This window comes from Eleutherodactylus coqui, chromosome 1 (genome assembly GCF_035609145.1).
Source record: "Eleutherodactylus coqui strain aEleCoq1 chromosome 1, aEleCoq1.hap1, whole genome shotgun sequence".
NCBI lineage: Eukaryota > Metazoa > Chordata > Amphibia > Anura > Eleutherodactylidae > Eleutherodactylus > Eleutherodactylus coqui.
Window position 1 is genome coordinate 165,824,547 of NC_089837.1, and position 144,179 is coordinate 165,968,725.

At 43.1% G+C, this 144,179-nt stretch overlaps 1 protein-coding gene across 2 annotated transcripts; it reads right to left on the minus strand.

Annotated features, from left to right (window-relative positions):
- Positions 1-16,696: 16,696 nt before the first annotated feature.
- On the minus strand, positions 16,697-65,703 carry EPHB3 (EPH receptor B3). 2 transcript variants are annotated; one of them, XM_066603505.1, is made up of 16 exons: positions 65,391-65,703; positions 33,461-33,525; positions 32,416-33,088; positions 32,122-32,277; positions 30,408-30,737; positions 30,109-30,233; positions 29,605-29,767; positions 28,619-28,724; positions 27,929-27,981; positions 24,513-24,635; positions 24,075-24,322; positions 20,850-21,065; positions 19,667-19,816; positions 19,391-19,584; positions 18,402-18,557; positions 16,697-17,859 (listed from the first exon to the last, which is right to left on the minus strand). In XM_066603505.1, the coding sequence occupies exons 1-16, from the start codon at positions 65,443-65,445 to the stop codon at positions 17,751-17,753; spliced, it is 2,922 nt and encodes a 973-aa protein (XP_066459602.1). In that variant the 5' UTR covers positions 65,446-65,703; the 3' UTR covers positions 16,697-17,750. The 2 variants fall into 2 exon arrangements, with proteins under 2 accessions (XP_066459602.1, XP_066459594.1); XM_066603497.1 differs by having other exon boundaries at positions 27,929-27,984.
- Between the last annotated feature and the right edge of the window lie 78,476 nt (positions 65,704-144,179).

Below are 144,179 nucleotides of genomic sequence, written 5' to 3' on the forward strand. Positions count from 1 at the left end.
TATTTATGCATGCACACACATACCGTCAAAAGTAAAAAATAAAAATCTTCGGCGTTGTATTCTTTAGTATAAAACACTTATGACTTAGGCTGGCTCCACACGGGCGAGAAAATTGTGCGGTTGCCGCCTGCTGCAATAATCAGTAAAAAAGCAGAATATGAAACCAAATGCTTTACAATGGTTTCATTCCCATCTGCGATGTTTTCTCTGATGCGATGTTGAGGGGGATAAAAAATCGTGTCATGCTCTATCTTTCTGCGATGTGCTATTTTTTATCTCCTATGTATTCCTATGGAGGCTTCTTTTTATCGCATCACTACAGACGCACGATGCAATGCTATTTTAACCTTACAAAGTTCCATTGGCAAAAAATTGCGCGAATGTGTCATGGGACTTTATTGCGGGCGGCAGCGATGCAATATTTCCCAAAAAAACCCATAGCTGGCGCTCACAAATGACAATGAATAAAGATGCGATTTTGCTGCAAAATCGCGATCGCCTGTGTGGAGCCAGCCTTAAGTCAATACGTTCTACAATTAAAGCCAGGCTCACACGTCCGTAATTAGCTGAACAAGAGCACGCAGCAAGTATGTAATGACATGCCGCCAATCCCCATGCAGTATCTTGGTGTGTAAAGATAGAACATGTTGCAAATTTTTTTTTTGTGCGTCTATATTGTGCAGCTCGTGTGAGCACCAAAATCGGAGAGCGTATGGGAGATTGGTACTGCGTATTACATGCAGAAAAGCTGCGCGCGTAATAAGCAGTGACTATACGCTTATGTAAGACAGCGCTAACAGGAATCAATAGGCGCTTGTTACACTGTATTCAGCATCATGCCATCAGATGAGGCTAGAGAGCACAAGTTCAGCACTTTGCTTCACAGAGAATGAAAAGTTAAAATAACATCTCAGTTAATTATTGTAGAAGCAGAAATGACTGCAAATGCCAATTCCCTCCCAGAAGAACACTGAGGTGTGAATAGAGTCTTGTTCTAAGTCCTCCAGTGAGCAGGAATCATGTGGGAAACTACTGATAAATATGTCTTATTCTGATTAACTAGGTAAACCTACGTGTTTACATTAGCAGGCTGCTGCATCTGCACACTTCCCTTTGGCATACACTGGCTTGCCAGCTTAATACTAACTAGAAGAGCTGTGCAAGAAGTAAATTATTCCCATTAGTGTGAATAAGTTAAACTTTAATAAAATGAGACAACAAGGGGATTCTCAGTCTCCCTGAATGAGTGCTACTCTAAAATCAGGATAAGCAGGAGTTCTGAATCAGAACAGATAAAAATGCTAGTATAATACACACTTCATAAATTAAAAAGAAGCAAGCACCTAGGAGTTGTCATTTTGCTGCAAAACTTGGCATAGTTAGATCCCTAAACGTAGTTCCACCCTTGGCCTATAAAACGGCTCTCAGAGGCTACGTGTGTGTAGCGGTCCTCTTTATCTGCTTATGTAGATCTTGTTGACCACTAGACATCTCTAGGATGCAATCAAAGAGATTGCACCAAGTTAACAGAGTTTGAGAGCAGGGGGCATTATTGGAACGCGAGAAGCTGGATGTCATATTGAAGAACTGCCCACCACCTGGGTCGTTCTAACCAGATTGGTATGCGGTGTTGGGACCAGTGGATGTGTGAGGGCATGCATACAAGGCGACCATGCTCAGGATGCCCTCGAAAGACCACCAGATAATCCAACAAGGACCAGCAGCTCTAACTGCTTCATTGTCTCCTATCCATAGACACGTGGCAGAGTTACAGGTCACTGTCAGTTGGAACCATTTCCAGGCGCTTGGCTGAAGGACATTTACTCTCACAGCACCCATTATGCGTGCTGTCTTTCATACTCATCGTTGCCTCAGTTTGCAGTGGTATCATGTACGGCGAAACTGAACTTCTACGGAGAGGAACCTCCTTGTCTTCATCAAGACCTAGGTGTGAGCGCAAAATGCAAGGGTGTCACAAGAATGCCTCCACAACATTGCCACACTTCCATGGCCTGCCCAATCGCTAGCTTTATCGCCCATAGAACATGTATGGGACCATCTGAGATGCCAATCTCAACAACCTATAAGTTTGCACAATCTAGAGCAGTGTTTCCCAAACTCCAGTCCTTATGGACCCCCACAGGTCATGTTATCAGGATATCCTATAGGAAGAACACCTGTGGCAATGTCTGAGGCACTGCCAATAATTACATCACCTGTGCAACACTGAGAAAGTCCAAAAAACATGACCTGTGGGGAAGGATGGGGGGGGGGGGGGGGGGGTCTATGAGGACGGGAGTTTGGGAAACACTGATCTAGAGGCTCAGTTACAGCAGATGTGGACCAATATGCTGCAAGATACCATATGGAGACAGTGTTTCTCAACTCCAGTCCTCAGGAAGCCCCAACAGGCCATGTTTTCAGGATATCCAATATAAGAACAGCTGTTGCAATGTCTGGGGCCCCGGCGATAATTACATCACCTGTGCAATAATGAGGAAATCCTGAAAACATGACCTGTTGGGGTCCCTGAGGACTGGAGTTGAGAAACACTAGTCTAAGTCTCTACATTCTGATCTGACTGGTCAGCACTGGTTAATCAAAGCAGGTGTAGTGTCTTAGATTAATGATGCATACTAATACACAATGTGCATCAGCTAGTGAGAGAAGATTGGATCATTGTTCGGCCAGGCCCGGAAGGTCGCTTTAAAGGGGTTATCCAACCTTTTAAAATTGATGAACTATCCATAATTAGACTTTGTTACTTGGCTTTTTCAAAGAACCACAGCACTCTGGAAAGGTTCAGTCACAAAATACCGTTAAAATGCTGGGCAGCTGAGCAGAAACTGAACAGACCGCATTATAGTCAATGGAGTCCATTCAGCGCTGTTCGGTTCCGGCACAAGACAGAGCTATTCAGCCAGAGGATTCCCCCCTTTCCTGTTCCCTGAACGGAGCAAGAAACTGGAACACCCAATGCAGATGTGAAACCACCCCGAGTCATCCAAAAGGCTGGATAACCCCTTTAAATGTAACATCGCTAAATTAGGTTACATGCATACATTTATTGTAAAACCGCACTTGGAAAATGTAACGATAATGTCTACGATAATCCAAATGCAATCTCTAGAACATATAGATAGAATGAACCCCATGTACCCAATTTTAATTTTAATCACACATATTATAATAAAGGTGGCTGGCCCTTGTTAGAGCAAGTGTGACATTGTTGGAGATAACAGGGCAGGTTCTCATACTAGATTGGAACTGCATTTCATCCTATTAAATTCTGCATCGATGATCCATAACTTCCCTTTACCACGCTCCTCTGCATCTCCGCTCTTACACAGCTGATACAGCAGCTGTTCCTGAATCTGTGCTGTAAGCCCTCAACTGTTTGCATTTAAAAGGAAAAAAAAGGCAGACAGTGAGGGGAATTGTCCTCAGTAGCCACCACATTTGCTAAAACTGCTAATTAAAGCAATGAATTAGTGACAGATTAACCCCACAGATCCAGCTTTTGTTGCTTTTCTTCTTATCTAATCCTAGTTAGTTTAGGAATATCACATGATCTACGGGCTTACTATAACAGGAACCAAGCAGCCCTGTGAGACATTCCATACATGAGTACCCCCCAAGTATGCGCATAACAGGATATCCACACCCCAAAGCGCCTGTCAAAAACACCCATAAAAAGTAAAATAGTTTCCACTGGAAAAAACACAGATCATAGCTGCCAGAGCACACTGAAAACTAATCTGAGAGTGGAGATAGCAGTAAAAGGTGCCACAGGTTTAGAAGCAGAACAACCTGTAGACAGCTATACCTTCCATCTCTTATATGCAATGCGCTCCCATTCCAAATATGTAGCCTATAATTAAACCTTTTTGCATTTACACTTACAAAAAATGCTTAGTCCTCGTATACGTATTTAGGGATATAATGTTAGTCCTGTATCACTTTGTCTCTATTGAATAACCTTTCTGTCTCCATCTCAATAAATGTACCGCGGTGGTGGTCACCCGCTTGTCAAAGGAGATGCAGAGCAACTGCAGTAGCACTATTTTACTCACCACTTGTAAAACATCTCTTCTGACAGAGAAGACGCTGCAGCTTCAGAAGCAGCCGCTCACCACCAGGTATCCTTCCACATACCCCATGGAGCGGAGACAAGCAAAACTGAGCATGCAATGCCATCTCTGACACATTTACTGAGGTGGACACAGAAAGGCGGTTCAATAGAAAACAGAAGGTGGCGCGGTTCTAACATTCCTGGAATATCTAAAGGGTAAAAGAATTTTTTAGGAGTATAGATACAAAAAAAAAAAAAAAAAAAGTTTATAAATCTGGGCAGAATTTAACAATATTTTTTATGGGACAACCCCTCCAAAGTGCCTGAACGCCCCCAATTTTGGCAGGAACGGCCAATTGGACATAGTGTGTGTGTGAAATTGTCTTGACTTTCCTTGGATGACAGATGTTGCAGGAAAGAAGGATTGGACAGGTTTTTATCAACATGCCCAATGTTCTCAAGGAAAATAAGCAGTAGCTACAGTTGTCTGGCAGAAGCTTTCCCCCCCATTCCCGCCATTGAAAACACAATCACGCTCAGCTAAGCATGCACAAGTATGTGCAAATGAGAGTAATAGCTGGTGGCTGAACAAGTGTTTGACGATAGCTGTCAAAAAGATATATGGCCACCTTTACTTGACGTAGCCAAAACCATTGTAACTACAGGCGATGCTGCTCAGCTGAACATATTAATACAAACTTAGTTTTTGTCAACTATACTTGTAACAAGATTAGATGTAGATCTATTGGGCTTGAACACAATCTTTACCAATTAGGTTTCAATTTTTTGACACTTTTCTAGTATTTGCTATATTTAATGTTATTAGATGCTCCATAACTTTATATTGAGGCTTTAATTGGTTAAGTTTATTAGATTTATAATGGCTTATCTATTTCCTCTTATGTACTTGCACAAAAACTGCATAGAAAGTTGGAGTCCCAGCTGGAAACTAGTCTCTACAATACATATGCAAGTTCAGCAGTGCCAGGTGGCAGGGAACACAATTCAGGTCACTCTTTTCAGTAGGTTCTGTCTTTTTCATCTAATGAATAGATAATTAGGAGTGGGGAATTTGAATTTTCTTATTCAGTCCGGAGTTATGAAGAAAAAAAAACAAAAAACAAATTACACACTGTTTCCACATAAAGGTTGGGGACTTGTGCAACAACCTCTCATCAAAAAGAATTGGCACAGAAAGGACAACAGGAGCTTTCAATGAATTAGCCCACTGTACACAGTCCTTACACTAAAAATCCAACCAGGAAATATAGGTGCACACAACTGTGCAATCTCTTTATACATTGCTTTGGTAACAGATCACCATCTTTGCTGGTCTCTAACCAATATATTTCTGTCTTGCTTGCTGCCAAATGCAGTGTGCATATGACCTTTACATTATACTGCAAATAGTAAACTTGTGTCACACAAAGCAGTGACAAAAGTAGCCAAATTATGGCAAGTGTTTCATATGACTCTGAAAATTCACATAAAAGCTTTGAATGGGCAAATATATTTGGTACTGTTGTATCTTGATGGGTGTAGTCAAGTGTTACGCTGCTTGACAGCCAGGTGACGCCCCCCGTGTCCGATTGGCCGCAAAGCTCCTGATTGCCTGCGTGCTGCAAGGTCCTAGGAGTGTGGAAGTGGAGGGTTAGGGTTAGTTTAACAGTTAGGTGTACATTATTAGCTGTAAATACTTCCATGTGTTAGCCAGCCAGCATTAACATGGTAGTATTTACAGCTAATAATGTACGCCTAACTGTTAAACTACCCCTAACCCTCCATATCAGCACTCCTTCCACGCTCCTAGGAACTTAGGCGCCCATGTCTGAACCCCCTCCCCACAGCCGCCACTAGGACCTTGCTACCCACGTGAACTGCCGATGCCGACCCAGGAGCCAACACACCGCTGCTAGGACCTTGCCACCTGTGTGAGCTACTTTCCCCTGCAGTGTGAACCCCCACCGGCGCTGCCGATGCCGATTCGGGTGCCCACATGCCGCTGCGTTACTGACGACGGCGACAGCCAGGGCCGGGAGCCCGGATGTCCAAGCGGACACCACGCCCGAGAGGAGAGAGGAGGAGCCGACGACAAGGGGTACTCACCGCAGCCGGCGGACACTATTCTCAGCAGCTCAGCACAAAACACAACGGCGGAGAGGTGAGTGCAGCCAATCAGGTACTGGGGGGGGGTCACCTGGCTGTCAAGCAGCTTAACACTTGGCTACACCCACCACTTCCAGTGGCGTCAAGATACAACAGTACAAATATATTTTGCTAATCCTGATCTGGTTGTTTCACCAGGTATACAAACAAATATTTTAGAAATCTTTTAGCAAACACAGTTATCAATTTTGCTCAAATTGAATGTTTTTACAGTCTTCCAAAAATTCTGCTTGTATTTTATACCATAATCCTTGACATTATATACAAGTTAATACCACGTGGAGAAAAGCTAGGCATACACGCAAGAACTCCCAGCTGATGCATTTTCAAGTATGAGGGGACTGGTGCTGCAGATTTTCAACCTTGTTAAACGTGACAGCAGCCATGCGTTATGTAAAATAATAAAAGCAGGGCCTGTTTTGAACCAATTTCTGCCTCGGATATCTAAAAAGAGTGTCCAAAACCATCAGGGAAATTCCTACTCAAAAGATCACCTAATTATGATTCAGCTGTCAAAACCCCTCCTCTGCTCTATTTGGGGAAAACTGTGGCATGCCATGCATTTCATCTGCAAGTGTGGGAATGTATTACATGGGCCCTCCATTCAAATGGGCAACTATGCCATACAAGGTTACATAGAGCTCTCACGTGCACGAAATGTGGTTTCCAGCTCTTTGCCACTTTAACTATTAGGGATTCCGAGTGGCACTCCCCATCACCCCCAGATGCCCTAATCAGGATAACATGGGCGTATGCATACAACGCTGCGAGTCTCCTGAGAGTTATCAAAGACCATGTATGGGCTGCGATTGGCCACTGCGCATGATGGAAATGATGCAATCACGGACATGTGCAGTGTGATTTATTTTAATTTTTAATTTCCCGCTTTGTTCAGAGCAGAGATGTATATTGTAACACTGCCCAAACACAATGCATGCATATGGACAGCATTGCATATGCAGTTCATACAAGGCCTGTATATGATATGCTGAGAAATAAAGCATGCTATAATCTATTTCTCCTGCGTATCGAAGCGCAGTGCTCATACGCAGGTGTGAATGGAAGCATGAAAGACCATTGACTTCATTGCCTCCATTCACCGCATGTTACGCATGGGAAATACATGGTGACAATATGCCTGTGTGAATGAGCCCTAATGGAAAGGAATTGTTAGGGTTATACAACCACTAACCTAAAAAGAGTGATCAACTACAAATATCTATAGTCTAAAAGTATCACTCATTTCCCTCACAGCCAATTCAAACTATTGGCAAAAAGTGTAAGCATCGATGACATTGCAAATTAAGAATTACTTCATCCAGAGACTGGAAGGTCTTAATTAAGTCAACAGAATACTGTCATAATGTAATGGTGCCAGAATGAATTGTTCTACTGATTCTATAGAATTTAGACATGTATAATACAGTCTTGTCTACAGTAGGCAGAACCAGGTAAACCTATGGAAACACATTACAAGTGAAGATAGATTTTTGATGGAGTTTCCTGAAACATTAAATTAGGAAAAAGGTGTTCTACATCGCAGAGCATTATAAATGTCCCAAATATAAGAAAACAGGTGTCCTGCGGGGCTTAAGTCATGCAAGCTGTCCTTCCTTCACGCAATACTGGAATCTGCCATAACAGCTTTTTTGGAGAAATATATCAAAGAACAGGAATCAAGAGGTACTTTAGAAAGAGGATTTGACTCAGTGATTCCATGTGACTAGAGTTTGAAAAGAAAAGACACCAGGACACTGATTAGAGTGTCAACTAAATCCCGATGTCAGCTCCCCACAAGCTTAGTAAACCATGTGCCCCAAACAACAAAAGATTCTCAGTAAGACAGGAACATTATGCCCAAAATGTGTATACACTCCAATGAGCAGCTTTGTAAAACTAACAAAAATTATTTTCATGGCTTAGAGGGCCATATTTACAGCTCATGCTGACATCAGCAATAAGCCCGAATACCCCCTATAAAAGGCCCATTTACACTTGCCAATTATGGTCATGATTCGCTTGTTTCTGAGTAATAACAATTGTAATTGGCGAGTGTTAACCCTTTGCTATCCAGTGTCTGACCTCATCGGATATTCAGATTTCCCATAGCTGCGATATCAGGCGAGGGGGCGACACGTTTTTAACACTATGCAGGACAGCGTGCCGATGTTGGAGGCTGTTCTGCATAGGTATGTTACAGTATACAGGACAGCTCTCCGATGTCAAAGGTTGCATATGTGAGCGCTGTCCTGCATACTGTAACATTCCTATGCAGAACAGCCTCTGACATTGGAGAGCTGTCTTGCATAGTGTTAGATATGTGTTATACACATTGTATGCAGTTACAGGATGCCACTGTATTACAGAGCTAGATAGGATAATCATTGAAAAAAGTAGAAATGAATAGTCTCATTAAATAAATGCATATTATATCAATATACATATTTATAGGATTACAGCTGATCTTCCCGATGTGAAACACTCATAAGTGAGGTTTCATTTTTAAAAAATTACTAAAAAAAAATCATGAGGGGTCATTTTTATGGGTTTCTGTTGAGTAATTCCAAGCAATTCACAATGTGCTTTCCCACCCAAAATAAATAAGTGGGGAATGTGCGGGTGGCAGAGAAATTGGATTAGAAAGGGTTAAAGGAAAATATCGACAATAAAAGGTAATTATTGTGATGCCTTAACCCTTTCCAATCCACAATCTGACGTCTGAAGACATTATGATTTAAAGTTGTACAGCTTCGATGTTGGAAGACATCTATCGGCGTTCTCTTACTGTATATTGCCAGCCGCTCTGCTATTGGAGCCTATACAACGTGTCTCCTCATGCAGTACTAGCTTTAGCCAGCAGATAGAGTCGTTGTATAAATCGCAGAAAAAGAGTAAGCCCCCTAGGAAAAACAGGATACAAATTGGATTGGAAAGGGTTAAAAGGCTGATAAATGTAAATACTGCTCAATAGCATTTACAACAAGGGATTGCTACGTAGCATGCAGCCAGGCCCTGGGGTGCAGTGCTGTGGACTGTGCTGCCCTCAGAGTTATGTGTTCTATTGGAAAATATGGGTCACATTATACTGCACTGGAATAAGTTTCTCCATGACATGACTGACCACCATAGCACACAAAAAAGACACATACTCCAGGAATACAAAAAATACTAGCATGGAGTAAGTGAACATTGCCACCATGGTTAAGAGGTTATTCGAAAAAGGGGAAATACCAGATCTAGTCTGGTCCAGTGGTGCTGGTACCTTAACTTTCAGCATGGATCATGTAGTACAGAGCTCCCTCCACCTTCCCTGTGTTGACAGTCATTGCAGGGGAGGGGGGGGGGGGGGTTAGTTGTTCGGCTCATTTTAATAACTAAGCCAGTCCCCTTCTGTCTTTGCACTGGCCATAACAGAACAATTACATCCAGTTACTCATACGTGACAGGTTTACTAATTGGAGTTACTCTTTCCCTTCTGTTTGGCGCACACCGCCATCATGACACCTCATGCAGCCATATCTGGCCTCTGGAGAATCTGCAGCACATATTTTTTTTTTTTTTTTTTTTAGGGGGGGGGTGTCACACTTTCCCAGCATAACCACACCTGCGTCCCCTCTATCTTCCTAATACTGCTGGGTTGATGACAGAATAAGTGACCAAGCAAGAATCCTGCCCAAATATATCTACATAAACGTAGGAACAGCCAATGGGTTAGGATAACCATGAAGTTGCTTGTCTTCATATACATTGGGTTATCATCCCTGGAATAAAAGCAGCTACAGAGCCGGAAGAAAGTCCATAATACTATGGGGACGCATGAGCTAAATGGTAGTTAACCAAGAATTAATGTAAATAGATACTAGATTGGATATCAAAGCCAAACGTAGGCGTAAACCTGTAACTGTTGCATATACAAAAACCATAAATGCCCAGGAAAGTGATCAAAGTACTGATAAATTGATACTAAATCAGGAGAGTAGAAGTATAAAAGGTGATTCTGCACTTTAAAGAATAATCAATATTAAGAAACCTTAGAAAAAATATCCTTAAAATCCCAACGAGGGCTATATGTATAATTGAACATGTAAGAAGTTAAAGTCAATCTCTGTAAGACAGCAGCTAGCATAAAGTGCTGCAACAAACATTTGGGGAGGAATAACTCAAGAAGACCACATTACCTTATTTAAAAAAAATTCCTAAAGCAGATTGTCGCAGTTGCCCCGTTACTTTTGAGGATGCAGAGGGTATAGCAAAGCATGTTGGGAGAGGGGCGAGAGATTGACACTTCATATTAACTATGACACTCAGCTCTGAATTTAGTTAAATAATGTGAATGTGGTCTGCAGACTCATTCTTCCACAAATGTGCCAATTGCAGCGTTGATTGCTGGTTGCCTATATTCCCACTGCTGTCTTGCAGAGTGTGAACTACTCACATGTTCAATTATACACAGAATCAATGCAGAGTTTTTTTCAGGCTTCTTATTATGGAAATTAAAAACATTATGCTTAATGGGTACATTCATATTTCTGACAGATTTTTTGATTCAAAGAATGGTCCAAAAATCGGACAGATAGCACCCATTCATATATTTGAACGGTGTATGCACATGGGCTTTTCTTTTTTACTTGAATAGAAAGTGGTTTAGTGTTTTTCTTTAAACTTGAATCGCAGCAGGTCCCGTTCTCATACGAAAAAAAAAAAAAGCGCATGTACACACGTGGGGTCCCGTACATCAGACAGCAAATGGACGGGATGTGCATGTAGCCTTAAAGAAGTTTTCCAGGCAGCGCTTGCTGCTGCTCCGATCTGTGTGGTGGCCGGGCTCATAAAAGCAGGAGCAGCTCTCATTGAAATCAATGGGAGCAATTAGGAGCATGGGCTACTAAATAGGGGTCAGAGCAGTGGCTTCTACTCCAACCCTGCTACATCCCAGCACTGACAGCGGGCCCTGCCTGGAAAACCCCTTTAAAATGCCGCATTTCTTGTCTAAGTGCAATAGGTCAGAAAATAATGAACACATTTTGACCTACCACCTACTGGGGGTTTAGGTTTGTATCCGTTTGGACAGTTTTAGCAGCGTTATATCAAAGAGCACATGGGTAGTATCTTGCAGCAGATTCTAAACCATACTGACCAAAAAGGGGGACACCCCTGACGCGTTCCGATTCCTGCTACCAACACACTGGATTGTGTGCAAGACGCGTGGGTCATGCATGCACACCTAACTAGAGTTGCCCATTTTTAAGGGGTCCATGTATACAAACGAATACACTGGGAGAGGACATTTTGAGATACACCTAGAGTGACCTGCTCTGCTGCCTGTGACACCTGACTTTTGTCCTCACTTCACTTTGCTCTATACACCCTTCCCCCTGCTGGAAAATGGGTGTGGTGTTGTAAAATAGTGGAATTTGCTTTACCCCTTTACTAGCAGCTGGTGCCGCTTCCTCGGCCCTGTGGCTTGGAGAGAGAGCATATTTCTTATATAAAATTACAGGGGTTGTGTAGGATTAGAAAAACATGGCTGCATTTTCAGAAAACATCACCACATCTGTGCACAGGTTGCATATGGCATTGCAGCTCAACCCTATTTACTTCTATCTAGCTGTGCTATGCCAGGCAGAACCTATGGCTAGAGATGTGGTTATTCCTCAAAAAAAAAAAAAAGACAACGTTTTTTCAAACCTGTAAAATTACTTAAAAGGGGTTTTCCGTAAACTGGGCAAAATTTTGCCTCAACGTTTCCACTTCCATCTCAATAGTCAATCTGAACTCTAGTATCTTTTTTTTGCCGACCTGCACCACTGCTGCTCTCCAGCCACCTTCAGATTTCCACATTATTAAAATGGCCACCAGGGAGTGCAAAAACTACATCTCCCACAATGCCCCATTGTCAGCTACTGATGAGTGCACATTCAAAACTGTACTAACTTGTCATTACAGAATGTGAAGGCACTGAGCATGCCTGACCAGTAAAAAAGCTAAGCATACAGGTCGTAATCATTGGATGCCTATGGACCCTTCACAGTTTAGACATAATTTAAAAGGACTACTTTTTATTGAATAACTTTTATTAAAAAACATAAAACAAAAAACAGGGCACTACAGATAACCCTCTAGGATGTCAATATGTTGACCTTAATCAAGAGGAAAACGACTGTAGCCACTCGCTTACTTTTTCGTACCCTTCTAGTGTCTAAAAAGGGGCCATGTATTTCTACGATAGTGCGGTAGCTGTCGTTACTTCATAAGACTCGGATTGTGGTGAGAGCAAATTTATTTCTAGTTGCGCATTTCTTCCCAGATTTTTATTCCTATGATAAAGGTTTGATCAAGACTTAAATTAAGTACAGGTATCACAACAGATAGTCTTGTATCTTTTCCAGTATCAGAGGATGGAAGGTTTGCGGATACCGGGGTTGTATGTCTTTGAACTTGATAACAGGCATATGGCTATTGTTTAAGATGGAGATCAAGTTCATAAAGGCCCCTCACCTATCCTTATCGTTACACATGTGACATTATAATCTCCAGTTTTTATATTTTTCGTGTTTATTTGAATCTCATTAAATCTCGACGCGTTTCGCCGCTTATTTTAGCGGGTCATCAGGAGATTTTCTTTAATGTAGATTATTGTGGCTCTGGTTTCGTTCAGATGCCTATTCCAGAGTTTAATTAGCTCTATTTAGAGAGAATAATGATAGCTCTTTCAGAGATAGTGTGCAGTGCAAATAGTACTTTCTAGATATAGGAGTTTATGAGTTCATATAAGGGAATACCTATAATATAGAGGTGGTCTCTATATAATTATGATCAGTATGAGATCCTATCTCTTTTTCAAAAGGAGCAGTTTTGTGATGATCACTTTGGTGCTCTAGATAATATAGATCTCATACAGTCAGGTCTGCATAATTATAGGAGGACAGCCTTAAATATAGACAGTCAGTCCAGATAATGCAAAACTCTATTATCGTGATTAGTATGAGATCTATCTTTTTTACTTGAGAGCAATATTGTGGTGGTCAATCAGCTGCTCTATATAGTATAGATCTCATACAGTCAGGTCTGCATAATTAGCGGAGGGCAGCCTTAGATGTAGGCTATCACTCTATATAATGCAGAACTGAGATCTATGTATTTTATTTTATTTTTTATAGAGAAAGCAGCCTGCGGTGAGCAGGCAGCGTCTCTACAAAGTATAGATCTCAGTATTTTAGGCAATCTGCAGTCAGCCGCAACCATAAAGAATATAGGTGGGGGGTATTGGATAAAGATTTTCCCCAAATATGGTTCAAGCAGCCTGACTTTTCTAACTTCTTTTGGTAGCACTGCCTATTGCTGATAGAGATGTTTCTAGTCTATGATAAGAGCGGTAGCGCCTCTGACCTGGATGGTAGGTCAGAGGCGCTACCGTTCTTATCATAGACTAGAAACATCATAGACTAGATTGCCTAAAATACTGAGATCTATACTTTGTAGAGACGCTGCCTGCTCACCGCAGGCTGCTTTCTCTATAAAAAATAAAATAAAATACATAGATCTCAGTTCTGCATTATATAGAGTGATAGCCTACATCTAAGGCTGCCCTCCGCTAATTATGCAGACCTGACTGTATGAGATCTATACTATATAGAGCAGCTGATTGACCACCACAATATTGCTCTCAAGTAAAAAAGATAGATCTCATACTAATCACGATAATAGAGTTTTGCATTATCTGGACTGACTGTCTATATTTAAGGCTGTCCTCCTATAATTATGCAGACCTGACTGTATGAGATCTATATTATCTAGAGCAGCAAAGTGATCATCACAAAACTGCTCCTTTTGAAAAAGAGATAGGATCTCATACTGATCATAATTATATAGAGACCACCTCTATATTATAGGTGTTCCCTTATATGAACTCATAAACTCTATATCTAGAAAGTACTATTTGCACTGCACACTATCTCTGAAAGAGCTATCATTATTCTCTCTAAATAGAGCTAATTAAACTCTGGAATAGGCATCTGAACGAAACCAGAGCTACAATAATCTACATTAAAGAAAATCTCCTGATGACCCGCTAAAATAAGCGGCGAAACGCGTCGAGATTTAAAGAGATTCAAATAAACACGAAAAATATAAAAACTGGAGATTATAATGTCACATGTGTAACGATAAGGATAGGTGAGGGGCCTTTATAAACTTGATCTCCATCTGAAACAATAGCCATATGCCTGTTATCAAGTTCAAAGACATACACCCCCGGTATCCGCAAGCCTTCCATCCTCTGATACTGGAAAAGATACAAGACTATCTGTTGTGATACCTGTACTTAATTTAAGTCTTGATCAAACCTTTATCATAGGAATAAAAATCTGGGAAGAAATGCGCAATTAGAAATAAATTTGCTCTCACCACAATCCGAGTCTTATGAAGTAACGACAGCTACCGCACTATCGTAGAAATACATGGCCCCTTTTTAGACACTAGAAGGGTACGAAAAAGTAAGCGAGTGGCTACAGTCGTTTTCCTCTTGATTAAGGTCAACATATTGACATCCTAGAGGGTTATCTGTAGTGCCCTGTTTTATGTTTTATGTTTTTTAATAAAAGTTATTCAATAAAAAGAAGTCATTTTAAATTATGTCTAAACTGTGAAGGGCTTAAATTTGAGAAGTTAGACTTTTTTTCTGCCTCTGTGAGTACACTTGGATGCCTATGGAGAACTAAGTGGGGAGGAGACCACAAGTAGAGGAATATCTCTGCAGCTTCGTAAAACAGGGTATATTGTATTGCAAAATCGCCTGTTACTGTATCACCTTATGAAGCATATAATTCTCACTTAGACTCACTAGAATACTCTAAGTTTCAAGACATGAGGAAAAAAACTGCAGAAGGTCACAAGTACCTCTGGTATATATATAGTTAATTTTCCATACGTCTCAAATATGTGCAGCCGTTAATGAATTCTAAGCTTTGGAAGTACGAGAGCGCACTCACTGGGTTTTCAAATCAAGTAGAACATAGACATATTTTACTTAGGAAATAAATGTGAGACTACAGTCAGTGAAAACGTAAGCGATGGCCGGGGAGGGAGCGGCTGCATACCAGAAATGAAATTTTTCCCAGATCTTGTGCAGACTCTACCACTCTGTTTATCGTCCCACTTGCCTATCCTCCCATTTAACATCATAAGATTTTTGGCCAGTCTCCCAGCTTTAGTCCTGCAGTCACTAGACGACAGCTTTACCTTTTTGGCTGTGGAACCCAAGAAACATTCACCTTTTCTAGGCAAAAGATGTCAACCGTACAAATCTCAAACCTTCTCCTGACAAGCATAATTGAACGGAACAGCGTATTTAAAAGGGATGCATGTTTCCAGTGTGCAAAATCCCAAATCCACTTGTCATATTCATTGACTTTCATCCAGATTTAAATGAATGTACTGTATGCATTAAATTCAACCTATTTTGACCTCACACAGTGAACAGTGAAATCTGTCAGAGCCGTTGAAGGCTTCTAGTTATAAGTAGAACGTGATAGCAGAGAACGTGTCTACGTTACAAAGCACCTGTCCTGGACACTATGAAGGGAGACATTTTCAGAGCAAATACAATATTCATGACAACACAGCCTATCAATTTACTTGGAATCGTTGTCTTAAGAATATTAGTTCTGAAGTGTTTCAATGATGTCACCCTTTCCAAGTAATCAGATAGGTTGTAGTTATATTAAAGTTGGCTCAGTACGGGAAAGAAAATGCTTGCCCCCTTTACACAGGTGATGGATGCTTATTACATCAAGTTCAACATAAGGGTGAATTTACACAGCAGAGTTGTTGCAAATGTTTCTGAGACGGTCCTGTTAAGCTGAAGGATCTTAGGAGAAATCCATTTGCTTGCTGGAGAAAGAACGTCAATGTGAGTTCAAGGAGGACAAAAACTTCCCATGGAGGATACATTATTACAACACCTACATTGCAACTGGATTTTTATTACTTGTGCCGATACACTTACATATCTTCATCCCTGATCCAATTTCTACTGCAGAATTAGGCAGACACGATTAAACTTTACATTGGAGCCACAATGTTCCACTTCTCTTAAAAATGTACTTTTAAAACCCATTTTTGGAGGGGAAGCAGTTAAGCAACTCAAAAGATTGATACAGAGAATCTTAGTCAAAAGTGGAGATGTCAAAGTGCATATGTTCTCAAATCTCCGTGATAAAACGACATGGGCACAGGGATCCTCGAGGATGGAGCAATGCTTTAAGAACCTTTGTTCGACTATTCCTTTGGCAAAAAATGAGTAAGGTTCAAGAGAACATGCGTTCTAAACCATTTACTTGATGTTGGAACAAGGCGATATGGAGTCAAAAATACTTGCCATAGAAAACCATTTTCTACTAATGCCTCTCAAGACAACCGTAACCCATTTCTTACAGAGGGGAACAGAAACACACGGTGTATTTTTCTTAAATAATTTAATTGAAAAAAGTATTTCTTAAAAAAATTATAAAATGTAAAGTTATGATGACATTTTCCATTCTGAACACATCCCCATATCATTGAAAATGAGAGTATACTCACAAAATAAAGAGCATAATATGGTTGCAGGAAAAAAAAAGGGCAGAAACAAAGAAAGAATACCCAAAGTTAAAGAACAGCAAGCAGTAGCCGAAAAATAATGGGAAAAACGGAGGGAGATGGGGAGGCATGGGGGTGTGAAGGCAATGGGAAATGCCAAAGAAAGGAGGAGAGGTGTGTTAATTGGCAGGATAACAAGGTATAAAATGGAAGTGAGTGAGCTGTACGGTACTACTTCCTCTACGAGGCACAGGAAGGCGTTCCTTTACAGACAAAATGCTACCAGGGAGCGTATCATGTCAATTAACAAAACAGATTAATAACTGATTGGCCAATATATCCATCATCACAGGAACCTACACAGAAAGGTCGTCTCCGTACAACCTCACTTCTGTAGATGTGCACAAGCATTGTATACTTCTTCATGCAGGCATAAAACTAAAGAGTGGGAGACTTGGGGATTATCTGTCATAGATACATACAGAATAAAACAAATAGCTAGCTCTGCAACCCTGCACCTTTATTATAGTCCAAGAGGTTTTGATGCAAGTGGAAGACACTAAAATATATTGCCTTTCTTGTACTCTCGGATGCCCCTCTACTTACCCTTAAGACTGCTCACAATCATACATATACCATGTACTACATCTTCTATTCATATTCAGGCTTCACATTCATAAGGCATCACTCACACACATTTATCCATGTTGTAACTACAACACCATCTATTCAGCATACAGCAGCAGATCACAATGAAGTGTAAATAATCTGTAAGAGGGATGAGAGTTCTTTTGTGCAAAAAGAAAATGTGACTCCACTCAAAACCCCGCCACTATCCATGATCTCTCTTGTGCACCCTTGAGCTCCCGTAGAGCCCTATCAAGTCCATATAATTTCTTCAATATGAAGAGCTGTGTCTCCTGGTGTAGTCGTGTCACACCTGGACGGGAAGAGTTTGGCTCATCTGCAGCCTCATGTCTTGGACACTATTTAGAAGCTTCTTTTGATGACCAGCTAGCGTCACCCCGATACGGAGCAAATCCCTAAAAAGAATAAAGAAAATAGGGATATTAAGAGAATTGCACAAACCACCGGTCACAGAACATTTTCTGAGCTCAAACTCATTAACCAGGTTTTGTTAGATTGGAAACAAATTGACTAAACGGGAGGAAATGACAAAAAAAATGTGCCCGTTAAGCCCCCTGGCCGTCTTAAAATTTTACGCAGAGGTGCTGTGCCATTAAAAGGCGCATGGCCGTGTGCGCCAGTACGCCGTCATGCACAGTACAATTTTGCCGCCATATGCAGTAGCACGCAGGGTCACGGCTGGCTCCACAGCTGTAAAAACGCTGCAGGACCCCCGTAGCGGTTTACGCTTACAGCCGTGAGAGCCCAGCCTATCCCACATAACTGCAGTAGTCAATCACTGTTCTTGTGCACTACATGCCAGCATAACCACTGAGGCTAGCAATTGGCGAGTAGTGCTTATTTTATTACTTTTACAACATTTCTTCCCTTTAGCCTTTTTTTTTTCCGATCTTGAGAGAACTTTTTAACTTCATTCCTAAAATCCCCGGCTACTTACTCAGCTGTCATCTGAGCCACCAAATGGAAAGAGGTAAATCCAGCACTCATAAAGTTCTCCTGATACTGGCCCATCTTGATTGCTTCCAACCAATCACCCACGGTTGGAAAAGTTGTATAATCTGGGACTGTACGATCTAGAAGTTGTTGGGATACACTAATATAAAAAGAATGAGGTAAGAATAGATGACTAAAGAAAAGACATCATATAGAGTAAAGGTAAGACTCCATTCTTATGCGTATAGGCAAAAACAAGGGTTAAAAGTGTAACTGTGCTTTAAAAAAAAAAAAAATAAATTAAAAAAAATGAAATACCGTATATTCCAGCGTATAATACGGACCCCCGCCAACTGTCGCCTTATTGAATGGCTGTGATTGGCTGACGCCGCGTGAGTTAGCCAATCACAGCATTAGCTTTCTGGAGGCGGTGATTTCAAGCCCCGCATCCAAAAAGCAATGCTCTGTTCGGGACTAGGAGGGAGTGACAGCCTGCTGCAGCGCTGCAGAACTCCGGGGGGGGGGGGTGAGTACTGCTTTTTTTTGTATACCCGGCGTATAAGACTACCCCCGACTGCAGAGCAGATTTTTCGGGGTTAAAAGGTAGTTCTATACGCCGGAATATACGGTATTTAGACATGTCATAAGTTTTGATCACTGGGGTCTAGGTGCAGAGACCTCTTCGCTGATTGCTAGTAGAGCAAAGCAGCTGAAGCACTCGTTCGAGCGCTGTCTGAAGAGGAGCTCAAGTCAAAGTCTATGGGCCAGTTTTTAGTCAAGTGAGCAGTGACAGCTATTGGGCGAGCACTTCACTTCCTTTTTTTCTAATAATCGTGGGGTTCTCAGCACCTGGACCCCAATAATCAAAACTTTAAGCTATGCCCCTATTTAACGTCAACTTTTATTCTTTTTTTTTTTTTCTTTTTTAAAGTCAGTTACACTTTAAATAAAAATGTGAACAAAACCAAAGAACTTAATACTGCACATACTAACCCTGCTTGTGCTGGGCTGGTCACTTTCAGACTGGCTGCATTGCGTATTAACTTGTCCAAAGAACTGACTATCTGTGAAAACTTGGGCCTCAAATTGCGATCGCGGAGCCAACAGTCAAGCATGAGCTGATGTAGAGCAGACGGACAATCCATTGGAGGTGGGAGACGATAATCCTGCTCCACAGCATTTATCACCTACATGAAGGGAATGTACCTGTTAGCTCACCAATAAACCCGACTCTTAAAAAGGTTTCTTACACTTCTCCATTGTACATACATCTTGATTTGACATGTCCCAGTAGGGCCGCTCGCCATATGACATCACTTCCCACATGACGATACCATAACTCCAAACATCACTTGCAGATGTGAACTTTCGATAAGAGATGGCTTCTGGAGCAGTCCACCTAATAGGTATTTTTCCTCCCTAAGTTAGTAAAACAAAACTAGTTATACCATTCGCACATACATTGATCACTAGCAACAAACACAAAAATAAAATCAATATATCACTTTCTATATGAAGCTAGCTGCAATTCTATGGTCACTATTAACCTAGATTTCCAATGCAATGCTTTCTGTGCACCAAAAACAAGTGGAGCTTGTGAGGTTTATGCGATCGCGTATCTGTCTTTTTAAAGTGTCACGACCAGGACCCACACAAATTTAAAAGAGGGATCGTCCAGGACCATAGAGAGAAGAGAGTCCGCAGCGGAAACAGCAATACAGTTGACATGTTGCGGATTTGAATTCAGCGCCGCATGTCAGTTTCCGAGCGGCTTGTCTGCAGCAGGTCGTCGGCAATGTGTGAACTACATTTTTGCAAATCTCATCCACTTTGCTGCTTAGTCTCAAGTTTAAAAATGCCGGCAGAGTTTCCGTGCGGAAAGTCTGCATGGCAATTTCGCCCTGTGTGAAACGAGCTTAAAGGCTCATTTACACGCTAAGACAATCTTTGAAACCATTGAAAGATTGACAGCTCTAGCGATCGTTTTGCATAAACTGCTAATGGACTTCATTTGCATATGAATGAGCCTCCAGCAGCTGTTTGCAAATCCCAGCACATGGTCTGGACTTTGCGCTCAGCTGCCGCGGGCTGTCAGCTGAATATAATTTAATCAGCTGCTACCATGGCGAACACAGCGAGCGTTCACAGCTATCTCTCTCCGGCTGAACAATGGATTTTATGCTCACCTTAAAATCATCGAAAGATGGAAACGTTTGCACAACAATTATAGCTCAAGAGACACTGTTTGAATGAATTTTGAGCGATAATCGTTGCGTGTAAATGGGGCTTTAGAGGGGATTACCAAAAACAGAAGAAACAAAAAAACCACACAAAAAAAGCCTCAAGATCTGCCACTGGTATCACAAAGGAACATAACCTAGTGTCCCAGGACAGATGATCAATTGAGAAGGTCATCAATATCAAAAGCATTTAATGGTTTTAAACCACTTACCAAAGAGCTGGTGTAAGTCGGGTCAGATCGACTGTTCTCTAGGAATCTTGACAAACCAAAGTCGGAGACTTTACAGACCAGATTGCTGTTCACCAAGATGTTACGAGCCGCAAGATCACGATGAACATAGTTCATTTCCGACAAATACTTCATGCCTGATGCAATACCACGTAATATCCCTACTAGCTGGATAACAGTGAATTGTCCATCGTTCATCTGATGAGAGTTCAAAAGAAAAAAAAAAGAAAAAAATTACTACACACACCCAACTTCAAAGTACTCCCCAAAACAAATCAGCCCGAATGGCATGCTGATACTGTTCACAAATACAACTATTCATAAACTTATCAGCATAAAAGATAAAGTTGTGAATGAGAGGGAGGATTTTTTTTCCCGGTAAAGAACAATAGTTTCCATTCAGGTACATGGGAAATAAAAGCAAGCATCTAATGAGGACTTGCCACCACTTAGAGCAACCTGCATTTACGGTCCTTTTACATGGGACGATATCAAGCGCTTAAGTGCCCGACAATGGTCCCAACAATTATCACTCCTGTTTTTTCACAGGGGAGTGATAATAGCTGAATAAATGGAGGCGGAGTGCACCGGAGAGCTCTCCCAGCTGCCCGCCTCCATTCAGAGTAAACAGGCAGTTGGTCATTGATTAACAACTGCCTGTTTACGTAGGCCAATTATTGGAAGGTTTTTAGGATCGCATAAAATGGACAAAATGATAAAAAAAACAAATTCAAATCGTTGGCTTGTTTATATTTAACCCCTTAAGGACATGCCCCCTCCATTTTAGTTTTTTCCTCCGCCCTTTAAAAATCGTAACTCCTATTTATCCATCGACATAGATGTCTGAGGGCTTCTATCTTGTGGTAAGAGTTGTATTTTTCAATGGGACAATTTAATGTACCATATAATGTACTGACAAACTTAAAAAATTCTAAGTGGAGTAAAATGGGGGGAAAAAAAATCTAAGTCCACCATCTTTCGGTGCGTCTTGTTTCTTTGGTGCACAAACTGCAACAAAAATTACATGATAGCTTTATTCTATGGGTCAGTACAATTACTATGATACCATACCATTTTCTGGACCGCAATAACATTATTATTTTATCTGTCCACAAGGTTGTGCGAGGGCCCATTTTTTTTTTACGGGATTTACATTGGTACCATTTTGGAATATACACGACTTTTTGTTCGCATTTTATTGCATTTTTGGAGACAGGGTACCCAAAAAATAGCGCATTTTTGGTGTTCTTTATTTTTTTTTCCTGACTACGTTCATCATGTGGGGTAAATAATGCATTAATTTGACAGATCAGCCTTTTACGGAAGCAGCGATACAAAATAGGTATTGTGTTTTATAATTTAGAGTCTTTCATTATAAATATGGCAGGAGTTTTTTTAAAACCTTTTTTCCCCCTTTATTAGTTAAGTTTTATTAATCCTATTTTTGCTTGTTTTTTTTTTTCCAGTCCCCAGGGGGGACAACAACTTGCAATACTTTGATCTCTCTTACAGTATGATGTAATGCTACAGCATTACATCATACTACAATCGAGCAGGCAATCTATCAAGCCACTCCATAGGCATGGCTTGATAGGCATTCTGCCATTACATCCCTGGGGCCTTTCAGAAGGCCCCCGGCTGCCATGACACCCGGACGGCTCCCTGCGGTCTTATCATGGGGGGCCGTACGGGACCCTGAAAAATCAGCCGGTGGATTTAAATGCCACTGTCAGAATTGACAGCAGCATTTAAAGGGTTAACAGCTCCGATGAGCCATGCGGCTTATCGGAGCTGTTTCGCCCCGGGTGTTGGCTGTAAGAAACAGCTGGCGCCCGTTTTGTATGGAGGGAGATCGCCACGCAATCTCCCTTCATACGTACCCCGACGCTGCGGGACGTAACTGTATGTCCCATAGTGCCAAGGGGTCAATGATTATGTTCAACTTTGAACAATCCAACAATTACCTAAAGGCCCCTTCTGATATTAATATATATATACACACACACACACACACACACACACTATATATATTATACATATATATACACACACACACACACACACACACACACACTATATATATTATACATATATACACACACACACACACACACACACACACACACAAACTCTTTTTTGAAAGATACATCAGTAGCTCACTATAACAGATTTCTCCTGGCTAACCATTCTGCAGGGAAATAAAATGCTATCTACATAGGAAGCGGATCAAAGATGGAGAAAACTAAAGGAGTATTTAAAAGTTAAATAAGTGCGAAGCATACCATGACTAAGAATGAATTGCTTGGAGGAATTATGAGCAGAGATTTAGGGATTTGGTCTCCTTAACAAGTGCCATATTCCACCTTGTTTTTCTTTCTTTGTGCATATACAATATGTAGAAGCAGCACATGAGTATCCAGGAGGTTACCATTCCCTCATTGAACTTTAGAATTTATTTTTGTGCATGGAGCATAACTCATGATACGGTATCCTACCGAGCAAAAACATCTATGTCCTTTAGTGCACATGTGAGAGCTACCCTGCTGTACACATGAAAGCGTATCAAAAGAGCACGTCAAAGTGTGATTTACTGAGGAGTCATACAACAACCCAGCGAGTAGGCCTCCTCTAGTAGGAGCTTGCCACCACATGTATTTACTTGGTGACTGAGCCTCATTATGTGCATTGGTGTGTCTGTGGTACGGACATTAGTCAGAAAAGCTGTGTACTTATTACTCAAGCCATTTATTTCCTTGTTTCCCCTTCACCGTAAGAACAACGCAAACACAAAAAAGAAAAGTGTACATTAAATAAGAGTTTAAGGCTGCAGACTGGAACTTGGATCACTGTTTAGTTAAATGATTCCAGACCGTCAGTGAGCTGGTAGACTAACTGGGCAGATTAAAACCTGCCCACAGTTTACCATAATGAATTCAGACATGCTATGACAAACGTATAAAACAAACTTACGTTTCCTACACAACAATGATTACATACTTGTTCTGACCCCTTCATCATGAAGTACCAGTGTATTAGGGCGCTATTACACGCACTCGCGAACTGCCAGTAATTGCCAGGCTGTCCCAGCAATTAAATGCAAATTGTGAGCAACAACGGCGCCGGTGTAGTAACACCCTTAGCATTATTGGCATGTATCATCACGCATGACCAGAAACATCTAATTCCCAAATATTACTAGAAACTCACCCTCAGGAAAGAATCAAGTGCCCCATTCTCCATAAATTCTGTAAGGATCATCACTGGTCGACTTCTCGTCACAACTCCTTCCAAGCGTATGATGTTTGGATGATCGAACTGTCCCATAATACTTGCTTCACCCAAAAAGTCACGCCTTTGTTGTTCTGTATAGCCTGCTTTAAGTGTCTTTATTGCCACCAGCTGTTCTCGGCGTCCTGCCTGTTTCAGTCTTCCACGGCAAACCTCTCCAAATTCACCTAGCACAGAAGACAAGAAATCAATCTGCCCATTCTTCTCTGCACTGTAACAGATCACATTCCACTTAATATATTCATGATAACCTCATGTCTGCACTATACACTTCCAAATCCCCAATTGTATCATTAAGTGTAAAGCGAGAAGCATCTGACTTTTAACAGATAAAGTGAATGTGTTTATGAGACAAACCTGCGCCAATCACTTCTTCAATCTTCACACACGAAATGTCAATTTCTTTAGCAAACTCTCGCACAGCTTCATTAGGATCTTCATAAGTGAATGGATCAATATAAAGCTTCATGCCAGGAACCACTGTGAGAACAAGTAGTATCAAGCACCTTATCAACTGCGCTGTATGGCAATCAAATCTACCAAATCTCACACACAAAAAGAAACTCAAGAGGTCTTGTTTGAAAGCCATGGAGTTATTCAAAGACACGATTTAAGATTTTGAAGAAGAGCAAGAATTGTATGGACTATATTCTGCATATTACATAGGTATAGTTACACTATTGCTTCAAGGGAGTTCTGTCAAAAAAAAAAAATTTAAAAAAAATCTATACTCACATATTCCTCCCCAGGGAGACTACCTGATCTTCTCCTGTCTCTCGCAGTCCCGGGGGGAAGTCACCTCACCTCCAGCTGGCTGATTCTTCTGCTTCCTGTGACAAAGCATCCTTTCACAGGCAGTCTTCTTTCTGCCGGCCAATGTACGCTATGTCATGAATGACTTTACAGCCTAGCAGGAAGTGCCGAGCTATTGCAGGGACTGCGCATGCCCGCTGTCTCAGCAATAGATCAGGATTCCTTCCTAGCCAGTGAATGCTACGTCACAGGGACATGACCTTCACTGACCTGCCGGAAGAAGAATGCACGCTTCATAACAAGAAGAGGATCTGGCCGGCCAGAGGTGAGGTGACCCGAGGGACTGGAAAAGATCAGCAAGGAGAAGATGCAGTAAGTAGACTGCCTGGGAAGGAATAGGGTGTAGAATTTTTCTTTTAATGACAAAACCCCTCTTACCTATGGAACACATTGATCTAAAAAAAACACAAGTGAAAAATGTAAAGAAAAAAAAAAACAAAACACATGCCATGCAAATTTAAGGAAATGTATCATTTATTTTTGCCAATTAAAAAAGGCAGATAGAAAACTAGAATATGGTCGACTATTTTTTTTTTTTTTTACTTTTTAATTCATTTTTTAATGCATAAATATCAGGGCTGCCATCTTGTCTGTGCTGCAGTTACAGCATTCACATACGCTTTACACACAAAGAATTGGCTCATTGACTTCTATAGGTGTTCTAGACATGCTCTGCGACCCATGAAGAGGACAATGTGCAGGGAGGGGGAGGAGATAAGCGGTGGCTATCACCTACTGTGAATGGTAAATCCTTTGCCATCTATATAGAGGCCACCTTTCCTTGTAATCCTGCCTGTCATAATGTGATGACTGCTGAAAATGTCTCTACAGAACAGGAAGTGTCAGGCTATTAGGCTTAGTAGTCAGTGTGAAAACTGCAGGAATTTAGGATTTTTGTTTTCTTAAATATCGAACGCAACATTGAAGATGATTAAAATAGAAAAAAATAAAATAAATACTTACACATTTTTTAATTAGAAAAGCATTGTAGAGCATTTCAGTACGCAGTACAAAGATCAAGGGCCTCATTGCCAACAGCCGTGTAAAAAAAGCTGGCTTCACACGGGGCGGGTTTGCTGTGGAATTTCCGCTGCATTTACAGCGGCAGCAAAGTGGTTGAGATTTTGACAATCTCGCCCACATGCCGCGGAAATAACCCATGCAAAACTTGTGCGGAAACTGACATGCGGCGTGGAAGTCAAATCCACGACATATCAATTATGTCGCAGTCTCCATGACAAAACCCGCCTTTGGAGGCAGGTATTCCACAACTGATCTCCAATGGAATGCCGGATGCGGCCATTACGCTAAAAATCAGTCCTGTGTGAGCGCAGCATATGAAATTCATGATTTTTCCGTTTGGCACATAAATGATATAATTTTCATTTATAAACATGCACACAAACTAGAAACATGTTAACTCTTTGAGCACTAGTTCTAAGTGAATAGTGGGGGGGGGGGGGGATGCACAACCTATGCACAGATTCAACTGGCCATAGACCTAATATGCTGTCTACTAGTTGTATTGGGTCATGTAATATCTACGGGTAGAGAAACTTATGTTATTTATAGAGCACAATGGGTTCATACTTTAATATTTGTTTTACAAGCTGTTCGTTTAGGACACATACAAAAGACTAATGCAGCGTCATTCAAGCTGCAGACATAGGCCTACATAACACCAAGCAGTTAATTGAGGCTTCATTCTAAACACCAACTAAGAAAACAAGCAACATAGCTGTTAACCCACAAATAAAGCAAGCGAGAAGGAAACATACTTTACAACCCCTAATTTAAAAAGAAATCCTTACACAATACTAGAGGTGTGGCATGTAGAGAGAATGGAGGGGTGTAACCCTTCAAGGGCAGGAGTGCTAGGTATGGACAATAGATCAGAAATAATGCTAATTACTAATGCTGCAACTGTAGGAGCTACAAGTCATTCACAACTTCTAGTTAATGTAATGAGGAGTGGGCTCTCACAAGAAGGTGGCAAACAATATAAAAGGCCATTTAATGGACCACTAACCAAACAAATAAATAGCCCAATAAAAGAGCTACTATGCACCACAATTAAGATGAATTTTGTTCTAACAAATGGCAAGTTGTAGCTACTGAACACAAGTCCACATGCACTGGTGATCACAAGGGATCGGAGCCACTTTTCTCTATAAATCTATTTTGATGTGCAGAAAAAAAAACCAAAAAAACACAAACTGAAATGTAATATGGCCATTCATCATTGCTATAGAAGCTAGAACAGTAGTCAAAGTTTGGTAATTAGGTTGGTTTTCTATTTTGTTTGAGTGGCCATTATTACAAAAATAGTGCAAAACAGTTTGGTTCTCATTTTTTTGGACTCGAAAGATGATCGAGTCTCATTAAAGGAAAGAAGGAGGTTATGTAATTTTATTTCAGTGACCCTTTGTTACATTGGGAAAAAAAGTCACGTACTGCAGTACGAAAAAAACACAACTGTGTATTTAATAAAATGGTGCACTGACAATACGTTTATCAATATGCACAAATAAGGGGACAGATTCACATTTGCAACAAGCATGGAGAAATATGGCTTGCAAGAAATGGTGTTAACAACTGCCAATTAGTGCTGAACACCACAGGACATTAATTACAAATTGCTAAGCAATGCACAGTGAGAAGAGACATAATGTGCAGCCACCCAGAACAAGTAAGTCAGCTGTAACTAGCAGAAGAAAGGTCATCGGATGTTAGAACCAGTCAGAAAAGCCAGGCTCATAAATGGCACAAACAGGAGGGAGATGATATAAAATCACAGGTTAATAAGAGGGCACCAGAGAAAATTCATCTTGTACAACCAGACATCCAAGCTGAGAAAATTAACACAGAATGGCAATGGGCAATACAGAGCAGAGGATCATTGAGGGAACATCATAAACCATCACTAATCTACACTAGTACTAACGTTAAACCATACTCACTGTATTGCTGCAGTTTCTCCGTGTATTCAGATTCAGGGTCATTTCTCTGTTTCCTGCTAAAAGTAAATAAAAAGAACACAAAAGTGGGGTAAATTAATGAAAAAATATATACATGTTCGACCAAGTACAAACATTATAACGTATTTTTTACATTAAGGCTGGGTTCACACGGGGTGTAAATCTCGCGGAATGACTGCACGGAAATACTGCAAGATTTCCGCGGCAGAAATGCAGCTTCAGCGCCTGCATCCTGCTGCGGCCGTCTCTCGCTATATAGGGAGGAGAAAGGGCCGCAGCGGAGACTGCTATAAAATTGATATGCCGCGGTTTTGCATTCCGCGCGGCATGTCCGTTTCATCGCGGCTTTGCCGCAACAGCTTCTCCGCAGCATGTGGACGAGGTTTTTTCAAATCTCATCCCACTTTGCTGCTTTACCCTGGGATAAAAATTGCTGGTGGAATTTCTGTGCAGCAAGTCTGCTGTAATTCCGCCCCGTGTGAATCAAGCCTTAGTCCATATCCCCGTATTTTTTTTTTAATATAAAATTGTATGTATGTATGTATGTATGTATGTATGTATGTATGTATGTATGTATGTATGTACATTAAAAACAGGATAAATTTGGATCTCAGAAGGAGGAATGAAATAAACTGCAAACATGAACAATTTTCTACCCAACACACAACTCACCTGAAGCAAACTATTACAATAACGACCACTGCAATTATAAATATGAGGCCAGCTGTCACAGAGCCAACAACCATCGGGACCTGCTCCTGTAGACTGCTCCGATCCCCTGTGGGGGAAACATGGAAGGAAAAAAGGAGGAGGGGGAAGTGAGGGATCAGTGGGTACAGGAATATCAAGGAAGTGACATCACAAGGGCACAGTGTAGACTCTATGGACAAAGGTGGCACATGAAATCAGGACTAATTAAAGGGAGGGTAAAAGAATGGAAAAAGATAAGAGACAGTGAAAGGAAGCAAGGTGCTGTTTGTTGAGAATGGGTAAGGGCAGCAGATGTGGGGCAAGAGACAAATATCTCAACAATGGCAGATAATAAAATGAAGTCAATGTTCTCTGCTATATAGTTTACTACACTTGATAGGATAGATTTAGTGAATGGCCAGAAGGTAAAGTGAACAATCAACAGACTAGAAATTCTCCTGAAATAAAAAGTCTTGGCAGGGGGCATATAATTTAGATAGAGGTCAGCTTTCTTCTATGATCAGCACTATGCTGGGGAGCCTGCAGAGTAACCTGTCAAATCTAAAACTTTCCTTTGGCTTGTTACAACCGGCAGCAGCCCAAATGTTGCCATAAGCATAACATGCTGACATGTACATGCCCCCGGCGACTTGTGTCTGGATTACTTTGCAGGCATACATGCATAGTAAACATAGTATCTGCCAGCAAGAATATACGGTAAAACTTGAAGATGGAGAAGATGTTGACAAGTGAGATTGTATTAATACATGTTCAAGTGAAGAAAAGTGAGAAGAATTGTAACAAACATTGGTCAGTGTAGTTAGTAGTGCAACATAAGAAAGCAAACAGGATGTTGGGGTAAATCTATGGTTCAAGAATATTTGTCAATGGCGTTAAGAACGATTTATTTGTGCTTTAGAGAAACCGATTAAAAAAGAAAGGAATTAAGAAGATAGAGATTTACGCACCATCCTCAGCTACTGTCTGGAACTCCCGTGGATCACTATATGCGCCATAACCAGCTACTGTACGAGCACGAACTTGGACCACATATATACTGTCTGGAAGCAAGCCCTCCATGCGAACACTTGTGCGCTGACTGGTCACCGTGTTTCCAGCACCACTGTGACCCTAAGGAGGACGATAAATTACAAAAAAAAGAGCCATGAACAATAAAATATACTACCGCTACATACATTATAAAGTTAAATGGCAGGACGTTCCATGATGAAACCCATGTTCAACTAGTGTTCCAAAAAATTGTACAAGAGAGATTTTCAGCCGCACTGGAGATGGAATACTGATGCAAGTCTAACTTTCTACATGTACTTAGTATTCATGCCATACTTTGGCAATAGGTTAACCCTGATGAATAATAGAAACTATGCCAACGGTATTATTTGTTACTGGAAAAACAGCTAAAAGATGAAACTAGAATAGATAATGTTGTAGGGGTCAGTCAGTATACTCACCTTGCCATAGTATCTTATCTCATAATCCAAAATGATGCCATTGGGACTCTCAGGGGGAGCCCAAGATAACATGAGCGAATTCGCAGAGCTGCCATGAGATTGTACAATCGGAACCGCTGAAGGAGCTGGAGGGAAAGTATACAGTCAGTCAGTTTCCACTATTCGAGCCCTTTCTCTACTTTTCCATGTAATGTTTGTGCACACCCTATCATTTCATCACCAGTTCTGTTCACCCTGTTATTTTATCATGTTCGTGGTTTCACTTCAAAACACTTGTAATAGTTGAAATGCACACTTACCAGCCTGGTTGGTTGTTATATTCACAGAATAATAATTTGGAGGGTGGGGGTTTTTGATTGACACTCCATTAACTGCCTGTATTTCAAAACTGTATTTCATGTGAGCCTGCAGATGACTGACTGAGACGTATCGCTGCATAACTCCAAGTTGACGCGGCCAGAACTGAACGTTATCGTCACAACGTGAACACACCCGGTCTGTGCACTTTTTACAGATCACATTATAACTTATATCTTCACGGCCACCTAAATTAGCAGGTTCTCCCCATTCTAGGACGACAGAGGTCTCATTGACATTGGAAATCACATGTTGTGGTGCTGAAGGCACAGCTGAAAGCAAGAAGAAAGTATGTGAGAAGTACATCTCAATTCACTTCTAAGAACACTATTCAAATTTACATGAAGTATGGCTGCTTTCACTCCTGCGTTACGGCGCATATCAGGGATTCCATCTCTGCTCCGTTTTTGGAGAAGAGAAATTGAAATAAAACTGAAAATAAAAAAAATTTAAAAAAAGATAAAAAAAAAAAAAAACTGATCCGTGAAATCAATGGGGTTTTTAAAGACTACGGAAAGCAAATGGCAAGACTGTTATTTGCTTCCATTCCATTAGATTCAGTTTTTTTGTTTGTTTTTTAACAGAAAAATAGCGCAGTTTTTCCATCCAAGAAATGGAAACCCGACGGAGTGGAAGCAAACAGAAGCCTTTGCTGGTTTTTGTTGGTTTTTTTTGAAACCCCATTGAAATCAACAGGGGAAAAAAAAAACGAATATTTTTTTTTCTGTTTTATATAGACCAAAACCCTGAACTGAACCCCAACATAGGTGTGAAAACGGCCTCAGTCTCTTTTTATAGCAAAAACATATTTACTCTTTCATAGACCAATCTATGCAAAACAACAAAAAAAAAACAAATACATCAATCTGAAAACTATGCGGGGAAGTAGTATTAAAACTAGCGGAAAAGTGAAATAGTTGTGTTTGGCAACCAATCAGTTGATTCTTTCTTTTTGCAAAAAATGAAAACTACTCTTTTTTTTTTTTAAATAAATCTTCCCAATTTATGTAGAATGTCTAAGACTGGGATATTAAGGCCACCCAAATCTGGCTCTGTTGAAATCTGGTCCATCATAAGAACAAAAAACAGAATGCAAACCGGGGTGGGATTTATCACATTGCTGCTTGCCCACAATTTACACACAATTATGAAATGCAACTTTTCAAATCAGTCATAAATGAGAAAAAAATAAGTCTCATCTCTCCACAGATCCTAGCATAGAAAAAGTGCCGTAATTTTAGCCATTGCGCAAATTAAAAGGGAGCCTGTCAACACCATCTCACCCCTAAAATTAAATTCACTGGCCGGTTGGGCCATCAATTAATTCTAACTCACCAAGTTTAACTTAGGCTGCACTTTTGATAAACTTAAGCTATCAAGTCCTGTCAAAAGTTTTAGATAACGCAACACTAAACTGCAACAAGCGCTTTAATATAAGGCTTTATTCACATTTGAGTTTTGCAAAGTTATGTTGTTTTGACAGGAAACCCCCCCCCCCCCCACAAATATAATAAAATCTGCAATGGAAGCTTCAGTAGGAACGGCCAATGCAGATGCAAAAAAAGCCCCATTCCCAATTCCTAGGTTAAACGTTTACTTTAATTTCCCCCAGTGCTCACTTTCTACAAAATCCCCCTCCATTTCTCGGTCACTTACATGTGCATGGTTTTTCTGCCATCTCGCCATCAGCTCTGTAATAACCGATCTGGCAAGAACAGATAATGGCTGCAGTAGAAGTGGCTCGGCTATTAGCAGGACACGGAAGGCAGGCACTTTCTCCTTGTTTTGACTTATAAGTGCCACGGCTGCAGGCTGGTAGATAAAAGGGAGAGGTTAGAACCGAATACATTCTGGAAAAAATAATATTTGCTGCATTTATTGTATTATTTTGCCAAAGAAGATAAAGAACTCTGCAAAGAGCTAATGGAAATGCATGCTTAGATGGGTTACCTAGGCACTGAGTATCCTTCGCAGCCGCTTCATATCCTGCTGCACATGTACAGGAGCCCACCGGTACCATCCACTCTCCATCTCCATTGCAATAGAGCTTGAGTGGGACAGAAACCTCCAGCGCATTAGGCACACAGGCACCAGGGGCAATAACCAATGAGGTGGCTTCAGCACCAGTCAAAGTCTCTGGAAAAGTAGCAAATCCTGCTATTGTCTGTGGACACTTCTTATAGAAGACACGTACTGAAATTAAGGAAACACAGGCACCCAAGTCTTGAAAAGCCAGGTAAAAACCAGCACGGGATAGAGGCCCAAAGCTCCGAACTTTAGTGTTAACGCGGCCAGAGTCGCGTCGTGAGAAGCTCTCATCGGGTGCAATGGTATCCACCTTAATGTATGGGGTTTCCATCCAGGAAGGACTATTCTCAGAGGCAGAGTCGGTGTCAGACTCATAGTAAAATAGATTAAAGGTCTCTTTGCAGGATCCTGGTATATTTGGAAGGCTGTTACAATCTCTCACAGTGAATTTAAGTTCGACATAAACACGCTGTACATCCTGTCGAAGAATGAACTGTGTCCGTAACCAGTTATTTTGATTCAACATTTGAACGTTACACACTTGATAAGTCCGAATTGGATTGGATGCATCGTCGTAGCCACTCACTTCCTCCCACTAAAAAATGGAAAGATAAAAAGGGGAGGAAAAAAAAAGTTAAATTGATAAAAAATATAACAAAGAAATATTTTGGTTTTATGCAGTTTCTCCTTAAAGTAACTAGGATCTTGAAAGTTAAAGAAAAAAGATGAAGACATAAAAAGTAGAGATGAGCGAGCATACTCGCTAAGGACAATTGCTCGATCGATCTCCCCTCCGTTCCTCCCCACTCTCACCCGCCGCCGGCAGCCGAATCTTTTCTCCCGAGCGGGCAGGTAATCGCTAAGGACAATGCTCGATCGAGTAATTGCCCTTAGCGAGTATGCTTGCTCATCTCTAGTGAAAAGATAAACTGGTAAAAGAGAAATTAAAAAGGCTGATGTTACTTACTCCAGATTCAGGATATGTAACCCATGCTAGCTCTGAAGTGGTCCATCGAGTGTCCAACAGAGTTTCTAGAAAAAACAAACGTATGTTACATTACACACTATTAAACATAAAAACAAAATTAATTCCTATTAATAAAAACACTGCAATCTTCCTAGAGAAACACAGACACAGGTCTCCCACATGTACAGGTTGTGTAGATATGCTTTGGGCAGGGCTAGATAAATATCAGACGTTAGCCAATGTAAGTAGAACTTTCCTGTTGGCACTTAATTATAGTAACATCTTTAACTTGAAAAACAAACATTGAAGTGAAACCCTCTAAAACGGCCTATGTTAGTAGGAAATGTGTCTTACTAACTCCATCACAAAAATTTATCATAAACCAGCCAATTTCACAAAAATTCACCCATATGAAAAACAAAGCCAATTCTATATCTAGATCTCCCAAGCACCAAGAAAGTTATTGTTTTACTTCAAAACTCGGCATGCAGTTACATCTCAGATAGATATGCAAATAATTAGAGTTGTGGAAGGATTAGATGAACAGTCTTGCCACCTTACGCCCTAAAAGTGGTTCCACCCTTGGCCTATAAACAGGCTCTTAGAAGCTACTTGTGTGCAGTGACCTCTTTATGCTTACATCGTAGAGGCATCTAGTGGTCAACACGCTCTACATAAGCGGAGAGATTTCGGACAGTTATCAAAGTTTGAGAGGTGCGCATTATTGTAATGCGAGAAGCTGGATGGTCATCGACAAATGGTCCGCCACTTAGGCTGTTCTGACTAGAATGTCAGGAAGTGTTGAGACCAGTGGATGAGGGAGGGCACACACAAAAGACAACCGAGCTCAGGACGCCCTCAACAGACCAACAGTAGAGAGACTAATCCGATAAACATGGGCATCTCCAACTGTTGGTGCCACCTGTCTCTGAATGACGAACATCATTATAGGCCCCAGTGTCTGTCAGAACCATATTCAGGCACTTGACTGAAGGACATTTGGTCTCACGGCACCCATTACATTTATGGCCTTTGACACCCATCCACTGTCGACTCAGTTTACAGTGGTGTTGTGAACTATGAAACTGGACTGCTATGCAGTTGAGCCAGGTTGTCTCCAGCAACAAAACCGGGTTCGTATCTAGAGACCTAGGGGCGAGTGCCTCAATCCTGCCTCAGTTGTGGAGCAGCACACTGCCCCCACTGCTGGTGTGATGGTCTGGGGGGCCATCGCATATGACAGTCGGTCACCCTTAGTAGCAGTACGAGGGGTAATGACCACTCAGTGATATGTTTAGGACATCCTGCGGCCACATGTGTACCTCTCATGGTGGCTTCCAAGAGGCATTTTGCAGCAGGATAATGCTCAGTCACACACAGTAAGGGTGTCACAGGAATGTCTCCACAACATTGTCATACTTGTGGCCTGCACAGTTGCAGATTTATCGCCAATAGAACATGTATGGGACCATCTGGAACGCCAACTTATGAGCCTATGAGTTTGCATGATCTGGATGCCCAATTACAGCAAGTGTGAAGCAATAAGCCGTAGGATACTATACAGAACCTGTATGCCTCCATGCCCGCCTGTATCACATCTTGCATCCAAGCTAGAGACAGTACAACAGGGTACTAGAGTCTCCATGCCTGCCTGTATCACATCTTGTATCCAAGCTAGAAGGGACCCAACAGGGTGCTAGAACCTCCATGCCTGCGCGTATCACATCTTACATCCAAGCTAGAGGTGGTACAACAGGGTACTAGAGCCTCCATGCCTGCCCATATCACATCTTACATCCAAGCTAGAGGTGGTATGACAGTGTACTAGAGCCTCCATGCCTGCCTGTATTACATCTTGTATCCAAGCAAGAAGCAACCCAACAGGGTATTGGAGCGTCCATGCCCGCTGTATCACATCTTGTATCCAAGCTAGAGGTGGTACAACAAGGTACTAGAACCTCCCTTCAAGGGGTCAGTTTTCCACAATAAATTCTCCTTTTGCTCTGATATTGTAGTCACTTACTTCTATCACCGTTACAATTAGACAGAGAATTTCATTCAATTCCATCAACTCCTAGAGGCTTGTCAAAAAAACAATGATTGTAGAAACCTCAGCAGACCAGAACATTCACTGGTTCTGAATGTCACTTTACCTGAAATAAAGACTTTAGAAAATATTTATACCTTGCCAACTCCCTGCTGCAGGTTTTGGTGCGAATAAGTGTCAAAATCTACGTGTTACATGCAGATTTTGACGCAGGTTTCATTTTACTCCCTGAAGAGGTGAAATCTGCAGATAAATGGACATGCTGTGGATATAAACTTCAAACCACAGGTCTATTTACTGTGTAGATTTTGTTCTGCAGCGTGGGGGAGATTTCTTCAAATCTTAGCATTTTACTATACAATCAATATGGATAACGATTTTCCACATCCAATTCTGCTGGGGAGAATCTGAAGCATTTCTGCAACATGTAAAATAAACTAATTTGCTCTCCATTTGTTACAGGGGCTGTGTGAGATACACATAAGAGCTCATACGCACCGCTGCTCAAAGACCGGGACGGAGGGGCGAGCACCAGCGCGGGACACAGCGGGTAGTGGGGAGAGGAGAGCACATTGCCATTTGTTATTTTACTGCATGGGGATGGGGTGGTACAATACCTTTAAGGAACTTTTACATGGGACGAGTATCAGCTGAATAATCGCTCGAAAGATCGAATTCAAATGAGTTGTTCAGTGTAAACGTGGCCATGGATGATAGTTAGCTAGTTGTTTCCCCTTGATCAAAAAACGTTACTTGGTATAAAGTCACACTGCGAACAAATTTGCATGGAGAGCCCTTCTATGGGCAATACCTCGGCAAACTAATGAACAATAATCACCCGTGTTCCGCGGCAGCAATTTCACCGGCGGTAAACCGCCGGCCGATTCTTCTTATAGCATGGGAAAGCCCCGACACTTGTCCACGAGCGGAGAATCACTGCCATTCTCCACTCGTGGTGGGCAATTTGCAGCATGATGTGAATTGCCCTGATTCTCCATGGTCAACCTATCTATTAGATAGGGCTGACCGGCGGAGATTCGCCACGGGATACCGCATTGTCCGTGCACAGCTGGCCTTAGCAAATTACTGTCGTTCATACGCGTCATCAACTTTTCCGAGCTGAATGACAGTTGCTCCGTGTAAAGCTACCTTTAGGCACAAAAGCTATAGAGTGATGGGAGAAGTAGGCACTATAATACCAGGCATAAGTACAGTAGGGGGTCATGTACCAGCAGTTTTCTGTGCCAAAGGCAAAAATCAAAAGCACACTAGTTGTGCAATAACTAGCATAATGAATTGACATGTTTCAGTATTGCAACAACTTTTAAAAAGTAGTTATCCTCTATGGACAGACCCTTATTGCTTTAATGATCCCTGCAATAATGAGCTGATCCCTAGCGGTCAGCTGGCAGGAAACTGGCTGCATGTGTCCAATATTTCTAAAGTTCCACTTGGAAAAATAGAGTGTTACACCATTTCTATTTAAGTCATTAGTCTGTCTGTGTTAAGTACACAGGCTCAAATAGATAGGAGTCCTAACTAAATATGGGAACGCTAATTAACTCTAAATTCCACAAGGGCCAGTTCACACATGCATTTTTTGTCTCCATCTAGCTGTTCCATTGTGAGAGCAGCTAAACTGAAAGAAAATGGAAATTAAAAAAAGGGAAGCAAATTGATTGCAGTCACTGGAAAAAAAAAAGAGCAAATGAAAAGCCATGTTAAAAAAAAACAAAAAAATGGAAACATTGCAATGCATTTGAGTTTTGTTCTTTGAACAGTAAACAAAAACGTGGCAGTCCGTTCTTTGGCTTCAGATTTAAAAACAGAATGGCGACCGAGAGAATTGAGAAATAGAAAAACTTCCAGTTTGTTTGATGTAGCTGCTTCCACAACAGAATAACTAGACGGAAATGAAAGCATGCTTTTGTGAACTTTGCTTAAAGGGGTGGTCTCGCGAAACCAAGTGGGGTTATACACTTCCGTATGGCCATATTAATGCACTTTGTAATGTACATTGTGCATTAAATATGAGCCATACAGAGGTTATTCCACTTACCTGCTCCGTTGCTAGCGTCCTCGTCTCCATGGTTCCGTCTAAATTCGCTGGCAGCTTGCTTTTTTAGACGCGCTTGCGCAGTCCGGTCTTCTCCATTCAGCACGAGCCGCTTCAGTGTGCTCCCCGCTACAGCTCTTCTGCGCATGCGCAGACGAGCTGTCACTGCTCGGGAGCGCGCTGAAGCGGCCATTCTGCACCATCCTCTGTTAGAGGAAGGTGCAGAAACTGGAGCTGCCCAGCGGAGAAGACCAGCCCAGCCCAGCCCAGCCCAGCCCAGCCCAGCCCAGCAGCCCCGAGAAGCCTCCCAGGTAAGTGATGGGTCGGGGGGGGGCTGCCGCTGCGCCGGGCTGCGCCGGGGGGGCTGCCGCTGCGATGGGGGGGGCTGCCGCTGCGATGGGGGGGGCTGTCGCTGCGATGGGGGGGGCTGTCGCTGGGCCGGGGGGGCTGTCGCTGGGCCGGGGGGGCTGTCGCTGGGCCGGGGGGGCTGTCGCTGGGCCGGGGGGGCTGTCGCTGGGCCGGGGGGGCTGTCGCTGGGCCGGGGGGGCTGTCGCTGGGCCGGGGGGGCTGTCGCTGGGCCGGGGGGGCTGTCGCTGGGCCGGGGGGGCTGTCGCTGGGCCGGGGGGGCTGTCGCTGGGCCGGGGGGGCTGTCGCTGGGCCGGGGGGGCTGTCGCTGGGCCGGGGGGGCTGTCGCTGGGCCGGGGGGGCTGTCGCTGGGCCGGGGGGGCTGTCGCTAGGCCGGGGGGGCTGTCGCTAGGCCGGGGGGGCTGTCGCTAGGCCGGGGGGGCTGTCGCTAGGCCGGGGGGGGCTGTCGCTAGGCGGGGGGGGCTGTCGCTAGGCGGGGGGGGCTGTCGCTAGGCCGGGGGGGGCTGTCGCTAGGCCGGGGGGGGCTGTCGCTGCGATGGGGGGGGCTGTCGCTGCGATGGGGGGGGCTGTCGCTGCGATGGGGGGGGCTGTCGCTGCGATGGGGGGGGCTGTCGCTGCGATGGGGGGGGCTGTCGCTGCGATGGGGGGGGCTGTCGCTGCGATGGGGGGGGCTGTCGCTGCGATGGGGGGGGCTGTCGCTGCGATGGGGGGGGCTGTCGCTGCGATGGGGGGGGCTGTCGCTGCGATGGGGGGGGCTGTCGCTGCGATGGGGGGGGGCTGTCGCTGCGATGGGGGGGGCTGTCGCTGCGATGGGGGGGGCTGTCGCTGCGATGGGGGGGGCTGTCGCTGCGATGGGGGGGGCTGTCGCTGCGATGGGGGGGGCTGTCGCTGCGATGGGGGGGGCTGTCGCTGCGATGGGGGGGGCTGTCGCTGCGATGGGGGGGGCTGTCGCTGCGATGGGGGGGGCTGTCGCTGCGATGGGGGGGGCTGTCGCTGCGCCGGGGGAGCTAGCGCTGGGGAGCCGGGGGCTAGCGCCGGTTACCTGCTGTCTGGTCGGCGGCTGCGGGGCGTCTGGTCGGCGGCTGCGATGCGTCCGGTTGCCATGGAGACACAGCTGGCGGCGTCTCGGGAGCGCGCACGTCGGGCTGCAGCGAGCGACTGGGAAAGAGCCGGCGGCCATCTTGAGGAAACTTTTATAACTTGCTGAAACGCTGGAACGGTAAGTACGAACCAGCTAGAAATGTCATTTACAGGGGGGCTTAGTAATGTGTGTTTAATGGGGGGGACTGGGCAAAAAAAAAAATTAACTGCTTCCTCGAGACATCTCCTTTAAGAACGCCTATTATCAACTACTCTATGAAACTGACACACAACCACCTTAAGGCAGCTTTTAGTGGAAGAACACGGTACAATGAAGAGTTGTGTGAGCCCGTTCCCCAGCGTCTAGCGATTGCATTGTTTGGAAGATTCCTCCATCAGGGCTATGTCATTTCGACTAAGCACTCCGGTCTGAAGACATTGTAACACTGACATCAGAAGGCAAAAGTTAAACAGATTTTACAGCACTTTTCCCCTCCGACTATTATTGAAAAGCCGTTTGGAGACTCCTGCAGAGAACTAGTTCTATGTTTATAACCACCCATTCCTATAAAATTACACCAGGCGAGGGGAAAAATTATGACTATGTGGGTGACTCATAGCTGGGAAAGGGGACAGTATGATGAGTGTATATTTATTGTATAATAATTTTTATATTACATTTACCTACATTTAGGAGCATAAATACATCGCTTCAACAACGGAACTAAATAAATACACAAACTAGACATTCAGTCATTCCATCTCAGTTCTACATATTTATAGACAGTATAGATCTTGGAGTTTTTAATATTTTCTCTGGAAGGTTGCCTGTAATATGAAGTGCCAGAGTACTAGTGCAGGAATTACGGGTCTAGTGAAGAAGCTATGAGCAATAAAACAGCCAGCTTAACCCCTGAATTATACGGATCTACCACTTGAAGCTCAGACAAAGAAAGGAAATGAAACAGCGAAAACCAGCGATCTATCTCGTGTTATCTTACAAGGAGAAATTAAAGTTTGTGGTGCTCCAATGTAATATTTATGTTTTCTGTTAACATGAGGATGGTAAACACCGCATCAAAGAAAGTCACAAATGCTGCATAAAGAGCTACATTTCCACATCAGGATTAATAGCTCATTTACACTTGTGTGGTTTTCAGCTGTTTTCATGCATTTTAAAAGGCATGGTAATCAGGGGAAATTGACACTGATGTTACAACAAATGTTCTGGCATCACTTCGCTATCTGCACGCATTTCAGTCTTATTACCAAAAACATCACTTTGCCCTGGTGTACACATTAATGGGTGCACGTGGCACCACTGTCTCACACCTACATTTAGGCTGGGCTCACACAGGCAGATTGGATTCTGCATTCGGGAGCCCCAAGCAGAGTGCTGCTGTGAGCCCAGCTGGTCACCCCGCTTACCTGCTTCTTCTGTATTGTAGAGGACTGTGGCGGCTCGCTGTTGGTCATGCGCAGTACAATTTTCTCCCCCCAATGTTTGTATTTTCTGCACTGCCGCCAAGCGATGACATGGGTACCTGCAAGCCCATACCAATGTTAATTGCATATGGGCCACGGGTTGGACGGGACCAATGACATCAATGGAGGCCATCCGCGTGGAGTCTGCAGCAAAATAAAGTATGCTGCGATTTTTTTCCACTTGCGAAATATCCAATTTGTATCAGCAAGTGTGAAGGAAAAAAATAAAATAAAATCTAAAGTTCATGCCTTTCGATGGGCAAATTTTGCCGGGGGTCCTCGGCGCAAATGCCAATCGCGGATTCTACAAGACCCCACTTGGGGTGTGTTTACGATTTGCTGCAGATTCTGATGATCTGCAGCAGAATGAACCCCTTCAATTTGAATTCAATTGAAAAGGTGAAATCTGCTGTCGATTTGCACCTAAATCTGTGACAAAATCTGCAGCAAATAAGCGACGTGTGAAGGCATCCTTATACACAGAAGGGCAGATTATTTAGCGCAGTCTTAAAATTTGCACAGATTGAACGACCCTCTGAGCCTGAACAAAGATGGCCACACCAGCTCCTCTGACTACCTGATGCACGCTGTACATCAGCGCCATAACCAGTGTCAGACTGTCAGAGCAGCATGTAGTTTCTTGGGCTACAATGCATACTATACACAGTGGGCATCAGGTAGTCAGATGCGATATGGCCATCTTAGTTTCTCCAGATGGTTGCTTTGAAAGAGAATCTGTCAGCTACTTTTAGTTCTACAAGCTAAACTTACGGGCTGAAGGTAGGTGACCCATGGAGTCCGAGGATGTACGTTTCATACTGACCTTCCCTGTTCCCCAGGTGTGAGCGCTGGAAGCAGCCACTGAATGCATTGGGTGATGTGATCAGTAGTCCGCCCATTCTAATTGTATAATGCACTGCAGCAGCAGCTTTCAGCGCTCACACTAGGGGAACGACAGAGAAAGGAAAGTATAACACTTACATCCCCGTACTCCACAGCCCACAAGCTTGGCTCAAAGGGCTATAAGCAGGTGATCGAGTCTCTTTAAAAAGTAGACCAGGCAGGTAGAAGATGCAGCAAATGTCTCACAGTGGTGTACAACGCACGATAGATTTGACCATCTTGGATGATGAGTGACCTGAGAACCCACCCCAACATAATCAGTGTGGATTTAAGCTGCGGATTTCATGCTGAAATTCTGCAGCAATGTACATCACAACGCAAGTGAACGGAGCTTAATAAACGCAGTTCAGTTACAGCTGAAGCATTCTGCAGCGGCATGCAGGAAGTGAATTCTGCGATGATTCCCACAAATCATAATCCACACACGGAGTTTTCCTGCTTTGGTGCAGAATGTGTCGCAGAATTATTTTGCAGTGTGAACCTATCATTAGGGCTCATTTAACCTGAATGCCCACGGACGGATTATCACTGCGGAATTCGCAGTCAGACACTTGCTGTGAATTCCACAGCAATGTCCATCCACAGACATGCTGTGTTAAACGATTATCCCCTACCCACAAGCGGAAATTAGCCAACATGCATAAAAACGTAGTGAATACAAATGCAGTTGAACATCTGCTGTGTTTTTACATGATCCCATAGACTTTAATGGGCAATTTTGGGCGGGGATAAGGACATTTATTTAAAGTGCTTAAAAAAATGTGTGTTTGAATAAGCCAGTGTAAATCAATGGAGTTTCTGCAGTCCATAGAACGTGCATAAAAAAATAAATAAAAAAAATACATCCCTGTGAATGAATCCTTAAGACTCTGCCTAATGTCACCTCTTAATTGGCTTAATTTAGACCAGTGTTTTGCACCAAAAGGATAGTACAAGCCATTAATACATCTGGTATTTAAAGACTCCTCTTAGGCATTCCCATTATTCCAGACACTTTTCAATACTGCCAAGTGAGGTGCAAAGAGCCTCAAACAAATGTGGTGCGTGGGTTGTGTGCCAGTTTTTTGGCTCAAACTGGCACATTTTGCTTAATAAATCTTCCCATTACACCATTTTATTGGCGACCTAATGAACAATCCAGCACCTCTCTACTGCCCAAGAATTGTTGCAGAACTCCCCATTCACTTCTAATGAAGGGAGGTGACTTTTAACCCCTTTGGGACACACCTATTTTTCACTTTGTTTTCTCTCCACTTAAAAAAAAAAAAACAACTTTTATTTATCCATTGACACAGCCATCTAGTTCCATTTTAAAAAACTTACACTTCTAAGTGGGGTAAAATGAAAAAATAAAAACAACCCTCAAATCACACCATTTTTGGAAGGGTCTTTTACAACAAACGCTGTGTGGCAAAATGGCATGTTAAAACTACATTCTGTGTGCAAATTAGAGTACGGTGAAACCAAAATTTCTATTTTTTGTTGTACAACTTTTTAAAAAATAAAAATCTTTAAAAAAAACAAAACAAAAACAACGTTCTGTCACCATGTTCTGACCACCATAACTATTTTTATTTTCCCGTCAATGAGGTTGTGTAAGGTTAGTTCTTTTGCAAAAGGACCTGCAATTTCTATCATTACCATTTTGGGGCACATACGACTACTTGCCATTTTTTAAACGTTTTTGACTAAAGCGAACCCCCTTAATTAATTCTGTTGGATATTTTTTTCTGATGGAGCTCACTGTGTGGGAGTTATTTCAATATGTCAGACTTTTTTTTTTCTTACATTAAGGGGAAAAAAAAAGTGTAAAATGCTTTTGCCATTTTTAAAATCTTTGCATTTCTAATAAAAATGTTTCTTGCACCAGTTTTCTTTTTTTGTGCCCACAAGGACTTGCGATCATCTGATCACTTATATAATATACTGCAGTACTTCAGTATTACAGTATATTGCATTTCTGCAGGCATTCTATTAAGCCAATGCTACAAGCGCTGGTTAATAGGTAGAAATACATGGCAGCCCCTGGAATCTTCACAAGGTCCCAACACTGCCTGACACCCGAATGGCACCCCGTCTGTCAGGACATTTAATGGCCGCTCTCAGATTAACAGTGGCATTTACACTAAGATCACAGTCATGTGTCAGTTGTCACAGTGTATGGAGCTTCTTTAGGACCACACATACACATCAATTGTACGTGACTGGCCAATGTCCCCAATGGATAAGAAGAAGAAACACAGGCCAGACAACTTGAGTTGCATGAAAGTCTCAACGATTCAAGTTGGACACGAGGTCACACCACATACTTTTCCAATAGAGTTTCCAAGCATTTTTGAGGAATATTTTTAGCTAAGGAGGGGAACGTAATTTGCAGCAATTCAGATTAACAAAGTGCATCTGGTGTTAAAAACTCACTATTTATGCAAGGAAACATTACTATAATTTCTAATAAGGCATCCTTGAATAAACACAGAATTGATTAATTCCTGTGGCCCCACTCAATATTCAGCCTAACCCCCTTAACTCCATCCAGACGCAGTAGTAAACTCTTCTTCTAATCGGTCACACACTGCAGCCAAAGCCGGACAGCACGGTCCTATACGCAGCATTACCCGACCCCTTCCCCCTGCTCCCAAGCTCTGGCTCAGTATACGCTGCATATAGCGACGCTCTGCACAGCTCTGGTGTGTGAGGAAGAAAGAGGATTTTAATGCTGCGCCTGAATGGAGTTAAGTTACTGGGGTCAAGTTGTGGGATGTATTTTTACGCTTTCAAAAAATAAAAAAAAAACAAGAAGAAAAGCCTGATGCGTATGTAGAGTTGCCTATACAAGCATCAGTGACTCCTATACAGGTGTTACTGCAACCTCTGGGTTGGACAGTTGCTAAGGTGGTTTCACACTGGCTATACACAGGTCAGCTGTCTGCCAAACACTTTTCAAGCGGACAGCCATCTCTCCAGAAGCACCGACATCTATGCACCCCCCTTAAAGAACGAGTTTTGCTCCAGATTTAACCCACTCTTGTAAAGTCTGCTGCGAAGTGTGAATGGATTCTTAAAGACTCCCTAAAGTCACTCTTATCCAGCATGTTACAACAAATTGCCAAAACTGCAATCGAGTGCAAACGTTAAGTGATTCAAATGGGCGATAAGTAGCAAGAAGAAAAAAAAAAAGTGTGATATTCTCATCTGAATCTTTCAAGAGGTCAGGAGGTTTCTTGAAAAACAGATGAGAAGTATTCTAAAAGGCAGAATATTTGAATTGATGTTGGAGACATATATATTGCTTTCGACTATAAGAAGGATTTACAGAAGCGTGAAGCACATACAATCCCACGTTACCCTCTATAAAGTTCACATCAGAGCAGCTACAAGAATGTTTACGCAAAAGCAGGCTTTATTTTCTATAGAAGAACCACCCTTAAAGGAAGAAATACATAAAAGCATCTGGGTGCCACAAATTGGACCAGCTGCCGAGACTTGATTTTCCGATCTTTATGTACTAGTCAGCGGAACAAATGCAGATGTAATGTTGCATATAATGAACTGTGTCCAAAGAACTGCTGGGGAGCCCTAATTTGATCCAATCAGTGCAGATGTATTTTTACTTCCACTTACAGAAAGTTACAAAGTTACAAAACGTATCCATCGAAATGCAAAAGAGACAGGATCAAAATAGCACGAAATTCCTTACGTTAATTACAAAGCCAAGCGCAGACTACGTCAAGCCTTTGGCTTTATATGAATTATACCTAATGAAAAAGTATGAAAGAAATGAATCAGCCATGAGTTTTATAGACTTTTGGGTGTATTCACATGCTGCAGCCATTTCTTAGGAAACCTTCATTGTCCCTGAATGGTGACGGAGGCTCTTTGTGATACAAAAGTGCCAAGCCGAATCCCTTTGAAAACAATGAGATCTGTTGTAACACATTAATTGGTCCCGAAAATCATATGGAATCAGACCAACATTGAGAGCAGAGGTGAACAGAGCCTCACTCATAGATGATAACAATTGCAATTATTGTGTCGTCCTCACAAAACTAGCACATCAATGGTATGCCATATCACCATTCTAGTCCCCAGCGAGTCATTTCAGAGAAAGTTTAAACAGCTGCCAAGTCCACACAGCTCCAATGTCACCATTATTTTGCTACGAAGCCGATATGAACATTACGCCCCTTGACTTTAATTAACATTTCTATTAGCACCGGCTCGTCAAAACTAAAGCAATCCTTAAAACGAGGCTTGAAATGTGCATCATGGAAAGTTATTCTTCTAGTCTTGATTAGATGTAGAATGACCCATCCAATAACCCCGCTATGTCTGATGAAAACGGAAAGCTGCTTTTCCTCCCCAGCGACTGAAAATGAAGCAAGTAAAGTTAACCTTTAACCCCCTGCAAAAAAGGAAACCAACTTTAAAAGGGGAGATTATCATGAAAATAATATTTGCACACTTAATAAAAAAAAACACAGGACAGCAGTTGGCAGCGATGCCCTTTGTCATTTGTTTTTTCTTCCTAATGCTCAAAACAATATATCAGCTGAGCGCAGAACTGGCACCGTACAGTCAGGATGTTTTAACAGTAAAATTCCATTAAGCAAACCGGGGGAAAAAAAAAAAAAAAAAAAGTTCTGAGGGCATCAATTCTTAGTAAATTAGTGCCCTTCGTGTCCATTGTGGAATGACATACATGACAGGAACTTCCTAAATGTCCAGTATTGGCCATAAAGTAGCAACCCAGAGTTTTTTTGTTTTTGTCTATAAATTCGACTTTCGGAGAGTCATGACAAGTTATGCTTTATTAATGGAAAGATAGACACAACGGTACACCAATCTCTGGCGCCGATTCATGAACGGGCCTGTTGACGAGTCTACAACTCAAGCTCCTTCCACATTGATTTGCACCCAAAAGAAAATGCTGAAACATAAAACGGAAGTCTTCTCCATTGTCATTAGGTCCAAACTAGAGATGAGCGAGTGTACTCGCTAAGGCACATTACTCGAGCGAGTAGTGCCTTAGCCGAGTATCTCCCCGCTCGTCCCTAAAGATTTGGGGGCTGGCGGGGAGGAACGGGGCGGGGGGGGGGGGGAATCTCTCCCCCTCTGCCCCCCGCAACTCACCCGTCACCTCCACCAGCCCCGAATCTTTAGAGACGAGCAGGGAGATACTCGGCTAACGCACTACTCGCTCGAGTAATGTGCCTTAGCGGGTATACTCGCTCATCTCTAGTCCAAACTTTTGCTAATTCCTTACTGATGAATATTCTATGGATCAAGGACTGTCCTCAGGATCAACTTTCACATTTACACAATCATTAACAATAGGTGTTAATTGTTCCATATAGGTTACAGACATTCAGAAACATCCTACAGGCAACGTCTGAATGAGTTTTGCCTCTACATGGACATTCGTTATGTACATCTGTATCGTCTACCCACTGGCAGCAATGACATCAGCTGCAAAATATGGAGACTCTTAAGTACAGCAGGAGACGCCAAATGAGATAATTTCAAGCACTTTCCAATGAGTTTGGAGGACAGGCCTGGAGGTAGAAGTGCAGCGCCACAGCATCTAAAAATATTTACCTGCTTCTCCACTAGAAACTCTGGCAAGTCAATGACCCTTTTCTCAGTCTTGGCTTTTAGATGGATTGTGAAATATGGACTTCCCAGTAATTTACTGCATGCTGTGCAGAACAGTCGAGCCAGACATCTGTATGTAATACATACATACGGAAAATTGCAGGCTTGTCAAGAATCCAATTGTTTGTATTTAAATATAATTGGAACATTTATCACTATAAACATATGCAAATGACAGTATATTTATCTGTGGTGGGACCTGAAATGCCAGGCACAACATCAGCATCCCCTGTTGGGGATGCAAGCAGTAAACGCAGATTTGATTGATCAATGATTTTTCACAGCAGATTGGCTGGGCATTAATGTGTCAAGAAAGCCGACAATCTTCCAGGAGCCCGAAGAGCAGATCCGAGGCTGACTAGTTACATTGCTTTACATAGCTCTGAGAAATCTACTATTTAGAAGCAACGCGGACAGCAAAATAGGTCATCTGCTCTAGCAAACTGTTTTGCCGTTTTAATTTTTATTTCTTCAGTAGCATATTGAAAAATATCTTATTTTACAGCCCTGACATATGGAACCTGCCAAAATAATTTTCCATTATTCATCTCAAAGTGACTGCAATACAGCTTAGCACAAGCTTGGCAATTTATCGCTATAGTTAAATGACTACTCCATGACCAAGGATGGCAAGTGTGTATTTACTACAAGGCGCTGTATGGTTACACAGCTGCAATGCAAAAAAGGAGAATTTAAAGATTTTTAGGCTCTTTTCATGTCACATTTTGGCCCCCAAAAAGTATAAGATTAGTAAATTGGTGCATGCACGCATTTTTTTCTTCACATTGACCCTACATACACTATGCAAACGTACGCCATATGTCTGGATAAATCTGTAAATCACCTTCTGTAGTGCACAATAAGTGTACATTTTATTGGCAGGTCAAAAACAGCTATACAGACTACATTCAGCTATTTTAAAGAAAGTAGAAAAACCCATCACCCATATAATAAAAGGGCACACAGGTAGGCATAGAAGCAAACGCTTTCTCATTGATAGACTCCAAAACTCAATGGTGGCAAGTCGATTGGCAACACTTAGACCGATTGCGCACGGGAACCCGCATACCTGCAAAATCTGTATTGCAGATGACCGTGGACGCCCAATACAGATTATATATATATATATATATATATATATATATATATATATATATATATATATATATATATATATATATATATATATAATATATATATTCTGCCCCCCCCCCCCCAGTCAATGTAGGGCTGCCAGGGCCCTACAGTATATGGATAGGGGTTGTCTAAAGTAGACTACTACTTTAAAATGGCCATAGATAGGATTCTAGATCAATTTATTTACAACTAGGAATGCTTGATATATTTTCTTGGACCAATTAAACAGACTTCTGATGTTCAAAAAAAAAAAAAAAAAGAGGAAAAACAATCTGGATTACCACCATATAGTCTAACAGTAAAAGAAGATTATTACTCAGATTGAAAAAGATGGTCGAGTCTGAAATTAAAGGGCCACTCATTCATTCATTATGTAGGTATTCCCCACCCCCAGTGAGCTAGTGTTATCTTGGTTAGTTACTTCTGTCTGTCTGAACTCCCCCCCCCCCCCTCATGGTCATGTGGTGATGTATTCATTTTCTAGTCAAAATTCTGAGTTTGTGTGACGCTATTTATTACATGGAACCTACCACAGAAACTACCTATAAGGGGTGACACAGGCACTCGTCAAAGTTACCGATGATATCACAGCTCCTGTCAGTCATAATAGAGGAGATCACACTTCATCCTCCTGACCGTATACTTATGGTCTGTAGATTACTTAGCTAACTATAGAAGGTAATGGGAAGGTCCACCCAGCAGGTAAAAATGGTATAACCTCAGCTAATAAATCATGGGATAGATGGGAAACATAGTTAAAAATACAATTCTCACTTTCATGATGGTGTCGGATAAGCATCAGATGGGGCAGCACTACAGGAAGTGGCTTGAATACACAGAGGAGACCTCCAGAGAGTGTGACAGGCAATCAGGTGAGGAGAGCAGGTATGGAAGGAGGAAAAAAAAAAAAGGGGGGGGGGTTCATGAGTGGCCCTTTAAACATGCTGGAGGTGGCTAGATTTTCTTCCCCACAATGCATCAGTACTCAAGTGTATATTTAAAGGGGACATGCCAGCTTGAAAATAAGTGTCCAGCATGTTCTAGAGTAGGAGGAGCTGAGCAGACTCTGCATGCACTCTCAAACACAGCTGTCAATCACTGATAGGACCGCCCCCTGGACCTCTAAACCCTGAATGAGCAGAGATGTAAATGTACAAAACAAAAGTTATAATGAAATTATTCCACACAACTATATATCAATCCGCTCAGCTCCTCCTGCTCTATTTACTTGCTGCTTGTAGTTTGGACACTATGGGGGAAATGTATTAAAGGGGTTGTCCCGCGAAAGCAAGTGGGGTTATACACTTCTGTATGGCCATATTAATGCACTTTGTAATGTACATTGTGCATTAAAGGGGTTGTCCCGCGGCAGCAAGTGGGTCTATACACTTCTGTATGGCCATATTAATGCACTTTGTAATGTACATTGTGCATTAATTATGAGCCATACAGAAGTTATAAAAAGTTTTATACTTACCTGCTCCGTTGCTGGCGTCCTCGTCTCCATGGTGCCGACTAATTTTCGCCCTCCGATGGCCAAATTAGCCGCGCTTGCGCAGTCCAGGTCTTCTCCTGTTCTCTATGGGGCTCCGTGTAGCTCCGTGTAGCTCCGCCCCGTCACGTGCCGATTCCAGCCAATCAGGAGGCTGGAATCGGCAGTGGACCGCACAGAAGAGCTGCGGTCCACGGAGGCAGAGGATCCCGGCGGCCATCTTCACAGGTAAGTATAGAAGTCACCGGAGCGCGGGGATTAAGGTAAGCGCTCCGGTGAGCTTTCTGTACGTCCCTGCATCGGGGTTGTCTCGCGCCGAACGGGGGGGGGGGGGGGGGTTGAAAAAAAAAAAAACCCGTTTCGGCGCGGGACAACCCCTTTAATTATGAGCCATACAGAAGTTATTCACATACCTGTTCCGTTGCTAGCGTCCCCGTCTCCATGGTGCCGTCTAATTTTCAGCGTCTAATCGCCCGATTAGACGTGCTTGCGTAGTCCGGTCTTCTCCCTTCTGAATGGGGCCGCTCGTGCCGGAGAGCTGCTCCTCGTAGCTCCGCCCCGTCACGTGTGCCGATTCCAGCCAATCAGGAGGCTGGAATCGGCAATGGAACGCACAGAGCCCACGGTGCACCATGGGAGAAGACCCCGGCGGCCATCTTCGCAAGGTAAGTAAGAAGTCACCGGAGCGCGGGGATTCGGGTAAGTACTATCCGTTTTTTTTTTTTTTTAAACCCCTGCATCGGGTTTGTCTCGCGCCGAACGGGGGGGGGGGGGGGGGGGGCTATTGAAAAAAAAAAAAACCCGTTTCGGTGCGGGACAACCCCTTCAAGACCAAGACTTCAAACGCCAGTCTTAAGCTTTCCGCACAATGCACCCTATACATGAAGGGGTGCATTGCTCTTCATGTATTAGGCACATCTCGCCTGCTTCATGTGATTAACCCCTTAGTGACGGAGCTTTTTTCCATTTTTGTTTTTTCCTACTCCCTTTTAAAAAATCGTAGCTCCTTTATTTATCCATCGACGTCGCTGTATGAGGGCTTGTTTTTTGCGGGACGAGTTGTATTTTTCAATGGCACTATTTATTGTACCATATAATTTACAGAAAAATGTTTTAAATATTTTTAGCGGAGAGAAATGGAAAAAAAAAAAACCCCGACATGCCACCATCTTTCGGTGCGTCCTGTTTCTACGGCGCACAAACTGCAACAAAAACGACCTGATATTTTTATTCTATGGGTCAGTATGATTACTACGATACCAAACATATAGTTTTTTTTTTTGCTGTAGTACTGTCAGAATTGACAGCGGCATTTAAAGGGTTAATAGCCGCGCTCGGCCGTGCACGCGGGTGTCAGCTGTAATAAACAGCTGACGCCCGCGTTGTATGGAGGGAGATAGCGGCGCTACCTCCCTCCATACACGTCCTGCAACAGCAGGACGTAGTTTTACGATAGCGCCGTCACTAAGGGGTTAAGCAGATATGTACCCCAGACTATCAAGTGGTCATTCTTAAATGTGTTGGTCCAGGTCAGCCACACACCCTCAACACAAGCCATGCCTGCTTTCTAAAGGGTGTTGACAGAAGCGCAGAGAGCAAAAAGTCACAAATTTTTATGCAAATCCCCACTTGTACAAAAAAATTGCAACTTTATGCCAGAAATTGATGTAAAAGGTATTCTGAATGTCCCTTAAGCTCAAGTTTACAGTTTCCCTTTAACAACATGTGACATCACTGAAATGGTTCATAAAATACATCTCTGCAAGTAGAAGTGGCTTCATCAGTTGCTATACAAGTTCAAGAAAAATCCACACCTTGGTGATGCAAATTACAACATCTTTTAAGGTTTATTCACACGCAAAGATGATCGCTCAAAATTTGTTCAAAAGATAAGAAGAATTACAGTTTTGAGCTATCATTGTGCATAAGCTGCTAATAGGTACTAATGCCTATTAGCAGCTTATTACCTTCATTTGCATGTAAATTAGCCTCCAGAGCTATATGCAGAGAACAGAAGTGGTCTGTTCTCTGCATACAGTTCCTTTGTTCTACCACAGGGCTGCAAGCTGAATTCATTGTAATCAGTGCTCCTCGTGGAGAACACAGTGTGCGGTCCCTGCCATCAGCTCTCCGGCTAAACAATGGATTTATGCTCAACTAAAAATCATTGTTCAGCCGAAGAGTGAAAGATGGGAACCTTTACACACAACGATTATCGATGAATTCTGAGCGATAATTGTTGCATGTAATTGGGCTCTATTGATTCTCCAGTATCTACTTCCAGACTCCTATTAGTAGTGAATTGGGACTGAGCTGTATATTGGACATGTCGGTCATGCAGGACCTTTCTAAAAGATATAAGTCTGTTCCATCGTTGGACAGAGACTTAGCTCAGTATTCTCTGTCCAGTAATTGAACAGACCTTCCACGTTTCTACTAATACCAGAGTCTGTGTGTATGTGTATGTATATGTATATGTATATGTATATGTATATGTATATGTATATTACACACACACACACACACACACACACACACACACACACACACACACACACACACACACACACACACACACAAAAAAAATCAACAAAATATTTCATAGTTTGGATCACCAGGGAGTTCGTGGTGGATTTTTCTTGGATTTTTGGTAAACCCTCCATATGTGCCCCATGCAAATGAGCCAACAGCGCGCAACATCTTGCATTTTGTTATCAGTTTATATGTGGCAGCTGAAGCTTCACCTCCATACAATTAGGATCCATTCAGACTGGCGTATTGTGGGTTTCAGATGCATAAATATGCTGCACAAAACGCGGCGTGTACACACACAAGTGCATGTGTTTTTGCGCTGCGCATTTACGTGCTCCACATACTTAATACAGTATTTCGGCACATAAATACGCAAAAAGATAGGATATGGCACTTTTTTTGTTATTTATGCAACAGAAATACTCTGCAAAAATACGCAAGTATGAATGAGCCCCCTGAAATCAACAGGTTTGATTAATAGGAACTATGCTCGGAAAAAAAACAACAAAACATGTAAATACGCAGCGTATATATATGATCGTGTGAATGAGCCTTCAAGAAAGAGAACACAAGAGTCGGTAGGCAGTTACAAGAACCACTTCAATACTGCATTATTTATACATCTGACATCTTTTAGAAACCTACCTCTTCATTTTCAATAAGAAAGGGTTTCCTACATTTCCACTAATGGATTCCTTTCTGTTAGATCTTTCCCTTATGTATTACATGGTCACTTGAATATCTAACAACCATATTCAATGCATTGCATGCCTAGAACAGTAAATGCCAATAAAGAAAGGATTTGTAATTGAATGTGCTCAATGCATTGGTGATATTGGGTATAAGAGAAGTAATGACGATCCGCAAGTTACAGTAGATAATACACTCATTGTCAAAAGAAATGAAGCTCCTAGGAGTTGTCGGAATGGAATGAAACTTTATATGTGATTGTAAGTGACCAGAATAGAAGAGCTAAAGGAGAATTTATGGCAAAAAAAAAAACTGAGCACTTGCATTGAGGCTCTAGTACCCTGTTGTACAGCCCCTAGCTTGGATGCCAGATGTGATATGGGCAGGCATGGAGGCATACGGGTTCCGTATGGTATCCTGCGGCATATCAGTCCACATTTACTGTAACAGAGTCTCCAAATGGTGCAAACTAATAAGCTGTCAATCTATCATTGGCGATAGATCTGGCAGCCGGGCAGGCCATGAAAGTATGACAATGTTGTGTAGACATTCCTGTGACCCCCTTGTGTGTGCGGCCCAGAATTATCCTATCGGAAAATGCCTCTTGGAAGCCGCCATAAGAGGAACACATGTGGCTGCAGGATGTCCTGAACAGATCGCTGAGCCAGTATTGTTCCTCATACAACTACTAAAGGTGGCCGACTGTTGTATGCGATGGCCCCGAGACCATTACACCAGCAGTGGGGGCAGTGTGCTGCTCCACAGCAAAGGCAGGATTGAGGTGCTCACCCAGAGGTCTCCAGACACAAACACGGCCGTTGTCAGTGCCCAAACTAAACCTGGATTCGTCGCTGAAGACAACCAGGTTTCACTCTGTAGCAGTCCAGTCTTGTTATTCATGACACCCCTGCAAATGGAGGAAATTGTGGGTGGGTGTCAAAGGCGGCACACGTAATGAGCCCCTGGAAATGGTTCCAACAGACAGAAATCTGTAACGATGGCACCACCTGTCTGAATGGTGGACAATGAAACAGTTGGAGATACTCTACAGGTGGTCTGTCGAGGGCATCCTGAGCCCGCTCGCCTTGCGTTCATGCCCTCACACATCTACTGGTCCCAACACCTCCTAACAGACGAGTCAGATTGGCCAAGATGGCACAAATTCAGCGATACGACTATCCAGCTTCTCACATTCCAATAATGCCCCCTTCTCAAACTCCGTTAACTGGGTGAAATCTAATCATGCCACAACTGTAATAATTTGCATATCTGCGCGAGATGTAACTGCATGCAGAGTTTGCAGCAAAATGACAACTCCTTCTAGATGCTCCATTTCTTTTTTTTGACAAAGTGCATTCACATATGGGCGAGCGGTATTAGGCCAACACCCATAACTGTAGTCCTGTAATAACCCATGTGTTCATATAACAATATGATAGGCCACAGAAATAGAACACCTGAAAGTTTCTAATAAAGTTCTGAGCCACATGAGCATTGGAGAGCCACAACTAGTCTCTTTAAGGCAGGGATCGGAACGCACCAATGTATCAGAAAAGTTTTGTACAAGGATTCTTTATTAGCATTACATTACACATGTGTTGCCAAACTACAATGAGAGGATTTACAAAGGGTTTGGTACGGAACAGGAGGTGGTGGGGGAAGGGGAGCCAAGAACTTTCTCATATCTTATTTCTAGTATTGTGGCAGATCTTGCTGCTAATTCTACAGCTTCCCTCACTCTTTCCCAGGCAGTAAACCTACTTTTCTTAGGTACAACGTGGTGGGAAGTGATTTTTATGACTCGCATCGATTCTGAGGCCGTGCGCTCCCCTTCGCACTAAGATTTTACAATACAGACGGAAGCAAGTCTCTACCTTTATGCCCTTGCTGTCACAATACACACTTTCATTCATATGAAGTTTTCAAATTGGGCGTGTCCGCAACATTTTCAAGGTGATGGCCAAGATCCGGTATTACGAGACTGTTTGTGGATGGCTTTGGTGCGTGAAAAGAGAAGTTTTCTTTTTACTATGTCTGTTGGATCTATACACTTGTTGGGACGGATTTGTGTTTTATACTGCCTGTTCTTTTCACTACTAGGTTTATCCGGTGGGTTGTGTTAACTATAATTTTACATACTTCCTAACTTTTACAAGTTTCATACAAGCCAAGTTGCACACAAGCCTTACCAGGTGTCAGAAGGACATTACCTCCAGATTTCTGAGCGCCTTAAGAACACAATTAGTATTGTAGAAAGACTGTGACCAATTAAAAACGCCTTGAAAAAAGTCCTAAAGTCTCTTCAAGTCTTATTCTTTAGAAGCGAACGTCTTTCCGGCTCTTTCACGATTGTCATGAGATTACTTGCTAACCTTTAAAGTAATTTGAAATAATGATCCCCAAGTTTCCAGCACCGCTGGTCATATTTTCATAGCTGCCCTACACGCAGGTATGCCGTACGGAGAAGAAAAAAAAACTCCTCGATGGATATCTGTGAGATATGTGAAGCACATGGTGGGCACATAAGTATATCTCCAACATACATACGTACACACAACACTCTGCCCTGAGAAATATTTCTTTTTACAACATAAGGTTTCAGTGTAATTTCCAACCCTGGCGACGTTTCAAGTTGGACACATTTTTCTCATTAAAAAAAAGGAGAAAAAAAAAAGAAGAAAAAGAAAGGCCTGGATTTGGTGCAGATTGCTGTGTAAAACAGGGAAAGCTAATCCTAACACAACCCCCTCCATCAGACAGTCCCAGGGGAGCCCCCCTCCCTACAGGACAGCTCGGCTTAGAAAAGGGCCCCTGTTGAGGGGGAGGTGTAAGCACACACTACAAGCTTTTGCAGGCCTATATTAGAAAATGTATGACTTTTTGGCTGCCCTTTGCCATGCTAAAGTGACTCCAGGGGGGAAAGTCTAATGATATTTAATATTAAGACTTGGGGACAGATTAATGTTTCAGCGCTGACCAATACATTTTTTATTCTTTGTCTCAATCATTTATTCTCTAAGTGCAACCCTATGATTTAAGAATAGCAGCTCTGCGGCCACTAGCCACAAGTCTTAAACTAAACTAATCCCTGCAATAAACGGATGCTGAGCTAAAAGCAAAATGCTACAAAATCCACAAATCTACATTTTAAAAAAAAGCTGCAAAAATTAAAACACTTCCCGCTTACAAGCAATCCGTTCAACATTAAAAACTGCCAGGAAAGTGTTAAGTGCTACAACTTTACATATTATGTATTCAGCCTGCAGTACCTTTTTTTTCCCCCAAAATTTTTTGCAGTTATATTACATCGGTCATTATAAATCCTGCATGGAGTTGCCATGGTAACAGTCCGGGAATTGTGCCAAGATGAACTTTGATACTTGTTGTATCATATTGTTGTTACATTATTCTGGGCAAAGGGCCAGAACATGGAATGACAGACAGAAGATCGATGTCATCTAGTAGTCTATGACTGGCAAAAGCTGGAAGAAAAAACGGTGGACGTACTCAAACGCCACGCCATGTGCATGTCACTTCGCAGAAAATGGGCAGGCAATAATGTGATAAATTGGCAAATATTTAAGTGCCAAAAGGATGAAAAGCGGGATTGATTTTTTTTTTAATTGACATACCGTAGCACCCGAGTATATAGAAAATCAAAAACATTCTAAAGGAAACAATTCGGAGATGTTCAAGTGTCGATCATATTTATCCAAGAGGGCTCTCCGGGAACAGAGAGTCCAGCAGTAAGTACACCGAGTACTGACACTTCACAATACTCCATGAAGCCATGCGATCCTCCAGACACTACAGGCGCTCCTTTGTTTGTTTACATGGAGCACGTCCAAGGACAAGGAATATTTACGTATGAGGCTTATATAGCATATTTCAAAGTGGAAGCAATACAGAAAGTTTGTTAGATGGTGCAGGATGATACAGGGAAAGGGCAAGAAGATTTGTAGACTAGGATTACAGAACACGGACAATGCTGACCACGTTTTCAGCCAGAGAATCCTTTTAAGCATTTACTATTCAGAATTTGGTTGGTATTGTCAGTTTTCTCCAATCTACAACCCTTTCTTGTCCTTTGAGTATATCATCCTGCACACCGGTCACTTGTGAGTTACTCTGCTCATCTCATGATAATGTGATGCCATGATGACAAATTATACACTCACAACTTCTGCCAATGGCAGCTGGATTGGGTAGGAAGGTCACCAGCATGCCAGCTTTCTGAAATAAGATGGGAAGGGCATTTGATATATGTCTAGGAATTCAGGGTTTTGAAGAAACTTCTATAACCCATTTCATGCAGGTACTTTTATAGTAAATACAATACAGAAAGCCCGTAATGCAAACGTGTGTATTATCTGAGGTCTGGTCCAATGGTGACCTGCTTTTAAAACACAAGATGATACAATGTAAGGTAGTTACTGCATAAGAAAAGCTAACAAAAGCCGGTGTCACACGACCGGACTCCTATTGCGGATATTCGTCCACGTGGAGGATCCGCAGCTAATCGCACACATTGAAAATGTACTTGCGCTTTCTTCTTCACACGTATTCTGTGAGCGGAGGAAAAAATAAAAATAAAAAATATCGCAGCATGCTTTATTTGGCTGCAGACGGCCTCCATTGAAGTAGATGGAGTCCGTCTGGGACGCTGCCCATACGTAAGTAACATCACGTATGAGCCGCGGGTACCTACGCCTTCGTCAAGTGACAGCACGGGAAATTCAAAACATTTGGAAAAAAATAAAATAAACCTGTACTGCGCATGACCACCTGCAAACCTCTGCGATCCAAGTAAGCAGGGTCGTCGGCTGGGATCACAGACGGATTCTGCTGTGGGATCCCAAATGCGGAGTCCGACCCACCTGTGTGCAGCTGGCCAAAGTCACATGGGAGAAAATCTCTCGAAGATGCCCTGTATTTTACTCCCAGATTATCTATAAGGCACACTGAGTTCCGGTATAAGCCCATATATTACAACAGGTGTCATATCATACATCTGTCCAACACCCAATATGCTCCAAGGCCAGATTAACAGGAACGCATGCTTGCATTTGCACTGTGTTTTTGTGGAATGGGTATTGCGTAATTGCACGGCCAAGTGAGTGCATTGTACTTTTTGCAACCACACTCCCATTTAAGGAAATGGGCAATTATTTTACTTAGTTAATCTGCGTCACTTTTGTGCGAAAATGACCAGGAAAACACAGTATACCAAGTATGATCCACGGTAATACGCTGTTCAATCTAATACAATGGCTTACACAATTCTACTCATAATAGCAGGTCGGAATTGCGTAATCCGCTCGCGAAAGATAAAACACAGCGTGTTCTATTTTACCACGGAATCCGTGACCATAGAGCCCATTGCGTTCTACGGTCTCACATATACCCGCAGCCCATACGTAATTACATTGCGTATGGGCTGCGGGTAACTTGCCGTCATCATTAAGCGATGGCACGGGAAATACAAAACAAACAAAAAACCTGTACTGCGCATGACCGCCTGCATGCGTCTATGGTCATACCCAATGCATTATGCGACAGCACGCAGGGTCCCCAGCCGTGGGCACAGCCGGAATTCACTGCAGCTGCAAGCGGAATCAGACCCGTTCGTGTGAGCCCGGCCTAATACATACAGCTAAAAGGCTGAGGCTTGATGCACTACTACATAGCAAGTCTCCATGATTCACATTTACTAAGGCCGGGCTCTCACGAGCGCATCACTACAGCATATTCCACGTTCGGGTCTTGCGCATATAATACGCTGTACCAATCTGCTATGTTGCCTCTCACATAACTTGCGCAAAATACGCACACAAGATAAATCGCAGCATGTTTTATCTTGGCGCGTGTTACGTATGCACACACGCTAAGATAGTACATGGCTATGCGTGGCACACAGCCAGCACACAGTGTCATTGCATATGGCCGCATACATATATTTCTCGCAGCCTGCATGCTGCCAGAATACGTTCGTGCGAGCCCGGCCCAATTCTAATATGTAACACATGGCTGCTGCAATGTTTTATATGTAAAATAACGCTCCAACCAAATTCTCAGGATAGACGATTGAAGAAGATAAAAGTAAGGAATGGACAAGAACCGCTGTGTACATATCTTTCTACAAATACATCTGACTAGTGGTGAACAATCATAAAAACAAGTCATAGAAAATCAAAAGAGCAAGAAAAGCACACAAATAAACAAAACACATTTGACCCGGCATTCCTCCTAGGACTAAAGTGGTTTAACTCTATATTTAAGAAAACAGATTATTCACAAATTCCAATGAGGTAAACCTCAAACTGCCCAAACCAGAAGAGAGAAAAAGGGTGTGATCAGCACACAAGACTTCATGGTCCCCGTGCAGTAAAAACATAGCAAGGTCCGCCTGTAGGAGCTGCAAACACACAGGACCATCTGTAAGTCTAGACACGCACAATGGGTTTCTGGTTTCAAGAAGTATCATTGACATTGATCCTGTGTACACAGGAAATGGAAGGGTTAATGAAGACTCATGAAAAATCCATACCAGGACTGGAATGAGGAATCCCAAACTCTCAAGTTAAAGGCATCGGCGCACATTTCTGACCAAACTGTTCTCCAACACATAGTCTGCATGGTATATAGCAAGCGTTCTTCATAAGATCTGCCATACAGCTAGTATGAACGAAAGACAAAACCCCTCAGCGATCTAGTAGGAGAAGAGAGTGGAATGCTACACACATGCTAACACAATCCTGGGAACAGATGGTTAACACAAGGAGGTCTGTACTTTACATGACTATGTATCAACTCATACAACTATACATCAAACAATCCCAAACCTCAGAATCGTACACCGCAAATCAAAATACTTTATTACTAATGGCTTCAGAATATACAGAGAACATTACAATAAAGCATCAAATGGTCACAAGCGCAAACATAAAGCGAGTGGGCAAAGCCCCTATAATACCCTCCTCCAACAGAAACTGCAAACCAACACCGCAGGAATGCGAAAACATCCCAAGGCACATGTAGTGCAAGATATTACCAGAATGAGTCAACGTCCCAACACACCGACGGGGAGCGACGGCATCCCCACCATCCGAGTACAGGAGTCTAGGGGGGTGTAAAAACTTATGACCCACCTGGGTTTCTACTCTTTTTACCCTGCAAGCTCAGACGTAAACCCTAGATCAGAGGTACAGACAGAGCTCAGTCTATGTGGGCACACTGAATTATGGCAGATTAGCACTTCACACCCTTATGAGGTGATTTATTTCTACTGTACCAGTTTAAAGGGAACTTGTCATGTCCCCACAGCACTATAAACTAAGTTATGGTGCTGTTAGGGGAGGCGACAGGGTGTCAGGTGAGGGATTTATTTAAAAAAAAATTTTTTTATACTGACCAACTACCACGAACCAGCAGTGTCCGGTGTGCCGTATGAAAATCTGACTTTTTTGAGTCCCATGCACTCGCTCTCCTATACAAGTTTATGGGAGAAGCACAGACAGGACTCTGAAAAAGTATCAGATTTTCCAGCGCCACGAGGGCGACAGCACTGGGTCCTCATGACGTCCCCAAAGAGGACTATAATTTAGTTTAGGGTGCTGTGCGGACATGACCGGTTCCTTTTAATGTGACCCTTCCCAGTTCCTAGTACAAAATTTCACTACACATGCAGTACATAGAGTTAAAGGGGTTGTACCACAATTTAAAGTTATACACTAGCCGCAGGAGAGGGGATAACTTTCTGATCATGGGGGCCTCACGGTGTCATTTCTCCCCTGGCAGTAATGTCACTTTGATTGGAGAGCTGGCAGCACATGCAGACAGCACTCAATTCATTTCCATGGGGCTGATGGAAATACCCGAATAGGAACCACTTGGGTATCAGCCTAGAGCTGAGAGAGGTGTCTCAAGACTACTGAAGCACATTGCAAAAGCTAGTCTGAAAATCTGATTGCCATTGTACATACATGAAGAGGGAACTGGGAATGGGATAAACTGTGGCAGTAATATTAAAAAAGGAGGGCATCAGGTATGTTACCTGTACGTTCTGCAAGAATAACGCCTCCTGTCCACGGGCGATACTTCATTGCGTTATCCGGCGCGATAAACCGCATGCAGGTAACGCATGAAACGCTTTCCATGGGATAACTATGGAAAGCGCAGCCCGATGTACACGATTGGAAATCTGCCGCGATTTTCCGCTCGCATACAAAATGAAAGTTGCAGTGACTTTTGTGTTCTCCTGCTGCGTTAAAACGCAACGGCTGTGGACAGGCGGCCTAAGGAAATGTTTTTTTTTGCTGTGAACCGGAGTTAAATTTAAGGTTACCCTCCTGTTCTGGAGAAACCAATGTACACTGTGCATTAGTAATACATCAGTAGTCAAAGACACTGCACCCTGCTCCGATTGGCCAACGCCGCTCACGTCACACAACCATATTAGTTTGCCCGAATCCAGAGGGTTACATCGGGGAGTCTGTCAAATGGCACCAACTGAAACAAATGTATCAAAAGTGTAAACATTGCGGAACTGCTTGGTGAATTTTCTAGGCAAGTTACTGATTTCATTTCACCTTTTGGGGGTTAGTGGAAGCGATGCACAGTGCACCAAAGTTATCAGAAGGGTACGTGACATATCACATTTGGTGCAATTCACTATGGTGCTCCTGGGTTATGGAACCCTGTCAATCTAGTATTCTAGCAATTCTATCAGAAAACCTCTCAACTCCACCAATGTATTTTTGCTCTAAGTATGGCTTTGTTTTCCCCCCGCAACCAAAGACCCCAAATAAAAATGCAATTAAAAAATGCGACACTGTCAAGTTGGAAGATGCCACAAAACACGCATATCAATTTTCACAGGGTTCTTCTTCTAGCCCTGGTTTGCCTCCGCCCTAATGGGGATGCGGTTTTGAGTGTTTGGGTTCACATCATGCTTCCCATTGAGGACCGTTTGATCCCACCCCATCCCCAACCAAATCCACCAGCGAATCCACAAATTTTCATGATTAACCCTGTCTGCTTAGGGTGCATTCACACAGGGAGTACAGTATCAGTATCACACTTGCTAACCTGTGATTTCCTGTGAAAGTGATGCATTGTTGCTTATACAGTTTCCTCGTGTGAAAAATCACATCTTGTTCCAATAGTGAATAATAGAAAGCGGCATCACACTTGCATGAAGTCTAATACAATTTGTTCTGGCTCCCATAGGGAATAATGGGCAGTTCTTGACCAGAATCACCCAAAGATAAGACATGAGCAAAAAATTGCTCATGTAAGTATTGAAATCAATGGGTTGTTCTCCTGTGCGCATTCCACCCATATTGTGATCAGACAGAACTCACTCAGGACAGTAGTTTGTGTGAACGCACGCCAACAAGTTTCTATCAGGATACTTTATTCCTCCCCAACGGGAAAGGCAGAAACTGCCTCATTATTCTGTACTGATGAACAGGATCCCAACAGATTGCCATGTGAGTCTATAGCCGCAGAAGAGACATCCTGCTTGAGGTCTGATTTTTGTTTGTTTTTCTATGCAAAAAACAAACAAAAAACACAAACATTTTAACAGGAAGCTAATTAACAGACCATGTGAACCCAGCCTTAGGGACCCTTTACACGGGACGGAATGCGTCCGTGCTGACATTTCTGTATCAGAATGTTATTGTATGGGCATCGTTTAACTCCGCACCTGTTAAAAATCGGCGCATCTTCACTTCAGAGCCGCAAAATTAAATTCTGCAGCGAAAAAGCTTTCTGCTGCGGAATTACGAAGGCCTTACGGAATTATTATTACAGATTTTCAACATACAGGAGATGCAATTCCGCAATTAACATCTGTGGAAAACAAAACGTGAGATCCCGCAAGACGTTCGAGAGAAAATATACCACAGTTAAAAAATAATTATATATATAAAAAATAAAAACGCATTAATCCACATCTGCGCAGCGCCCTACGGCCAATTCCATTACGTGTGAAAGGTAATTTACGGCTGCAAGACGCATATCGCTTTCTGGTTCATGCAATCCAACTTAGATCCAATGGTGATTAAGTTCAACTTTGTTGAAACCCATGGAAGCCACTTATTGCTGCCACAGTACAGATGTTGGGACTCAGTCACCTTATGGCCATCTGAATGTGGCTCAAGTGCCCGTTCACATAGGGCCCATGTATTCCCCGGACAGCGCACACATCCTTACAGCCTATGAGGCTATTCACATGGATTTTGGTTTTTTTTCCACACTGACCAAAAATCCCTGTGAAAGAAAGAAAATCTGCTGCATTTCTTATCCTCACCAATTTGACAGACAGCAGTGGGGCAAACAAAGAATGGGGTGCCTGTGTTTGATTGGTTTTGTTTTTTTGCATCACAATCCTTGGACGGCGCAGAGACACATCCCTGTAAATAAGCCCTACGCTTCACTTAGAGAATACATCTAAAAAACAGTCTATTTCCACATAAACGACAAAATATCACTTACTAGGGAGATCAAAGAAAGTGCCTATTTCCCATGTGTGAGGCTTTGACACATGCAAGGAAGTGAACAGTTATTGCATTTAGCAGGAACAAGGGGAGACCTGGATCAGCCCACCAACATGGCCGCCCGCTCCGTGTTTTGGCTAATCAGTGCAGGAATGTTCGATAAATGGAGAGGAAAGACAAAGGAGAACAGATTCATGTGTGTCCAACATGATTACCAAAATCCCAGAGTCCTCCTGCCAGATAGAATTAATCTTGTGTCCCCCACCGCATGTCCGCAGCGCACTCAGCGGAGGGGGATCATCCACACTGGCTTGGGGGGGGGGGGGGCAGATTTTGTTTTGAGTTTGCAGCAAGTAAAATGCTAACTTTTTTACTTTTGTCTTTTGAGTTAAGTTTTTCTGTCTCCCCCAGTTTTTGCAGCAAGCTTATTAAGATGACGAGTCACAAGTATGGCAGCAGTTTTCCGGCACTCGTCCATTGATTTATATAGGTTTTCTTGCTGTGCCCACCCAAATATCCTGAACTGGAATTCAGGCAAATGCCACAAATTAAAAAAAACACATTCCGTATCCCTCTTGGCAGACGCTGCAGCGCCGCTTTACTTGGTGCGACCCCACGAGCGGCTCACTTTGTCAGGGCCCCTGCGGATTGTTCGCTCATCTATTCATCAATTAACACATTGGCAGAACGTAAATGACAAGAATGACAGGACGAGCGTCTCTTAGAGCGCAAGACGTGGAATGTGAGGTCAGCGCAGCAGGACTCCACCTGGACGATTCCCAGGGAGGGGAGAAGGTGGCGGAGCTCTGAGAACTTATTACACCACAGCTTATTAACACACAAGCATCCCATTGTAAGGGGCCGTTCACACCTCCACCATTCGCTATGGGTTTTGTCGCAGATCTGCAGCAGATTTCAGTCTCGGAATTGAATGCAAATTGAAGGGATGTAACCTGATAAAGATCTGCAGCAAATCAGCTATGTGTGAACGCACCCTAAAGCGCGCTCCCACGGAACTGGCTGCGATACCAGCCAGCCGCCGGTGCCAATGGAAGTGCCTTCTTGCCGATACGGTCAGCAAGATTGTGCGGCTATTAGCGGGTGGGGTCTGAAACTTTAAGCCGCTACCCGTTACAGCTCCTTCACATGTGTATTCGCACGCACAAAATTTGTGTATGTGATACGCAGAGAGTAGAACCCATTGACTTCTTCCACATTTCAGTTGCGCAGAACAAAACAAAAAGAAATGCGCTTTACTTTTCTGTACGCCAAAAGTCCCAATAGGAGACAACGAAGCGCACGCAAATGTGCGCGCAATACACGAGGAGAGGCGTAATACCGCCGGAAAAAGAAAACATCTGGATTAGCCATTCAAGCGGTGCGTCCCCTGCCGGGCGCAAATGAACATATTCAGAAGAAGTGCAGCCAAATACGCCGAAAAGGGCACAAACGAAAAACATCCGCAAAAACAGCGTGGAGACGTGCGCCAATGTACATACACCCGTGTGAAGGAGCCGTCCGTGGGAGCACATCCTAATAGAAGGGAGGAAACGGCACCAAGCATTTCTTCATTACAACTTTAAAACCAATGGACAAAGTCATCGCCCTGCAGATCCGGGCGCCAACTGTTGCCACAAGCGCCGTGCCCAGAGGTCTCAAGTGGAAATGGTCACCAACTGTTGGCTCAACTTCAACCACACCCGGATCTCATCAGGAAGAGCTGGAGCCAGAAGTGACCCCTGCCAGCCGGGTGCCCCCACATCCTAGCAGGCAGATGCCCCTCCTGGGACGTGCCCGCCCCTGCAGAACGGTCCAGCTGCGCCCCATCACCCGGCCATTGTGCAGAGCTCCACGAACAAAGAGGGGCGAGCACTACCTGTGGAGCTGGGACTTGTAGTGCAGCCACAGGTGGCGCTCCCGTGCGGTGGCCCCCGGATTAGGCAGGCAGAGCACGTAGCCGGCAGCACACACGTACACCCGCATCTCACCTTCTAGTCCCCGGACACCCGCCAGCAGCAGCAACCCCGCCAGTAGTCCCAGCATGTCTGCCCCGATAGTATCCGCGTCCAGCCAGCTGCTAGATCCGGGCGAGTGCAGCAGCCTCCTCTGTCTCCGCCCGGCTGAAGCCCGCGGGTCTCTTTGTTCCTCCTCTCTGCGGGCGCACGCTTCCCTGGGGTGTACTCGTGCCACTCTGGACCCCCGCGGGTGTTTACAGTCTCGTGGGCCCCCCCGCGGGTGTACTCGGGTAACTCCCGACCTCACACTGGCGAATCCCGCACTGCAGCCACAGCTCAGGCTGGAGGAGGGGGCGCGTCAATCACCGCGATGGCTCCGCCCAAACGCCCTGTCAGCAGCGGAGGATTCACCGAGGCACACGTGGGGGACAGTGCGGGGGGCGGGGCTTAGTAAAAAGATGAATTGGGTTGGGCGGTCTGGGATGCTCAGACGCCCCGCCCCCCTTCTTTATTGGACGTTCTTTCTGTTGCCATGGTAATATATTGGAAAATGTCAATCAGTGTAGGGGACCAGCTGTACACAGCGACCTCTTGTGGTCAAAGAGCGTCGTTTCAGGTAAAAGGAAGAAATAAAGAATAGAGGGCAGGAAATAGGAAAAGAATAATGAAAAGTGCGGCTCATTAGCGGCATCCATCATCGTGCTCATTTGACTACAACGTTTGGAGCCGCTTTCCTTTTGCCGCCACCCTTCTTTCCTGGTGTAGCCGCCGGGCTAGTGCTGCACATTCCGACGGAGAGTGCCGCTCACAGCACGAGGGGGGGAAAGCCCCTGTGCAAATGTATGTATGCAGGTTACATGATACATGTATGTGACTGCAGCCATGCTCAATGCCCGAGTAATGCAGAGATACAGGGGGCTACAGCATGATGGGGGTGAGCTACACTGCTAAATAATCCCCTGCTAGAAGGAAAGTAGCTACGGATGCAGCAAAGTTTAACATGACTTTTAAAGGGGGACTTTTAATTCTACTGATAACCGATAGGTCGGCAATAGATGATCAGCAGAGACCTGCAGCTCCAATCAGATCAGTTGTCATTATGGTCAGGACAGGAAGCAGAATGCAATGGGAGCTGCGCTGCAGTACCAACCGGGTATTTGCTGACTTGTGTGATATGGTCTGCTTTTTCTGCTTGATGACCATACTGACAGTGGCATCTGGAATCAGATGATCTGTAGGGATCCAAGATGTGGGTCTCTGCTGATCCTGTCAGTCATCAATAGAAAAAATGTAAAAAGTCCTGGAATGTCCCTTTAAGGATTTATGATAACGTTCTGTGCCACAGTTTTTCTAATCTTTCAATTGCTTTACAATGGGCTTTGTTGCGTTAAAGTGACTGCACAATTCAGGAAATTGAATGTCCCATCCGCCTGGCACCCACCATCATGCCTCGTTCCATCTCCGATAACTCATGTCGCCTTGCCATAGGCCTGCTGGTAACCTCACTTACAAGATAACACCTTACAAGTTATACAGGTGTGGGCGTTTCCAAGCCGTCTTGCCACTTCATAACTAATTTACATACGGCTATCCCATGACTTTTGGTGCATCAGTGTAAAAATAACTAAAAAGAATGAAGTTCCCCATATCATTTCATTTTATGATGATTGATAATGGGCTGTATAGTAGTTATGCAGTATTCAGGGACACTATCACACTTGATAGATAATACCATGAAACTTGTGTTTACTATCTGATGACTATATTGTGGAAACATATAGAGTATATAGGTAGAAGAGTGCTGCTTGGTGGTGCCGTTCGGCTCTCCAAATCTACGATGATTTCCCTTCTACAGCATTGTTCAGTAACATTTAATAATGTTCACATTAAGTGCAGCGCTTTGTGTGCTAATAGCATATAGCGAGAATAGGGAAATACTGATCTACTTCAAGGTGTGGTGTATATTTCAACACATTAATCTCATCTAGTGTTCTGCGCAGCACTTAAAGTTAGGCTCTGTTCAAACAATACAATATGATGCCGATTGTGGACGCCTTTTTAGCCAAAACCAGGAGTGGATTGTAAACAGAGAAAAGTACAAAGGAAAGATTTATATGTCTCTTTCTCGGAACTAATTCATTTTGGGAAAAAGCGCATAAAAACGCATAGGATCAACAAGGCCAAACTCCGTGTTCAACAGGATTAGACACAAGTCCCAAACTTCTATAATTACACTTATTCGGCGTCTCATGATTTGGAGATCTTTGTAGTTCTCTTGGTTCTTCCTTAGGCTGGGTTCTCACAGGGCGGATTCTCAGCGGAAATCTCGCGGTTTGGCCGCAGCGAAAAACCGCAAGATTTCCGCTGAGAGAACCGCCGCTGCAAAACCCGCAGCGGCTTTGCAGCGGCCCGGCCGCTCGCTGTTGCGCTGCGGCCGGCGCTCCCATAGAGGAAAGCGCGGCCGCAGCATAAAAAAAAAAAAAGAACATGCTGCAGCCGGCAAATCCGCGCCGCAGCAGCGGCTTCTGCCGGCTTAGCCGCAGCGGATTTGCTGTCCCATGTGGACGAGATTTCTCAGAAATCTCGTCCACATGGCTGGCTAATCCCGGGATTAGCGGCCGCATGCGGATTTCTCGTGGCGAAATTCCGCACGGAATTTCCACAGCAAATCCGATCTGTGTGAACCCAGCCTTAGGCCACTTTCACATAGCTGATCAGTATTTTACATCAATTGTTATAAGCCAAAACCAGGAGAGTAGCCCACAGACAAAAAGTATAGTATAAAAACTTGCATCTCTTCCATGCTTCCACTTCTGGTTTTGGCTTACAAATACTAATACAACATACTGCCCAAAATACTACATTTCGAAAAGGGCCTATGAATCAAATCATTGTTGGCATCTGTAGAACGTGACATCATTACCTGCCCTGTTCTGTCAATAGATATGGTATCTATAGGGGGTGCAGAGATTACAGTCACATTCAAGCCCCTACGTGTGGGGTACCCACCCTGCTACATAGAAGAACAGAACATATTATGTTAAGGCTTGTCTTGAAATGTCAATTTACCCACCCATCAAAAATCCCCAACACGTACTGTACATCTTTCATATGTACTAAGAACTATTTTAAATCCAAACTTGATCATATGATTAATGCAAGTAAGTAGGCCTTGCAACAAGGATATAAGCCAAACCAGAGCCTTCTGCAGAAGGAAAAGAAAGTCTAGTCTGGAGAAGACTGTGGTTTGGCTTATATCCTATAGTCATGTAGCAAAGGCTGTTGAAAGGTCACACAATGACTTATAAGGAAGCCACCTTCCAATATTTGGTGTTGTGGAGGTACATTTTCATCCCCTATTTGCATACCTTTTCCCCAGGGAGCATTGCATGGCTTGTATAAGACTCCGTATGCCAACTTGGTACTCTCCTCAAGGAAAAACCTTATTTCCTCAGTCACTAATAGTCATGGATCAGTTAAAAGAGATATGTAGAACGCTTGAAATCTCCACATTGTGCTACTTTGGGTAGAAAAATTTTGGAAGTGTGGTAAATTAATTCCATATCTTCTTACTAATTTCTATGAAGGGACTGTTCATATTTCTGCCTGTACGGCTTCCTTCACGCATACTTTTTGTGGCATTTTTTAACCCTCCCTCCCCAAAAAATTTCATGAAAAAGATCTAGTGTTTTTTTTTTAATGGTGCAGGTGCAAGTGTTTTTTGGGTAGAGCTTTTTTTATTCACACATTTTTTTTACATGGGTTAGTTTTATATGTCCTATAGAAAAGCCTATGCAACAACACCAAACCAACAGCTTGCTGCAATAAACACATGACAAGGCAAAAAAAATCACATTGTTTGTAGCACAGTGATTGTTTCCCTATTGACTAGCAGCTAACAATTAACCATGGCATTACTTGCCTTAACACATCAAAAAATGCCATTAAATATGTGGTGTTTTCCCGAATATGCGAGAAGAAAGCGTTGTTGATGTATTGTAATGTGTAACTTTCATCAAAGAAAAAGTTACTAAAGAGAGATTCCACATAACAAGGTCTGGATGTGCACCATGACTTGTAGACATCATGACCGCTGTTTTCAGGAATGTGTAAATATCCCAGATAAATATAAGAAAAGAGGACAAAAAGCATCATCACATTAAAGCAAAATCTGCATAGGAAGAAACTGATACAGTTGTGCACAGATATACTGAAACCGATCTGCACCAGGACAGTATTAGTACTGCTACACATTTTGACTGAATGATTCTCACTACTGCCAGTTCCTTCCTATTAAAATAAGGCACACATCACATTGTGAAAATACTATCATAGGCTTTGCATAATTAATTCTAATCCCTGAACAGCACTATCCTCCAGATGCTCCTAAACAAGAGAATTTGTAGTTGCATTAAGTGCTGGTTATTAGATCATTTCGTATACATTTGGCAGTATGGAGAGGTATAGTCCTACTCTAAGCTGCTTTGGAAGCATGTGTTGCAAAGAAGAATTGCATATTTCAAAGGAAGGTACATACCGGTATTATACAGTGATGTCTAAGTGTCGGCAAAATTTATTTAAAGGGGTTGTCCCGCGCCGAAACGGGTTTTTTTTTTTTTCAACCCCCCCCCCGTTCGGCGCGAGACAACCCCGATGCAGGGAGGTAAAGAAAGCTCACCGGAGCGCTTACCTGAATCCCCGCGCTCCGGTGACTTCTCTACTCACCGCTGAAGATGGCCTCTTCCTCCGTGGACCGCAGCTCTTCTGTGCGGTCCATTGCCGATTCCAGCCTCCTGATTGGCTGGAATCGGCACGTGACGGGGCGGAGCTACACGGAGCTACACGGAGCCCCATAGAAGACTGCAGAAGACCCGGACTGCGCAAGCGCGGCTAATTTGGCCATCGGAGGGCGAAAATTAGTCGGCACCATGGAGACGAGGACGCCAGCAACGGAACAGGTAAGTATAAAACTTTTTATAACTTCTGCATGGCTCATAATTAATGCACAATGTACATTACAAAGTGCATTATTATGGCCATGCAGAAGTGCACAGACCCACTTGCTGCCTCGGGACAACCCCTTTAATACCTTTGCACCTACTTTAATTGTCAGTCTATTTCCTCAAATCAAACTAACTTCCTCAGTTTTTGGCATGTCATGGGATAAAAAGTTATGGAACCCTCCCATGTGACTCCTCAAGTGGCAACTGCAGGCCTAGGGCTGCTCTGATAGTTCACAATGACAGTAACTCCTTCTTCTCCTGGGATACACTAATAAGTACTTTTGACATAGAGGTGACCCCACTTGGAATGACAGGATGTCATTGTCCAACTAGATATATGGTGTTAAGATGTTAAATGATTGTCTGCGAGCAGTTTTAGGGCTTCATAGTTATCTCTACTTGCCAATGTGTGAGTGATGTATTTTGTATTTCGGAAGCCCAGATAACCTCCAAGCAGGGTGACGGTTTGCTGAAGATTCCAGGTCAATGGATGAGTTTGACAGAAGATTAGAGCAGTGGATGTCTACTCAAATGACACCTTCTGAAATACAATAACTATACTGCTAGAAAAAGGAAGACCATCCAAAGACACTACTGGGTGATATTTATGGAAAGTAATGCAGAGGAGAGTATTGTTGGCCATGGAGCCAAGCAAGTCAGAACTATAACTTACAGCGCAGGTAAGGATAGTTCCACACCATGTTTGGACTCTACATATTGTATATCTGTTGGGAAATGCACCTGAGGTATATACATCTGAGGTCTTATTCACACAACTGTATATACGCAGCTATTTAGCTGCATCAAAAAATTGGGCAAAAATCGCGACCATCTGAAGCATTGGATTCCAATGCATTCATTCAGATGAACGATATTTGGCCTAATGAAAAATTGTGTCAGGAAAAATAGCACATCGGTAACCCCTTTCGGTCGCCAATTTTATACGCTGCGTCCAAAGATAGGTCTTGTCCTATCTTTTGCCGAGATACACTGGAAGCTCCAATAGAATCCTATGGGAGCTAAAGAAAAGGGAGGTTAGCCGCATCCAACGCTGGGAAAAGAAGTCAGCTGGCTCTATTTAAGCATTGTTAGTCATCCCAAGGATTTCTGCCAATCAAGGGATTTCCACGCTGCAACATATTTTGTTGCCGATATGCAGCAGCGGCCCCGTGTGAACCGCAGACAATACGCAGCTAAAGATCGGGACTTGATCGCAGCTATTCTTCATTCATGCGATTTAACTGCACATACGGGCAACCGTAAAAGCGCATTTGGCTGTGTGAAAGAGGCCTAACTTGTCTATAGAAATCTGTTGGCCAGACATTTTCTGAAGGAGTATGCTTTTGGCATATTTTTTTTATCTATATTAAAAAATGTAATTAAAGGGGTCCTCTCATTAGAAATTTTTATTTTTTATTTTTACCTATTCTTTTCCCAGCAGTCTTCTTATCGCATCTTCTCCCACCAATCTTCTCCTCGCTCCTGCAGTCCTCCGGGTCACATCACCTCCAGCCGGCTGGATCCTCTTCTTCCTGTGACGTTAAATACATTGCCAGTATTCTCCTTCCTGCAGGTCAATGTACCCAGTCACTAGTGGCGTAGTGTTCACAGCCAGGGCGTGCCAAGCTATTCCAGAGACTGTGTATGTGCACTGTCTCTCTGCAATAGTATATGAACACTCACACCGAGACAGCACTCATGCACAGTCTCGGCAATAGATCGCCATTCCTTGCTAGGCAGTGACCGCTACATCACTAGTGACGTAACCTACAGACTGCCGAGAATGGACACCCCAAAACAGGAAGAGGATTCGGCTGGCTTGCGGTGAGGTGACACGGGGGACTGGAGAAGATCAGCGAGGAGAAGGTGCGTAAAAAAGACTGCCTGGGGAGGAATAGGTGAGTATGGATTTTTTTTCTAATGACAGAACCCTTTTCAGTACGCTATTATAAAAAGTGTATTGTGCAGTGTACATTTTTTTACAATAAGAGTAGATGTACAGTGTGCAACTGTATAGGCATAGCTGCATACACCTAGGGCATAGGTTAGGCAGCAGTGTTCAAATATGCACACAAATCATGGGCCCCTAAAAAAGGTGTGAAGAGGACCTTACCAAATGTAATGTATCATATATTTGTCATCAGTGCCATAAGCTTTATGTTTTTAAATTTCTAACACTTAGGCTTATTCACGCTAGTGATATTCTTGCACATGTTTGTGCGCTGCGTACAAAACTTACACAAAAATGAAGTCCATGAAATCATTCACACTAGCAATTTTTCTTTTTTTGCTCACAGCATCACTGCAGGAAAAAAAATCGCAGCATGCTCTATCTTTCTTGGGTGTTCCTGTGAAACGCCTTGCCCATTGTTTTCAATGGGACCTTAACAGACATTGCATGATACAGGCATGTCGTGCGATGTACATGCGAGTGCCATGTGATGTTTCCCATTGAAATCAATGACATGCATGAAACACGTGCATGAAACACATGCATGAGGATCACAATTTCACATTGCTGTGAAAAACGCACGTTGGCTGTAAAAAAAAACGTAACACAGAGATGTACTTTATGTAACTAAATTATTATTCATAAACAGCCCTGAAAAATTGTGAAAATATAAAATCTCTTCTAGGAGGAGAATGTTGACTTTTATGTGTGCTCTGCCTACTGTGTTATGTTATATGGTTTTATTATGCAAATTTCTGCTTTGTTCACTCATCCTAGACTTTTTCTTGCCTAAGATGGTATCAGATTGTTCCAGGTATCGTTCAGCCGTTGACTAAGATTAAGTGAAGTGTACAGTCTGGACAGTGATACTTTAAGGCATGACTCATGGGATGAGTCAGGGAGAGCCCACATCACTGGACGTCCTCACACCTGATGCACAGATACTCCAAGGAAAAAACTCCTACTGAAGAAAATTCTTGTTGACATATGTCTGAATATTCTACTTAGGTCACCAAAATGCTTTCAGTATGACAGAGATGTTCATGCTTGTATTGTCCTTTGTTGGAGTTGTCAATGCAATTTAAATATAAATAGAATATCAGTTACTTTAAATTAGTGTAAAACACATAAGAAAGTGCTCGTTCTGTCATTTTCAAAATCGAAATGGTTTTTCGTTTTTGTAGTGCAATGGCTTTAGTCATTTACCAATGCATGCACAGAAAAACATTATGGTTTACATAACAAAAAACCTGCAAATTCCGTCAAATCAAATTTTCGGAAATTTGGAGAATGGATTCTAATCATTTAAGAGAATCCTCTGGCTAATTGAGAAGAGATAGCCCCATGCCTTAGGCCGCCTGCACACGAGCGGAAATCCCGCCGCGGGATTTCCGCCGCTGAAAGTTTGCATAGGAGTGCATTACAATACGCACTCCTATGCAGACGGCCGCGGTTTGGCCGCATGAAATCTTGCGCGGCAAACAAACCGCGGCATGTCCTAATTTTCTGCGGGGCACACACTCACCCGGCCGCCGGCTCCGGTCTGCGCATGCTCCGGCTGCGCGGCAGCCGGCACATGAAAGAGCCGGGGCCGCCAGGCGCGGGTGAGTACGCGCTCGTCCCTGCAGGCGCTCGGGTCGGATCGCGCGGCGAGAATTCTCGCTGCCGGATCCGACCCGCTCGTCTGCAGGCGGCCTTAATTGGACATTAGAACTATGAGGGTTAAAATTCTAAGTGCAACACCAATCGGGCCCAACCCACTTGCCCCGCTGCCGGCGGTAAGAAGAGACACCACACACAGGAGTCTGGTCTAGCTCCTCACACGGGAGAAAAAACTGCGCACTTTATTACAGATTACATGAGATCTTATACCCTCTGCCCTCTCACCACTAGGGGGTGATGGGCTCATAACCATATATGGGCAGTCCGGATTTCCGCCTTAGACAGTGAGGCGCCTCTGGCTTATACAGAAAATTACGTATTTAATTAACTCCAATGCAAAGAATCGCCCACTTAATTCCAAGAAAGCGGCTTTAAGCATGCAGTCTTCGTATCTCTTCCTCCCCTCCTCCACTTCGTCCTTCGTCTGGTTCCTTTGGACATTCTTCCTCTGTTTTGCCTTGCAAAGCATCTTGGCATATCTGATGTAAGGCGAAGTATTAAAGTTTTTTCTCATTTGGAATTGAATAAAACTTGCATACAGGTATAAAAGCATGAAAAACACATATGGCAATATATATATATACCCTCACAGAACAAACCCCTTAAAGGGAATCTCTCACCTACTCCTGTAAGATCGGGGATGTGTTATACTTACCTTCCCCGTCGTTCCCCCGGTATCAGAACTGGAAGCCGCTGCAGTGCATTGAGTGGTGTTGCTAAGTAATCCGCCAATTATAAAATTAGAATGGGCAGACTACTTATCACACCGCTCAATGCATGGTGGCTTCCAGTAATGACAAAAAAGGTAAGTATAGCACTTGCATCTCCAGACTCAGCAGGACACATACTTTCAGCCTACAAGTTTAGCTCATAGGGCTAAAAATCGGTGACAGAGTCTACGTAAGTCTTGCGGCTAGTGTTATATAGCTGCCAGGGCAGTACTTGTAATTCTTAGTAATACTTGATACATACTGTGGAGCAGAGTGTTATTACAGCAGAAATGCAGTCCTATGCTCTCATTCACGACCTGACTGTTTCGGGTTCAATCCCCGCGTGGTTCAGGTAGCTGACTCAAGGTTGACTCAGCCTTCCATCCTTCCAAGGTCGGTAAAATGAGCTTGCTGGAGGATAACAGATGTCTGGGGAAGGCAATGGCAAACCACCCCACAAAAAAACAGGAGACAGTCAAGACTCGGTGCTTACACCAGGGGACTTGACCTTTACCCTACTGTTATATAACTTTATGTGTTTGAACTATTTTTAAAACTATGTGAACTGTATTTTAGAATATTCTACCATTACTCTTCTGATTATATTGATTTGTACTATATAGGGTATTTAATGCAATTAATTTGTTTGCCACTTGGTAAAGTTCACTGCTTCATAAGGCAAAGTAGGAACCCTTGTTTGTTCTGTTGTGTGTCTGTACATAGCAGATTGCATATGCAAATGTTGCTAGGCAAATTAATTGATAGCATAAGACTACCATCTGGTGTTACATTAACATTTATTATCCTGGCAATGATTATAGTGTCTATCGTGTTCACAGATTTTGTACCCACTTACTGTGCCACATATAAAAGTATCTGATTTTGTGCTGGCAATACCAGAGCTACATCTAATAAGCTATATGTGTAATGAAGTCCTCTATATCGTAGTTCGTATTACGGTTTTGTAATCACAATGTCTATTCACAATATTTCTTCCTCTGATTGCCTATGTGTATCTTATTATAATATGAGTGGAGATACAATACCCAGCAGCTCAATACCCGTCACATCAAAAGAAAGTTCATAGCAGGTGGGCTATGACCTAGAGAGACAGTGACCTATTTACTCAGCTACTGTGTCATGATATGGGTAGGGCAATAAAGGAAATTGCAAAAAATAGCAAGTTTTTTTTTCTCAGAATCATTCCCATTATGCGTAGAAGTAGTCATATGATAATAATGTTACAGTCTGCAGGGAATTCAATGTTCCAGGGAATTTGGTTTAACAAGTATACTTGTAGAAATGGCCGCTTCCACTACTTCCTGCACTTTTCATATATGAAACATTTTCTTTCTCATGTATTCAACTCTTTGTCATTAATATAAATGCAGGAACAGGCTTGTGAACAGATATCTGCAGTGGGATTTATAAAACCGATGACAGGTGAATGATGCAGGGCTAATACTGGGCACAGGTCCAGTGCTATATTACTGAGGTCTTGTTTGTTCTATGGTAACCAGAAAATTACTTTATAGGGGCCAGCAGGATTCTTAAAAATATTGCTGACCTCACTAGGAATAGTGTTTCACTGTATGGAGAAAAAATATTCTTAAAAACATCTCACATAGCTAACCAAATCCAATCTGTGCTGATGATGGCCAACAGACTGAAACACATCTGTCCACAGATAAGTGTTTCTGGTTAGTTAATGCCCGAGTTATGACTAAAAGGCAGTCTGTCACCAAATCAGATCCTCGAAGGGAAAAAGCTAGCAGACGGCTGTTCAACAAAGCAGGACCGTGTAGACATATCCACTGAATGTTACAAACCAAAGTTAACGGGGTTTTCCCGCCTAAGACATTTCTGACACTATGGGACTATCGAAAGAATGAAGGTTCCAGGCGGAGACTCAGTGAAGAGGTGGTTGTGTATATTTTTGGCTCTCTACTTTAAAATCTATGGGATTTCAGAAAAAAACGCATTCTCCCTACAAAAATCTGCCATTAATTTGATATGGAATCCACAGGAAAATCTACTCCCCATTTCTTTCAATGGGAATCCATGCTGAAGTCTATACGGTGAGAATTTCTTCTGCATGTGGATTTCAAGTGTACTTGTGGAAAAAAAGGAAGTGACATAGCACTGCCAGGACTCGGGGTCCGGGAAACTGGAGGTCCCTGAAAATACCCGCAACCCCTGTCCCTACCTACTTGCCCCCCCCCTGGGCTAAGCCCCAGGGTGACAACTGGGCGACGGTCCCTACACTCACTAGGGAAGTGGAACACCGGGACTAACAAACAGACAGACACTGGAACAAACAACAGCAAGGAGAGTCAGACTATCCGGGTCGGCAACAAGAGGGTACGCGGTACAAGAGGGTCAGGCAAAGGCAACGTCGGGTCCAAAAACTGGGAGTCAAAGGTCAGGAGTCACAACAAGAAGTACGCTGGTGTAGCAGGAAGACCAAACTAACACTGGCACTGGAATGCAGAGACAAGCAGGTTTAAATGCTGTCAGAGCTCCCGCCCCAGCAGCTGATTGGGGCGGGGAGTCTGACAGAAGGTACCAAGGACGCCTAGCAGAGCAGCACCCACTGTGTCCCTAGCAACCCGGCGACGAGGAGGAGCTCGGCGGCCAGGGGAGGTGACGAGGACTGGGGTTCCCTTGCGCCGCACGGCAGCAACCCGTGTAACAGAATTGTATACTTGGATTTGCCTTCTAAGGGCTCATTCATGCATGCGCGAAAAAAGTTAGCCGCACAAAAAAAGTTGTGAATGGACGCTTTTTCCGTGCAGAAGCCCCGAGTATCATTTGCGCGAAAATCGCACATTCACACAATCCAAAGCAGCATTGATTAAAAAAAGCACTGTTGCGTTGGTAGAATAGAGAGATAGATGAAAGAAAGCCCCGGGGGAATCCCTTCTCTGTGGGGCTTACCTTCAGCTCAGCGGGGCTGTAGGGATATCCCTGCTGTGGGGAGAGAGAGGTTTCCCTGCAGGGGAGAAGAAGGAATCTCCCAGCAGCGTGATACTAGGATTCCGCCACTGCTGGGGATTTCCTTATTCTCCACTGCAGGGGAACCTCTCTCTCCCCTCTATGAGGGAATTTACCTGTAGTGGGCAGAGAGAAAGGGTGGGGCCAGAAGGGTTCTCCTAGGGATTCCCCTATAGCAAGAAGAGAGAGAGTGGGGCTAGGGGTGGTTCCCTCTAGCCCCATCTTCTCTTCCCCCACTCTTGGAGAAGCCCTCTAGCCCCGCCCCCTCTATTACAGCTATGCGATTCCCTCGTTCTCCCCTGCGGGGAATTCTTTCTCTCCCCGCTATGGGGAATTCCTGCTGTTCGGAGTTCGGGGACAGCTGCACAGCAAGTTTGAAATGCCCCGCTATAAACTCCTGTTAGTCCCTGCTGGGAAGAGGGGAAGCTCCAGAGAGATGAAGGGAACCCCAGGGAGTCCCCTCATCCCCACAGGGACTAACAAGAGCTTACAGCGGGACATTTAAAATGTGCTTCTGGGTTAGGAGTCTATGGGAAATCCTGCACAATGCGAAACAAAGATAGGTCAGGTCCTGTTTGTGCACGCAGCAGGAAATTTCAGTCGCTCATGCCCTGTTTTTTTGGTTGTGATTTTTTTTGCGCAGCTGAATTCTTTTGTCTGAATGTTTCCATAGGAAACCATTGGTTGTAATAGGCACATGTTTTGTGCGCATGTAAGTTAGCTGCGCGAATTCCCCCATGTGAATGAGACCTAAACAAGGCTAAATCCATGTGTGGATCTGTGAATATACATGTGAATAGTTGCGGTAAAAAGCTGCAGTTTTGCCACATTTTTCTGCTGTCGTTTTTAGAGGTAACATACATAGTAACATAGTATGTTAGGCTGAATGAAGACAATGTCCATCTAGTTCAGCCTGTTTCAACCCCCTTGTTGATCCAGAGGAAGGCAAAAAAAAACAAGAGGCAGAACCCAATTGGATTCTGTCATGTGAACATATCCTAAAGGTTGGAATCTCAGAGGTGTACTATAGATATGTCATAAATGCTTTTGGTGAAAAACACCTTCAACATAGTAGTTAGTGGGAAAATGATGATGTTCAGTAGGTGTAGGCATACCGACAGGCTAAGACCCCATTTACACTGATAGATGATCGCTCAAACGTCAGTTTGAGTGGCAGTTTTGAGCGATCATCTTTACATAGTCTATAGTAGCTAAGTAGCTACTAAAGAGCTATGCAGGCTGAGCGGGACACTGCCGCTATCGCTTGGCGAACAATACAGCTGTTTTGCATAAGCAAACAGCTGCATTGTTCACGGCACGTAGAGCTCGCGTCCCGCTGTGAACCACTAGCAGGACGTGAGCTGAAAGAATCTTATCAGTGCTGCCGACTGTGATAACAGAATTGAGCAAGGAACGAATCGTGCACGAAAACTGCATGATGTCCATGCATTTAGACGCAATGGTTATTGCTCAAAATACGTATTTGAGTCAATTTTGAGCGAGAATCGTGTCTAAATGGGCCTTTAGACTATTTACTAGATAACTTAAGTTAATGGGTTCTTCCCTGGTGACAGATTTACTTTAAAACGCTTTCTTAAGTGACAATGATTAAAATATTCCTCTTCTTGCGGGATATCATTTTCCAACTAATTGGAGTCTTGTACAATATGTATAGAACATACAGGACACTTTTATAGTCCTATTATCTCCAGCATACAGTGAAATGATGCAATCTGTTAGGTTTCATATGTTGGTGATCTGTTTGTCAGCCACAGGACATATCACATTTACCAAGCTCTATATAGTATAGAATCCGCCTGTTTTCTTCATATCTTCACACATGTGTTATAGCGCTGGAAAGTTATAGGAAGATACAAACTTTACAGACAGATACATTTAATTAGGAACTGGAAGATCCCTTGTGGGACAACCTATGCAGTTTTATAATTGCCGCATTTGGAAAGTAGAGCAGTTAACGGTTACTTCTTGACACAAGACAATATAATTTGTTTATCTTATTCTTCTGTGTCTTGGATCATTTACTGTGATAATTTGGAAGCTTACATGAAAGGCTTTTAGACTAGTTTTACTACAGTCATAAAGTGAGAAATGGTCTTTATGATCTCTTATCAGTAAAATTCCATCAGCGTAAGTTGTATGCACCCATATCCAGGCAGGGTTATATGAGACACTTCCTCAGACGGCAAAAGAGGCTTTGCTTTCATCACAGATGCATGTCATACTTAATATGTTTACCAAGCTTTTGCCATACAATAAACATAGCTGTAAAGAGGACATGTGTGGAGGTGGAAGAAAGACTAATTCTAGTTCTAAAGGATCCTGGCCGCAGTAATTACGGAGGGTGTGTTTATACTGGTTACTTTATGTGCAATGGTTTGGAGTGCCGTTTAGAATCCACTTATAGATAAGGAATTCCTATTTCATGAGAGCAATTTTGGTTAGCAGGCACAAAGCGATGTTACATGCCAAACTAATTTTGGGAAATGTCTGTATCATGTGCCTGTGTTTAGATTTCTGTATGTTATAAATGAATGCATGAGGCATGTGTTTTTTCTCAAATGAGTTCAGCGGGGCATTCTAACCACTTATCTGGTTGGTTTCATGGACAGAATGGGAGAGATCAGTAATGATAGGGAATATTTCATTAAATGGGAATCTGACAATAATATAAATAGCAGTGAAGTGCGTGTGCATATACTGTATAATGCTCTTTCCATGAGAACTCCCCCACTTATCTACATGTCATGATGTTGTCCATGTCAGGAGCTAACTCAGGACAGTCATAGGGACTTAACCATGGCCATTTGTCAGACAAATAGATAGTGATAGTGCTTGGATGAAAAGGAACCATGAGAAACTTCGGGAGGGTCACCGATAGCAGCTGGGTTTTCTCATTCCACTGGAGGGATGTCATTATTATGTGTAGGGAAATATATTTATGCAAAACTGCTGATGGTAGTTGAAATAGGGAGGGAAAGAAAGAGAGCCGGCCAAACATGTGTGCTGCTATCCAACAAAGGTTATGGGAGTAACAGAAATAGTCAAGCCAGTGTTCCATGGACCACAATGGAGAGAGCCACACTCATACTTGGCCTGTGCTCTTCTACTTCTCCTCTCTTCTTCGGCCATCATTGGCCATTTTGTTTAGGACAAGGATGGTCATACTATTAATAAGTGTGATCTGATAGATCCTACCTCTATCAGCCATTTACGTTGTATCTTATGGTGATGCCATGAACATTACTGTATATAGGTGTGTTCACTTCACACATAGCTAATTTACTGGGGATCTGCTGCAGATTTCACCCTTTCAATTTAATTTAAATCAATCTGCAACAAGTCCTCAACAAATCAGCTACATGTGAGTATACCCTAAAAGCAGTATTCCCCAACTCCAGTCCTCAGGGACCGCCAACAGGTCATGTTTTCAGGATTTCCTCAGTGTTGCACAGGTGATGTAATTATGGTCAGTGCCTCAGACATTGCCACAGGTGTACTCATCATAGGATATCCTGAAAACATGACCTGTTGGTGGTCCCTGAGGACTGGAGTTGGGAATCCCTGCCCTAAAGTCCCATTTACACGTAATGATTATCGCTCAAATGACCGAAAATGAGCGATAATCGTTACATGTAAACACAGGCATCCTGCACTTTTCATTTGAATGATGATTTTAAAATCCATCCTTCAGCTACTGGAGATAAAGCAAACACATTTATCTCTCAGTAGACCATAGGCTGTGTATCTTCATGCAGCTGCCGGCAGATAACATTGTAACCTGCTGGCAGCTGGGACGAGAACAATGCAGATGTATGCACAGCTGGGCGCGTGATTAATCACACACTGGGCTCTGCAAATAGCTCCTGGAGGCCCTTTTACATGCAAATGAAGATGATAAAGTGATAATGGCCATTAATACTTTATGCAAAAAGATCGCTATTTTTTTAAATCTTTCAGTCGTTTGTGTGTAAATGGGCCCTATGGCTGTTCTCACACAGGCGTCTGTAAAAATACAGGTTTTATAGCATTTTCAAATGGTATTTTCAACAGCTTTCATCAGGGTTTTTAATGCACCCCATCATTGAAATGGATGATGATATATGTTAAAAATCGCTGAAATGCAATGAAATAGAGCAAGCAGCGTTAGAAAATCGAATGCTTGTCTGAGAAGCCCCATTGAGGTCAATGGAGGCGTTTTACAGTGTTCAGCGCAACGCTTGAAACAACGTGCTAAACACTGTAAAAAGCAGGCTGTGTGAGAGTGGCCTAAGGGTATATTCACACGGGTGTTTTTTTTTCAATCCTGACCAATTAAATTCATTTTTCGCATGATTTATAATGTGATTTATTTTACACTAGCTTACCCGTCGCGCGTTGCTGCGAAGACAGACAGACATACATTCATTCGTTTTTATATATCTAGATAACAACCAATCACAGCGCAGCTTACATGTTACCTCAGCTTTATAATTTTCAAGTTTCTATGTGAGAAAATTACATTCCGTACGTAAAATGTAGACGCTAATTCTTTTGCGCATAGAATTGAATAATCGAGTTGGGACCCATTAGCGTTTCCTATTTATGACATATTCAATGCCTGTGCCAAATTTCAAGTTTCTATGTGAGAAAATTACATTCCGTACGTAAAATTTGGATGCTAATTCTTTTGCGCATAGAATTGAACAATCGAGTTGAGACCCATTAGCTTTTCCTATTTATGACATAATCAATGCTCGTGCCAAATTTCAAGTTTCTATGACATTGGGAAGCGAGAAAATTAGATTCCGTACGTAAAATTTGGACGCTAATTCTTTTGCGCATAGAATTGAATAATCGAGTTGGGACCCATTAGCTTTTCCTATTTATGACATAATCAATGCTCCTGCCAAATTTCATGTTTCTACAACATCGGGAAGTGAGAGAATTAGTGGCAATGATGGAAATCGAACGATCTACGTGGCTCTGTACGTGTCATAATAGAGCCTTAATGACATCACAATGCAGCTTTAACTGTCAGACATCCAGTGATGGAAATCAAACGATCTACGTGGGGGGGGGCGTAACTTTCGACGACGCGCGCGCGCCATTTATCGTAGGATAGTTGTACTATGCCTATAATCTTCCCAGGAGTGTACTTAACAACTTCCCAAAGTTTCATGGCGATCGGATGAATGGTGTAGTAGCGCATAAAGGACAAACAGACAGACACGCACGCACGCACACAGACATACATTCAATTTTATATATATAGATTCCTGCGGTTTTTTTCCCCACACGATTTTTATCCATTTTGCATTCAATTTTTACATGCATAAAGAAATGCATAATAGGCCAAATGATGTGATCAGAGGTTCTGCACACTTTTTTATGGTTATCATAGTTACATGCGCTAAAAACGGATCACAATCGCATCAAACAAGTGCAATCCATTTTCTTGAATATACCCATAGACTTGAATTGGCAATTTTTATCCAAAAATTGGCACCAAATAGGACATGCACAAAAAAATTTATTTGTGAATATAACCATTTAAAATAATATGCTTTATTTCCGTCAGTTCGATTTTTTGCTGGTCAGTCAAAGGGAATTACTGAACAGATTTGACAGGCAGTATGGGTACATCAGGATTTGTAGTTAAGTGCGAGAGGCGCGTGCTATGGGCAGCACTGTGTGAAAAGGCACCTGCTGCTCAGGGTCAGGAATGTATTATAGCGGGTGCATGGGGAATTGGTGCTGAAGTCTCCATTCAATACTTGTCATACTGATTAATTGACTTCTTATGAAACTTGTCCTGGTGTGTATATGTGTGTTTCGGATTGGGAGAAGCGCTAAGATAACAGTCTCTGTACAGGATACGGTATATGTTAGTGCTATATAAGCAACAAAAAATAAATACATAAAAAGTGCAGTTCTATTTGTAGATGACTACTATGAGGTTCTAATTTAAAAATATAAAAAGTTGCTCTTGCTAACTAAGTAAATAGACCTATTGGACAATAATGTGTCTGCAGTGTCAGTAGTTCCATTACTGAGTATAGCAGAGAACCTGACCGGGATTAACAATCATTAACTGATTGATGAGGCCTGCTAAGAAACATATACAGGGTGATCATAATTAAACTAGAGGTGCTCAGAGGTCTTCTGCAAAAAAAAAAAACTATGGGGCAGAACGCAATAAAAGTTGGTGTGTATATTCGGTGAGGTATGGGGTTTAGATTTTTCGAAGAAAATAAAACAGTACCAAATGTTGCCACCAGTGGAATATTTGGCACAATATACAAATGGTATGGTATATACCAGTGATGGCGAACCTTTTAGAGACCGAGTGCCCAAACTGCAACCTAAAACCCACTTATTTATCGCAAAGTGCCAATACGTCAGGGGGCGGGGCTTATCACGACATATGATTTTACCCCCGTCGTTCTAAAAAGGACAGGGCCGCTTCAAAATAGACAGCGTGCAGATTTTGACTGCTTTTTGGATGCAGAAATACTGCAGAATGTCCTCAGGGGAAATTTCTGTGGAAAATTCTGCAGCATTTCCGCATCCAAAAAGTAGTCAAAATCTGCACGCTGTCTATTTTGAAGCGGCCCTGCCCATGTCCGCCACATGTAAACATTCCCCACCACACAGCAGCCCCAGCGGTAATAGTGACACCCCCCCAGCAGCCCCAGCGGTAATAGTAACCCCCACCGCACAGCGGCCCTTAGCGGTAATAGTGACCCCCCCAGAGTGATAATAGTGACCCCCCACCACACAGCAGCCTTAGCGGTAATAGTGACCCCCACCCCCAGCGGTAATAGTGACACCCCCCAGCACCCCCAGCGATAATAGTGACCCCCACCCAGCAGTAATAGTGACCCCCACGCTGCAGCAATAATAGTAACCCCCACCCCACAGCGGCTCCAGCGGTGATAGTGACCCCCACCCCACAGCGGCTCCAGCGGTGATAGTGACCCCCACCCCACAGCGGCCCTAGCGGTAATCGTGTCCCCCACCCCACAGCGATAATAGTGACACCCCCCCCCAGCGGCCCCCAGTGCATTAGGGACACCCCCCAGTGGCCCCCAGTGTATTAGGGACACCCCCCAGCGGCCCCCCAAGTGCATTAGAGACGCCCTCCAGTGCAGTAGTGACACCCCCCCCAGCGGCCCCCCAGTACATTAGGGACACCCCCTAGCGGCCCCCCAGTGAATTAGGGACACCCCCCCAGCGGCCCCCCCCCAGTGCATTAGTGACACCCTCCCAGCGGCCCCCCGTGCATTAGTGACACCCTCCCAGCGGCCCCCCGTGCATTAGTGACACCCCACAGTGCGCCTCCCGAGACCCACATACTTACCCCCCCCCCCCCCTCCTCCTGTAAGCTCAGCTCCTCTTCTGGTCAGCGATGGTCCCGGCATGCATATTAACTTTTTCTTCCCCACTTCTGCCTCAATAGGTAATTCCCAGCAACCTGATTGGTTGTTTGGTGAATCAGCCAAACCAAGCAACCAATCAGGTTGCTGGGAATTGCTGATTGCTGCAGAAGTGGGGAAGAAAGTGTTAATATGCTCCCGGCACACATTCTGACACACACGCTGCTGGACACCGCCCCCTCCCGGCGGAGCCAAGTAGTAGGAGACGTCGGGGCAGGGGGGAGGGGGATTCCAGCTGCAGACTGAAGTCAGTGTGTGCCGGGATCAGCGCGGCTAGCAGTGTCGTTTGTGAATGCCGGCAGGGGAGCCGCGGCCCCTGCTGGTATTCACAAGTGGAGAGCGGCCGATGTGGCGCGTGCCAGCAGGGAAGGCTCTGCGTGCCGCCTCTGGCACGCGTGTCATAGGTTCGCCACCACTGGTATATACTGTATAATACAGCTGGTGAAAGGATTCTGTCAATCTGTCGCTTTCAGACTGGTACAGTATGACTGCAGTGCTATGACTCTCACGTTGCCTGGATGTACCTTGCTATTCAAACTTTATTATCAGTGAGATGGTAATAAATTCATTGAATATGTGCAAGGACCACACATTGAACCATAGCTACAGGTTTTTCGAACATAACAAACCACTGAGTCATCGTACAGTTAAAATACAATGCATTTGGAAAGTCTTTTTATGTTGTGGCCTTGTGCGAATTTAAAATCAAATCAAGTTTTCCCCTTTATTATGCACGTAATACCCTATACTGACAAAGTGAAAAGCGAATGCTAGAAATCTTTGTATTTTTTAAAAATTAAAAACTAACATTTTGCACCTTGTTTGGAGCCCACCTGTGATAAATTCAGTTTATTGGACATAATTTTAAGACACACTCCTGTCTATAAAACAGCTCACAATACAGATCAGAATCCAATCTAAGGGTCCATTTAGACACAACGATTATCGCTCAAAAGATGTCTTTTGAGCAACTTTTGAGCAATAATCGTTGTGTCCATTTACAGCGCAAGCTGATCCCTCATACGTTGAGCGATCACCTTACGCTCCGAATGGGGGATGCAGAAGACAAGAGGGACTGCTTGTCTTCTGCATCCAGCTGTCCAGCGTTTGGAACACCTGGCTGTTATACAGCCGAGTGCTCTGAGCGGGGGATGCAGAAGACAAGCGGGGTGGCCCCGCTTGTCTTCTGCATCCAGCTGTTCTCTGCTCGAGCGCACGGCTGTTATATAGCCGAGCGTTAGGAGCGGAGGATGCAGAAGTCAAGCGGGGTGTCCCCACTTGTCTTCTGCATCCAGATGTTTTCTTCATGGAGTGCCCGGCTCTTATAGAGCCGAGCGCTCCGTACGGGGTATGGAGAACACAGCTGGACCGCTCTGTTCTTCATACCCAGCCTGTGTTCAGGGAGCGGGATACAGCTGAAACAATAGTATTAGCTGTATCCCATTGTGAATTCCTGATAAGGCTCATGCTGAAAGACAACAATGAGCGACGGCTTAACGAAAACTGCACAATGTCAGTGCAGTTGGACACAAAGACGGCTTTTGAGTGAATTTTGAGTGATAATCGTTGTGTCTAAATGGGCCTTACGCCATGAGGGGAAAATAATTGCCTTTAGAGCTCAGAGATTGGATTGTGTGAAGGCACAGATCTGGAGAAGGCTAAAAAAATAATTCTGCTGCATTGAAAGTTCCCAAGATCACAATGGCTTCCATAATTGTTAAATGGAAGAAGTTTGGAACAACCAAGACTCTCCCTAGAGCTCTCCCTGACCCACCAAACTATATGATTAAGAGAGAAGGGCCTTGGTAAGGGAGGTGACAAAGAACCCAAAGGTCACTTTTGCTGAGCTCCAAAAATCCTGAATGTTGATTCCGGGAGGTCAATCATCACTGCACTACTCCACAAATCTAGGCTTTATGGCAGAGGGGCCAGAAAGAAGCCTCTCCTCAGAAAAATACACATGAAAGCCCACTTGGAGTTTAACAGAAAAACACCTAAAGGACTCTCGGACTGTGAGAAACAAGATTCTCTGGTCTGATGAAAATAAGATTGAACTTTTTGGCCTCAAGCATTATGTTTGGAGGAAACTGGGTACTGCTCATCAGTGACCCAATACCATCCCTACAGTGAAGCATGGTGGTGGCACCATCATGCTGTGGGAGTATTTTTCAGTGGCTGGGCTGGGAGACTGGTTAGGGTTGATGGAAAGCTGAATTTAGATATTTTTAATGAAAACCTAATCCAGAGCACAAGAGACCTCAGACCAGACAGAAAGTTCAATTTCCACAATGACCCTAAGCACACAGGCAAGACAACACAGGAGTGTTTTAGGGACAACTCTGTGAATGTCCTTGGCTGGTCCAGATGGAGCGCTAACTTGAACCCAAACGAACATCTCTGTGGAGAAACCTAAATATGTCTGTCCACAGACGGCTCCAATCCAACGTAACAGAGCTTGAGGGGATCTGCAGGGAGAATGGCAGAAAATCCACAAATCCAGATGTGCAAATCATACAGGAGGCTGTAATCACTGCCAAAGGTGCTTCTACTGAGTACAGGGTGTGAATACTTATGTCAATGTAGAATGTTAATTTTTCACTTTTTAACAATTTGCAAAGATTTTTAATATTCTCTTTTTACTTTATCATTATGGACTATTGAGTAAAAATATTCCCCTTTTGGCAACATTTGGTACTATTTTTTTTTCTTCAAGAAATCTAAAAATGTAAACCCCATACCCCATTTATAGCAAGTTTTATGGTTACAGTATAGTTTTCGCGCTAAAGACCTTTCAACATCTATAGCTTAATTACGATCACCCTATTTTTATTAGAAGAATTCAGTACGTGTTGAGCTCTATTCACCATACAGCCCCTTTGTAAGTCTCCACTTCATTCAGCATTTACTATGAAAAATAGAAATAAATATATCTGCTAGAGGATATATATATATCTATATCTATATATATATATATATATATAGAGAGAGAGAGAGAGAGAGGGATATATATATATATATATATATAGAGAGAGAGAGAGAGAGATCAGTTTCTCATAGTAACAATGCTTGGGTAAGGCTCCATTAGCACTGGTCTGTGATCCACAGAATTTCCTTTGCTTTTTGATGCCAAGAAAATCAAAGTCTGCAACCCTATACTTGTTGCTTAGACTATTCCTAGATGCACTTGTTCTCAACATCGGTGGGAGTACCAGCAGTTGGACCTCAACTATTCGACAAATTATCAGATATGGGATAACTTTCTTTTGTGAGAAAACACCCTTAGGGCTAATTCAGATGACCGTATTTACACAGGCATTTACCCATGTGAATGGCTAAAAATACGTGAATAAAGTTTGGGACTCGATTGTGTCAAATCTTCATTCATGCGATTATACTGTGTAGAGATGAGCGAACGTACTCGGATAAGCACTACTCGTCCGAGTAATGTGCTTTATCCGAGTATCGCTGTACTCGGGGCTAAAGATTCGGGGAGCGCCGCTGCTGACAGGTGAGTCGCAGCGGGGAGCAGGGGAGAGCGGGCGGGAGAGAAGGAGAGAAAGATCTCCCCTCCGTTCCTCCCCGCTCTCCCCTGCAGCTCCCCGCTCCGCAGCGCGTCCCGAATCTTTGAGCACGAGTACAGCGGTACTCGGATAAGGCACATTACTCGGACGAGTAGTGCTTATCCGAGTACGTTCGCTCATCTCTAATACTGTGCTTACGGGTGAACGGATCAATGCATACAGTCGTGTGAAGGAGACCTTAAACCGTCCTTACAATTTAGATTAATGTTGAGTCACAGTAGGGAAGTTTCAGGCATGGTGGACTTTAACATGCTGATTAGAGATGAGCAAGCGTACTCGGCCACGCCCCTTTTTCGCCCGAGTACCGCGATTTTCGAGTACTTCCGTACTCAGGCGAAAAGATTCGGGGGGGCGCCGTGGGTGAGTGGGGGGTTGCAGCGGGGAGTGGGGGGGAGAGGCAGAGGGAGAGGGCTCCCCGCTGCTACCCCCGCGCCGCCACGTCGCCCCCCGAATCTTTTCGCCTGAGTACGGAAGTACTCGAAAATCGCGGTGCTCGATTGAGTAAATACTCGAAACGAGTACGTTCGCTCATCTCTAATGCTGATGCTTTGTTTCTCCATGCTCTAGGTGTGATTATTTTCCCTCATTGACATTATGTATGCTTTTTACATAGATTAACGAACTTTAATTTTTCCATTGCAAGCAATCTATACGTGGTTGTAACAAAAATAAATTAAACGTGTATCTTGATGTGTTTTTTTTTTATGATAGCTATCCAAAATGTAGACTGTAAGAACAATGTCATTAAATAATATTCTAGTTTAATGTTGCCTGTTGTAATATGTTTAGAATAATAAAAAACGAGGTGAAATAAGCAGACCCTGTGTTTGCAGTTACTTTTATTACAGATGATTATATCAGTTTTTCTGTGTGGGTGGATGTTTCTGCACTGCTGTACATAGGAAAGGAACAAAGAATCAGTGTCAAATAGAAGACGCCTTACATAGGTTAACAGTAAACAGCTTGCACAATCAATATCAATCATCACAAATACAGGTGACATTATTCAATTCCATGCACTTAAACCAGAGCATACAACATGCCTTACAAGAACGTCTTGAACATTTCCTTTGGAGTATTACACACTTCCCATGGGCTTCAGACCTCCCAGACCTTTACAGATAATTTGCAGATAAATGAAACATTGTATTCCCATGTTAGTGGCAAATTATATTCAGCTCAGGAAATGTTCAATTAATCTGCTGTGGTCTATTAATTAGATGATGGGCTATACATATATTATATATATACATATTCGTACCCAGAACCTGTTAAAAATACATTCAATAGAACCATTGCTTCTGAGGAGGAGTGAAGACATTTTGTATGAGGAATTCTGTTAATTATTTGGATTAATTAAGTAGGCAATTAATGTTGCTGCAGATTCTAGAAAATTAATAAATAACAGACATTTAATTTGGCACTGAAAGTACAAATTAGATAGAAGCTATGTGGATGTGTTTTGCTTGTTTATACTCACACTTCCATGCAGCCCAGTCTAAAGGTACGGACATGGGATGCCTGACGGGCCCACAAGCGCCCGGTAGCCAGCCCACCGACTATTGCTGCTGAGGGATCTCCTCCAGTTGCCTGCCTCCATTGACTGCAAACAGGCAGTTGTTCATAGATAAACGAGTGCCTGTTTATAGAGTTCAATAGTTGCTTGGTTGTTAGGTGAGCTGAAAACCAAGCAATTCCGACAAGCGAGCTATTTGTTGCTCAGTGACCTGTTGGTGGCCATGTGTACACGGGATGGTTATCAGCCGAATTCACTGTTTCCAGCCCCATGTAAAGGTACCTTAAGGCAGTGGTCCCCAACCTTTTTTGCACCAGGGACCGGCTTCAAGCAAGACAATTTTTCCATGGCCCAGCAGGGGCGAGGCTTTGATCATATGGCGGCTGGGTTATGGAGGACACCTGCTGTCACTCACCCCCGCGACAGTCCATTAGCTTAACAGGGATGTCGGCTCCCATCCTACGGGCTGAGTACTGTCGGGTCTGGGGCTCTGGCACTGTCACAGTGGGCTGCGTTCCTCCTAGGGCCGCTGAGACAGGTAAGACAGTCGCATAGCATGGCAGCGCCTCCAGCCAATCAGAAGCCAGGGGCGTCTAGAAATGTCAAGACTGCTGTATTATGTTGCCACCCCCAACTTCCGGTGGCGACATAATACAACAGTACTGGCACCCTAACACTGAAAAATGGCATTCCCCACATAATGTTCTCAGTACTGGTGTATCTTGTCTCCACTGGAACTGTGGGTGAAGATAAGGGTTTGTCCTGCAGGAGTCAAAAGAAAAACCAACAGGTGCTGATAAGTAACATGTCAGAGCTGTACCCACCCCTCAGCGCTCCTGTCACTGTCTCTGGTGCTCTCGCCTCCCATCTCCTGGCTGTTCTGTCCCCCATTGTGAGTTTTTACTGGCCGCCTCACAGTGTTTGCCACTGTTATGCTTCCCTCAGCTAACCTGTCAGTCGGCGCTGCATGTCGGCTCCTTTCACTTCCCGCACTGTCAGTGCCCCATTCTGAGTGTCCCCACCGGGCTTGCAGTGTGCAGCGCTGTCAGCCTTTTCTCTGCTAAAGTGTCAGTCAGCGGGGCTGCGAGGCGCTGGTTCTCGTCTCCTGACTCTGTTTTGTAGTATTGTGAGTGTCCCCGGCGTTCTCCCACTGTGCACCGCTGTGAGGCTCCCCTCACCTATGCTGTCACTGTCGGCGGGGTTGTGTTTGTCAATGCATGGTTGCGTAATGCGCGGTAAATGTAGTGAATGAAAGTACATGGATTTTCATTACTCCATTCACATTAGTGTATAAACATTGCATGTAGATACGTGCGTGAAAAAGATAGCAGCATGTTCTATTTCACCCCAAAATAAACAAACAGCCCTATTCTTTTCTATGGGTAGCACATGCTAGGCTGTCCATACACAATACATTGCATACGTAGCGCCGCTATCAGACAGAACGAGGAATTTGGCAAAAAAAGTGACACGGCACATGATCGCATGTTTGAGATACGCTGTCAAACGTAATGCACTATCACCGTCATACGCCATGATAGCCGGCTCATGAAAGCTAAGGTAGCCAGAATATCTAAACAACATGACATAAATGTGCAAACTGCATGTTGCTGCGGCTGCAAAGCAAAAGCAAATAAACACAGCATTCAATATATGAATTATTTTGATTTGCATTACTGCTATATTTACCCATAAATTTAAGGTCCTTAGAACACATTTTGATCAAATTGTGTGAGCCCATGTGCCCCGGCAAAGCAATCTCATCAGATGGGACCCTACAACAAACATACTTTCCTTTCCTGGTTCTAAGCCTCCAACGTGAATTCAGGAAAGGTAGAGTGCAGCTTGTGCCCTAATCAGAAACAGCCTTTGACAGATGGAGCCAGCCAATCTCCAAATGTACAAGAACCTACAATCTATATGAACGTCACATTTTCATGTGTAGTAAATAAAGCAGTAATGCGATTCAAAATAATTGGTATATGTTCGATGTCCGTATACATCTTAGTTGCAGGGCGCTGCAGTAGCTTCTGTCTGTTCGCTCTTGCCTTGCAGTCACACCAGCATACAGTTGCACATTTGCTTCATGTTGTTTAGATGCTCTGGCTAAGGCCGCTCTCATACATGAACACGGCAAAGCGCCACGATTTCAAACACAGCACTTGTCACGATTTTATGTTTGCTTACAGCTCTTTGCAGCCGACAGCGTGTTTTAACGCACCCCATCATTGTGATGGGTGATGAGGAGCACTAAACGGACAAATATAGAGCAGACAGCACTCAAAAATCGCGGCGCTGGAAAGAAGTGCCATCCAGCGCTACGATTGTACGCATGTCTGCGAGGCCCCATTGATTTCAATGAGAGTGTTATTCCGCAATTAACACAGCATTCAAACACCGCGTTAATCACGGTAAAAAGCACCTGTGTAACAGAGACCCGAGGGTTCATTCACAGCAGCATCGTAAGTTCCATTTGGGACCTTCGGCACTTATTTTTGCTAATAAACAGGACAAATTAGCGCACCATGCAGCATTATTTCATCCTGTCAAATCTGGCAAAACGCTGCATGGAACCTAAATCAATCCTATTACAGTCTATGGTCAGTTTGGCCCCCTCATATTAGAATTCTGTTTGGCTTGGGGTTGCTGTTTTCCTGATAGTGCTGATGCGAACGAGTCTGATGGGTGTTTTTACATGGGCAGATATGCTACCCTTTAACGATCAGCTTTATTTATATAGCGCAGCACTTTACATCACTTGATGTTGGGTTCTGTCCCCTTTGGGGCTCACAATCTATATTCACCTATCTGCATGTTTTTGGAGTTTAGGAGAAAAGCAGAGTACCCAGAAGAAACCCACACAAACATGGTGAGAACATACAAACTCCATGCAGATGTTGTCCTTGGTGGGATTTGAACCCAGGACCCAGCACCACACAGCAACAATGCTAACTAATGAGCCACGGTGTGTCGATCAGCACTTGTTAAGGTGGTTTTCCATGGGCAGATGATTGCTCCTGTGGAGACAACTAACCATTACTATGATCGCTCACCTCTATACAGATTGCATTTCTTGGCAGCATTTTTATGCCCCCATTAATGATGTGGGGCAGTTGATGATTGAACGTATGACAAGTATATTCACACAGGCCACCCAATTAGGGATCATGGAAGAGTGTGTTACTAAAGGATCTGTCTAGATTTCTTTGTACTCTGTAACCATGGGAACATGTGGTATCCATATAAGCGATAGAATAAAAAATCTCTAACTTTGAGTCTAGCTAATACTACTTGCAAAGTTCCACCCTTATTTATGCCTTTTTATACTTTTTAATTCTGGAAAGTCCCTATGCAAGTTAATGAAAGGAACCAGAGTGCAGTCCAGTATATCATGTTGTGTATGCAGGTAATCTGTAAATGGTTTCAATAAAGAAGTGTCCAGAAGGAGAGTACAAGGAGCCTAGTAAGTTAAAAGAAATCAGTGTCATCATCCTTGGCACAAGGTGTGTGGCATGTTTACATGGGTGCAGTGGTAGAATTTAATTAAGGAAAGAAGCCCTAGGCTGTAGAATGAAAGGCACATGTGATCAGAAACACGGATGGAAGAAAGGGGATGTGGTAGGTTTACCCTTGGCACTAATTGTAGAATGCCAGGAAGAAAGTGTTCTTAAATAAGTGAGGCATAATTATTTAGGCTGCAATGTGGAGGAGTTACTAAGTAATTCAAAGGAAGGATCTTTTATATGAGGTTCCTGGAAGGCAAGGTACGCCTTAAAGGCAATAGACTGAGAATAAAATAGAATTTTACTGCTAAGTGGCTTTGTTCTAGAAAGGCAGGTGATATCTGTAATGTGTGACAGTAAGGGGCACAAGGCCAAATGAATTTCTCAAAGGATGTGATTGATGCTTGCTGAGCTGCTAACGGGGAAGATTTGCACATTATATCAGAGCAAAGTCCCAGCCAGTCAGGAGTGATTCAGGAGTGTTTATTATAAATAGGGATGCTGAATAATAATGGCAGCATTTGTCTCCCCAGAAGGACCCCCGGGGGGACTGCCGACAACTGTCTAACAATAATAGAGCACAATTATACAAGGTATCCTGAGGTCTATAATACGTGATAATTGACACCATGTCTCTTGTTCACAATGGACATGACCAATGAATAACAAAACCGCCTAACATTACAATATGGAAACATATAGGGGAAGGGGGCTACTAAGATTTTATATCCAGTATTAGAATATCTGTTGTGTTAAACCAAACACTTTGTGGTACATACAGACTGCCCATGCTTTTATAAATGTGGCAGATGCAATATTTGTAAATATGCAGGGAATGGGAAAATAGTTTATTTGACACAAAATAGAACTTTGAATATTTCTTTGTTTTTAAATTGTATACTCTGTGTGATTTACTACTTTGTTTGCACAACATTCGATATAAATATATGAGTTGTCCATCACTGAAAGTATGTATCTCAGTGCATATCTCATATGTTAATAAGGTTTCACCTAATTACTCAACTGGAATAGCGAAACATTTTGTAAAGGTTCACAATCCAGATCTTTCAAGTTTGCCTTTTTTTAGGCAGTCTCTACACTTAGATCAGGCGGTCATTGGCAATGTCATTTTTACACCAGTGAGCCGTTCCGGACCTTTTTACTTTAGGTCGTTGAATTGGTGGAATAATTTATTATATTTTCATTCAAATTAACTACAAAAGAGATTAATTTTCACGTTGGAGTTGTTTTTTTGTACTTCCGGTTGTGATTGGTCTAGGTTTATTTTAAATAGGTGGCAACACCCTTGTCTTTCTATGCCATGAATAAGAACCACAGTATTTGAGGCGGGAGGCGGGGAGCGGCGGGGGAGAGCGGGGAGGAACGGAGGGGAGATCTCTCTCTCCCTCTCCCCCCCCCCCCGCTTCCCCCTGCTCCCCGCCGCAACTCACCTGTCACTGGCGCCGGCCTCCGAATCTTTAGAGACGAGCGGGGAGATACTCGGCTAAGGCACTACTCGCTCGAGTAATGTGCCTTAGCGAGTATACTTGCTCATCTCTATTTAAGACGCGTTTTGACTATTCTGTATGTCTGTTGCCTGCTTTATTTAATGTTTTTGCACTCATCAATAAAAATTGAGAATTTTATTTTCCCTGTGCCGGATTTAACGTTTTGCATATAAATAGGATTTTAGTTGCATAAAATAACACTGGTTCTGGTTTTTAAAATAAGCAGCTTTACTGCTTTATTAAATACATTTGAGTAAGTATTGCTCAGCGTTAGTAATTATAATGTTAGCGAAGGGAATGCTTTCAGTAGGTAGACGGTCTATAGTACGAGGTTCACAAGATCATATGCTGCCTCCTCTATTGTATGTATGTACCTATATGGGTTATTAAATCTATGGCATCGTATGCAGTGTATAACATGAACACCTTACAGAGTGAGCTAATAATACTAGTGGGATAGAATCTCTCTACCCTCTGGCATCCAGCCTGACATCATCACTCATTAGTGTAAATGTACTATAGTGCTAGAATTTGTCATCTGATTATTTGCCATAGGCTATAGCCCATTTCTGCGCTCTGCAGTGTCTTGCTAAATCAGCCCCTTTATGTTAGATTGCAGGGCATACAATTTTAGATCTGTCCTGAAAAGCAGCACTGTTATGCAACAACACAAGTACAGACTGATAGAATTCAGCTAGCAGAGCGGATGTTCTTGGAATAAAATGCCTCTTGTTTGCCTGGCTCTCCGGCTCTCCCTCTTTACCCAGCTGCAAGTAGAGACCTTCCAGTTGGAAAATCTGAGCCTTCAGAAAAGCATCCAGTCATAAGGCAACCTTGCCATCTTGTCCCGATCCACAAAACAATATGCCAAATCATTAGCACACGGACATCATTTTTCGTTTTACAAGTTTTATTACAATAGCCTGATAGATCCGTAACAAAGCATTGTTCAGGGCAGAGAAGGTTCTGATTTATGCATGATAACATTCCTAAGGTATTAGTTGGAGGACTTGTGCAGATCTGAGAGGCTGTATCTTTGTCTGGCATGGGCACAGAGCTAGCACATTTGTGTATGTTCTGTTAGGTTCAGCTTCATTTGATTTCTCCCTCATATGGAAAACATTAGCAGACTCAGCAAACAATTTCCATAAGCTCTGGTGTACACAGCACAGAATATTTAGCACTATCAAGCTTATTATGAAAGATCTTTGTCTGTGTGTTTGCCGGCCTTGGAACATATGTGAGTGTGTATGAATTTCTTTCCAATTGCTGTATGGCCAAAATATGTTTTGCTTAAGTTTTAACTTTGATGAATGTCTGCAGAGGGGTAGAGCAAGCATCAATGTGGAAAGTATAAGCATGGTTTGCAGCTTAAAGGGGCATGACTTGGAACCATTATTACTGCCGTGGATCACTACTTGTTGACTAACCAAAATGTTCTTCCTGTTTGAGAGGTGCTTTTCTTTTTGATCATCACTTTACATAAAAGGTTTAGTAACCTTTCTGCTATATCGCTTTACTTATCATTTATTTATCTTGAGTTACAGCATGTGTTATAACCTGGAATTGCTTGGTGCATTGAAACCATTAGCCCACATCAGCTTAGCTGTGCTACAAAAAGTGCAGTGCTCTGTGCTGCATCACATTCTGATAATTATTTAATTTTTCAGACAAATTAGGGGGAACACTCACATGGCTGTAGGAGTTTTTACACGCGCCGACAGTGTAAAAATGCGTGAATGGGCGCACAAATCTAATGTTTGTGCACCCGTTCAGATGTCACAGGCCTGGCGAGTATATACTCCGAGCCCGCATTGCCGTCAGGCAGGAGGAAACAGTTTAGCTTTGCCAAGCTGTCTCCCTCTTCTTTCTCCCTCGCTGGCTCTCTGCAAGGGAAGGAGGCGGGACAGGAGCTAGTGTGCTAAGCTCTTGCCCCGTCCCATTGCTGGCTGTTGACAAGGGTCAGAGAGGGGGCGGGAGCTTAGCACACTATCTCCCACCCTGTCCCGCCTCCTACCTTGCAGAGAGCTGACAAGGGGCGGAGAGGAGGAGAAAAGGGGGAGGAAGATTAGCAGCGCTATATTGGCTGGCTAGGCACTTTTATGCTGCGGGAATATACCTGTGTGACCTGATGCATTGGAATCCAATGCATCAGATGGTAGAATATATCGGCTAGCCGTGAAAACGGCAGCCGATATACACTCGTATATGTATAAAGACTAAGGCATCAAATTCTTACCATCATATTACCTCTTCAAGCTGCATTATGGCACCTAAAGAAGTGTATGGGGCAATAATGGCTCTCTCTCTCCCCCTGCCTGCCTGCCAGCCCAAAAATATGCCAATGACACGCGCTGCGTCGCGGCGGGGAGGGGCCAAAACAGGCACGTCACAGCGGGGAGAAGCCAAAAACTGGGGCAGGGTCAAACACGGCGTGATGCTCGTTCGAGTAATGAGCACCATCAAGTACGCTAATACTCGAACGAGCATCAAACTCGGCAGAGTACGTTCGCTCAACTCTAAATAGGATATATCAATTAAAAGAAAAAACACAGAGAGCGGCCATACTTACTGGTATACTGATACAAAATACACGGGCAGGTATAGACATCATATATATATATATTGGGGTAGGCCAGGGTGTCAGAGCCAATGTAGTTCACTTTTGAGGTGCAGGGCAACCCACTGGGCTGAATAGTACATGACATCATTAATAAGTTATGAGCCTGCATGGTGCACTATATGTATCAGTAGGATTGAGACAATTTGTATGCCTTATTTATGTGCAAGTGTAATACTAAGCAGCCACTCCTCCCAATACAGGGTGATTGTGTGAGCAGCTGTTGTCAGTATATTGCAATTTGCCCATCTGCATGCTGTGGGATAATTTGTTTGTAATGCTATCATTGGTTCATTGCAAGAAAACAATGATCCCTGGCATGGGCTCTAGCTTGCGTATTTTGCCCAAAATATTAACCAGTAACTCATAATTATCATTATTTTGGCAGAAAGCAGTCTGGCTTTAGATCCTGGGGGAACTTGGGGAGTCAGCGCTTGTATGGTTAATTTTTTGAGATGCAGGGCATCATTTATAGGCTGTAAGGGTAATCCTGACAGCCACAATTATTCAAGTCATCAACGGATCACATAGTAAAGCTCCCTATTGGGCCTAAATAAAGAAAAGAGTTAATAATATTTTCAAAGATATTTAAAAACAAAACAAATATTAAAAGCTTTAAAAAACCCTTTTCCCATTTATTATGTAAACAATCGAAACAATAAAATGACACTGTTAGACCTCATGTCCACGGCCGTATTGGTAAACGGTGTGAGTCTCCTCGCAGCGTTTCCCCATTGTTTGCAAATACCGGATCTGCCAGCAGAGACCGTGTATGGCTGCGAGTGTACTGCACATGCACGTGTTTCAGAACAGATGCGTATGAAAACGCCACCCACACTCTATATATTGCATTTGGGCAGCGTTGCATACACTGCCTATACAAATGTATAGGGCTTATGCTTGCGTGGAACCCAGAGAAATAGAGCATGCTGCGATCTATTTCTCGTGTGTATCCACATGCAGTGTCTACACACCGGTGTGCATGGATCAGTGAAAGGCCTTTGATTTTCATTGACTCCATTCACAGTGAATCACGCGGCCGTGCATCGCACGTGTAATACACAGTGAAAAAACGCCCGTGGACATGAGCCCTTAATTGTCTTCTCTGTGTCCGTAACAGTCAGAGCTATCGTAAAAATCTCGTAAGATTAAATGGGGGCAGAAGCAATAAAAGACAGGAAGTTATAGGAATACACATGATAAGTTCATATCTGCAGCCTTAGCATGGAAAATGACCTCACAAACTACTTTACAACTGAGCATTTGTTTCTCACGTTCATGACTGTGTTGTGATGAGTTCAGGTTTTTATGTTTTTCAATGTATCGATTTCATATGGAAAAGCATTTATGTTTCTTCCTACTACCAGCACGTTATAAACATTTTAGAATTGTCTTTAGGTAGATGGATAAAAGACTATAAAAATACATTATTTCAAGATACCCCGGTTATTTTCACACCATCTGTAAACCTTTATGGATTCTTCACCCATTACTGTGTACACAGTCATGTAAAACAGTAAGGACTCCCCGTGTAAAGTGTTTTTTTTTTAACATTTGAGGACATGTAGAATATTTGATCTTCACTCAGTCAGTATAGAAATGTAAATGGGATATAATTTAACAAAAAACAATAACGAATTGAATACTCTATTAATGAAAACTTCAGATATATTTCCTTTGTGAAAAAAAGTAAGTGTTGAGGTTAGTTTGGGTGTACAGAGGTCACAGATTTTGCGCAAGTCTTATTTGTGACTTTTGGCTGTTTGGAGTCAGCATTCTGGGCCTTCTGTGGCCCAACAGATTTACTATCATTTATGTCAGATACTGGAGTAAATCATCGCACAAATTTACAACTGCTCACAGCGGGCGAGTATTTGCTTTTCTGGAACCAAGAAATGTATTAAGAGGCTACCATCTCTTAAAAAAATGTGTCTTCTTACTCCAGCACACTTTGCATTGCGATCGCCATATGAAATGTGAAACATTGATTTTAGTAAATTCCCCTAGTGTGGTTTTAATGAAAGTGTTGCATTTTATACTGCTGTCTTTTTTAAGGATTTTGTTGTTGACAAGAAAACACTGTGGACTGATATTCGTGGTATGAAATGTACTGTAAACAATATGTTTTTCTATGGAGTTTTCGGCTGTTTGTGTATTTTTATAGTTATTGGTGCCTTTAAAAAAACGCATCATGATCTAGGTATAATGTTACATTCAGGCATTTATCATAGGCTTCTCTACAGGAAAGAACCCTCTTGAAAAAAACACATGCCCAAAAATGTCTATATACAAAAAGTGGCACCCAAAAAGCACTTATTTTTTACAAGCCACAATAAACCTAAACTAAATTTGCCCCATACGCAGTGGGATCCACAAAAAAATCCATAGTGGATCTCCATCAAAATCTACCATGCGTGAATGCAGTTTTAGGGTAAGACCGGCTGCACCTGAATGGGTCGGATTCCAGACATGTGCAGTACAGATTTTTTCATGCCATCGGTAGATGAGAACGCAGAATCTGCAATCTTTCAGAAATGTAAAGGGCGGAAGGGCCGCGGGTTGGACGGCTTCCATTGACTTCAATAGAAGCCGTCTGAGCGACTCAACTCAAAAATAGAGCATGCTGCAATTTTTCCTCCGTGAGCAGAAAATCCCAATTGATTTCCGCTCATGTACAGGAAAAAGCGTTTTTGAATTGCATGCTATGGGCGGTATTTGCTGTGGAACCCAAAGGCAGATGTCCGCTCCAGATTCCGCAATGGAAATATGCCTGTGTGCAGACGGCCTTAATCCACATGTGTGACATATTTTCCAGAGTACAACAAATCTGCATCAAAATATGCATGTGTTATATGCAGATTTGCTGCAGATACTGATGCAGATTCACCAAAGATTTTACCCCTTCATTTCAAGGAGTGAAATCTGTTGTGGAAATCCACAGAATAAATTAAGATGCGGTTTTAAAATCCACACTTCATGTCAGTTTATGCTACTGTTTTCTTTTACACAGTTTGTGCATGAGATTTCATCAAAAGTCATCCTCCTGGCCTGTACTGTAAGGGCCCTTTTACACAAAATGATCATCATTCAAAAAATCATTGGATCAAACAAATTAGAATGATAATCATTCAGTGTAAATGTGGCCAATGATTGAATGAAAAAGAACACCAAACAATTGAAGATCAGTCATTAAATCACCGTAATAATATCTACAAGTGGAGAAGATTTCAAACTATTGCCAACTTGCCCAAGTCAAGCTACCCCAGCAAGTTTATCCAAAAAGCAGAATGCAAGATGCTGATAATTTTACCACAGTACCTACAGGTAGTTTTCGCCACAATTGTCAAATTGCATAATTCTACAATTTAAAAGAATCTTCACAAATTGCATCTTTTACAGCATGTGTCAATCTCAAGGCTCATGGGCTGAAATAAACCCACCACAACATTTTATGTGGCTCTGGAAGACACAGAAAGAGTGGTGCCAGCACAGGGAGTAGGTGCTATCTTAGATTCTGATCTCCGGCTCACACCTCACCTCTACACCGCTCTGTTTAGATCCTCACAGGTGGTGGCACAGCTATAAGAGCTCTACCCAGGTACCCTAACCACCCTTCAATGTAGGAAGCTTTGTGCTAAAAAGGTGGAAAGGGCTGGCTATTATTTAACCTGGTCCTAAAGGACAGTTTGGCCTCTTACTGACAAAGTGGCGCACCATAGCATCTCTGGTGGAGCAATTTGAAGTACTTTATCAGCAACCCAGAAAAAAGGTACATACACTATTTTGTTTTGTGCCCGTTATTTTCAGAACATGGGTGTGATATGGTTTCTCGGGTTATTTAACATTATGTTAAGGAGTAGTTACATTTATACAGTCTTAAGGCCCATTTACACACAGAGATGTCTTTCAAAAGATTGAAAGATCGGCAATCATTTTGCATAAAGTACTAATAAGCATTAATGCTATTAGTACTTTATTAGTGTGAGGGTTATGAACATGAAAACTTATATATGTATACATTTCATCCATCTGTAATATACGTTTCCGGAGGCTGTAGGCCTAAATTGTACACTCTATTCTGTGTCCTATGAAAAGGTCTGCTAAATGCTCGTACATTTAGCTTAGTACTTAATTACATTAAGTACAGGTGTAATCTTAAGCGTCCATCATGTCTCCAAGAGCTTGTTTATCTCGTTACACTGATCAAAAGGTTGTATGGAATGCTTTGTTAATGTAGAGTGTGATGATAATCAGGATACCAGACACGATGTCTACATACAAACAAATAAAGCATTGTTTATAGAGAAGACAAAATTATGTACCAGTAAAACAGGTCGACCTCTGTAAAGCAGTTCAACCTCTGATACGCCTACTATTTTTTGTATAAGAAAGACAAAGTACACAATAAACGCAGATTGCTCTAAGACACGACCGTGATGCCTGTGTCTATTGCTTTCTCATGGTGGCCGGCATAACCAGCTCTGATTTGGAGCCCCACAGCATATTAACGTAACATGGATTTATCCCTATCAGTAATTGGCGCCCGAACGCGGGGCTTGATGGAACAAGAGGACCACCTACACCTCGAACCCCCCCGGACCCAGATGGGATAAGGAGCCACTCGGAACCACGGATTGACAAAAACTGCGCAGTAAGGTAAGGTTTTATCTTGCCACAATCTATCCGTGCTTCCTGGCTGCTCCTTTCCTGTCCGAGGGGTAAGAAGTGCATGCCTCTTATAAATCTTCAAGTTTTTTAAGAATTCATATGGTGGGCTGAATATGCTGTGCGGGTGTTTAACTGTTATTGTCTTTATTTGTTACTTTGCATGGTCAGTGTACAGAATATGATACCCTATTGCCAATCTCTGGAAGGCATGGTATAAGTTATATCAGGGAAGCCTAAAATTTTCAGGGGATAAAACCCCTGATGGGATCCTCTTATAAACATAAGAGAAGTAGTAGAGACGAGGTAAAATATACAGGGTGAGGAAGTACAGAATATGAAACCCGCTTGCCGATCTCGGGAAGGCATGGTATAAATTGTACCAGGGAAGCCTAAAATTTTCAGGGGATAAAATCCCTGATGGGAGCCTCTTATAGGTATAAGAGAAGTAATTGAGACGGGGGGAAATAAGCAGGGTTGGGAAGTACCGACACTTTTAGACAAGTGAGGAAGTACTGACACTTAAAGTACTGACAAAAAAAAAAAAAATAGTAACTGACATGCAAATGTTTTTGTCTTTATGTGTGTGTATAAATGGAAGGACCTGTATGAGAGTTAGACTGTGTTATATGGTGTATACTGTCCGGTAACCAGAAACGAAATGAAGCAAAAATGACCAAATGCTGAGCCAGACCACAGGGGGTGGAGCTAGGTGATGTAAGGAGATGGGAGGGAAGAACAATAGGAACAGGTCTTGCTCCACCCTACACACAGTCCAGCCTAGGTGAGAAGTGTGTCTCCATTTTAAGTGGATGTTGGTGTATATATATGTATATTGTGGTAATGTATAGAGTGAAGGTCACTCTTAGACTCCATGTTAAGTCTCTCACTTGAACAAATGGAGTGACCAAAGGAGGGGCATCTAATTTTATTCCTGAGACTAGTTGTGTGAGATAATAGCCCAGGATTACCACAGTGCATATATGTATATACAGATTCGTGGAATATGTGGAATTCAAAAATATTGAGTTGTGTTAATTTGAATATTATTGAATTTAGATATTAATATGAGATAATTGTGTACTTGAAACACCTGATAAGTACTTTAGTCAAATTTATAACAAAAGCTCTATTTAAAGTGTAATTCATTTTCAATGAACAACAGCATTTTATTTGAGTGTATAAAGAAAATAATAATAAAAATAATAAGCCTCTTGGTGTACATAAGCCGCCAGCCATTGTCCATACTGCTGGTAAAGAGGATAAGGTATGGAAGACTACATAAGAAAATAGGGAAATAAACAATTGTTTTATGTGTGTGAAAGAATAAAAACAATAAGCCTCTTGGTGTACATAAACCGCCAGCCATTGTCCATACTGCTGGTAAAGAGGATAAGGTGCGGAAGATAGCTAAAGAAATTGGCAAATGAATATTGGTTCCCATCCCACTTATTAGGGTCCCAATCAACTACAGTATGAAGCTTTTATAGTGTCTAACTCTCTTTAAAAGCGTAATTTGAACTAAGTCTTGCTCCTTGCAGCAATACATAAATGGCGCTGTGAACCGGATTACGCAGAGAGTAATACACTAGTTTGTTTTAAAGGAAAATTTTGATAAACTGATAGTTGAAGAATTTCTTGTGATAATCGGGCTTAGTGTGAAAATGTCGCCTTTTAAGAAAATCCGCAATAGTACGAAAATGTCGGTAGCTAAGAACAAAGAAGTGTCCGATGAATTGTTAATTATGCCAGGGTGGAATAAAGCCCCCTATAATATATTGGCCGCTGAGTGGTCGCAGTGTGGTGAATATCAGTATGTGGGTAGAAATGGGCATAAGTTGTATTGTGTTTGTCATTGGGTAGCCTATTCTGAGCGGATTGTGTAAAAACCGCGGTACTAAGAGTTTTTCTTATCTATACATAATTCGCTCATTATTGGAAGTCTGGTGTACAGTAAATACAATCCCAATTTCTACTTCACATATTATCAGTCCGTATAGGAATGAATAAAACCCCCCTTAGTGAGTGTGAATTTGCAGTTTTTGTAAGGTGGGGGCAAGTGTATTACACTCTAAGTTCATTTTGAATAGTCAGCCCAGGTTATTTGCACAATAGAAGATGGTCACAGGCAGTGGAACCGGTTATACAGCTATTTGTCTGGAGAAGTTTCTGTGTTCTATAGAAGATAAGATACATTTCAAAGGGTGGAGTACTGGGCTTTAGAAGACCTACTTGTCTTTGCAAAGAAATCTGAATTAAGAATTGGTTATATTTGGCTACACAGGAAGTATGTTGTATTATATATATATATATATATATATATATATATATATATATATATATACTGTTCAGTAGCTGAAAATGAAATGAGAAAAGAATTCAAAGATGTTCTCCCATTGTCGGGTCAGTTCCCTCTTCCATCTTCACCCCCTCCTTCATCTCAATTCCAACCGTCTCCTCCCCACCCTATGCCAAGTCATCCACTCCAAGGTCAAACATTGGACTGGAGGGATGGACCTGCTGGCATTGTGGACAACAGAACCCGGATTGGAGAGAGAGCTGCCCTGCTTGCGGAGCTCCTCGGTGCAAACCGGTTATGCCTATGCTCACTAGATCCTAGGCTAGTGAGTGGAAGCATGAGGACAAGAAAGAGATGCAGGGAGCGGAGGGTGGAATAGGAGCAGATGTAAAACAGGGAAGGCAGTGGGAACGATAATCTAAAATTATGTGAAAAACTATTGTGGCACAGATTAGGATTAAATTAATCATAGAGAATTGAGAAGTGGTAAAATATTTTTAATTTGTCTGGAACATTGGGAAAAAGAAAAACAAAAATTTGAGAGAATCCTCCTTGTCTCTTTCTAATATCACACAAAGAGAAGGAAGAAAGTGTAAAACAATTCTATGCCCGCCTTCAACAACATTAGTCAGATCTGGGGTATAGGGGCATAGAAAAGATGGGCAAACATGTACTTAGTATGGCCTTTGTAGAAGGTCTATTGGAATCCCTAAGGTCATAGATAATAAACCAGAGTGGAGACAGTCTGAATCTCCGGCCCTTTTTCAGACAAAAGGGCATTTATGTAACTGTCCTGCAGGCTTGGACTCCGCCTGAGGGGACTGTGCTGTTGCAATATGTTAATGACTTTCCAGCTTTGTGCTGAGGATCTGAAACATGTCAATCTGCATCTATTTCTCTTCTAAAATTTTTTTTTAGCAGAAAATGGCTGCAAGGCTTAAAAAGGAAAAATTACAGCTTTGTAAACAAAAGGTTGTTGTCTAGCTCAAGAAGGCAGACATCTCACAGAACGACGCAGGGCTGCAGTTCAAGCCATTTCTGTATCTTCTTCTGCTGCCAAAGCTTCGCACCTTTTTGGGACTTGTCTCATACTGCCGTCCCTGGCCTTTCATGCGACAGCAGTATTGACGCAAAAACATGGAGGACGTCCACGGTCACTTGGGTATTACTCCATGAGATTGGATCCGGTAGCCCGAGGAGCCCCCTCCTGTGTCTGTGCGGTGGCAGCAGTACAAGCAATGGTTGACAAATCTTCTGAGTTGGTCCTGGACTACCCCCTAGTGGTTCTCACCCCTCATGACCTCCAGAGTATACTCACTCAAGTACAACCTAAACACCTGTCTCTAGCTCGTCAAATAAGGTTGCAATGTGCTTTGCTCATGCCCCCCCTTTAATATTTCTTTTCAATGGTGAACCCGGCTACTCTTCTTCCAATCGAGTATCCTGTTTCAAATGGGGGAGGGGGAGGCATAGGTGATCAAATGGGGGAGGGGGAGGCATAGGTGATCAAATGGGGGAGGGGGATGCATAGGTGATCTATGTATTACAGATCAGCTATTTTTAAAAAATTTTTGCAAATAAGAACGTGATCTATTTGGAATAGAATATCAGCATGATTGTCTAGCATTGATGCAACAAGAAAGTTTACGTTTTAAAGAGTTATTGAAACCCCTTGTTAATACATATTTTGAGTTGTATTTTATAGATGGTACCAGGGTGATTGACAACTCCACACCAGATATGCAGTGTTCACACAACAAGATCTCTAAAAGCAGAATGCCTCCGCATGTCTCAGCACAAGAAGCGGAACTGAAGGCCCTCACTGAGGCGTGTAGAGTGACAGAAGGTAACCATTTACACTGACTCCTGGTATGTATTCGGCATAGATCATGGTTACGGCCCAATATGGAAGGCCAGACATTTTTAAACTTCTGTAGGACAACCCATTGAGAATGGTGTAGCAGTACAGAACCTTATGAAAGCCCTACTCCTACCAGACAAAGTAGCAATCCTGAAGGTGAAAACTCATACTAAAGCCAACAGTGCAGAAGCAAAAGGCAATGCCCTAGCAGACTTCAGCGCAGACAGCGGCCCTCAAGCCGTGGAAGAAAGAAGAAAAGAAGATACTGACCGCACAAGTCAGAGACTATGATTTGGACTTTGATAAAAATTTGAACATTAATGTACTAAAGACATTACAGTCACAAGCCAGCAAAGAAGAAAAAGATAAATGGACTAATATGGGAGCAGTAGAACAGGGTGGCGTATGGCAAACGGTCAGTAACTTGCCTACCACGATCCCTGTACCCCATGATGGCCCAGCTGATCCATGGAAAGACTCACCTATCGAAGGCAGCTATGTTACCTACGCTTGAGAGAGAAAGGGTTGCCCCCTGGGTTCTTTGTAGCTGCTACATCATTTGTCCAGTTTTGCATGAGCTATGCCGTAAGCAACAGGGTAGAAGTAAATTGACCACAAAGGCACTTGCCAGGACCACTCTACCCATTTCAGGGATTGCAAATTGACGACATTCAGCTCCCACGTGTTGGGAAGTATGAATATGTGCTTGTTGTTGATGTTTTTCAGGTTGGAGGCGTACCCTGTTACAAAAGTAAATGAGCAGGTAACCGAAAAGAAGCTCATGAATAAGGTAATCTGCAGATACGGGGTACCAGAGGTAATCGAGTCAGATAGAGGTACACATTTCACAGGTGAAATAATGCAACACTTCATGCCTGCCCTGGGTAACTCCCAGGCATTTGACACCCCTTATCATCCACAAAGAGCCAGAAAACCATATTGCATTATAATATTTCTCTTCAGGCAATGAAACCCTGCACCAGAGGAAAACGAAAATGGTATGATACCCTATTAGGGGGAATTGGTACAGGTGTAGGGGTTCTAAACTCTATAGATTTAGAGGTGATGAAGAATAAAATGGCTGGGGTGGGACAGGATGTTTCTAGATTGATAAATGTTCAGGCACAATGCATGCCTTCCTTGTTCCTCCCCCGATGTCTTGCATTAGGATATGATAAGGATGTATTAACGCTTTTTAATCTGGTTTTGCTGTTTAAAAGGATTTGTTTGTAAATATGAGTAAATTCATGAACTATACACAATGTAGCCTGCAATATGTATATATGATTCACGAGAGGGACAAAGCAGTCAGATGTGATGACAAATAATGAAAAATTGTGGAGAAATATTTTCAAGAATGTAATTCCAGTAGCATCCTGGATACGGCCCGGGGCTGATGGTGTAGAATGCTCTGATGAATATTGCACTGGAGAAATGACTTTTTATGATGTAAAGGACACAAGCCTGATGTGTAAGTTTGTAGTACTACCTGTGGTGTTCGGACCGCCTCTATATGCTTTACAATATTGGTTGCCCAAGTTCACAGGTACTATGATTTATAGTGAAAATAAAACCCATGGTATAGAGAACTGTGAAGAAACACTGGATGGCCTAGCATGCGGACGGAGTACAGCCGCATATGAGCCATGTTTCCAGCAGCCTTCAATCAGCATATGTGATTGGACGGTGTTACCTGCTTCTTCTATATGCTGATAGAAGTTGGCCCCCAATATGTATATGTTCTTTGTTGCCAACCGAACTGGAACCACCAGTATGTATAATCTCACCACTCCATTGTCTGGATGTATACAGAACATATCGGTGATACATAGATTTACAGAAACTTACACATTTTTGTCAGATGCTGAAGCAACATTAAGGTACTACTGGTACCCAGATACTATCCCTATGTCAACTCTGACAGTATCCTTGGGTAGAATTGTAAGACTAATGATAGATACTGAACACCTTTAAATGCATTTGGATGTTACTAACCTCTCCCTTATGGAATTAGAAAAATGTATGGGTAGGAGATAAGCTAGTCAGCCTAGGTATTGAGATCCAGGTAGACACAGAGTATAACTGGTATGATATTTTTACTGAATGGTCACCTATTGCAGGAAAGATGATGGATTTTATGTTTCACCCTTTACTAATACTGTTTCTTTTGTTCATTCTTTTGAGTGTTTGCAATTTATGGACATTCTGTGGGATACGGAGACAAGCAAATTATCTGGAATCGCCCCCTCTACGATATCGTTAAAACAGTCATACGTAAAAGAGCAACAACAGTGGGGATCCGGCGAAGAGGATAGAAAGACCGGCAGGGGTGGCTTAGCACCCTTGATAGTACCACTACAAAGGCTCTTTTCAAGATGGACTGTTTCAAAATGGGGGACTGTGAGGGTTATGAACATGAAAACTTATATATGTATACATTTCATCCATCTGTAATATACGTTTCCGGAGGCTGTAGGCCTAAATTGTACACTCTATTCTGTGTCCTATGAAAAGGTCTGCTAAATGCTCGTACATTTAGCTTAGTACTTAATTACATTAAGTACAGGTGTAATCTTAAGCGTCCATCATGTCTCCAAGAGCTTGTTTATCTCGTTACACTGATCAAAAGGTTGTATGGAATGCTTTGTTAATGTAGAGTGTGATGATAATCAGGATACCAGACACGATGTCTACATACAAACAAATAAAGCATTGTTTATAGAGAAGACAAAATTATGTACCAGTAAAACAGGTCGACCTCTGTAAAGCAGTTCAACCTCTGATACGCCTACTATTTTTTGTATAAGAAAGACAAAGTACACAATAAACGCAGATTGCTCTAAGACACGACCGTGATGCCTGTGTCTATTGCTTTCTCATGGTGGCCGGCATAACCAGCTCTGATTTGGAGCCCCACAGCATATTAACGTAACATGGATTTATCCCTATCATTAGCTTCATTTGCATGCAAATGAGCTTCTGGGAGCTGGTACAGAACTCAGCAGGAGGTCTCAGCTCTTTAATTAGCTGTATTATTCAGCCATGGGCTCCCCATGGAGAATTCAGGAACATGGACAGCAGACACAGCCTGCTGTCCTGCTGATCAACTGTTCTGCCAGCGAGGGTTAGAACTGAGAACAGCTGTAACAATGTTATCAGCTGTAATCAGCTCTTTGCAGGCAGAACACAGTGTGTGGTCCTGCTTATCAGCTGTTCTGCTGAACAACAGTTTTCAAGCAGAACTGAAAACCATCGTTTGACCGAACAGTGAAAGATGGGCACATTTAGACCCAAAGATTATCGCTTAAAAGCCATCAATTGAGCGATAATCATTGTGTTTAAATGGGCCCTTACAATTACAAATGGTCCTTTAAAAGCAATCATAATGCTGATGTGGCTCTCGGGGAAAATGAGTTTGACACCCCTGTTCTACAGCATACAAGCAGCATGCTAGTCAGAGACTTTTGCTGTCCGGAAAGAACATCAAACAAAACCTAAAGTTTGCCCATGAATGCCAAGGCAAGCAACCAGCACTTCTGGAGCTATGAACCCTAGTAAAGCAAGGCAAAGATATAAAAGAGACGGGCAAAAACCAAGTAGGCATTTCACCAACAGAACCTGATAACAGCTGTAACTTTTGTTGGTAGAAATGTTATGGCCTTGGGCTACTATGCTGGATCAATTACTAGACAATGCACCATGACAGATTTCACTATAAATTCTTCATTACACCTGAGGGTGATTGGGGATAATATTGAAACTCAGCCAAAAGTGAGCCTAAGGATAGTAGTAACACCACCAAAGAATGGGTGGAAAAAATGAATGGAGAGTTCTAGCTAAGTCAAAGCCCAGATCTATGTCCCATTGATGTTGTGGGGAATTTGGAATGTGTGCATGCAAGTCATTCTTTAACCCCCTTAGTGACCAACCTATTTTTTGCGTTAAGAATCAAGTGATTTTCAAGGTGATGCACTACGCCATATATGGCTTCAACATACCTGCAGCACCGCATAGACCTAATCATTTGGTTGAATGCCCACAGTGTGGCACATGCACTACTGACTTTGAACATGGCATATGGTCATTCTGGACTACCATAGCACAGCATATCTTGAATAAATGGAAGATAAAAATATTGGTAGGTATACAATCCATGCTATTTCACGTTGAACCACAACAGACAATGGACTTGCCAGACCAACAGACATTACCACCTTTCCTACATATTTTTCTCTTGGCAGCCAAATGGGCATTACTTAAGCACTGGTTGGATTGAACAATGCCAGATGTGAGGGAAGTAGAAGCACAACTCATACATGTAATGACGCTAGAAATAATAGAAGTGGAGCGCAGCAAGGAAAAAGGGGCAAAACACTATTTTAAAAAAATGGAAACATTTTCTGATATCGCGTTTCTCAGATTCTGAGATTTTGGCTATAGTTGCCCCCTTCAAGTACACGAATTGGTACCTAATAGAGGAATTGAAAGGAACATTAGGATCAACCAGCAGGGTGAGAGAGAAGCAATTGTTCCCAAAGAGAACTGACGCATCTGCAAGAAAATCACAAGGATCTGACAAACCACAACACGACGGAGGCAAATTGATATGATAGATCATCAGCATTATCTCCCCTCCCCCTCCAGACCATATTTTTCCCAATCAACTATGCTCCCCGCAATAGTTTCAGGGAAAGAAAAACTTTTTCACTCTTTTATTTATTTGGAAATTATTAGTTATATGAATATGTACAATACAAGTATGCTCCATCTAGTTTTTTTATGTTTTTAAATACAAACAGCTGATTTAGTATCCATATGTTACACATGGTATATACTATGTAAAACAACAAGCGAGATGTCAATGTCTTTGTACCTATTTTTATTGAAAAATATGCAAAATTAACAAATAAAGAGAAGTTTGAAAAAAAAAAAAAGAAACAAGCGATTTTCATTGTCGCATTACAAGAGCCATAGTAGTCATTGTATTTTTTAATTGCACCCCTCTGGGATACATATAATATATTGTGTACCTTTTTATTAACTTTTCTTTTGCGGGGGGAGGGGAGATGGAAAACTGTAATTGTTTTAGGTTTTGTTTCTACAGTGTTCACTGTTCACCATTCGGTAAAAATAACTTTTAAAAATATATTTTTTTATATGGATCAGCACAAGTAGTGCGACAGCAAATTTATATGAATGTTTTTATTTTTCCTACTTTTCCACAATAAAACATGTCTTTAAAGAAGAACAATTGAATCTTCATCGTCACATTCTAAGACCCATGGCATTTTTATTTTACCAGCAACGGAGATTGTTTTCTTTGGAAAAAGTTGCAGTTTTTATTGGTACCAGTTTGAAGTACAAGAAAAATAGCAATTCTGGCGTAATATTTTTAAATTATTTACAATGTTCACCAAGCGACATAAATAACAAAATATCTAATTGTCTGGGTCTTTATGAATGTGCTTATAGCTATTATGTGTTGCTTTTTCCAAACACTGTTTTGGTATTTTATCGATTTAAAAAGGGTTTTTGGGAGGAAAATGTGTATTTTTCTTAAAACTGGATTTTTTTTCTTTAGATTAAACTTTATTGAACATAAGGAAAAAAATAAATGAAGTAAAAAGCATATAAAAGCAGCAAAGGTGGAGACAGAGAGACTCATTGCCAAAGAGAGTAAAACTAACCCTGAACTGTTCTTGAATTAAATAAATAATAAAAATATTACAACTGAAAGTGCTGTCCCTTTAATAAATAATGTAGGAAAAAATGTAGAGGCTGATGAAGAGAAATAGTTTTTTCTCCAATGTATTCACAGAGGAAAATTCAATGTCAGATGAGATGCAGAGTGATAAAGTAAACTCTTCACTAAATGTCATCAGTTTAACCCAGACAGAAATACAGAGCTGCCTTAAAAAGATTAAATTGGACAAATCGCCGAGTCCCGATGGCAAACAGCCCTGGGTTCTAAGGGAATTATGTAATATGATAGACAGATCCTTGTTTTTTATATTTAAGGACTCTATAGTGATGGGATCTGTTTCACTGGATTGGCGCGTAGCCAATTTGGTGCCAATATTCAAAAAGTAGTTGAAAAGTGAACCTGGAAACTACAGGCTGGTTAGTCTTACTTCTACTGTGGGTAAAATGTTTGAAGGGTTCCGAAGAGATGCTATCCTGGAGGACCTCAAGGAAAATAGCTGTATAATTTCATATCTGCACGGGTTTATGAGAGACTACTCCTGTCAAAGCATGGGTACCACAGGGGTCAGTACTGGGCCCTATTCTTTTTATTAAATGTATTAATGACTTGGTGGAAAGATTGCACAATAAAATATCAATATTTGCAGATGATACAAAGCTATGTAAAGTAATTATCACAAGAAAGGACAGAATGCAGTTGCTCATTTTGAGGGACGTTGAGTGACGACGGTGACTGTTGATGACTGTCGTCACTGTATTCCATGGTACATGTAATGTCTTGGAAGTTTTTTGGTACCCTTCTCCGGATTGTTTAATGTGTTGTATGTTCTTTGTGGACCATGGCTTTTGCTGAAAAATGCAACTAAGAAAATGTCAGGAAAATCCTACTAGAAGAACTGAACTTTATGTGGGGGCTAATCCTGAACACAACCACATTCTGACGACTGTGGATGTGTAACCACTGTGTCAACCTACTGGGTAGGTGATGATTCAATCCAGCACAGTTGACAGCCAACCCCAGCGTGGGAGGTGAGATACCAGATGTACAAACCCAGTATACAAATGGACACTAGGGAAAGTATCTTGCCCTGAGCTGATAACAAGGAGAGGGAAACCCCTGCCCATAAGCGAGGCTGGCGTCCCGACAAGGATGACCCTACGATCTTCCTCTAGGCGCTGGCTGACCCTGACAGGACAGAACATCTATATGACAAAAGATCGAACAATACCAGGGAGTATGGAAACAAAAGAGGAACAAGCTGACAAAGATAAACAGAGAAGCAGACTCACAAGGATAACAGACAGCAGGATTCACAAACGGAAGAACAATAAAACACAGAACATGAGCAGATAGCACGATAGCAAGATGACTGCCGGAGCAGCGGCTAAACATGGAGTTATGGAAACAATTGAATGGCTCTGATTGGTTAACGCAGCGCCGGCTTTCATTGGCTGACACCGCGCTGAGTTAGCCAATCAGAGCATTAGCTTTCTGGAGGTGGGGCATTCAAGCCCCACCTCCAGAAAGCAATGCTCTGTCGGTGTTGAGGAGGGAGCGACAGCCTGCAGCAGCACCGCGGGAGGTGAGTATTGATTTTTTTTGTATTCCCGGCGTATAAGTCGACAGTTTGGGGTCATCTTATACACCCTGTCGTCTTATACGCCGGAAAATACAGTACATTTAAAGCTGTTCTTAAGACTCAAATTCTTTGTTTTCCCTCTTCCTTTTAAGCAACCACAGAATTATTTCTAGAATAGTCCCCATATTTACAGAAATATGTTATAATCATAATTAGGATTTTAAATTTTTTTTAAATAAGGTTTATCAATAGTTTTTTTACTTTAATTCTAAAATTCTAGTTATTTTAGAGACTCTTCCCTTTATATGTGCTTATGATTGGGCAAACTAGATAGTGGACCATAACATCTGAGCATCTCTTTTACATGCTGGTATCCCCAATGAGCCTAGCTCTACATTTGCTTGGGTCTCAGAGTGGAAAGCAAATGAAATCACAAATGTTGACTGCACATTGTGATTGAGTTATTATGCCTGTTTCCTGGTATTCCAAGTTACATGTTTTTGTAATTTGTGCTCTTGAATTTATGATCTGTTTGCCTGCCGTGTGCCTGTGCACAGTTGGAGGTGTATGGGAAGGAAAGGAATGTTATGCAGGGCAATGAGCCTGGGCTCCAGAGTTATGACCATGTTTTATCTCCTGACAATTTAGCAGTATTTTGCTGAGGACATTATTTGTACTGATAATAGCATTAACGCACCTCTCATCCATGGTTTAGTACTAACTTTTTAAAACCAAGTATTGCTTGCTGGCCACTAAAGTACAAGTTATTCTATGCATATAGCTAAAACCTAGACATTTTTCCACATGATATGTTGCAAATGTCTGATAAGTGTAGATCCCAGAAATGAGACCCACACATAAGAAAGGGGGTCCCTAGAACCACTTGTAATGAGGTTGATGGTTGCCACATTCAGACAGAGACTGAATGGAGAGGTGGCTATATATGCGCACATCCTCTGCATTCACTGCTATAGGCGCTACGGAAACAGCAAAGTAACCATGCTTGGCTTTGTCCATAATTCTCATAGCAGACTTTTATGGTAAATCCTGTGGCTATTCTATAAATGTCTAGGTTGGGAAAACTCTTGTAGAATGCTTTTTCAGGCTAATTCTTATCAAGGCTCATTTGCCCGAGGCAATTTGTTTCAATTACCTGACGTTCATCTTTCTCTCACTGGTGGTTTAGTAGTCTTTAGACTTTTTTTTATTGTAATAGGAAAAAGCCCTCTAGGCACTGACTTCTTGGTGAGCCTGTGATTACACTGGGTACCGATCTGAGGAGGCAGAGCTGCAGGAGGGACAGAGCAGAAGCCTGAACCAATGATGTGACAGGGGGTGTGTCTTAGACTACCTCAGATTCCTTGTGGACACTGCAGATAAGCTGTAATCACAGATCACAGTTCTGCCATTATTGAGCTCAGCTAAAAGGGACCCAAGCAGCAAGTTATGAATAAAAGAAATTGCAGGTAATTAACTATAAGCCTCGTTCACAGGAGCGTAATTTTAGCGCAGTATAGGCACATAAAAAGATCACGTCTAATAGAACCAATGGTTTCCTATAGAACCGTTCAGATGAAGGAATTTTAGACGTGCAAAAAACTCACACCCTTCAAGATATGACATGCAACTGCAATGCACGCATCTCAGGTCCATGGTGCATGAAAAGATACGACTTGAGATATCTTTGGTGCGAGCTGTACAAGTTTCCATAGACTCTTATGGGAGCTGGATAACACGCAACACGCAGCTCCTGATCATGTGACCGGGCAATTTCCCTGCTAATTAAGCTTGAGACTAATTAAGCTCGTGATTTTTACTGCAGTACAGCCATGATCTTTTCACGCCCCAAACTGCGCTAAAACCACGCTCATGTGAACGAGGCCATATATATAGGCTTATTTATCATTTTTAAGCTCACAACTCAACAGTCACTTTTATACTATGAAATAGATAGCAAGCTATGATGTATGATGGCTAAATGTGGCTATTAATGCTCACATACAGACTTGTACTACAATTTTAAAATGTACTATGGCCAGAACATTAAAGGAGATGTCCCGCGCCGAAACGGGTTTTTTTTTTTTTAAACCCCCCCCCCGTTCGGCGCGAGACAACCCCGATGCAGGGGTTAAAAAAACCACCCGCACAGCGCTTACCTGAATCCCGGCGGTCCGGTGACTTCAATACTTACCGCTGAAGATGGCCGCCGGGATCTTCTACCTTCGTGGACCGCAGCTCTTCTGTGCGGTCCACTGCCGATTCCAGCCTCCTGATTGGCTGGAATCGGCACGTGACGGGGCGGAGCTACACGGAGCCGCTCTCTGGCACGAGCGGCTCCATAGAAGAAAGCAGAAGACCCGGACTGCGCAAGCGCGGCTAATTTGGCCATCGGAGGGCGAAAATTAGTCGGCACCATGGAGACGAGGACGCTAGCAACGGAGCAGGTAAGTATAAAACTTTTTATAACTTCTGTATGGCTCATAATTAATGCACAATGTATATTACAAAGTGCATTAATATGGCCATACAGAAGTGTATAGACCCACTTGCTGCCTCGGGACAACCCCTTTAAGTAGATAAATTGTTCAATGTCTTTCTAATGCCATTGCACAATCGTCTTACACGTAATGGATCACTTTATAATAACGCCAACACTCAGCTGTGCTGCTGACTACATTTACCATCATATCTAATAATGATTTCTATTGATTTCCTTTTAAATCTACAATATAAGTCAAGGCTGAGTAATGAAATATCTTCAACAGAAACCCTAACACGTTGTCTAAAACATTCAGAAATGTACTTGAAATATTATTAATTGTGTTAAAATCTAAAATCTTCACCCTAAAGGACCGTTAAAAAAATGTAAAATCCAGAGTACAGACAGGCGAAAACACGGCTTTATAACTTCCTGACAAGCTTCAGAGATAATTGTGGTGGCATTCTGGTACTAATTTTGCTAATAGGTCTGTATTTTTAGTAGTGGATTTTCAGCTTTTTTGAAGTAAATAGATATGTAAGAGGGTGGCTGAAGTGAACTGTTTGCAAACATGAACCTCAACCCTTCAATATATGGGCTCAGTCACACAGGCACATCGGCGCCCATGTTACTGCAGGAGGAAGACGGCCGTACCTCAAGACGGCTTCACTGCCGGTCATGTGTTCTTTTTTCAGCGCTGCAGAGAGACATCCGTCTTGAGGTACGGCCGTCTTCTTCTTGCAGCAAAGGGCTCAGTCACACGGGCACATCGGCATCTGTGTACGGGTGCCGATGCGCCCGTGTGACTGAGCCCTAAATGTGTGAAAAGAATGCTGTTACCATGTACTAGACTGAAATTGTTCTAGTGATGTAACTATGAATGACTACGTAGAGTTGAGCTCCTTGCACTGTTTGTCATTGTGTGATATAACCAATTTTCTTTGTAGGTGCTGTGATTTGCTTTTTAGCAGTCACTGCTGGTTATGCTACCGTATATACCGGCGTATAAGGCGACGGGGCGTATAAGACGACCCCCCAACTGTCACCTTATAAGCCGGTATACAGTGGAGAAAAAAAAAAAATTCATTACTCACCTCCCACGGCGTTCTGTCGCGCTCCGGCAGGATGTCGCTCGCTCCGGCAGGCTGTCGCTCGCTCCTCGTCCCCGGCGCAGCATAGCTTTCTGAATGCGGGGCTTGAAATCCCCGCTTCCAGAAAGCTAATACACACGCCGGCAGCCATGACATCATTGAATGGCTGTGATTGGCTAAAGCACACGTGGCTTCAGCCAATCACACTATTCAATGACATCATTGAATGGCTGTGATTGGCTGAAGGCGCACGTGTGTTAGCAATCACACCCATTCAATGATGTCATTGAATAGTGTGATTGGCTGAAGCCACGTGTGCTTTAGCGAATCACAGCCATTCAATGATGTCATGGCTGCCGGCGTGTGTATTAGCTTTCTGGAAGCGGGGATTTCAAGCCCCGCATTCAGAAAGCTATGCTGCGCCGGGGACGAGGAGCGAGCGACAGCCTGCCGGAGCGAGCGACATCCTGCCGGAGCACGACAGAACGCCGGGGGAGGTGAGTAATAAAATTTTTTTTTTTACACTTTTTTTTTTCTGTATTACCGGCGCATAAGACGACCCCCGACTGCAGAGCAGATTTTTCGGGGTTCAAAAGTCGTCTTATACGCCGGTATATACGGTATTTGTGCATGGGATAGTCGAGCATCAGGATCACAGTGTCTCCTGGTCAAAGGTGCAGACACTGGAGCAAGGTACTGCACGGCTTTGTTGAGGGTGGAGTTCAGAGAATAATTGAGGCTGCTGTGCATGCCTCATGGTGAGTTGCGATATACTTTGCAGTGAAGTTTACAACAAGTTTCAAGTGTGGCTGTGTACACTACACAAATCTGACTGGAATTCACAAGTATCAACCGGTTTGGTCTGTGGGTAGGGGAGCTGGGTCCAGCCACACTGGAGCTGTTGATCCTACGATCCTGTTGGGTAGTAACATTCTGTCCGGTCACCTTGAACCGTGTTAGCTGTCACCTTGTGCTAGTGAAATGAATATGACTCTATGTTCTATCTTATGCGCAGCCATTTTGTATGCAAGGAGCCATCTTCTGTCTCTCTTTTCACTGTATTCATTTGTCCTCTTCTGGAGGATTTATGGATATTAAATGGTTATTTAAGAAGCCTTGAGTGAATGATCAAGGCTTTTGCTCCAGAAGATAGCTACTATGGCATTTAGACTGGCCGGCGGGTCAAACTGACATGTTCCTAGCTGTTTACATATGTTCCTAAACATTCTCTCAAAACAACTTATTGTTTAGATTTACTGATCCAAGAAGTTAATCATGTATGATTATGCCTGCATGGAATTTGCTCAGCATTTAAGATGTTAAATTCCTTATCTTGCATATTCATAGTGTGTTTGTTTCTTTTGACCAATGGTAATAACTAAATAATAATAGATTTGAATTATTGTAATTAAATATGTGCCCCTATAAAAACTGATGCCTGTCAATCAATAAATAGATAACTTTGACCACATCAAGTCGTGTGTAGTTTGACAAGTTATTTCCGGGCCCATATATACTTCTAACTAGAGATGAGCGAGCATACTCGGCCACGCACCTTTTTTGCCCGAGTACCGCGATTTTCGAGTACATCCGTACTCGGGCGAAAAGATTCGGGGGGCGCCATGGGTGAGTGGGGGGTTGCAGCGGGGAGTGGGGGGGAGAGGGAGAGAGAGAGGACTCCCCCTGTTCCCCGCTGCTACCCCCCGCAATGCCACGCCGCCCGCCCCCCATCGCCCCCCGAATCTTTTCACCCGAGTACTAAAGTACTCGAAAATAGCAGTACTCGATCGAGTAATTACTCGAAACGAGTACGTTCGCTCATCTCTACTTCTAACCAATTTGAACCCCAGAGGCATATCATAGCAAATATTATTTGCATCAACACCTTGCTTGGGACTCTCGGGCCTGAGTAGAACCCTTTATCAGAAGTGTACCTAAAGCAAGGGAATACTTACTATGGAGGCAGACCATGCGACTGCTATGGAAGCCCTGGAGAGAGGATGCGAGATGTGATTGCATCATCCCTTTTTCTATAGATAGGAAGCCCATTTACATGACCTACATGCAAAGAGGAACTGCATTGCTAGCGAACAAGGAGGTGGAGAATTGGCCCCTGGGTCATTTTGAAGGGCATGGAACAGGAACCAAACACAACTGTGGCTAAACCTGATACCATATGGAGGGCCCATTTAAGTTTTTGCTATGGGTGCCCATCTCTTCTATGTATGCCACTGACCTGAAGAATTGGGGCATTTTTATACCACTACCTGCAAACGTAGACTGTACTGTGGGCTCAGCAAAAATCTGGAAAATGCTGCTTTGGTGATTATTAGTTTTACATTTTCAAAATCGCTGCATGCCCTATCTGTTGTGGAAATGCTGAAAAGTTTCATTGCAGATTTGATTCATTGAAATGCAATAAGTAAAATCAGTGGTTAAATTCTGCTGCAAAATCAGCTACAAGATATGTATGTAACACATTGATTTCATTGCAGATTTTGGTATGGCTTTTTAGTCATGATTAATAATTTTTAGCTATTTTAGTAATTTTTGGTGTTTGTGCAGAAACACCTTTCACGTGGGACAGAATAGCCTGCATTACGCACTGCAAGCCGCAGTAAATTTCGCACCAAAATCTGCAGTCTACTTGTGGAATTGAAAATGACTTAAAACCTGCCTGCAATTCTGCATCAAAATCTGTGGTTAGACCTGCAGATTTTGGTGTGGAATTCTGCATCTGCGGATTTGGCTGCGTCCTGCGGCATAATTTTGTTTTGTATGAAAGGTCCTATGTAGTTGTGTTTTAGTCAGTCTTTCTAAATAAAAGGTCTTCAGGCACCATTGCACCTTCATTTCTTTTTATTTTATTGCCTGTGAATTTCCTGTAGCAGCGGTACATAGTGCTTCTCATTAAACACATGCTACAAAAACGTATTTTTATAGCATCATTGTAACATTGTAATTGGTGGCGTATTCAGACTAATTACTCAGGTGGATTACAGAGAAAGGACTTTCAGATCTGCATCCTGACTTTCACTTTAGTTCCCTCTTTTAACAATAAAATTATGTAAATATCTAAATTTCTACATTTTTCCACAAAATGTACAATATTGACCCATCCTGTATTGCTTATTACTTTTGTTGTGGGGCACTTAGAATACAATGAGCATAAAAATGTTGATATTTTTACTTTGCCCTCCAAAATTCGAGTAATCCTGACATAAATGCTGTAGCAATTCATGAAATCAGTCATCTCCAACGCTCACTGATAAAAAATACACAATGCATGTTCATCTGTCATAGCAGAGACATGAGATCTCTGATAAATATGGACATAGAATCCACTCCTTGCCAGAGGCTGTTTAAACTGTTTAACTGATGATTAAACTATGAACTTTGCATTTCTCAGAAATAACTCATGTTCTTTTTCTTTTAATCTCCAATAAACAGGAGGTCCTGCAAAGTAAACTCTGCCACAAGTGCTTCCAATTATTTGCAAAGCTTACATTTTTCATGCAGTATTAATGAACATTAGAGATTAGAGATGAGAAAATCATTTTGCCAATTCCAAGATTCACAGCAAAATTTGGGTAATTAAGAATTTCTCTGAACAACTAAACTTTTTAACTTTGCACATGATGAATCGCAGATATAACCGGCCAACCGGAAAATGTTCAGGGCATCTGAACACTATATAGGTCACCACAGTGTGGTTCTAGAGCCATTTCCAGCATGAAGGGTATTATATATTATCATTTTTATTAATTTCACTGTGCTGTGCAGATGAAAGAGTTTCAGTACATAGCATAAGAAAAACAAGAACAATAAACATAACTAAGTGAGTGGCAGACTGGTACATAAGGATAAAGAACCCTGTCCATGAGAACTTGCAATGTATAAAATACAAATTACAGATTTGAAATCAACGCCTTTTTAAGGGGTTGCACCAAGATTACAATCTCGAGATCGGGGTTTCCATGACCTTCTCACAGCAGGGTTACTGCACCCCCTGCAGTGAGGAGGAGATTAAATGAAGTGCTGGTCATGAAAATGTGCTAATGCTTCATTCACTTTCAATGGGACTGTGGGTATTAGTGTATCTTGACTCCACCAGAAACTCGGGGTTTGACAGGGAGAACGGCCCTGTCATACCCCCAGCTCCCGATTGGGTCAAGCGTACAAGGTCCTAGCAGCACAGTGTGCATATCTGTTTTGCGGCTGTGCTGCCTTAGGGTGAGCATTGATTTTGTACTTAGGCTTACATTGTCAGCAGTGAAGAAAGTAAGGCTAAGTAGAAAAATAAGCCTCACGGTAAGGCAGCACGACCGGCAAAAAAGCTATGCACACACAGCAGCATGGACTCTGACCGCTGGGTCCCACGGCACATCAGAGGGATTCGTCCCTGGCGAACCCCGACAGATGAGCCCTCAGTCCCAGGCTGCATGTTGATTCCATGCCACCACCTGTCACACCAGATGTGTTCCGTCCGGCTGCCGCCTGAGCCCTCTGTCCCGTACACAAGCTGTCAGTTTCGTCCTGCCTGGCTGCACAGTGGACGCTGGCACGTCTCACACCACTGTTCCCTGCTGCTCTGTCTTATTCCTGCTCTGGTGCTCCACACAGCGACAGTCTCCCCCCCGACGCTGTGGACTCCGTGCTGCTGGCCAATATCTCACACTGACACCGGGGGGAGAAGGGGGCCCGACTTGTCTGCCGTCGCTGGGGATGAGCCTTGCACCTGGGACTGCCTGGCTACAACCCCAGGCCGATGTATGCTTCTCACAGCAATACCTTTGGATTTTCCTTTTATGCTTATTGGGCTTCCAGGACCTGCAGCCCAAGCTGCTGTGCAACCAATCAGCATCAGGGGGTGTCACCCCCTGTCAATCTTGACTCCATCAGGACTTCCTGGTGGCCTCAAGATACACTAATACCGGGACGGTGGATCTAGCCGAGCGGCATGCGCTTGGCTATTTCTGTTAGCCGCTGGTGATTTTTTTGCAAGCTGAAACTGAGCGCCAAATGAAAAGCGAATGAAAAGTGCACGATGGCTCGTGTTTGCACTTAATGAGTATTGCACACTTTCATTCATTTGAACGAATTTCGAGCAACAGTCGTTACATGCAAATAAGGAAGATGGAATTACTATCTCTGCAGCGCCACCTATTGGATGGCAGCATTCCTTCATATCAATGTCAGACACTTTATACAGGTCTTTATAACAATGATTGGGAATAGGAAACCAAGCCAGAAAACCATACACAGACAGCTGTTTCAGGGTGTCTGCCCCTCATCATTGTGCAGTAGGTTTCTGGAATAGCTGGTGAGAGGCCTGTGAAATCCCTCCTGACCTAAGTCGTTACATGTAAATGGACCTTTAGCCAGACCCTGGAGCATGTTCAACTGAGGCGGCAGAAAATAGAAGCACCTATCACTACTCCATTGTATTCAGGAGATAAGATACTGTTGGCACATTTCTTACACCTGTTATAGCAGGAATTAGAAAATAACTGCAATAAAATTTATCTCTAAGTTAAAAGCAGACTTTAGAATCTTGCATCAAAACTATAGAGACTAATATGGGTGACACAATTACTTGAGTCTATCAGCACTCAGTGGCTACTGATAATGTTTATTCATAAAAGGCACACTCTAAAATGAAGGGCTTAGAGAATCTCCAATGAATACAGAACTTTCAAATATAGGGCCCTTCTGAAATTGTTTTGGACCTATAAGTTGCGGTTCTTTAGTTTTATAAATTATTAATGCCAGGCCTTCCTCCAATGCGTTTTAATATTGATAACGTACACAAAGCCTAATGATACCTTGGGTGGATGGACTTCCCAGAGATGTGCTAGTAAAACCCCACTACTATTTAGAAATGGAGAGGATCATGAAAGCTTCAAGAGATTGGGATCACCTACAATCACGTAATTTACTTTAGCTGCACGCACCATTCAAAAAAGGAGAAGCCTAAACTGTCTACTGCAGATAAGGACAATAAATACAGATGGACTCTTCCATTTCACTTAATATTTACATATCATAATCTATTTCATCATTTTCTTACACTTTAAACGGAAACATTATTTGAGCAATTGAACTTTTATGCAAGGAAAACCCCTCGTTTATTGAAAAGTCTTTATCTTCACTGCCTACTGTAGGATAGATCTCTCCATTGTGCAACCCAATATGACTTCTAGTTCTTCAAATCTATTCCACCATAACATTAAAGTTGGTCTGATTGCTTTGGACCTGTCCATCTTTTCGTTCTGCTTGAGTGTTTTTCCTACTTCCATGATTCAGATGTCATACATAATGACTATCTTTAGTTTCTTTAGGGCATAAAATGGTAATATTGGGAAAGGTTTGCTTTTCATTTTGCAAATGTAAAATTTACTACAAGACGTTGGATTTTGCCACTTTTGATATTACAGTTAAAGGTACTTTAGAGACCTAAATCTTTGTGCTACAACCTTTGCTTTTTGTAATGTAATGCCTTTCAATGTAATTGCTATATGTTGTCACTGACGCTCAAAATGCTTACTAGCTACGAGGTCTGCGGTTGGGTGCCATCCTCTCAAGGACTGCCTGCCACACTCACTCCAATGTTGGCTCCCTGGTGTCTGCCCATAAGGTCAGCGCATGCTTCTCTATTAGATTTCCCTCCGGTCACCATCAACCATTAGCTATATTGGGCATCTTCTCTCTGCCATGGAGGATGCCTAAGTGATCAGTTTCATCAGCCATTGTGACAAAACCCCTGTAATGTTCACCTTGGTTTTGACTTCCTACTTGTTTACCCATTAATGTAACTTCTATGGTCCCTGACCTTGGTTCTCCATACTGGACTTCGTTATTGCTTGCTGCCTGCCCTAACATTCTGCCTGGACCTTGATTTTGATACTTTTCCGCCAGCCCTGACCAATGCCTACTTTGGTTTCACATCTGTTCACACCATCATGTGCCATGCTTTAAGGCCCATTTAGTCACAACGATTATCGCTCAAAAGATGTCGCTCAAGCGACTTTTGACAATAATCGTTGTGTGCCTTTAAGCTCAAAGTGATCGCTCAAACATTGAGCAATCACTTTGCGCTCCGAGCGGGGTATGCAGAAGACAAGTGGGGCCGCTTGTCTTCTGCATCCAGCTGTTCTCTGCTCGAAGCACTTGGCTATTATACAGCAGAGTGCTCCGAGCGGGGTATGCAGAACAGTGGTGGCGATTTTAAGCCACTTTGATTACCCTTACATAATGTTGGAGTTTTACTTTTTTCTCTTTTCAGTTTTTTGTCTCTGAAATATTGCTCTCTACTTCTACCCTTGTTTTTTTTCTCCTGACCCTCCTTTTCCCTCTTTTTTTTCTTTTTTTCTTTTTCTTTTCTTCATACCTTTCCTCATCCACCAGAAGTCCTGACTGGTATTAAATCAGGCCCCAAACCAGGAAATAATCATTTGGTATCCCAGTATCGTGGACTGGATCAAGAATCTAGTTAGTCCAATATCTAAATGAACCAGAGTCTCTCGCAAATTATGTGCTTTGCGATAGAACATAAATGGAAGATCATTGAACCCAGATGGCAGTCTCTGACTCAGAATGGACCAGTGTTTTCTTACAAATTTATGTGCAGCCTTACAGAGACAGCTAAAGGTGGTAACATAGGAAAGGCATTTCATGGTTCTGTCAGTGAAGGACTTGTTCCCTGGTCCAGTTATCCTCTGGTACCCCGTGAGTATTAAAGACAGAAGTTGAAAAACCCCTTTCCTGGAATCTATGTGTCATTTCATCAAAATGGGTACTGCAAGTGGACGTGTTAGAGACAATATGTTTTACCATCATACACTAAAACAGAGGTAGTGACCAGATGATGCTAGGAGGATGGCGGCTTGAGAAATATAAAAGGCTATTTTAGTCTGTCTCCCTGATTAAACATTACAGGTAACATTACGCCCCCTGCTTCACCCTCCTTTATTTATTCTGTTGCTTTATGTTTAGTCCCAGTCCCTTGTTCTTACACTCCTGTTCTCCTTTCTTATTCCCTGTATGCCTTCCCCTGCCCTCTGTCATCTCTCATTTTCATGCGGTTCCCTTGCTCTTTCCTTTCTTCCCGCTCTCCTTTCTTTCATGTTTTTTTATCAATTACAAAGGATCATTTGGTTTTTTTTTTAATTCCTAACCAAAATAGCTCTGTAAAAATTATTCCTGGCCTTTAACCACAACTTTGCAATTGATGTCTTCACGAAGGGTTATACATAGAGATGAGCGAACGTACTCGTCCGAGCTTGATAATCGTTCGAGTATTAGCGTGTTCGAGATGCTCGTTACTAGAGGCGAACACCACGCGATGTTCGAGTTACTTTCACTTTCATCTCTGAGACGTTAGCACGCTTTTCTGGCCAATAGAAAGACAGGGAAGGCATTACAACTTCCTCCTGTGATGTTCCAGCCCTATACCACCCCCCTGCAGTGAGTGGCTGGCGAGATCAGGTGTCACCCGAGTATATAAATCGGCCCCTCCCGCGGCTCGCCACAGATGCATTCTGACATAGCTCAGGGAAAGTGCTGCTGATGCTGGAGCTGCTATAGGGAGAGTGTTAGGAGTGATTTTAGGCTTCAAGAACCCCAACGGTCCTTCTTAGGGCCACATCTGACCGTGTGCAGTACTGTTGAGGCTGCTTTTTGCAGTGTTGCACATATTTTAATTTTTTTTTGTATATCGGCTGTGCAGAGCATTGCGTCCTCAGTCTGCAGTAATTTTACATAGTATAGGGCCAGTAGTGCTGAGGCAGGGACAGTGAAAAAGGTGAAAGACATATACTGTCTATATAGGCAGTGGGCTTTTCCAAAAAAATTTGGGACAAAAAAATCTATTTGGGCTGCCTGTGACGGTCCTGAGTGTACTGCGTCTCTGCTGGGGGTAGTAGTCCTAATTAATACGCAGCCAGCTAAGTGTTACAGCAGGCTTGCGCAAAATGCTTTCCTGGCTCTGCGTTGCCCGTTACATCACCGCTGTCATCCTGTCCAGAGGGAAACAGTCTCAGTAATTTTACATAGTATAGGGCCAGTAGTGCTGAGGCAGGGACAGTGAAAAAGGTGAAAGACATATACTGTCTATATAGGCAGTGGGCTTTTCCAAAAAAATTTGGGACAAAAAAATCTATTTGGGCTGCCTGTCACCGTCCTCAGTGTACTGCGTCTCTGCTGGGGGTAGTAGTCCTAATTAATACGCAGCCAGCTAAGTGTTACAGCAGGCTTGCGCAAAATTCTTTCCTGGCTTTGCGTTGCCCGTTACATCACCGCTGTCATCCTGTCCAGAGGGAAACAGTCTGCAGTAATTTTACATAGTATAGGGCCAGTAGTGTTGAGGCAGGGACAGTGAAAAAGGTGAAAGACATATACTGTCTATATAGGCAGTGGGCTTTTCCAAAAAATTTGGGACAAAAAAATCTATTTGGGCTGCCTGTCACCGTCCTGAGTGTACTGCGTCTCTGCTGGGGGTAGTAGTCCTAATTATTACGCAGCCAGCTAAGTGTTACAGCAGGCTTGCGCAAAATTCTTTCCTGGCTCTGATGTGCGTTCCGTAAGCGAAGTCAGCCTCCAACCACAGGCCAATAAGCGACACATTTAATTACAGCGTTCTGTTTCTGCACTACTGGTAATACACCATGCTGAGGGGTAGGGGTAGGCCTAGAGGACATGGACGCGGGCGAGGACGCGGAGGCCCAAGTCAGGGTGTGGGCACAGGCCGAGCTCCTGATCCAGGTGTATCGCAGCTGACTGCTGCGGGATTAGGAGAAAGGCACGTTTCTGGCGTCCCCACATTCATCTCACAATTAATGGGTCCACGCTGTAGACCTTTATTAGAAAATGAGCAGCGTGAGCAGGTCCTGTCGTGGATGGCAGAAAGTGCATCCAGCAATCTATCGACCACCCAGAGTTCTGCTCCGTCCACTGCTGCAACTCAGAATCCTCTGGCTGCTGCTCCTCCTTCCTCCCAGCCTCCTCACTCCATTACAATGACACATTCTGAGGAGCAGGCAGACTCCCAGGAACTGTTCTCGGGCCCCTGCCCAGAATGGGCAGCAATGGTTCCTCTCCCACCGGAGGAGTTTGTCGTGACCGATGCCCAACCTTTGGAAAGTTACCGGGGTCCGGGGGATGAGGCTGGGGACTTCCGGCAACTGTCTCAAGAGCTTTCAGTGGGTGAGGAGGACGATGACGATGAGACACAGTTGTCTATCACTCAGGTAGTAGTAATTGGAGTAAGTCCGAGGGAGGAGCGCACAGAGGATTCGGAGGAAGAGCAGCAGGACGATGAGGTGACTGACCCCACCTGGTTTGCTAAGCCTACTGAGGACAGGTCTTCAGAGGGGGAGGCAAGTGCAGCAGCAGGGCAGGTTGGAAGAGCCAGTGCGGTGGCCAAGGGTAGAGGCAGGACCAGACCGAATAATCCACCAACTGTTTCCCAAAGCGCCCCCTCGCGCCATGCCACCCTGCAGAGGCCGAGGTGCTCAAAGGTCTGGCAGTTTTTCACTGAGAGTGCAGACGACCGACAAACAGTGGTGTGCAACCTTTGTTGCGCCAAGATCAGCTGGGGAGCCACCACCACCAGCATGCGCAGACATATGGTGGCCAAGCACCCCACAAGGTGGGACGAAGGCCGTTCACCGCCTCCGGTTTGCACCACTGCCTCTCCCCCTGTGCCCCAACCTGCCACTGAGATCCAACCCCCCTCTCAGGACACAGGCACTACCGTCTCCTGGCCTGCACCCACACCCTCACCTCCGCTGTCCTCGGCTCCATCCACCAATGTCTCTCAGCGCACCGTCCAGCCGTCGCTAGCGCAAGTGTTTGAGCGCAAGCCCACCGCCACGCACCCGCACGCTCAAGCGTTAAACGTGCACATAGCCAAATTGATCAGCCTGGAGATGCTGCCGTATAGGCTTGTGGAAACGGAGGCTTTCAAAAGCATGACGGCGGCGGTGGCCCCGCGCTACTCAGTTCCCAGTCGCCACTACTTTTCCCGATGTGCCGTCCCAGCCCTGCACGACCACGTCTCCTGCAACATTGTACGCGCCCTCACCAACGCGGTTACTGCCAAGGTCCACTTAACAACGGACACGTGGACAAGCACAGGCGGGCAGGGCCACTATATCTCCCTGACGGCAGATTGGGTGAATTTAGTGGAGGCTGGGACAGAGTCAGAGCCTGGGACCGCTCACGTCCTACCCACCCCCAGAATTGCGGGCCCCAGCTCGGTGCTGGTATCTGCGGCGGTGTATGCTTCCTCCACTAAACCACCCTCCTCCTCCTCCTCCTACGCAACCTCTGTCTCGCAATCAAGATGTGTCAGCAGCAGCACGTCGCCAGCAGTCGGTGTCGCGCGGCGTGGTAGCACAGCGGTGGGGAGGCGTCAGCAGGCCGTGCTGAAACTACTCAGCTTAGGAGAGAAGAGGCACACGGCTTGCGCCGCTGAGCCTCCAACCGGGCATGGTCGTGTGTGACAACGGCAGTAACCTGGTGGCGGCTCTGCAGCTCGGCAGCCTCACGCACGTGCCATGCCTGGCCCACGTCTTTAATTTGGTGGTTCAGCGCTTTCTGAAAAGCTACCCACGCTTGTCAGACCTGCTCAGAAAGGTGCGCCGGCTCTGCGCACATTTCCGCAAGTCCCACATGGACGCTGCCACCCTGTGCACCCTGCAACATCGGTTTAATCTGCCAGTGCACCGACTGCTGTGCGATGTGCCCACACAGTGGAACTCTACGCTCCACATGTTGGCCAGGCTCTATGAGCAGCGTAGAGCTATAGTGGAATACCAACTCCAACATGGGCGGCGCATTGGGAGTCAGCCTCCTCAATTCTTTACAGAAGAGTGGGCCTGGTTGGCAGACATCTGCCAGGTCCTTGGAAACTTTGAGGAGTCTACCCAGATGGTGAGCGGCGATGCTGCAATCATTAGCGTCACCATTCCTCTGCTATGAGAAGTTCCCTGCAAAGCATAAAGGCAGACGCTTTGCGCTCAGAAACGGAGGCGGGGGAAGACAGTATGTCGCTGGATAGTCAGAGCACCCTCCTGTCTATATCTCAGCGCGTTGAGGAGGAGGAGGAGGTGGAGGAGCATGAGGAGGAGGGGTAAGAGACAGCTTGGCCCACTGGTGAGGGTACCCATGCTGCTTGCCTGTCATCCTTTCAGCGTGTATGGTCTGAGGAGGAGGAGGAGGATCCTGAAAGTGATCTTCCTAGTGAGGACAGCCATGTGTTGCGTACAGGTACCCTGGCACACATGGCTGACTTCATGTTAGGATGCCTTTCTCGTGACCCTCGCGTTACACGCATTCTGACCACTACGGATTACTGGGTGTACACACTGCTCGACTCACGGTATAAGGAGAACCTTTCCACTCTCATACCCGAAGAGGAAAGGGGTTCGAGAGTGATGCTATACCACAGGACCCTGGTGGACAAGCTGATGGTAAAATTCCCACCCGACAGCGCTAGTGGCAGAAGGCGCAGTTCCGAGGGCCAGGTAGCAGGGGAGGCGCGGAGATCAGGCAGCATGTACAGCACAGGCAGGGGAACACTCTCTAAGGCCTTTGACAGCTTTCTGGCTCCCCAGCAAGACTGTGTCACCACTCCCCAGTCAAGGCTGAGTCGTCGGGAGCACTGTAAAAGGATGGTGAGGGAGTACGTAGCCGATCGCACGACCGTCCTCTGTGACGCCTCTGCCCCCTACAACTACTGGGTGTCGAAGCTGGACACGTGGCCTGAACTCGCGCTCTATGCCCTGGAGGTGCTTGCTTGTCCTGCGGCTAGCGTCTTGTCAGAGAGGGTGTTTAGTGCAGCTGGGGGAATCATCACGGATAAGCGTACCCACCTGTCAACCGACAGTGCCGACAGGCTTACACTCATCAAGATGAACAAAGCCTGGATTTCCCCAGACTTTTCTTCTCCACCAGCGGACAGCAGCGCTACCTAAACAATACGTAGGCTGCACCCGCGGATGGAAGCATCGTTCTCTATCACCATCAAAAACGGGGACCTTTTAGCTTCATCAATCTGTGTATTATATTCATTCTCCTCCTCCTGCTCCTCCTCCTGAAACCTCACGTAATCACGCCAAACGGGCAATTTTTCTTAGGCCCACAAGGCTCAGTCATATAATTTTTGTAAACAATTTTTATACGTTTCAATGCTCATTAAAGCGTTGAAACTTGCACCTGAACCAATTTTTATTTTAACTGGGCTGCCTCCAGGCCTAGTTACAAATTAAGCCACATTAACCAAAGCGATTAATGGGTTTCACCTGCCCTCTTGGTTGGGCATGGGCAATTTTTCTGAGGTACATTAGTACTGTTGGTACACCAATTTTTTGGGGCCCTCGCCTACAGTGTAATCCAATTAATTTTTTGCCCATCTGCATTAAAGCTGACGTTACATCAGCTGTGCTGGGCACTGCAATGGGATATATTTATGTACCACCGGTGGCTTCCTGGCACCCACCCATGCTGTCGGTCCACACGGAGTTGTAACTGCATGTGTCCACTTCTAAAGAACCCCAGTCTGACTGGGGCATGCAGTCTGGGCCGAAGCCCACCTGCATTTAATCTGACGTTAGCTCTGCTGTCCAGGGCACTGCAATGGGATACATTTATGTACAGCCGGTGGGTTCCAGGGAGCCGTCCATGCTGTGGGTGCACACGGAATTCCCATTGCGGAGTTGTACCTGCCTGTGACTATTTATAAAAAAACCGCGGTCTGACTAGGGCATGCAGACACCTTGACAGAATGAATAGTGTGGGGCACATAGGTTCCCCATTGCTATGCCCACGTGTGCAGCTCCAGATGGAGGTGGCACAGGATTGGATTTCTCATTGCTTTTGTACAGCATTGTGGGCTATCGCCCCGCCCCTTTTAAAGAGGGTTGCTGCCTAGCCATGCCAACCCTCTGCAGTGTGTGCCTGCGGTTCCTCCTCATGGCAGACGCACTTATAAATAGACATGAGGGTGGTGTGGCTTGAGGGCAGCTGAAGGCTGCGCAGGGACAATTTGGTGTGCGCTGTGGACACTGGGTCGTGCGGGGGGGGGGGGGGGATTGGGCAGCATGTAACCCAGGAGAAGTGGCAGCGGAGTGTCATGCAGGCAGTGATTGTGCTTTGTTGGAGGTAGTGTGGTGCTTAGGTAAGGTATGCATTGCTAATGAGAAAATTGTTGGGAGGGGGGAGGGGGCCCACTCTTGCCGCTATTGTGGCTTAATAGTGGGACCTGGGAACTTGAGATGCAGCCCAACATGTAGCCCCTCGCCTGCCCTATCCGTTTCTGTGTTGTTCCCATCACTTTCTTGAATTGCCCAGATTTTCACAAATGGAAACCTTAGCGCGCATCGGCGATATACAAAAATGCTCGGGTCGCCCATTGACTTCAATGGGGTTCGTTATTCGAAACAAACCCTCGAGCATCGCGAAAATTTCGTCCCGAGTAACGAGCACCCGAGCATTTTGGTGCTCGCTCATCTCTAGTTATACAGGATCAGCAACTTTATTTACAGATTGGGTATTCAACCAAGGAAAAGTTTTCCAACACTTCTATAAGAAGCGTTTAGATTTCACAAACTTCTGAACTTTCTTGGGGCTCTAACAGGCGCTTAGACAGATATTGCAATGGATACCCCTTTTGAAAACCTTTGTTTTGATAATTCTAATGGTCCTCGCCTACTAAGCTCTATATACTCTTTTTTAGTATCTCCCAAGAACAATTTATTGTATATGGCTAAGTGAGAACATGATTTTCTAAAGCTTTTCCGATCTCTGAATAGCAGTATATGGCATTTAGGACTGCTAAGATCTCCAATAATACATCATTAGTAGAAGGTAACTTTTAAGGCCCATTTACACTGGACGAATGTTAGGCAAACGATGCCTGACACTCGTCTCTGCATATACTCGCTGCCGCGCTGTTACACAAGAGTGAGCATTGCTGGCTCTCTGACAGAGCGGCCAGCAGGGGGCTGGAGGAGATTTCACTCCTTGTTCTCCCCCCGCCCCTCTCCATTCACTTTAGCAGTGGTCGTTCAGTACTGAACAGCTGCTGTTTACACTGACTGATCATCGTTCAGGATTTTATGCAGCTTAAACTGAACGATGATCGTTAAGTGTAAACAGCAGCCGTTCAGTACTGAATGTCCACGATGTTAAGTGAATGGAGAGGCTTGGGGGAGAGTGAGGAGAGAAATCTCCTGCACTGCCCCACCCCTCTGCTGGTGGCTTTGTCAGAGAGCCAGTGATACTCGCTCCTGTGTAACAGCACGAGAGCGAGTACATGCGGGGACAAGTGTCGGGCATCATTTACCCAATATTTGTCCAGTGTAAATGGGCCTTTAAGGTTTTCTTCAGATGGTATATAGTTCCAGACAGATTAGCTACAATGTTTCCCTCTTCCTCCCCATTGTGTTTCAAAGGATATGGCAACTTAGGCACTCCACTTCACATTTGGTGGGAATGCCCAAAAGAATGCTATTTTTGGAGATGCCTATACAATGTGTTTCACAGACCTATTACTTAGAAATGCATAAAAAAAGGAATTTGGGCCTGTTTAATTTTTTTTCACCGACAGCAAAAATGGATGACATATGGAAGTACAAAAACAGACAAATGGCCGACATTCAGATGGCATACTGAAGTGTACTTGGATGTAAAAATGGCCAATCTTTACAGGCGCAACACAGTAGAGATGTTTTTAAACACTCATGTGAATTTGACCGAAGGCTTTGTTCACGTTGAAGGGAATTTATCATCATGGGAATCGCTGATGCTATTTCTCTGGCATGCATTTTTTCCCTTCCCTGGTTTAATATGCAACAAATTTAGCAAATGTTGAATGTTGTTGATACATTTTCCTCATCTTTAAATTTGTCTAGAAATGTGAAGTCACTTCATATACCAGCCAGCTACTGGAGTGAGATTGTAAAAAAATTCTAAAAAGCTTCATTCCATAAATGTCTCTAAATCCTGATCGAGCAACAAACTGTGTCCAGGTTACACCAGTTTAGAGCCCTCATGGCTGTCATTTCTGGAACAAATGGTTAATAAATATGTCTGCAGTATATTAAGCATTATTTTGGAGTAAAATACACCACAAATACATTGATAAATATGGATGATTGTGTTCTGAATTTACATTCAGTGCATACACCAGAAGAATTTCCCAAAGTATGTGGTGAACTTAATCTGCTGACATTAGCAACTATACCCCATATAGTTGCCCATAAGCCCTATTTTATAGAAATATATACAGCATGGTTTCTTTGTGAGATGTCTCGGTATTGAAAAGTGTAGTTCACAATGGTTTTCAACGCAACTAGAAAAAAGCAATGCCGATGTATTCCCTCTCAACATGTACGAAAAAGACTCTGTTTTGGCATACACTAAGTCAGTGGGAGTTTATGACTACATTCATAGTATACAGTAGGCTTGGGGCAATCCTGGTGTGAACGTAAGGTAAAAAATAAAAATGTTATGTGAATATAGCCTTAGCTGAGAAGTATATTTCATTTTCATTCCCAAACTGTGCCCATAGATGCTCCCATTCCCACATTTAACAACCAGCAAAGTAGCAGATGGAATGTAGGCTTAATGTGCCACATACAGATGTAGTAAAGTTTACCATGACTTTTAACGCATTATAGTAACTGGCTGTGCCACAGTTTGTTTAACCTTTCAGATACTTTACAAAGGCTTATGTTGTGCTACGATAAAAAAGCAATAGCTTTTTAATGGCTTAAGATAATTTCCTGTGACAAATTATCACAGAGAAGTTAAGATCTGCTACAGTTATAAGGCCCATTTAGACGGGACGAGTGTTGGGCAAACGATGCCCGACACTTGTCCCCGCACATACTAGCTCCCGTGCACCAGCATGAGAAGATTTCTCTCCTCTCGCTCTCCTCCGCCCCTCTCCATTGCCTTCACATAGCGCCCGTTCAGTACTGAATGGCCGCTATTTACACTGAATGATCAGCGATCTGCTCATCGTCCATTGTTTATGCTGCATAATAATAATAATAATAAACTTTATTTGTATAGCGCCAACATATTCCGCAGCGCTTACATAGACAGGGGATACAGAAAGACAAAAGTACAAACATTACAGAACCACAGTTACATAGTAATCAATTGATGGAAACAATAGGGGTGCGGGTCCTGCTCCAACGAGCTTACATACTACAAGTAATGGGGTGATACAGAACGTAAAGGGGCTGGAGATGTGCACTGTATGGCGAGGTGGAGAGTGAGGGGTGATATACACATAGACAATGGTCAGACATTTAGCCGTGTGACGGCAGAAACAGTATGACTGCAGGAGCGGTTTATGATGGCTAGCAGGGATTGCAGTCAGTAGGTCAGGGAGCATGTTATCAGGCGGAGTACAGAGGGGTTTGTTTAGGGAATTCGGTATGCCTCCCTGAAGAGGTGCGTTTTTAGAGCACGCCTGAAGTTCTGCGAGTCCTGGATTGCTCGGGTAGCCTTTGGTAGTGCGTTCCAGAGGACCGGTGCTGCTCTGGAGAAGTCTTGGAGGCGGGAATGAGAAGTTCGAATTAAAGGGGCGCTCAATCTGGTTTCGTTAGCAGAGCAGAGAGCCCGGGCTGGTTGATGGATTGAGATGAGGGAGGCGATATAGGGTGGCGCTGCACTGTGGAGGGCTTTGTGGATGAAGGTAGCGAGTTTAAATTGAATTCTGTATTTAACGGGCAGCCAGTGCAGTGACCGGCACAGGGCAGAGGCGTCCGAGTAGCGGCTGGACAGGAAGATGAGCCTGGCTGCCGCATTCAGGATGGATTGGAGAGGGTAGAGTCTGGTGCAGGGGAGGCCGATCAGCAACGAGTTGCAATAATCGAGCCGGGAGTGGATGAGGGACACAGTAAGCGTTTTTAGCGTGTCCACAGTGAGAAAAGAGCGGATTCTTGCGATGTTCTTGAGGTGCAGCTGACATGTTCGGGCCAGAGATTGGATGTAGGGGGTAAAAGAAAGATCAGAATCAAATAAACGATGGACGATGAGCTGAACAGTGAGTGTTCAGTGTAAATAGTAGCTGTTCAGTATTGAATGGCCGCTATGTTAAGGCAATGGAGAGGGGTGGGGGAGCACGAAGAATGAAATCTGCAGCCTCCTTGCCCCCCTGCTGGCCGCTCTGTGAGCGAGCCAGCACTTCTAGCTCCTGTGCAGCAGCACGGAAGCGAGTGTATGCAGGGACGAGTGTCGGGCATCATTTGCCTGACATTTGTCCCGTCTAAATGGGCCTTTAGATGGCACTTTTTCTAAAGGCCTAATTACACTTACCGATTATCGCTCAAAATTTGTTCAAATGAGCTAAAGTGAGTGATAATCGTTACGTGTAATCGCAAAGCCATTCTGCACTATTCATGTACTTGTCGATGGTCACTACATTTTAGCCTGTCACTTGTCGTTGGGTTTAAATAGCAGTCAGTCGCATAAAGTTGCTTGAGAAAGACTGTGTTAGTCGAAACATTACCTGGTCTTTTAACATGGAGTAATAAAAATCAATTTTATCTATTATACATCTTTGATGCTGCCACTTTATGCGACAGACTGGATGATAGAGGGGACTGGAGGCCCATGGTCCCTGGGACGTGGCTTTGCAAGGCTGTATACCTCTGCCAAGGACTGCATATTGTGTGAGTGCTGTGGGATACAGTGGACTGTGTGGGTTTAAATAGCAGACAGTTGCTCAGTCTTTCATACAACTTGAGGAGAGGATATTTGCTCAGCTAAACACAATGACCCATGTGGCAGTAGACAATGGCCTTTTCCTTGCACTAATTAAAAACTTCTTGCCTAGTGATTCTTTGAATTTACACGCACCCACCTGAGCAATCAATCATTCACTTATCTATGTGCACTAATGAGGGAAATGGCAGGATTTCAAGAGATTATCTTTACATGTAAACGCGCAACATTTGAAAACAAAAAAGTCATTCAGTCGTTCGTTCAAACGACAGTCGTTGCGTGTAAATGGGCACTTATAAAGACCCTAATCAATAGATAACACTTTAAAGGGAAGGATGTTTCTAAATTCTTTCTGGTTTTACCACTTAAAGGATCAAGTTGAAATAAGCACAAACAAAAGTTTTGTGGTTCAAATTTCAGATGAAATAGAAACGAGCATCATAACTTTCTGAAAGTCTAAGGAATATAATACTAATACTTACATAAAAAGATAAGGAAAGTAAGCAAAAAATATATATTGCTAGAACATATAAAGATGCAAAGTATCCCTATGTTCAGTATATTGCCTCTTTTTGGAGATAGTCTGACCCAGTTGATAAGCCATCACAATTTGGCCCTTTTTAAAGTTGCTCAGATAATCTACCTTCTCATACTACATAAAATGCTCAATAATGGTTTGCAGAACATTGCAAAGAGTACTAGGTGTTGACTTGACCTTCAAATTCCCCAGATATAAATCTTATTTAGTATCTGGTATGTGTTGAAAAAAACTAGTCTAGTCCATAGAGGCCTAACTTTGAAATCTATGGTACTTGGGTCTGCTGCTAACATCCTAATGCCAAATACCACAGGACACCATTAGAGGTCTTGTGGAGTCATGCCTCGGCAGGTCAGAGTTGTTTTGGCAGCACAAGGGGAAATTACTGTAAATTGATACTTTTAGCCAAATCTATAGAATTTTACAATATAATATTGCACGTTTAATATTTCAAGCTTTAACCTACATAGTAAGTAGAACAGCTACATTCATCCCTTACTAAAATGCCTATGTTAGAGGGGAGATGTATTGATATAAAAGATAAAGGCATGAAGGTCTGTTTTCCTTTTTTTTTGGAAACAGCACCACTGTATTGGCTGTATCTGATATTGTAGCTCAGCTTGATATAAATTAATTGTGCTGTGCTGCCATACCAGGCATAGCCCATAGTCCAGGGTGGCCCTGTTTCTGCAAAAAAAATAAGCAGACTATTTTTTTAGGCTGCCTACACCTTTAGGGAGAACTCAGATGAGCGTTTTTTTGCGAGCGCCTATGTGCACAAAAAAAAGCGTGTCTGATAGAACCATCGGTTCCCTATGTAGTGTCTTTTACAAGTGCAAAATACTCACACCTGAAAAAGATAGGACGTCCATGCTGCGCGTAAAATATCTGCGCGGAGAGTCCCCTCATCACTGAAAACTGTGACAGCACTGTCACAGTGTTCAGTGACCAGGGGACTACCCACGGGGATGAAGGAATTCCCTGCTACAGCTGTCACAGCTGTGGCAGAGAATCGCAATCTTCTCCTATTGCTTTCAATGGTCCTGGCACTGCAGCCGCCCCATTGAAAGCAATGGGATGCAGACAACCCCCACAGGGATTTTCGGGGAAGGGCTTGAAATATAAGCCCTTCCCTGAAAAATCATCCCTAGCTTGTATAAAAAAATAATATAATATATATACACACATCACCTCCGCTTTTTCAAAAGCCATAATTTTTTTACATTTTTCCATCGATTTGGCCATATGAGGGTTGGTTTTTATTGTTACCATATTTGGGTGCAAATTAATGTATTGCAAAACTTATATTTTTTGAGAGCAGGGAGAGAAAATACATCAATTCTGCCACAGTTTTTAAATTTTCTTTTTACAACATTTTACAACAATACATTTTTTCTGTAGGTCAGTACGATTACATCGATACCAAAAATATTATTTTTTTTAGGTTTTTCCTCTTTTGCACAATAAAAACCCTTTTTTTGGAAGTTATAATTATTTTTACATCACTGCATTCAAAGTCCCATAACTTTTTTATTTTTCCATGGGTGGAGCTCTGTGAGGACTTGTTTTTTGCATCATGAACTGTAGTTTTTATTTTACCATTTTGGGCTTCATACAGTTTTTTATTACACTTTTTGGGAGAAAGTTGAATAAAATAATCATTTTGCCTCTGTTTTCTTTACTGGGTTTTGCTGCACAGGATAAATGGTGTGCTCAGATTATAGTTCCGGTCATTACGGACACGATGATACCAAATATGTGGGGTTTGTCTTACATTTTTTTAGTAGAAATAGGGGAAAATAAGCAAAAAAGTATTTTTTTTTGTTAATTTTTGAAATGTTTTTTTTGCATTATTTTTTTGTTTTATTGCACTCGTTATGTCCCTGAGGAGGACTTGATGCATAGCAGCTATGATCGCTATAGTAAGGCATTGCAAGACTTTTGTGCTGCAATGTCTTATCACTTGTAATAGCGATCATCAGCAATGGCAAAGCAGAGCGCCTGTATCTGGTGTCCTGTTGCCATGGCAACCCATCGACCCTCTGCGATTACATCATGAGGGTCCGATGATGTCACAGAAGGAGCGCCCTCCTTCTGTGAACTGTTTACATGCCGTGATATACATAGATCGCGGCATGTAAGGACTAAATAGCAGTGGTCACTGTCCTCATGTACCTCCGCTTTTGCAGAGGGAGGTGGCTACCAGTAACAGCTGGCTCCCGCTGTGCAATTGCGTGGGTTCACTTCCGATCCTGCGCCATACAGCTTACGTCCTGTTGCGTTAAGTATCATCTGGACAGAATGTAGGCTTACGCCCTGTGTTGCCATAAGGTTAAAGAAAGACAAAATTACTTGTGGCCGAGCACTTTTCTAGTCATGAACACAACGTAGAACATATGAAAGTCACTATATAAAAAGGCTATTTCAAATCACAAAGTCATAAATTTGTACTCCCAAATTCTTCTATGACTTTGTGATTTGATATAAAAGCCTTTCATTCCCTATACAAAAACCTATAGGGAAAAAAAACGCCAGAAAAAAACACCATAGTTGACCCTTTGCAATCCAATTTTGGATTCAGGGTTTCCTAGAGGGCTTTCTCTTTCTGCCATTATAGAATGGTGCCATCTGCTGGCTAGAGCCAGTACTGCGATATGGGACATGCTGGAGAGGCCCCCGACAACAGAGCGGCCAGGAATATACAGAAAGAATACCCTGCTGGACGTCTTCCGACATCGGACCTGAACAGCCTTCAATCAGAATGTCTTCAGACGTCAGACAGTGGATTGGAAAGGGTTAAAGCATGCTACATTTTGAATAAAATGCCACTAATCAAAGCAAAGCATAAATAGCCCCCAAAATGCTACAAATGCAAACACATTATTTCACTACAGATTTTCATGTAATATTTGTCCTCTGACTGGTAATACATTGATATGTATGTATATATATATATATATATATATATATATATATGTCCTGTATATTTTATTAAGTTACTTTGAGCTTGAAAAAGGCACTATTGCTGATTGGCTGGAATCGGCACATGTGACGGGGCGGAGCTACACGATGACGCGAGGAAGGGGGCGGAGCCAGAACGCCGCTGCTGCCGAACCGAGCCGAAGGCACAAGACCCTTCTGCGCAAGCGCGTCTAGTTGGGCCATTAGACGCTGAAGTTAGACGGAGCCATGGAGACGGGGACGCCAGCGCAGGGAAGGTAAGTGAATAACTTCTGTATGGCTCATATTTAATGCACGATGTATATTACAAAGTGCATTAATATGGCCATACAGAAGTGTATAACCTCACTTGCTTTCACGAGACAACCCCTTTAAGCATTTGAAATCTCAGGCTGCTTTCTACTCCCAGCGGCTCTCCAGCGGACTGCATAGTGGGCGACGATTGACTGACAGGCAAACCAGGACACGCAGTGCAGGTGGGTTTCCCCTAACAGGGTCATCCACCCAGCACCAGGTGAGTTAACACTCATTTTCCTGCTATACAAACCTCAATAGGCGGTATTATTTACTTGTTTTATTCACTTCCTGACACAGTACTTTTTCTTACCATCATTGATGAAGTATGCTAAAAGCAGAAAATAGAGCAGACAGCACTCAAAAAATGTGGCACTGAAAAGCGCTGTGGTCGAGCACATGTCTACGAGCCTTCACTGAAAACAACGGGAGTGTTATACTGCGATTACTATGGCATTCAAAGTGCCGTGGTAAGCGCGGAAAAAAACGGATGTGTTAGAGTGGCCTTAGGCCTCATTCAGATGAGCGTTTCTTTGCAGCTAATAGCCACCAGAAAACCACTACCATGTAAAGCATTGGATTCCAATGCATTCGGTGACATGGGCAAGTATAAGCCGTGAGAAAAAAATCGTGACTGGAAATTTTTAGTGATTTTCAACTGCAATTTTTCCTCACAGTGTCAAAAGATAGGCCATGAGTCATGACCTATCTTTTAACAAAAATCGCAGGGCGCTCCTATAGATTCCTATAGGAGCTGAAAAAAAAGGGAGGGGAAGGGAGTTTATCTGCTCTGGCGCACGTTGAAAAAGACAACTGGCTCTTTTTAGCTATTTAAAGGGGTTGTCCCGCGCCGAAACGGGTTTTTTTTTTTTTCAACCCCCCCCCCCCCGGTCGGCGCGAGACAACCCCGATGCAGGGACCTAAAGAAAGCTTACCGGAGCGCTTACCTTAATCCCCGCGCTCCGGTGACTTCTATACTTACCGGTGAAGATGGCCGCCGGGATCCTCTTCCTCCGTGGACCGCAGCTCTTCTGTGCGGTCCATTGCCGATTCCAGCCTCCTGATTGGCTGGAATCGGCACGTGACGGGGCGGAGCTACACGGAGCCGGCATTCTGCACGAGCGGCTCCATTGAAGAGAGCAGAAGACCCGGACTGCGCAAGCGCGGCTAATTTGGCCATCGGAGGGCGAAAATTAGTCGGCTCCATGGGAACGAGGACGCCAGCAACGGAGCAGGTAAGTATAAAACTTTTTATAACTTCTGTATGGCTCATAATTAATGCACAATGTACATTACAAAGTGCATTAATATGGCCATACAGAAGTGTATAGACCCACTTGCTGCCGCGGGACAACCCCTTTAAGCTATATAGAACTATTCTGCCAACTACCCCTGCAGCGTCCTTTTCACGTGATGCGACCATGTGCATAAACAAGAAAACGCTAATGCCTTTTGGGATTAGATCGCGGTAATGCAGCATTGCCACAAATTTTTTGACGCGATGCAACCTGCGTGAAAACGCATTGCTCATGTGAAAGATGCTTTAAACAGGCAGTAAGTGTTTTGGTAAATTCAAACTATGCAGATTTTTAGAAAAATTCCACAAGTTGCCAAAATAAAGTTAACTATTTTGGTAACTGAGTTACAAATCACTGAATGTTCTTAAAATATATTCAGAGCACCAACTTCTATAGTGAGCCATAGTGGTTACCATTGAAGAAAAGTGATTTTTTTTCTAGCCCTTTGACTAAGCTGGTTGAATACTTGTCAGTATTGTGACTTCCCCAGTAAAACTCTGTCTTGCCTAATATTTTTTATTATCCAGTGATGTACTGTATCTAACTTGTCATTTTATGATCAGTTTATTGTAAGAAAGTATCCTGCACTTAACAGTACTCCACTGCTAAAATGATGTGGGAGTCTGTTCATAGCATTATTTTACATACCTCCCAAACATAGAATAGTTCTGCCTAAAATGGTTCGACCTTCCTGGAATGTAAGTGACACTAATCATGGGAACAGTGGACTGAGGGTGCTTTTATCACATCCCACTTCCTACAATGGCGCTAGTGTGGGGGCGGGGCTCACAGGTTTTTTTGGCATAGGAGAAGTTTGCAGTATTAATCTAATTAAAACTTTTTCTATGGTGCTTGTAATTTGGTGACAAATGACTGGTTACCCTTTAAAAAAGACAATCACAAACTAGATTAAGTGCACACAATTTCTCTTTACTAAACACGACTACAAATACAGTATAGTGGCACATCATCTAGATTCTGTCACTTCAAGAAGACTCAGACTTATGTTGGTTGCAGATGCATACTACATGCCAGTTTAAGGGGATTTGTGGACTCCTTTTCTTTATGACCTATCCTCAGAAAGCACTTATGTAGTATAAAAGGAAGACTCATAAGAGTATGAAACTTCATTAAGTGTTGTAGTAAGGGTTGTTGATGGACAGCCTTCTGAACTAATTTGGCTGCTGTCTGGCAAGCTTGCGCTTGCGGCTTATTTATGAGGGAGTCTGAAGGACTTCTAGTGAATAATTACAATGTGAAACTCAGATTTTTACCTTTAAGCTTTGTTGTTATGCTGAATCATCACGGGGAGTTAATATACAGAGACACATTATATATGAACCTATTAAGATAAGGAACTCAAAACCCATTACAGTAAACATGATAGGTAAGCCTTGAAATGTCAGTGAGCCCCACTCTATTATATAGTTTGATATTGTTTGCTTTTCCAAATGCCAATAAATGATAAAATCTGATCAGCCATGGACTGACTCAGCCAAAACCAACATCTTTGTCTGAATAACTTCTTTTTTTAATTAGATTTAGAACCATTTTATTTCTTTTTTGCTTTTTTATTTGATGTGCTTACTTTTTATATTCTGAAAATGTGAATTAAACAAACAGGTGAATGTAACTAGTGTTGCTTGCAATGATCGTCCAGGAGATAAAATTGAACCAATTTTTGCGAAATCAGATTGGGTAATTCTGACCCGATATTTTGCAAAAATCACCCGAAAATTGTTTTAAAATAAAGGAAAGAGACAGTGCTCTTTTGTGAATGTGGCTCAGTTGTTAACATGGTTGCCTTTTAGTGCTGGGTTCCTGAGTTTAAATCCCACCAAGGATAACATCTATAAATACAAAGAGAACATAAAAATAGACCATCTAAATGTTTCCCTTGGACAGATTTGAATCTTGAGCTCCAGTACTGCAAGGCAACAGTGCTAATACCTCAGCCACTTCACTTTCTTCTTCTTCAGAGGAGGAGAAGAACAAAAATGATAAACACAAAGAGAACATATAAACTCAATGCAGATGTTGCCCATAATCAGCCATGAACCTAGAACCCCCAGTGCTACAAGTCAGCAGTGCTAGTCATTAAGCCACCAAGCTTCTACCTTCTTCCTCCTCCTGCTTCTTCTCGAGAGAAGGAGAAGCAAAATAATGTGAAGTTCTTCTTATTCTCCTCTTCCTTCTCCTTCTTATACTTATTCTTTTCCTTATTAAACTTGATGTCTTTCTGGAGAGGAAGGATATTATATGTTATAAATCGTAGGTTAATTGTTAATCTGGGTATACAGCAGGTAGGAACTATTAGGGGTTGATCCAGGGAATAGTCTGCTTGCCATTAGGGAGTCGGGAAGGAATTTTTTCCCCAAAAGGGCTAATTGGCTTCTGCTCTTGGGGTTTTTTGCCTTCCTCTGCATCAACAACACAGGAGGATAGACAGGCTGGACTAGATGGACATTGTCTTCATTCGGCCTTACGAACTATGTTGCTATGTTATTTTCCTCCTTCACTTTCTTCTTCTTCTCCCATGGAGGACGAGAAAGAAGGAAAAATGAGATGAAGGAAGCACAAGCATGGTGGCTCAGTTATTAGCACTATTGCCTTACAGTGCTGGGGTCATAGGTTCAAATTTATCCAAGGACAGTATCTGCATGGACTTCTCTCTTTGTGTTTCTCCTCCATAATAGGAAAACTAAGCATGGTGGCTTAGTTGTTAGCATTGCTACTTTGCAGTGATAAGGTTGTAGATTCAAAATGACCAAGGACAACATCTGGATTGAGTTTTTTATGTTTTCTTTGTGTTTATTCTTAATATTTTT

Excerpts from the sequence above, each read along its gene's own strand:
- EPHB3 (XM_066603497.1), bottom strand. The coding sequence starts at position 65,445 with ATGCTGGGACTACTGGCGGGGTTGCTGCTGCTGGCGGGTGTCCGGGGA. Across the intron at positions 30,234-30,407 it reads TATAACAACCAACCAGGCTG|CTCCTTCAGCGGTTCCGATT; the intron begins GTAAGTGTGCAT and ends CTTTCCCTCCAG. Across the intron at positions 27,985-28,618 it reads ATTGTAATAGTTTGCTTCAG|CAGGAAACAGAGAAATGACC; the intron begins GTGAGTTGTGTG and ends ATTTACTTTTAG.